The sequence below is a fragment of the Balaenoptera musculus genome, chromosome 5, assembly GCF_009873245.2.
Source record: "Balaenoptera musculus isolate JJ_BM4_2016_0621 chromosome 5, mBalMus1.pri.v3, whole genome shotgun sequence".
NCBI lineage: Eukaryota > Metazoa > Chordata > Mammalia > Artiodactyla > Balaenopteridae > Balaenoptera > Balaenoptera musculus.
The window spans coordinates 120,498,536-120,636,985 of record NC_045789.1 but is presented as its reverse complement, the minus strand read 5'-3'; the positions used below and the strand labels follow the sequence as shown (position 1 = coordinate 120,636,985).

The 138,450-nt window shown below is 39.4% G+C and overlaps 1 protein-coding gene across 2 annotated transcripts; it reads left to right on the top strand.

Annotated features, from left to right (window-relative positions):
• Window positions 1-22,375: 22,375 nt before the first annotated feature.
• On the top strand, window positions 22,376-53,364 carry ANXA5 (annexin A5). 2 transcript variants are annotated; one of them, XM_036852753.1, is made up of 13 exons: window positions 22,376-22,518; window positions 22,733-22,780; window positions 35,362-35,446; window positions 36,746-36,840; window positions 38,017-38,130; window positions 39,877-39,967; window positions 42,539-42,618; window positions 43,059-43,115; window positions 48,336-48,429; window positions 49,333-49,428; window positions 50,994-51,052; window positions 51,261-51,383; window positions 52,833-53,364. In XM_036852753.1, the coding sequence occupies exons 2-13, from the start codon at window positions 22,772-22,774 to the stop codon at window positions 52,890-52,892; spliced, it is 963 nt and encodes a 320-aa protein (XP_036708648.1). In that variant the 5' UTR covers window positions 22,376-22,518; window positions 22,733-22,771; the 3' UTR covers window positions 52,893-53,364. The 2 variants fall into 2 exon arrangements, with proteins under 2 accessions (XP_036708648.1, XP_036708647.1); XM_036852752.1 differs by having other exon boundaries at window positions 22,376-22,530.
• The last annotated feature ends 85,086 nt before the right edge of the window (window positions 53,365-138,450 follow it).

Below are 138,450 nucleotides of genomic sequence, written 5' to 3'. Positions count from 1 at the left end.
AAAGAGTTCACAATCTAGTGTGCAGGACAGATATGTGAACAGATGATTTCCATGAAATGGGATAAGAACAACAACAGAGGTCGATGTTACATACAGGGGAAGCACCCTAGTGGCCGTGGTGGGTTCTCTCGGTTATACCCTCCTGAGAAAGGGCCCCTGGAGGGGATTAAATAGAGAAACAGCCTGCCACAGCAGTGAGTACTTGGCAGCTGGGGTGGCTGGTCAGACACAGGTAACCCCTGATAAACTTAGTCTGAAACCTACTTAGAGATAATGTAGCTTGTCATTAGTCACTGGGCCCTTAATTTTACTACTTGGTGGTATCTTTGTCTGGGAAAAGAACAATAATCAAATATCATGTGACTCAGAAGCTAGACAGTTGCTTATATTGTTCTCATTATCAATGGAACTGATAAACTGTGAAGCAGGTACTCAACTTGTGCTATAGAAATAAAAAAGTGCTGTACTTTGACGTGTACATTCTATGATAAGACTGTGTTTTCCATGGTAGGCTGCAAAATGGTGATCTCAAGGTTTGTTCTGAGCAGGAGGGAATTAGAAAGAAACGTTTTAGATTATGTCCTTCCTCTGCGAGTGCTTGTTTTCTGAGTTGTTAGGGAAAATGTGAAAAGCAGGACTCCTCTGGAAGGCGGCCCCACCGAGCATATGTTTGTGCTCTTCTCATTTTCAGTGATGTCCTGGAAGAGAACTGTGGTCTTGGAGAAAAAGCCATTGTTCCAGGAACGCCCGTCTATAATGCATTGTGGCTTTCAACCAATACATCACTTAAGGGATGGAAAATCGGAATGCGTACTCAGTGCCTCGGGGTTTCCAAATGAGCGGAGAAATGAGCTTCTCTGGATTCCAGTGTTGCAGTTTGGCAATACAGGCCTTTCCTGGCAAAAAAAAAAAAAAAAAAAAAAAGAGGAAGTTGTGAATTTAAGGGAGACTTCTTACATAGATCTCCTAGGTAGCTGGGTTAAAATGTGTAGGAATTTTAAGCATTTAAGAACACCAATAAGAGCTAATTCCAAGCGTGGTGAAATTGCCTTCATTATGAAACAATGTGTTGTGTTGTGAAGGGAGATGTTACACAGGGATGTGATGGTGACTTGGAAAGAAGAGGGGCTGCTGAAGGAACAGGACGACTGCTGAGGGGGGAAGCCATGCGGAGCTGACGCTTTCTGTTGTAGCTACAGAAATGCTTTCTGTTCAGCATGGCAAGGGGCTTTTAAGTGATCTGGACCCGTGCCGCTCCTCTTTTTTCTCCGCACCAAACACTTGACAGACACAAAATATTTGTAGTAGAAACCATTGCAGGGCTGGGTGTCAGAACCTGGGTGGAGGTGGGCGCATTGGGAGGAAAGGGCTGAGGTGGGGAAGGGAAGCAAGGCAGTTCTAAAAACCACCCAACCAGGTGAGCGGGAACTTGCCTCCTCAGCCTCCCAGGAGTCATCACTGCTCCAGGGAGCCCCTCTCCTCTGGGACTTCTGTGACTGAGGCCACCACCCCTCAAGGGTTACACTGGGTCATATGTAAGCCACTCCTCCACGTCTGTTGGCCCTGAGTTCTCTGGAATTCCGCCAAACACGCCTGCTATCCCTTCCTACGTGACCGTTCTTCAAATACCAGGAGTCAGATCCGTTCTAAGGCTGCTTTTCTACATTAAACTTCTGCTATTTTTTTTTTTCTTACCCATCCTACACTCTCATCCCTCAGGACCCCGCTGTGTGCCAGGTGAGGCCAGGTAACCTGAAAAACAAATCCATGATACTGTGTCAGTCAGAGGTAATAAGTTACTCTTATGTCTACAGTCACAAGACAGGAAGAGGCCTTAGAGGCCAGCTCAACCCAGCTCCACATTTATACGTGGAAAAAAATGGAGGTTCAGTTGTTGGTGGGTAAATTAGGACCAAAATGCAAATTTCTGAACCCTCAGCATAGCAGGGCATGTGCCAGACCACATTCCCGGGAAACATTTTAACAGGCAGCAAATCAAAGTATAAGGCGGGATTAACTAACAGCGCTATAAAGAATCCAGCCTGCTGTAGTTTTTGCCTCTTTTGGCACACTCCATATAATTTAATTTTACAAAATAAGATCATCCCGAAACCAGTGGGGCTCCTAAGGATGTTTTTTTCTTACTAGTAACCTGATAGTTTGTGGTTGTTACTGTTTTGTGGGTAAAATACTCACACAAAGTGAGTTGTTCTTCCCCTTGTTTTCGGTTGGTGGTATTTTACCTTCAAAGATGTAGTTCTATGGGCGCAACTTATTTCCAAAATGGAAAGATCCTCAAAGGACCAAGTAATAGTAAAGTGTGGGATTGTATTATGCAGCAGCTGTATCATTCCCTATGAAGGAAGGAGAGAGGAAAAAAATTCAAAGCGATATTATTGGTGTGAACATTTTGCTGAAAATACACAAAAAGTTCATATAATTCTTTTAAATTAACTTTTAATTTAGAATAGTTTTTTACAAAAAATTGCAAGGATAGTACAGACAGTTCCATATACCCCACACCCAATTTCTCCTATTATTAACATTTTACATTAGTATGATACATATAACACAATTATGAACTAATATTGATGCATTATTATTATTATTAACCAAAGTCCTTTCTTTATTCAGATTTCCTTTGTTTTTATCTAATGTTCTTTTTCTGTTCCAGGGTTCCACCCAGGATATAACATTACATTTAGTCATCGTGTCTTGGCTATGACAGTTTCTTAGACTTTCCTTGTTTTTGGTGACAATTGTGAGAAGTATTGGCCAGGTGTTATTTTTTTCCAACTTTTGGGTTTTTTTTGGCCACGTGGTGTGGCTTGCAGGATCTCAGTTCCCCGACCAGGGATTGAACCTGGGCCATGGCAGTGAAAGCCAGGAAAAGCCAGGAATCCTAACCATGAGGCCACCAGGGAACTCCCATTGGCCAAGTATTTTCTGGGTCTCTCAACTGGGACTTGTCTGATTTTTCCTTATGATTAGAGTGGGATTATGGATTTTATGGAAGATGATCAAAGAGGCAAAGCACAGTTCTCAGCAATTGTATCAGGAGTATATGCTATCCACGTGACATAGCTGTTGTTAATCTGGATCACTTAGCTGAGGTAGTATTTGTCAAGTTTTTCCACCATGAAGTTATTCTTTTTTCCCCCTTTCCATACTGTACTCTTTGGAAAGAAGTTGCTATTTGTAGCCCACACATAAGGAATACGGAGTTATGCGCCACCTCCTATGATCCATTTGGAGTTAATTTTTGTGAAATGTATAAGGTCTTTGTCTAGTTTTACTTATTTTTGCATATGGATGTCCAATAGTTACAGCACTGTTTAAAAACTATCCTTTGAATTGCCTTTGTAAAAATCAGTTGACTGTATTTGTGTGGGCAATTCATTTGACATTGAAGGTACACTTGAGAGTGATTCTTGAGAAAATTAGTTGACTTTGATTTTATTTCCACTAGTCTGTGTAATTTAATTTTATTAAAATCTTTTATCTCCACACAGGTAGCTATCATCTCAGCCTTTGAAAGTGGCTTCTCTTAATAAGAAACAAAAAATCTTCAATTTCAATTTTCTCTTCCGTAGGTAAGATTAATAGAAAGGGATTTTAGAAAACCTCCACTCTACCGGTATTGTTTATCTTTTGAGAAAAGGGAAGATGCCTGTGAATGACGTAAGATCAAACAGCTGGCAAGCGGTAGGGCCACTAACCAATGATCGATGATTCATCGAGGACTCCAGCCAGGCCTGTCACCCCGCATGGTCTCCTAATTTGAACAGAGGCTTCTGCCTCTTCAGATCATTTTCTCCAGTCATACTAATTCATAAATATACATACTTCTCAGGTGACTGAGTAAACAAATCCTCCACAAGCCTAACCAGAAAACTAGCCCCGGGGGAAATTACCCTGAGAAGGTTGGTTAGAGCAAAGCACTAACGAGGCAACCCCTGAGTTCTTGCAGCTCCTGAGTTCTTGCATCCCGGGAGACAGCTTATTTTTGATCTGCATCCAAATGGCACCTATAAAATCTCTTAACGAGTTTCTGGTCACAAAAGGAACTCAATGAGAAAATGCTGGAGTTTATATGTGCAATCCACTACTATTATTGGGAAATATAGCTCAATAGCTCAATGGGCACATCCTGTGGATACTGTTAGGAAGATAATTTTCACATGAGGAAAACAAGAGTGCACCTGACCTTGTGTGGGAGGGCATTATGTTAGGTGAGTATTTTGTTCACAAGCAAATAGACATATGGAGAGATGATGAGCCACTCAATAAATGGAGAGAGAAACTTGACATTTTGATTCCACAGAATTTCTTAAATATATTAAATAGATTTGTAAAGCTATGAATAGTTAGGTCTGTATGCTAAACAGTTAGATCACAAGATCCTTCCTAGTCTTTCATACATCATCCAAAGCAGCAAAACTGATCTTGGACGGTGAATGGAGGGGTTAATTTTATTCTTTCATTAAACTTTATTCAGACCTACTGCCGTAACCATCTTGCCAATTCTTTTAAAATATATTTGATTTTAAAACATTTCTCCATTATCTCCAAAATCATTATAATTAATTATAAAAGTCATCATTTGTTAACCCCCTACTGTGTGCGTAATATTATCTTAAGCATATTTATGCTCATTAATCTCATGCAGTCTTCACTTCAGTTCTATGAGGTGCATTACATTATTGTTTTCATTTTGAGTGATTAAGAAAATGACAACAACCCTGTAGTTTATGTTCAAAATTGTCATGACTTGTGCTTACTGCATCCCAGTCAAAACTCTAACTTCTTTATGCCCCTGATCACAGCTAGCTGCCCACGAGATTGAGTCATTTCATTAATTCATACTACCATGAAAATGATGACCAATGTTTATCTGTATAGAAGATTTGGAGAAATCAAATCTAATGGTAGATTTTTCTGTCAGTGAAAAGACATTGTTGGGAAAAGGAGTGCAGGAGACAGGGAGGGATTTCCTGTGTGCAGTCCACCTTCCTTTCAAATACACTTCTTAAATGCTTACCTGGTAAGATGGAAAACCAGGTATGTGTGTCTATCAATAAGAGCAGCATGTATTAGAGAATGAAGACTTGGCTTCTTCAGGGAGTACTGCTGGAAAGAGTGGAGACCTATGTACATGGTGGGATTTTCTGTCAAAGTTATCTACCCACAGGTGGGATAAGTGAATTAACTGTAGTTCTGCAGCTAAGAATTCACAGGTTGCAATTATAATAATTAGAGCATGTCCAGGCAAAGGTTTACAAAAATAACAGGTGGTGGTTAGTATTGGGTACTATTTTTGGTCAAATTTCACATATTTGTTTTTATTTTCTATTTTTCTTCTACTTAAAATTAGACACATTTCTTCTTGGTCTTTTGTACTTTAGACAGACATTATTGGGCAGCGTGGATTCAAAAATACATCTCTATTCAGTTTAGGCTAAATTGGAACTCTCACATTCTCATGGTTTGGGGCTATGAGAAAACAGAAGAACATTTTGGTGACCTAAATAATTTGACCTGTCAGGATTCTACATCATTTTAACCAAAACATATACTATCTATGGCTACTGTAGTTGTACAAGACGCATACTCTATATAGTGTTGTGATTAAAAGTGAGGGCTCTGGAGTCGGACCATCTGAGTTCAAATTCTAGCTCTGCCATTTACTAGGCATGTGACCATAAACACTTGTTTAACTACCTTGTACCTCAGTTTCCTCATTTGTAAAGTGAGAGCAATAATAGTACTTTTTTCACAGGATTGCTGTGAGAAATCAAAGAATCACTTAGAACAATGCTTGGTACAAAATAATCATTCACGTTTGTAGCCATGTAATTTTGGAAAAGATGAGACAAATTATTAACAACAGGAAAAATTGATGGTGATGAAAGTGACAATAGGGCTCATAGTTATGTAGGCAAGTTGTGGAGTTATAAAAATCTTTCCCTTATAGAATGTTCTTGGTTTGGTCACATACACACACACATAAAAAGAGTTTGGTAAATTCCAGCTACAGTTTTTTCTTTAATTCAACAACTATTTATTGAGCATCTACTATGTTCAGGCATTTTATTAGGCACTGGGAATTCAGCAATGAAGTAAGCAAACTCCTGTCCTCATGGAGATTATATATGTTAAGGAGAGGTACAGAAAATACAGACATGAATAATGGGAATTCCCTGGCTGTCCAGTGGTTAGGACTCGGCACTTTCACTGCAGTAGCCTGGGATTCAATCCCTGGTCAAGGAACTAAAATCCTGCAAGCTGCACAGTGTTGCACTCCACAGTTCATATCTATAGTTTTAACTAATAATATACATTCTTTTCATCTATTTTTCTTGAGCATATTAATCATACTTAATTTAACTGTTTTTTGATAAGCAAAATATCTGGATCAATGTGTCTTTCTATCTTTTGTTTGTTTGCTTTTTGATTTACAATGTTGTGTTAATTTCTGCTGTAAAGCAAAGTGATTCAGTTATACATATGTATATATTCTTTGTCATATTCTTTTCCATTGTGGTTTATCACAGGATATTGAATACTGTGCTGTACAGTAAACCTTGTTGTTTATCCATTCTATGTATAATAGTTAGCATCTACTAATCCCAAACTTCCAACCCATTCCCCTCCACCCTCCTTGGCAACCACAAGTTTGTTCTCTATGTCTGTGAGTCTGTTTCTGTTTCATAGATAAGTTCATTTGTGTCATATTTTGGATTCCACATGTAAGTAATATATGGTATTTATCTTTTTCGGACTTACTTCACTTAGTATGATAATCTCTAGGTCCATCCATGTTGCTGCAAATGGCATTATTTCATTCTTTTTTAAGGCTGAGTAGTAAACCATTGTATATATGTCCCACATCTTCTTTATCCATTCACCTGTCAATGGACATTTAGGTTGTTTCCATGTCTTGGCTATTGTAAATAGTGCTGCTATGAACATAGGAGTGCATGGATCCTTTCAAATTATAGTTTTGTCTGGATATATGCCCAGGAGTGAGATTTCTGGATCATATGGCAACTCTATTTTCAGTTTTTTGAGGAACCTCCATACTGTTTTCCACAGTGGCTGCAGCAATTTTTAAAATTAATTTTTATTGGAGTACAGTTGCTTTACAATGTTGTGTTAGTTTCTACTGTACAGCACAGTGAATCAGCTATATGTACAAATATATCCCCTCTTTTTTTGGATTTCCTTCCCAGTTAGGTCACCACAGAGCATTAAGTAGAGTTCAATTACTATCTTTCTCTTTATGGTTTTTAGTACTTGTTTCTGTGTCCTGGAATGCCTGGGAAATTTTGATCCAATTTGATCCAGACATAGTATTTTAAAAATTATAGGGCTTCGGGGTAAAATCTTCCTCCAGAGAGGCTTTACCTCTTCTCCTAGGGAGCTGATCACTTTAATCCAATCAGAGGTAGAACCAACTGCAGGCTGCATTACAGATTTTTATTTTTAGACTTTATTTTTTAGAGCAGTTTTAAGTTCACAGAAAAACTGAGCAGGAAGTACTGAGTTCCCATTTGCCTCTTGCCCGCACACTTGCATAGCCTCCTTCATTATCAACGTCCCTCACCAGAGTGATACATTTTTTAAAAAATTTATTTTATCGAAGTACAGTTGACTTACAATGTTGCACTACTTTCTACCGTACAGCAAAGTGATTCAGTTATATATATACATACATATGTATATAAACACATATATATATATACACACACACATATATATATACGTGTATATATATATATACTTTTTCATATTCTTTTCCACTGTGGTTTATCACAGGGTATCGTATATAGTTCCCTATGCTACACAGTAGGACCTTGTTGTTACCCATTCTACATATAATAGTTTGCATCTGCTCATCCCAAACTTCCCGTCCACTCCTCCCCCACCCCCACCCCCTTGGCAACCACAAGTCTGTTCTCTATGTCTGTGAGTCTGTTTTGTAGATAAGTTCATTTGTGCCATATTTTAGATTCCACAGATAAGTGATATCATATGGTATTTGTCTTTCTCTTTCTGACTTACTTCACTTAGTATGATAAACTCTAGGTCCATCCATGTTGCTGTCAGTGGCATTATTTCAGTCTTTTTTATGGCTGAGTAGTATTCCATTGTATATATGTACCACATCTTTTTTGTCCTAGAATGGTACTTTTTTTTTTTTTTTTTTTAACCAGGGATGATTTTACATTGACACGTCATTATCACCCAAAGTCCAGAGTTTATGTTAGGGTTAACTCTTGGTATTGTACATTCTACAGGCTTTGACAAATGTATAATGACATGTATCCATCATTATAGTATCATACAGAGTAGTTTCACTGCCCTAAAAAATCCCTTGTGTTCCACTTATTCATCCCTCCCTACCCCTAACTCCTGGCAACTACTGATCTTTCTATTGTCTTCATAGTTTTGCCTTTTCCAGAATGACATATAGTGCATTACAGTTTTTGTGAGACTCCTTTACATCTCTGATCTGTCCCTGTTCCTAGAGAGTAGTCTTCTGCTATAGACTGAATGTTTATGTCCCCCTCAAATTCATAAGTTGAAACCCTAACCCCCTAATGTGATGGCAATAGGAGGTACAGCCTTGAGAGGTGATTTGGTCATGACAGTGGAGCCCTGATGAATGTGATTAGTGCCCTTATAAAAGAGACCCTGCAGAGCTCCCTCATCCCTTCTGACAAGGGAGGACACAGCAAAAAGATGGTCATCTATGAACAAGGAAGTTGGCTCTGGCCAGACACTGCATCTGCCAGAGTCTTTTTTTAATTAATTAATTAATTAATATTTTTGGCCGTGTTGGGTCTTTGTTGCTGCGCATGGGTTTTCTCTAGTTGCAGCGAGCAGGGGCTACTCCTTATTGTGGTGTGCGGTCTTCTCATTGCGGTGTCTGCCAGAGTCTTAATCTTGGACTTCCCAGGCTCCAGAACTGTGAGAAATAAATGTTTGTTGTTTAAGTCACACAACCCGACCCAACTAAAACACCCTCCTGGGTTTCCACCTGAGGACCTGGGGTGCTCACTGTGGCCCTGTCCTCCTGTGAGTCTTTTGAGTTTGCAAAATCTCTGTTCTACTTTATAGAGACTTTCTATTTAGTTTCTTAACATCTTGATCCATGTAGTGTCAGAACTTGGGAAAACAGGTCAAGTGTCAGACTCGGTTTTCCAGCCACCCTTCTCACTGGCATCCCAGCCTCACAAGATTCTGATTTTTCTCTCCAGTCCCCCAAACTGCCGAAAATTCTGCTGCCTTATCTGCCCCTTGGTGATCTCCTGCCCAAATCTCTGGCTTAGATTCTTGGCCCCTTGCCAGGTACTCAGAACTGGCAAGTGCCCCCAAAGAAAAATCAATTGCAGAATGCCAGCACTCCTGTCCAAGTTTCGTCCTTCTCCAGAATCTTATTGCTCAAGTCTGAGCTTCCCCAGCAGTTCTTCAATGCGTTCAAACAGGTACTGTTCTGCGTATTTTATCCAGCTTTTCTAGTCATTCTCAGAGAGAGCATTGGCCTTCATCTCAGCTGAAAGCAAAAGTCCTGACATACATTCCTGACAGATGCTTCTGTATTTTCTCATTTATTCTGTTAAGATTAACAAATAATAGAAACAGTTTAGCCAAGCAATCTATCTACATGCTTGATTTTATGGATGATTTGTCATTCACAAGTATAAATCTGTACTTTAATTTAGGATGTTGCTATATTAACATATTTGATCATCTGTTGTGTAAATACTCCTGAATTTTTTCATGAATTTATAAATGAATATCTGGTGGTCAATAATCACCATATTTGTGTACTATATATGAATTTCAACTGACCAATAGAAATATTGGGGAAATATAATTTTTTTAAACTGAAGTATAGTAGATTTACAATTTTGTGTTAGTTTCTGATGTACAGATAATTTTATTTTATTTTTTTTGTAACTCAAATTACTTTCAATCTTGAGCTTCCATTTTACTTGGGTGGCAGAAACTAATCTCATTCAATTTGGGGATTTCCCTAGGATTGTGTTTAAATAATGAGGGACTTACATAGTGTCAAAGCATCAGGGATGGGAGGGATCTCAGTGTCATCTGTCCACGATGTATCTACCACACGGGCATCATCTGTTCATGATGTATTCACTGACATGGCACCATCCTGTCTCCCCACTCAGTGGTCTAGTCTGGCATTTCTTGACCTTCATTCTTATCTACGAGGCTCCTTTAGATCCACTGGCTCTCTCTGTTTACCTTGTTTTCATCCATGAATGCAAAGGAAACTTTCCGGGGCTCCTGAACCATTCCAGTGGGATGAAATGATCCCAACTGTCTAGACACACTGTCTATTTTTTCTATAGGACTTTGATGCCTCCCTGGAGCTGACCTCTGACTCTCTTTTGGATCAATCTTCCAGTTTTATGGGAGAGATAGAGGTATGCTTCACAATGCTTTGCCCCAATATTTTGTTTATGCCGCAAGCCCTTTGAATTGTCCTAACGACCGAAACATTTGAAACTCAAAATCCTGGCAGAGTTTGCTTTCTGTTGTCCCATGCATTCCCTGAAGCTGTAATAACAGATTAGTCTAGCTGAAAAAGGGAAAATGAAATACTGGAGAGAAAAACAAAGCAAAACATTGGTTACTATTTCAGAAAAATTACCGTGCTATGTGTGTATTCATTCCATAACCCCTTGCTTTCTTACTGAGCGCCTCATCTACGCCAGGCGATATGCGAGACACCAGACTATCATGATACATGAGACACAGTCCTCGGCTCAGCTACCACCAGACTGAACAGGGAACACAGACAAGAAAGAGGCAACTTCAAGACTTCTGGTTAAAATATGGCAGAGTAAACACGTTTACTCACCCTCCCTCCCAAAACTACATAAAAGCAACAGTAAAGAGTTTTTTAAAAAACCATGAACGTATAAAGACAAAAAATGAAATACTTGTAAGTCGAGTATATGGCAGCAATGGAATGTTGGAAACTAGAAAGCAGGGGGACTAGTGGCAAAACTGACTTAATAATTGAAACCAAAGCTGGCAGTAAGGAAAGCTAAGAAGAAGGCTGATTTGAACCACAGGATCTCAGAAACATTTAGAAATATTAGAGGAGGGGTGCAGGTGTTGCTGGCAATGGGAGGATTCGTTGCTGGTCTGTAAAAGAAATGAACGGGCAGCCAAACATTTTTTTTATACTTTCCTGGTGGGAGTGTGGTTGAGTCATCTGCGGGAAGCTAGCTAAAAACAAAAGCAAAGGAACAAACAAGAAACAATGTAAAACCTAGTCAGACCTGCTGTATAAAAAAATAAAATTTAAAAGTTAAAAAAAACAAAAAACAAACAAAAACCTAGTCAAATCACCTACAGGGATGTATACCAGTCTATTCCAGGCAGTTTTTAAAAACTGCTTTATTTTTAAATATGAGCAGACAACAGAGTTTTAAATTTTAAGGTAGTCAAATGCATTAGTTTTCCTCTTATGATCTGTTATTCGTGGTCTTAATTTCTTTGTTAATGTAAGGTCAAAACAAAGTAGAGTGAAACAATTGCTAAAAAGCACGTGTAGTATGTTACTAATTACATTAAAATGGAAACATATCAAGAAATACTACACATTGTTTTTCATTAGATACATAAATATGTAAGGGAGAGTAACGATAGTAATATTATTCTGTGTCTACAACATTTTCTTTATTTTAAAATCTGTTTAATTAAGGTATGAATTGTAACAAGGTTTAATTGGGAACAAAGTATCCTTTTTTACTTTTCTATAATTTGAGATATTTCATACTTAAAAAGAAGATAAATAGGCAGCCACAATACCCTGAGGCAAGGCTTACCATAGAGGAAGGTACTTGGTGTTGGGGAACCCATAGAAAGGCAGATTGCTGGGTGGTTAGGGAAGAGTTGGGAGGGAGTGATGGCATGCAGTCTACAACCCAAGGGAAACATTGGCAGTGCTGGAGGGGGGGAAGGGGGGGCGGGTGGGGGGGAGGGGGGGAAGGGGGGGCGGGAGGGGGTGCGCCAGGAGTGGTGGAGCTGTGTTTCCCTAAGAAAGTTAGGGGCATTTGTGGTATGTGTGTTGGGGGAAATAGTGAAGACCTTATAAAACCAAGTTCTGTGAGTCTGGATCTCATCCTCAGGAAAAGGTGAAGCATAAAGAGGGCTGAGCATCAGGGCCAGGGAAGGACCCTGGAGACCTAGTGAGGAATCTGGTGTCAGTATGTAAATGGCAGGGGCTCAAATTCTTTACAAAGGGGTTTTCCCCTAACATGATGCCTTTCTGTCTCAGCGAGCTATACTGTTTTTGCCTTCTCCCCTTCCCCATGGCAGAGGGGAGGGAGGAGCCCTTGTTCCTAATTGCTTTCCCCTCGTGTCGCAGCCCCCGGCCTTCTCCAGTCTCCGCTAAGCGTGTCCAGCACTCCCTTCCTGTTGCATCAGCCGATCCCACCTGTCTCTCAGGCAGCCCCAGTTTGCAACTGTGAAGGCCTGGTCAATATGTTTTTTCCTTCTTAGTCTCCTTTCTAATCCCAAACCCCTCTTCCTCTGTCCTTGTGGGATTCCTGCACGCTGACTCACCCGCAGAGCCCTCTAATTCCTGCCCACTGCCCTGACTCCTTTGCTCTGCCTGCCGGCCTTTCTGCTGCATGGCGGGTCCCCTTCCTGCAACGTGTGCTTCATGAGCAGAGCAGTGTCCCAAGTGAGGAGAGGTGGATGTTGCTTTTCCCATCCGAGCCAGCTTGAGAGACAAGGCAGGGCTTGTGCTATGAATCAGTGGGTATTTATCATGGCTCAGGGGCTGGGGTTTACTTTTCTCAAAGGTAATTTTTGGAAAATATTTGGAAATATTTACTTTCTTTCACTTGTGTGATGTGAAAGCTCTTTCTATTTGGTGTTCTGAATTCCCTGTTTACACCTTCTAAAAGAGAGGTTATCCATCCAAAGGGGAAACATGATTTGGTTTTTACTTTCTTTTCTTTTTTTATGTTGTCTTTTTTTAGATTGAGGTAAAATTTACATATAGTAAAATGAATATAAATAAATTGTGATTTTTGATAAATATCTACACCCAAGTAGTTATAATCCAAATCAAGATAGAGAACCTTTCCATCCTTCCCAGGAAATTCTTTTGCTCCTCTTTTAGTTAGCTTCACTCCTACAAAAAACTACTCTTGATTTCTATCACCTTAGCTTAGTTTTCATGTTCCTGAACTTCATAAAAATGGGATCAGATAGAATCTATCCTTCTTGTGTCTTGCTTCTTTTTCTTTTGTTCAACACGTTTTTGAGATTATTCCTGTTGTGTTCTTTTCTTACTGCTGAATACCATCCCATTATATGAATATACTGCAATTTATTTATCTATTCTCATTGTGATAGACATTTCAGCTGTTCCTACACACTAGTGTAAACTAACTGTGTAGAAAGATTTAGAACTTTTCTTTATAGTGGAGAGTGTTCTTTATAAAATCAAAATTACACCCCTAACTGAGAACAAACTAGTAGTTACAAGTGAGGAAAGTGGGAGGAGCAAGAGGGTAGGGGATTAAGAGGTACAAACTATTAGGTATAAAATAACCTACAAGGATATATTGTACAACACGCAGAATATAGTCAATATTTTATAATAACTATAAATGGAGTATAACCTTTAAAAATTGTGAATCACTATATTGTACACCTGTAACTTATATAATACTGTATAGCACCTGTACTTCAATTAAAAAAAATTACATCCCTAGCTGATTATCTAACACACTGGAATTAGAGTCTCTGTATCTTATAGACTCTTCTATTATTGGAAAAATAGAAGCTTGAATGTCAAGATCCTTGCGGCGCTACTCCCCAGGTTCCTGAGTCAGCTGGCTTCTGGGAATTCCCTGGCAGTCCAGTGGTTAGGACTCCACGCTCTCACTGCCAAGGGCCCGGGGTTCAATCCCTGGTTGGGGAACAAAGATCCTGCAAGCCATGCAGCACGGCCAAAAAAAAGAAAAAAAAAAAAGAAAAAGAAATGTCTTGATGTTTCCTCAACTCCCATCCTGAGTCTTTAAGGCCATATTAAATAATAATAATAGAATTTTGAACTGTTACTCTGCATATTACTGTATGAACATTGAGTAGTTAATCCACTAAAAATGTAATTAGTTTTACCGTGTTTCAAAAAGAAACTGGAGAAATAAAAGACAGTTCCCGGGTATTGTTTAAAGACCCCTGGAGGCTTTAAACAATAAAAAAAAAGGAGGACTCAGCACCCCACACTTGAAACTTGGGTCTGGAATTTCATTCATGTTGACCTCTGCAGGTAAACTGTTTGAACTGGTTTCCTATTGCTCTGTCACAAAGTACCCCAAAACTAACTTGGTGACTTAAAACAGTAAACACTTTTTATTTCATCATTTGTGTGGGTCTGGAGTTCAGGAGCAGCTTAGCCGGGTGGATGAGCTCAGGGTCTGTCGAGAGATTGCCGTCAAGGTGTCGGCACACGTGGCCAGAGAGGAGCCTTAAGAGAAAATTGAGAAGAAGATGCTTAGCGACGGGCCTTGAAGGAGGAACAGGAGCTCACCGGGGAAACTGAAAGAATGTAGGGGTGGGTGTTTGAGGCAGGCGGAGGAGGTAAATGCAAAATACGAACTTTTATGTGGTTCATTAGCGAGAAAGTAGAGAGTGCAGTAAAGTTGGAGGAAAAACTCAGGAAGGCCATAGTACATCTTGGTAAAGAATTCTGAATATTTCCCGCAAGCAATTTGGATGTACAAAAAATCTGTTGATTTTAAGCATGGAGTAACACAATCAGATTCATATTTAGAAGACAAATTAGAGAGAGGGGAAATTAAGAGGCCAGTAGAAAATGATTGCAAAGCAAATGGGTAGAAGGGAGCCGGAACAAGACAAGGAGGGGTGTTATTAGAATCTACCACCTTAGATGTGGTGGTGCGAGGGGCTGGCGAGGGAAAGTGAAGGATCCAGAAGTATTGCTGGGATTCTGCATCAGTGACTGGTTAACAGTGATGTCTTTAACCAGGACAGGGAATGTGGAAGAAGCTGGTCTTGAAGGAAAAATGGTAAGTTCGGTTTGGGCATGTTGCTTGTGAGTTACCTGTGGCCCATCCTGGCTGAGACATGAGAAGCAAGCAGGGAGCTATGTGAGCCTAGAGCGCAGGAGAGAGGTCTGAGCTGAAGATGAGGATTTGGAAGTGTCCTTTGTTGTGGCCGGGCCTGCTGCAGGCTGGGTGACACAGTAACGAATGAACATGGAGCTGCGGCTCAGCAAGGAACACCTCATATAGGTTAGTGGTTCTCAACTGGGGACAATTTTGACCTGCAGGGGACTTTTGCCAATTTTGGGAGACATTTTTATTTCTCACAACAGGGGCGGGGGGCGGGTACTACTGACAGTGAGGAGAAGGTGGAAAGGCTGTTACCAGAAAACTGGGTTTGCCTCTTGGTGGGTATTGAGCCACAAGACACAATCAAGCCAAAGAGCCGGAGAAGAAAAGATTTATTATTACTTGCAGCAAGTAAGGAGAACACCGGGGATCTTTCCCAAAGCAGCATCTCCCAGGATAGCAAAATTGGGGAAGTTTTAAGCTAAGGATACATGCAAATTAACGAAGGGGCTTGAGCAGAGGAGAATTCAGCATAGAATTGGGGCAAAGGTTGACGGAGTCCAAGCTTTACTTGATTGAAGTCAGAAAATGTCAACATCATCCTTCCATCTTCCACCTGGGTGGGTGCTTTATTTCCTGCAGAACTCAAAGATATATATTAGATTGTTATGTGTATCCCTGGAGGAGGACCTAGGACTCTATTTCATGCTGAACTATTATTTCTTGTAGCCATGTTTTTGCCACAAGAAGAAAGCTGGTCTCTGAGAGAGAAAAATGAGACAGAGAGAGCTAAGAGTGTGTGATCAGTCATACTTTCCCTTTATTGGCATTTCTGTTTTTGTTTTTCTTTTTTAACTTCTAGGAAATTAATGTGGGAAGGAAGGATCCTGCTTCCATAAAGTTGAAGTTAGCACTCACTTCCCAAGACCTTGAAGTATGACTGATGACACGCTCTTAGCTCTCTCTCTTTTTACCTAAACTAGCTTGAGTTGGGTTTCTGTCACTTGAAACTAAGAAAGTCCCGACTTAAACAGCTTTGTTAATTTAGCCTGAGAAGAAGCTAGTGAAAGGAAAAGATTTAAATACAGATGAGAATAAGATCATTATCCTGGAGGATGAACCTTAAACCTTGGGTAGGAAGAGGGTCCTCTCACCCTCTGAGTGAGAAAGAAGGAGGTAAGAATGGGCGTGGGTGAAGATGAGTTTGTAGGTGTAGGGTGAGAATTCAGGGCAAGGAGACTGGCTGAGTAGGAATTAATGTCATCTGCTGGGAGAAAGGATGAGGGCTAGAATCTTAAGGAGAGCAGTGAAGATTAAAATAAATATGATGAGGGATGGAAAAAGAGCTGCGCAGGGACATATTAAAGGGTCACTAAGAAACGCCAAGGGCCCAGTTGAGACGGATGACTCCAAGTCTGTTTCATGGCCAATCTATGGTATGATTCTGTCGTGTCCAACTGTGCTCAGCAGCTTGCATATAGGGGCAGATGATGGCGGGGTAGCGGTCAGCTGGACGTGTGAAGAGAGTAGACTGGAGGAAAGTGGCAAGACGGTGGGGAAATGACTTACTCTATAGGCCCTAGGTAGGATAGAGAAGAAACGAAGCAGGAGAAAGGATGGATGGTGGTCTGGGTGGGAAGGGAGCCTAGGGGTGGGTGAAGTCTGAGAGTACTAGCAGATGTGGCTGGAATGCCAGGAGAACATGGAGGAAAGGAGGGAGCTGCCGGGGGTGGGAATAAGTAAGATTTTAGAGGAGGAACCGTGTAGAGAATGGCAGTGTTCAGCGTGTGAGAGAGTGAACCCTCATTCCCTCTCATCCAAATAATAAGGTTGCATAAAGGGGAAAAAAATAACACTACTTCCATCCATCACATGCCTTGATATCCCTGTTAGGCTGACTTCTGGGAAGGACACCACCCTCCTGCCCTCCTTCTCCCACCCCTCCACCGCCGCACGTACACACCCACCGGCAAAGGCTTTCCTTGTTTAAGACTACTTCCTACTCTAACCTCCTACCCTAAGGTTAACAGAATTCTGCTGTGTCATCTCATTTAATCTGCTAGACCGAGCACTGTAATTAGAGAGATTCTATTTTTTTTTTTTTTAAATCACTGTATCCTTAGTGCCTATGACAGGGTATGACACACGATAAAGCTGTTGAATGAATGAAGATAAACTTCAGATAAAGAAACCAATGCTGAGAGGACCATCAACTGGCCCCAGAAATGGGAGTGGGCTGGGGGTAGGGCACCAGTGCTGAGAAGCTGGCTGTTGGTGGGTAAAGCCTGCTGCAGTGGGGCAGTGGATGCAGAGGGACTTAATCTGGGTTTTTAAGTGGGATGGGTGGGGACTGAATGATCAGCATGGAAGAGATGAGGGTGGGGTTTCGTGGTGAGAGTTTTTGGAAGGAGAAAGAGGGATGGGAAATTGAAACCAGTCTTCCTGTTATTTTTAGTCATTAAACAAGTGAGCTCATCTAATCCTAGCCACCACCCCAAATTAGGAAAAATCAAATCATTGTCCAAGGTCACACACTACTAAGATCATAAAGCAAAACTTTACCCACCCAGGGATGAGTCCTCCCCAGAATTCAGAATCCCTGTCTGGGACTACATCTCTTCCACTGGCAAAATTCTCTCTTACAAGGTTTCCTTTTAACTTTTTTTCATATCTTCCTAGTCATTTTGAATATCAACGGTTTGCAGTTAATAACCCACACCACAATGGATTCATTCAGCCATTCACGCATCCATTCAAAACATTCACTGCGCTGCTACGAGCAGGTACTGAGTGTTACTAAGAGCACTGTGCTAGGTGTTGGGGACTCAGCAATGAACAAGAGAGACAGGATGCTTGTCCTTTTATAAACAGGCTGAGTAGTTTTGGGTTTCTTTTTACTAATTGCTCTGAAGATCTTAATCAAGCTTAAAAATCCTGCCTGAAAGATTCCTATCAGAACCTTTTTTTAACCTAATTATTTACCCAAGATCTATATTCCAGTCTCCTGCTAGGGAAGCTGACTTACGTTTTACTGGATAAACACAAATATTGTTTTGAATAAAAACAGTGGCAGGACTTCTAAAGATAAAAATCTCCTGAGGAGTCTCTGCTTTTAATTTCTGGTGAGCATGTGGACCTCAGTGAGGGGAGATTAAAGTCTCCTCCTAATTTCACACTGTTGGCTCAGGATGAGTTTCTGAAAGTAAATCTGGACCTATTTCTCCAAAGGACATTACAACCACTTTAAGTCTAAAGGGCAAGGTTTGGGGGGGGGGGCACTAGAATGCTGGCTACGCTCCAGTATTACTTCTGGGAGGTAGAAGTGATGGTGCAAATGGACAGGGCAGGATCTGCAGAAGAATGAGGCCTCACCTTCTCACCCTGGGAGGTTCAGGGATGGACGAGATGAGGCCACATAGACGGCTTGAATTAAATTCCAAACGGTGCTTCTGGAGTCTTTGGCCACATCAGATGGGGACCGTGGGGGCCTGCATATGGAGAGGAGTATAGAGGGTGGGAGTCTCATTTAGCTGTACTTGATAGGGGCCACTGATGGGAGACTCTAGTAGAGGAAGGATAGGAGAGAACCAGGAAGCATCAGCTTGGCCCTGGAGAGTTGGGGCCTGCCGGGCCTGAGGGATTGGCTGGTGATAGGACAGGTCCTGTCGCACGGGGCAGTGGGACCATCAGAGATTAATTTGTTTTAAATGTGAGAGTAGGGGCTGAATCATCAGGTTAGGAGCTGAGAATGGTAGTGAGGGTTTTGCAAAGGAGGAAGAACTGTGGAGGAATGAAACCAATCCTCTTATAATTGCTAGGCAGTTTTACAAATTAGCTCATTTAATCCTTAATTTCTGGCAATTCACTATCTTGTCTTCTTTTCTTCTTCTTTAAGTAATCATAATTTGTAACAACTATATTTATTAAATGATATTAATTTAAAAAGAAGACTGAGAATTTTATATTCTAAAAAACAAGACTAACACTTCTAGAATTAGGGAATATTGTCTTACTTATACAAAGCCTAATACTCATTTTGTTTTTCTCTTTATGCATCAGTATAATTAAGGGAAGGTCAATGAATATATGATGAAAATATTAGATTTGAGACATGTAGAAATTACAACACAAGGAAACTAGACCTGTTTAGAATAAATTGGCTAGTTCCTAAATGATCCAAATAATTGAGGTAAAGAGGGAAATCAGGAAAATCTCCGGTTTACAAATAAATTGAGGTTCAAAAATGTGTTTGGGGACTTCCCTGGTGGTTCAGGGGTTAGGACTCCACACTTGCATTGCAGGGGACGTGGGTTCTATCCCTGGTCGGGGAACTAAGATTCCACAAGCTGCACAGCTTGGCCAAGAAAAAAAAAAGAAAAACAAAAACAAAAATGGGTTTGTAAATTAGTTATCTGAGATTTGGTACATTTCCCCAATGAAAAGAAAATTTTAGGCTGTAAACTGATACCTGATTATCTCATCAGAAAATAGCTGAAATCCATTATTTGTACACAAGAACTGTACAGCAAACAAACCAAAATTATCACAAAATACTTAAAATTAACGCAACATAAAGACAACGCACTAAGAAGACTTTAATTTTAAACTCAAGAAAGAGAAAGTTTAAATTAGGAGGATGAAAGAGTTAACTGAAGAATCTGGTGGAGAGCCTGAGGATGCCTTTTGGACACTGAGCAGGGACTTTTGGGATAGATGACAGATACTGTTTTTAAGACATAATAAAGGAGATTTTCTGAGTGCCCATCATTTATAACACCCAGTAGTTAAAAAACACCACTCATTCAAAATCCATCAATTAAATATACCATTCAAAGCAGAGTCTTTAGGTGGTAGTTTTTACGCACTTTGCACTCCAGCCATTTTAGAAATTCAATTCACACACACACAAAGGCACTTTCCTTCTTTTGGTTTTGCTGTTCACTTAACCAGATCACCCTTTCTGCCTCTTCATTTCCTGACAAAATATCCTCCCTCGAAGCCTAATTCAAATGACACATTCATCAATTTTTTAAATCCCTTGACAAAATATTAGCTGTCTCTCTTCTGAAACCAGTTGCATTTTGATTCCATTTTATGCATCTCGTTTATGATCTCCAGTTTGTCTCCCATTGTAGTATTTGTATTCATGCTCTATCTGTAATATTAATGGGAGTAGACTCTTGTGCAGGCCTTCTCCACAGCTTCAGACCACCTTTGCAAAACAGTGCTCCCCTCAGCCTGATTCCCCAGCTCCACTTTATTTTTTTATAGAAAACTTCATACTGGACATAATAGGTATTTTTTATTATCTGTCCCCTCCACCAGAATGTATGACTTATGAGGGCAGGGACTTTGTTTCACTTACTGCATCACCCTATCCCCAGTGCCTAGAACTGCACCCGGTCCACAGTAGGAACTGAATAAGTCCATGTAACTGGAAGTGAAAGAAATACCAACTGGGGTATGTATATCAAAACACTGAGTCTAATAATTCATTGATTCTATCACTATTTATTTATTTTTTATTAAAAAAAAATTTTTTTTAATTTATTATTTTTGGCTGCGTTGGGTCTTTGTTGCTGCGCACGGGCCCTCTCCAGCTGCGGCGAGCGGGGGCTACTCTTCGTTGCGGTGCGCGGGCTTCTCATTGTGGTGGCCTCTTCCGTTGCGGAGCACCAGCTCTAGGCGAGCGGGCTTCAGTAGTTGTGGCATGCGGGCTCAGTAGCTGTGGCTCGCGGACCTAGTTGCTCTGCAGCATGGGGGATCCTCCTGGACCAGGGCTCGAACCCGTGTCCCCTGCGTTGGCAGGCAGACTCCCAACCACTCCGCCACCAGGGAAGCCCTCTATCACTATTTAGCTGCAGGACACAGCAAGTCGTTAACCTGTGATGGGCATCATTTTCCTATAAAATCAACAACATCGTTAAACATAGGATTGCTGAGTTCTGGTGTCATTCCATTACTCTGAGAGTAGAAACAGAGAGACGATGAAGAAAAGGACTTCAAGTAAGTGGATGTGTGAGGGGAAAAGAATGCTCCAGGCCACAGTGAAGGAGCTACTCTTGGTGAAGGTCAGAGAGAAAATGATAAGCATAAGTGAGGAGAAAAAGATGCAGAGGAAAGGGCTGCCTTCAGACTCCTTTGCCTGTCAACAGTGCTCTGGGAGAAGTGCTCAAAGTAGGGAGCCTGAGGCCACGTAGAGATGCCAGCTGCTTGGGAAGAGGCTTCCAGGGAAGAGGAAAGGCAAGCTGAAAGGGGAGTGTGTGTGTGTGTGTGTGTGTGTGTGTGTGTGGCGAGCTCCACATGCTTTGCAATTTTGCCTCTCTCTCCAGCAAACAATCACTCTGCTGTGACTTTGTCAAGGCCTGATTAAGCATGTGGCTCATACGTGAAAGCAAATGAGAAGTTCTATCTATACAAAGAACACATTCGTTCTACATTTTATTTATGACAAAAGCTCTTCTTTATTCTTTATTCTAGCAGACTAGATTCTTATGTCTTACCTTGAATCTCCACAGCACTTTGCGCTTCTCATCCTAGAATATCTTACTGCGTCTAGGGCTGCCGGCTTCTGTCCTCCCGCCTCCCGGCGCCCGCCCGGTGCCTCCCCTCTCGCCACGCTAGTAAATCTGAGAAGGGCACTGTCTTTCTGTCTTTGCGTTCTCTGCACCAGCCTAGTACAATCTCCTGTAGTGCCTGTGTCTCCGTCTTTCTCTCTCTCATACTCATGTATTTTACGTTTAACTAATAATAGGGAATGGCTCAAATTTAAGTTATTTGAAAGTTCTAGGCTGGTTCTGAAAATAGGAACCGACCCCAGGCGGAGGTTTTTAAATTTCCCAAGGAAGTCACCAACGAGCTATATATACATTTAAGAGAAGGCCATCTAGGAAGCAACGATTGACACTTTTTATTTTTTTTAAACAAACTTAAAAATAAACTTGGGAATTCTAGACCATGGTCAAAGACGCGCTGTCCTTGCCCGCAGAGACTGTCTGGTCTTCACGCCCCTGCACCGTTAAGGCCGAGCACCGGGTGAGGTCCGCGTTCCTGCGGCCACGGAGGGGAGGGAGGCCCCAGCGATCCCAAACACGCAGTCCTGGACAGCTCCCCACGCCCTCCCGCTGCGCGAAGGCCAGGCTGTCCCCGGGGCCCTCGGCGAGCCGCACCCAGCCCAAGCTGCGAGGACTCAGACGGGCCGGGCTCCACGCAGGCGCACTGAAGCCCGGGCAGGGGCGTGTCGGAGTCGCGCAGGGATGGGCCGGCGGGGGCGGGGCGGGGCCGATGCCGTTTCCGTTGCCTGGAACCCGCAAAAAGCAGCTGCCTGGAGCGTTCTCCGTCCGCGTCTCTGCCTGCTCTCTGCGCCGCCGCTCTCCCGGAGGTACGGGTCTGGGTGAGTGAGCGCTCGCCTAGCCCGCCGAGGGCAGCGGGGGCGCCGGGGTGGCGCGGACGCTCGGCGGAGGGCTGTCCCGGGAGCTGCGGAGAGGGCGGGTCTGCGGCGGCGGCGGGTCTGCGGCGGCGCCCGGGGGGCTGTCTGGGCCCCGCGGCGGAGAAGTCCGGCTCGCTGAACCCGCCGTCTCTCTCTTCTCTTGCAGTCCTGCATCAGTCACCTTCTCCTGACCTGGGCAGTCGCCATGGCACAGGTAAGGCCGTGCGCCCCCGCGCAGCACTCGGATTTACCAACTTTCTAAACTGTTCAGGAGTTCTAGAATTTGTTGGAAAGCCAGAAGAGTTTAGGAGTAAACTGAATCTGCCTTCGGGAATTTCTTACACCTTTCTGTTTCCCCTTTGCTCCCCTTCCTAGGGAGCGCCCACCCGAACCTGCTCCCACCCGGCGCTGCAGCGCAGCTGGCGCAGCCGCCGGTGACGTGGCCGGATTTGGGGGGCGCTCCCTCTTCGTGAGTGAATGTGTAAAAGGGAGCCTTCCTAAAATTCCAGAGAGTGGCTGAAATTAGAACCAGAGCAAGTACAGCTCCTTGTGGTCATGTGACGCGAACGCATTTCTTTTTTTCTTTTCTTGGCTTTATTTATTTATTCCGCCAAGTTTCCTGTATTTGAATACTATGGGTGGGCGTTGGCTTTTTCCAGTAGAGTTGTAGTGGAGCTTTTTCCAGTCGCTCAACCCAATTTAACTAAAAGGAACTGTTCGTCGTTGGCACTGATTTTTTTTTTTTTCCCCCCCAAGCGAAAAGTTTAAACCGAAGAGCTGCTTTTCCTAAGTAACGAACTCGCGGAACGAGTTCTGAATTGAATCTGCCTTGGGACTGTTTCAGAATTTGATTACCTAATAACGGCTTTCTTTGCTGTTCTTAACATTTATCAAAAATGTGGGGAAGAGAAAATCGTTTAATCTATATAGCACTCTTTAAAAATTGACTGTGTTGTACAATCTTTTGTGAATAAAATATCGGTGCTTACGACAGCTCCACCCCGAAACTAATTTTACAAGATCTCATCGATCTAACTGGCTTGTCAGAGTCCGGAAACTTTTTTTAAACAAGTGTTTCCACTGCTCAAACAATGCCCTCTTTCATGTATACTTCACTTTTTAAAAAAAATCAGATTGACTTATCAAAATTGAATAAGGTTTCATGATCCTTTCCAAGAGAAGATGGGAGGATTAAGAGGACTTGGTAATTTTATTAAATTTATACAGTACTTCCATTCTTACTTCCTCTTTTGCACTTAAGAAGTATTGCAATAAACCAAGTCTCATATTACTTCAAGTGGAAACTTTGGTTTAGATTCTTCACCATAAAAAGGATGCTTTTATATGGAATTAACTTTGCTGAGCATTATTTTTCCTATCTTGATATGCTGGTGTGGTGATGTAAATGATGATTTCGCAAGCATTAAAGAATAATTCTCTGTGTCCTAGCTCTTTTGGCTGTTTCTCTTGTCTCTTTTGTAAATTTACCCAGTGATTTCTGAAGTTTTTCAGTCAGTTCCTTTAATTATGTAGACTCTACCCAAGATAGCATAAATGAACACATTTTCCGAAATGTGGACATTGATAATTTCAAAGAATGAAAATAGTGTAAAAGCCCTTATATATACAAAACCTGGGAGAATGGTGGCTTGTATTATAGAATTTTGTACATGACCTCTATTACAATATAACCAGGACTGTTTTCTATCCAAGTCACAGTTTTTAGTTATCATAAGGGTTACAAGTAATATTAAGAAAGGTACAGTATTTTACACTAGCTTTGTTATTAGTTATCCTTGGAAACCATGGAAGTAAAACATTTTGTTAAAGTATTTAATATTAAGGTGAAGTTTTTTTGGCTTTATACTCACATTTGATGGTGTGCAGAATGCCCACATTATGGAATTGCACTTTTACTGTCTAAAATTTCCTTTGGATCCCAGTGTAATTGTAGGAAAGCTGAAGTACTTCAGTGTTGGGTTTCAAACAGTTTCCATGGTAGTACCTTTTGTTGACGTGCGGTATGGGCTTCCACTATCTGGCCATCTGTAGAGTAATGGCATCATGGCTGAGTCTTAGAGGTGCACATTCTGGCAATTTAAAATATGTTGTTAAATATTAATGTCTCTTATTTAATGAAAAGTGAAAATGTAGCCTCCCACAGCAGTGATTCTTCATGTTTATGAGCTACATCTTCCATACCAGTGGTTTTCTCTTCTTACTTAACATTGGGACCACCCTGCAGATAACAGTCTGCAGATATCCAGGAATCAATTATTGCATATGTAGATCACGGGCACGACTGTCTTATTACGAATTTGACAAGAAAGCATTGATTGATCTTTGACAGATACATTGGAGTTTCTTTTTTTATGTAAACAAATATTATTAGGGATATTTTACACTCTTATGAATATTTATATTAATATATTTGTAAGTAAATTATAAGTTATAATGAATGTACTTCATGTCAATGCTGCTTTTTTATTTTTAATTTTTTATATTTATTTTTTGGCTGCGTTGGGTCTTCGTTGCTGCGCACCGCGCTTTCCCTAGTCGCGGTGAGCGGGGGCTACTCTTCATTGCGGTGCGTGGGCTCTAGGTGTGTGGGCTTCAGTAGTTGTGGCACGTGGGCTCAGTAGTTGTGGCTCACGGGCTCTAGAGCACAGGCTCAGTAGTTGTGGCGCACGGACTTAGTTGCTCTGCGGCATGTGGGATCTTCCCGGACCAGGGATCGAACCCGTGTCCCTTGCATTGGCAGGCAGATTCTTAACCTGCCTGGCAATACTGGGCAAATATTGGGAACAACATAAAAAGTGACTTATCATGTTAGGTAAATACATTCAGAGCTGGAGGCATTTGTGGGGTACCACTACTTGAGCTCTGCCCTTCTCCTTCTGGTCCTAATCCTCGTCCATTAGTATTGAAATATGTGGGATTCAACCAGTTAACTGTTATTTGGAGAGAAATAGTCTAACCTGAGGCTTCCCAGTTTTTCTCAAAGAGAGCACACTGGTTAACTGTATCTTCTCCATGACATACGAGAATATAAATTACAAATGTACCTGCATGTAAACAGTTCCTGGACAGTATTTACTTTTTTATAGGTTTGAAACTATTCATTTGAATGGTTTTGTATTTATCTGGTTTGAAACTGCAGCATCCATGTTATTTTAGCATAAAAGGCTAAATGAGTAATAAATTATTATGATTATTGGATCAGTAACAAAATCTACTATGTTAAATTTGGGTACAAGCTAGTTGAAGATATTTACTAAGGAATAGCCAAAGAGCTGTTAAAATTGCCTGAGTTACCTATATATAGTAAATATTTTTGAATCCCTTCATCTTTTTTCTCTCAGCAATCAACTTCTGATTATGTAAGTGTGAATTTTTCATTAGGTTTTAGGGTCATTTCTTTAATCTGACTTACAGTATTTGGGATTTGGATTTCTTAAATAGGCTCCTGACCTATTTCTCTCCTATGGCTTTACTTGCTTACACAGGTTTTTGTTTTTTTTTTTAATCTCAGTATTTAGCTAGAGCCAAATTATTTCATAGATATTCTAATTTGTTTAAGTATTTGAAAGTACATCGTGTAGTTCTGTGTTCTTTGGTTTGGAAAAATCAAGAGTTGGCTATATTTCATAGACAAATGATCCATTTAATACATTTTAATTCAATTTAAGGCTTTTATGTCTTTAATTTTCTTTAGGATAATGAAACTTTAAAAAATTACATTTTGGGCGGTCTGAACTCAGTTTAATTTATAGTGTTGTTTACAAAGAGTCAATATATTCAGAGCATCAGGAATGTCATGAAGCAAAAGCAGGGTACATAATTTTTGACCAGAAACTTCATGAACATCATAGTTATCAGCCTGATACATATTTAAGCTGTACAAAATTTGAATAGAAATTTTTTTGGTTGGCTTGAAATCATCGCACTATGATAATTCACAAGGGCCCTGTGCTGAGCTAGCAGGACCAATGTAAATAAGGAAATTTGAGGTGAGGTTCGTTCCAGAGGAGTTGACTGGATGTTGAGTGCCTCTTTTCATGCCATTCACTTTACAGCCACATCTCTCTGTAGTGATTCCCTTGGGGGTTCTTAGATCAGGTCACCTGTTTACCCGTGGCCTATGCTGCTTTGGGTTAGTCTTTCTCCATTCCTGATTCCTTGACTATGGTCTTCATTTTGGATGCTGAGAAAGAACTACATCACAAGCTGCTTGGCTGCTTTGCAAGCTGCTGAGCAATTCATTGGTGTTCAGTAAACCTTAATTCTCTTATCTTGAGCTAGTGCCCCTTGGACACAGGTGGCAAGTTAGTCTGAGGTCCAGTTCTGAAATAAATTCTATTCATATAACCTGTATGCTATTCTAAAACTTCACAAATGTATCAGTTGATTTTGTTTGTTTGTTTACCAAATTAGTGCTCCTAAGACCTTTTCTTTGTGTTTTATGGACCCATCTTTCAGTTTATTGGTTTGTATAATATTTACATCTGTAAGCAATTGATTAATTGAAAGGAATACATATTCCAGTTGGTGTCATTTTCTTTGGACTCCAGTTCCTAACTGTTCTCTTTACTTTGCCATTCATGCATACATTCATGAATGTTTGAAGCTTTTGAGTTCCTACTGCGTGTCAGGTATTATTAGACATGGGAAATAAAAAGGGAAATGGAGCTAAGATTTATTGATACGACAGGTGCATTGCCAAGTCCTTTTTATGCATTATTTAGTGGTCATAATACAGTTTTGGAAATAAATATTACTATTTCAGTTTCACAGAAGAGGAAATTGAGGTAACTTAGCCGACGTTAGTCATATGGGACAAAGGAGGAAAGGCATGATATGTAGAGGCAACAGGAGCAAAACTACATGCTTGGGGCTGGGCAGGGCCAGCAGCTGCAGGCAGTCTGGTCTTGCTGGCGTGAAGCTGCAGTCAGTTGGGGAGATGGAGCCCTGCCTTGGAAAGGGGTGCCGGAAAGGCAGACGGGAGCCGGAGCTAAAGAATATGTGCCATTTTGTAGGTAATGGAGAGCTACCAGAGAGTCATTAGTTGGGGTATGCCATGGTCAGATTTGTATTTAACAAAGATAGCCCCGGGGCCAATGTGATATTGTGCTTCTGGGGCCTGCAGAGGCGGGATGGTGGTGTGGGAGTTGAGGAGGGGAGAGGGAAGCGGGACATTGGAAGACTACTTGGGCATCTCTTGCTGTAATCCCAGTGAATCTTAAGGGGTTAAACTAGGCAGTAGCTGGGACTTTAGATAGGAGGGGACTGTAGGAGAGAGTGGGCAAATTGGATGCATGAGTGAGTGGGAGTTGGTGAAGGGCCAGGTTACGGTAAAGGTGAGCGGCTTCCTTGATGGAGTGGTTGATTGTGTTTTTCTCTGAGAAAGGAATGCAGGTTGGAGGTGGGAGAAAAGCAGAGTTGGTAGATTTGTTGAATTTGAGTTCTTTATAAAACATTTAGGTGGAGCTATCTAGTACACAGCAGGGTGTATGTGATCTTTAAATCTATTTTCATCTCTATAGGTCATCCATTTGATTATGTATTATTTATCTCTTCCTACAACTAAAGATTTGAAGCTAACTTATTTCTTCCCTTTTTCTAGGACCAGCCAAGTTCGTTAGATTTCTGTCTCTTGTTTAGATGCAAAAGGAAGTAAAGTTGTGAATCCATGCACACTCTTCTCTAATATGAGAAATCTGTAAACTTGATTGTTTTCTGAAGCATCGATGTGAATGAATTGGTTAGTGAAATAGCTTTTCACGTGCTATGTGCAAAATGGCCAATTCAACAACTAGGTAAAATAGCCCCTTCTTCGGAGGTTAATACATTTGCCCACTTTACTGACTGAAAGGTATCACCATTATTCATGGACAGTTAAACTTTCCACTTTATTAGTATTTGCCAAGGGAAGGCATTCTTATACTAGCAGGGAGGTCGCCATAGGAGCATTAAAGAAACACAACAAAAATCTAAATTATGTTGACAAAACCTTTATTAAGTTACTAAAAACTTTTCTACCACTGTGCACATAATGTAAACTATTTTATAGTGATGCTTTGTTTCCTTACACCTGACTTTGAGAGGTCAAAGGTAGTTGGATGATTAGACAAAATGGAAAGAAGCAAAAATAAGAAGGAGCATGAAAGGGAAAGGAAGTTATGTGAAACTTAGCAAAAGTTATAGACCAGTTCGAAGTTGAGGCTTTGAACTATAATTTTCACCTCTTTTGATGGGATTGAGCAACAGTGAAGATTAGGACTTGAGACCTTATTTCTGACCCCTCATGGTATGTGTTTGTGCCCCTCAGTCCTCTTGGAGGTTCTAGTTTTTTCTGATATTTAATTTACTTTGCATCTCAAATCATAATCATGTTGCCCTGGCTTTTTCCTCTTTTCTTGCTCATCTCATTTCTTTCTTAGTACAGTGATTTTCAATTTTTTTTTCTTTGCTGACCAGTGGGACCCATTATCAAAGGAAATATTAATGGGCCTGTTCTGTACTGTGTCCGTCAGATAAGACCTGAGCTGCTCTGACTAGAGAGGGAAGGCAGAACTCTGCCCTTGGCCTCCCCACCCCACCCTTTCTTGGGGGAGGGGGGGAAAGGCTTTTTGCGAAACCTGAGCCTCAGAAGAACCGTGGGTAAAAACCATTGTACAGTTGCTCAGCTGTAGTGTTTTGCTTAATGATTTCTGGCTCTTAGTTAGTACTATGTGGAATGTTGGGTAGCTGTTTAGGTGTTGATTTCATTGAACTGGATGACAAATTTAAAGAGGGTTTAATTCTCCTCTTAAAATGTCCCAGACCTGGTGAATGTTTTCTCATCTCTAAATTTGAAGTGTTATTTCTGTATTATTTTCCTGTGCATTTAAATTCTGTGTCTACAAAAGCAACTCTTCACTTGTGTTTTGGTTTAATTTTATTCGTTTTATTTTGGCATAACTAGTCTTTGAAGGTAAATAACTTTTTCATTTAGAGCAAACAAGTGAAAAAAGCCAACAAAATTATAGAGCTAAAAGAATGGATAATTTTGAAGCTGAGAGTTAACAGACCGAATTATATGTTTTGGCCACGTACCGTCTGAGCATATATAATAATTCCCTTGGTGCGGCACTGGTGGCAGAGGATTGAGGTAGATGGGGATGAACTGAGGGTGCGTGAGGGGAACAGTAGCTGCTTACGGTTGGAATTCATCTGGGGAAGGTGTACATGTTGAACTTGAGGCCGGTGGCAAAGATGGGAAGCAGGGGAAGCCCTCTGTGAGCCATGCAGAGTCCCATTTGCCCAGTAGATGGTTTTGTGTGGGTGGGGATGGAGCTTGGACAGGATGTCCAAACAAGGGTTCTCTCTGTGTGAGTCACGTCCTGTGATTCACATCTGGTCCCTTACTACCGCTCCGTGGCTTTGCTAGCTTTCACGATGACTGATCAAATGGAAATGTAGCAAGAGTGTTTCCCAATCTTTAGAAAGCTCTCAAAAATACAACCAGCAGTTATGTCTTCTTCACAGTAGCTGAGACTCAAGGATACGTCTCTTCTTTCCATTGTTCACCTCGTTTCCTTCAGGCTCAGGGGTCAGATGTCTCTTGTTTTTAAGGCAAATTCCTCCTGTCTCCCCTGTTCTTAACCTCTTCGCTGTTTCTCTATCTACTAGAAACTTCTTCAGAGCCTGTAAGCTGGAAAAAGTATTCTTAAAGTGTGTGTATTTTTTTAAGTATAAAAAAAAAAGCCTGTTTTTAAAATGGGAGTTCACAGAGATGCGCTGCCTCTCAATTCACTCTTTAGCGTCCACCAGTCAGGCTTTTACCGCCACCAGAGACCTCCTAGCTGCCAAATCCAGTGGCCCCTTTTCCATCGTCCCTCTTACTTGACTGCCCTATGGTTTAGGCACTGCCTTTTCTTCCTTTCCTTGGAACATTTTTCTCCTTTGTCTTCCATTCCATCACCTTCTCTGGATTTTCTTTTTGCCTTTGGGAGGCTGTGTAGAATCATAGTTAAGAGCCCACAGTCCCATGGCCTGTGTTCAAGTGCCAGCTCTGCTACTTGCTTGCTTGCTGGTCACCTGGGTGATTCGCCAAACCTTTCTAAGCCAGTGTGTTTCTTTATCTGTAAAATGGGGTTTCGCTGAGATGGTCCACGTGAAGCTCTGAGCTCATTGCCGCCCTGAGCTGATATTAGCTGCCATTCCGATTGTAGGTGACCTTCCCTTCTCCAGCTCTTCTTTCCATTCCATTAATATTGCCTTTCCTGAAGCCTCCTCACACAGCTCTAGTTACCACTTATGTGCCCTAGTAACTGACAAGCCTGCTTCTCTTTCAGTATGTGGAGAAATGCAAAACCAGCCATCCTGTTCCTTATCCAAAAAATGAATCATCCTAAATGGTTTCCTTCTGCCTTGGCCCTGTTCCTGTCTGCCTTTTCCTTTCCATTTCCACTGCTCCTGACTTAGATCAGGTCTTTTTTAACCTTCTTACGTTTAGTAGTCTTCAAAACAGTCTTTCTGTCTCCACACATGCACAATTCTGTCCTTTTGTCCCCACTGCTGCCCTAGTAATATTACTGTGCAGAGTCAACCTTGTTCCTTGCATGCTTGCTTAAATGCCCTCCAAGGGCTTCATTTGCCAATGGGGTGAAGGCTGCTCTTCTCAGCCTGGCTTCCAGCTGTCCTCGCTCCCCACTGTGACCTTTCCCTTGTTTGTTTTTCTATCCAATTATTTTACTGCTTGTTCCAATCTGTTGAAATACTTAACCCTTTGTCCAAAGCACCACATTGTTTCCTTCTTCCATGTTTTTAATTCATACTGAAATACCTGCCTGCCCTTTTCTACTTTCCTGAGCCAGCCTGGCAAAATTACAGGCAACTTTCAAGACATTTTGGGGAAGTTTTTCTGATTTCTTTTCTCTCCACTCTTCCTGTCTCAGTCCCTCCTTTGTGTGCTCATATTACCCTGATGAAACCTCTGTGTGTTTATACTCTACTGCGCTTGATTATTTACATGCCTATCATTTTCTCTTGACTTAAGAGATCTTGACTTTTTCCTAGTGATTAGTACAATAGGCAGTGGAAGGCATTCAGAAAATGGCTGTTGAGTGACTAGATAAGCAGACAGGTGAACTAAGTCATCCAAGTTCTCACAGTGAGAGAACCCATGGTATTTGTTCATTTTTATGATGATATTGATGGTGTCGTCCTCATCAGTTTGAAGTGGTCTTACTGAACAGAGAGGAACTGCAGTTTGACTTGAGAGAAATAACTTTCCTAACCCATACCAATTTTGAAGGGCCATCTCCTCAAATCTTAACAGTTTCTCTCCCAACCTTTTGCTCCTTTTAATTATGTTGAACCATTTGAAGCTGCCAGTATTCAACCATTCACTTTCATATGGTCAAGCTATAGAACAAATGGCAGGGAGTTTATTGGCCCTTATGCATCTGTGCTTTTTAGATAGGGTGGAAATGGAGACTAGCCTGGCTTTGGGTGGATTTCTAAAAGGGTTCTGAACCCACTTCTAATGTGGGGTGTGGTTTCCACACACCAACAAGCGGTTCTCCTGTACCAGATGGGTGTCTTGCTATTCAGCTCAGTTCTGCCATTGTCTGCTGGAGATAGCATCAGCTCCCACAGGTTTAAGGGCTCAGTTCTGCAAGACCACCCCTCTTCATACCCGCACCCCCATTTCAGACGCCAGTTGCAAGGCCAGATTGTCACCTGTGATTCTGACTGACTGGCTGTAGATTGGAGTTTCCAATGACCCCATCGTTGGCTCACAGATCTCAGAGGAACATTTTACTTACTAGATGACTGGTTTATTATAAAAGGATACAACTCAGGATCAGCCAGGTGGAAGAGATGCGTAGGGCAAGGTGTGTGGGAAGGGGCCTGGGGCTTCAGTGCCCGCTCCGAGTGAACCAGTGCCCCTACAACTCCACGTGCTCACCAGCCTGGGAGGTCTCCAAACCGCGTCCTCTTGGATTTTATGGAAGCTTCATTACATAGGCACGACTGACTAAATCATTGGCCACTGGTGATTGAACCCCATCTCCAGCCCCTCTCTCTTCCCTGAGGTGGGGTTGCGGGTACGGGACTGAAAGTTCCAACCCTCTAATCGCATGGTTGGTTCCCCGGGCAACCAGCCCCCAAACCCCCATCCTTAGATGCTTCCCAAAAGTCACCTCATCAACAAAGTCAGGTGTGATTGAAGGGGGTTTGCTATGAATATCAAGCTCTTATCATTATGAAGTTTATCACTCTTATCATCCGGGAATTCCAAGGGTTTTAGGAGGTCTGTGCGGGAAATGGGGACAAAGACCAAATATATATGTTTCTTATTATAAATCACAGTATCGCATTTTCCCACTTAGTAGAATGAAGAGCTCTGGCTTAGTTTCATGACCTCCCCATGAGATAAGTGAGGCTTCCCTGCCCCTCCTTTTCCTGCTTGGCCACAATCTTTTGTTTGGCTGTGAGGGGTCGGGGGGGATGGCTTGGGAGGATGAAAGCTGCTACCAGTCAACACTCTGGGGCCGGGAGATGAAACTGGGAAACACCTCTTCTCTTGGATTGTATGCTTTTGGTCACATAATTACAACACTAAGGTTTTCCTGTAGGTTCTCTCAAGGCTGACTCTGTTCAGAGGAAAGAAGAGTCTTTCTTCTTTCCTTGAACAAGAGGAGACTATTGTTAAAGAAAAAATTATTCTCACACTTGTTAAATGGTAAAGAAGACTTTCAAAACTATTGCAGTAAAGGTCATGCCTATTGCAATAGAAGAGAAGAGATTGGGTTCAAGTCCAGATATAGCAAAGGCAGCTGGGAACTTACAACCAGTGAGCAGGATGAAGGGAGTCAGTGGATGGGAAGTTACTAAGAGGAGACATTAAGGGTAGAGGGATTCTTGCTAAAGGCAGCCCATGGATTTATACATCAAAGATGGAGGATGAGTAACTTGAACAGATATGAAGGTTTGCGGGATTCTCTCTAAACTGACTTTAGCAGGATTCTTGCTACAGCTGGGCTTGGCAGGCTAGAGACCAGTCCTAGTCAAAAAGAGGGCTCTGGGGAGCCTGCCTGAAGTTTGGTCAAGGAGAGAGTCTGTCTCCTGCATCCCTGAGTGCTGCTTTTTCAGGAGGCGAGATTCAGTGCCACTGAAGAGAGGTCTCTGAGCTGACCTCTGGTGCGTGTCCCATAGAAGTTCTTCCCCATGGATGTGTCTCTTTGTTGTCTTTTTTTTTTTTTTTAATGTGGTTGGTGTTAAGATATTGTAGGCAGATGCAGCAGTTGGATGTTAAGGTGGAAGAGAAATTTTTTTCCTTGTAGGTGATCGTGCTTCCATGCATTCATAATAAAACAGAAGTGATCGTAAACCAGACAAGTTTTCTCAGTCCCCAACCCTTATAGCTGTTTATTTCTCAGTTTTGGCTGGAACCTTGACAGGAGTTGTGAGGTACTTCAAGAACATTTATTGGTAAAAATAAATCCTGGGAGCCTCCCTTTATCATAAGATAAAAATTTATGGCTCAGTAATAATAAAGCCTTCTGATTCTAAAGATCTAATGATATTACAAACATTTTTTGGAGGTATTAAAATATTTGGATGATTAAAAGTATTATGTATGATAACATAAAATAGGAACTCTTACAAACAGTATCTTCTAATATATCTTTAAAAGTTCTAAATTCAGAAATTTGTATTCTTCTGGCACATGAGTTACTGAATATCTTTTCAGGTTTTGCCAGGTTATCTTAAAATTCCTAAGTAAGTATAAGGAAACAGGACTAGATTTATTAAGAGCATTGCTTAGAGTTCAGTGCCTAGGGTAAGGCCTCAAGTTTTTTTTTTTGTTTTTGTTTTTAACATCTTTGTTGGAGCATAATTGCTTTACAATGGTGTGTTAGTTTCTGCTTTATAACAAAGTGAATCAGTTATACATCTACATATGTCCCCATATCTCCTCCCTCTTGCGTCTCCCTCCCTCCCACCCTCCCTATCCCACCCCTCTAGGTGGTCACAAAGCACCGAGCTGATCTCCCTGTGCTATGCGGCTGCTTCCCACTAGCTAGCTATTTTACGTTTGGTAGTGTATATATGTCCATGCCACTCTCTCACTTTGTCCCAGCTTACCCTTCCCCCTCTCCGTATCCTCAAGTCCATTCTCTAGTAGGTCTGCGTCTTTATTCCCGTCTTGCCCCTAGGTTCTTCATGACCATTTTTTTTTTTTTAGATTCCATATATATGTGTTAGCATACCGTATTTGTTTTCCTCTTTCTGACTTACTTCACTCTGTATGACAGCCTCTAGGTCCATCCACCTCACTACAGGTAGCTCAGTGATGCTCCTTTTTATGGCTGAGTAATATTCCGTGGTATACATGCGCCACGAAAGGCCTCAAGTTGTAATGCAGGCTCAGCATGCTCCCAGATCAAAGTGGCGAGAGGCTTAACGGGAATGAAGCCTGCAAGGAAGTGCCCTCCGTGAACCAGGAGGTGCTGGTGGAGCTTGATCACGGGGGCGATGCCTGAAGGAAGAGGGCCTTGGAAGCCAGCCTTCCTGCTAATGGTATCGCAGGTGGGCCAGGAGAGCTCGTGCGCTGAATTGGTGCACTGCTAATCCACATTGTAATGGTCTGTTTCCCATTTCACGTGGGGTTGTATTGATATATCTTATCAAATGATAAATTTATGTAAAGTCTGAACATGAAACAGAGCAAGCGGCTTCCTGTTTGTGTTGTCTGTCGTATCAGTCATGCTGTGGATAATATTGCTGTTTTTCCCGTGTCAGGCGCTCAGAGGCACTGTGACTGACTTCCCTGGGTTTGATGAGCGGGCCGATGCAGAAACTCTTCGGAACGCCATGAAGGGCCTGGGTAAATTCAGCCTTCTCTTTGTTCTAAAAAAAATGTGACATTTGTTTTTCTGAACAAGAAGTCATTGTTTTACAGTAAGATTAACTTTAGAATACTTTGAGCTGAACGTATAGAGAGAGAAACATTAAAGGGACAAAAATAATGACTGACCACCCCTAGTATTTAGTCTCTAGAACCAAACAGGAGTTAAATTCAACCTCTCTGTTTTTTTAGCTTTTCAGCTTTACCCGTATGGTAGCTGACTGAGTAGATAAACAGACATTCCTGAGGGTGATCAGCTGTGCAGGCTTTTGCTCTCAGTGTCCCATCAGATATCCAGTTCTGTAAGTTTCTTACATCCCGCTGTCTTCTCTGTCGCTGCTTTCCTTTTCTGCAGTTTAAAAACCTCTCATCATGAGGACTTCCACCTATAATTAATCTTCCTGTCCTCAGGCTCCTTCTATACCAGTGTCCGTGTGAAGGCATCCGTCTTCCTCAGACTTGGCTCTGACCCCATCACTCTCCATTCTGAACATCTTGTGAGATCTCCTGTTGTAGCAGGAGGTGCAGGCTTTCTGGCCTTGTAAGGCCCTCCCTGGTTCTCCAGCCCACCTCGTCGGCCCCAGCGCACATTACTGCCTGGCGTGTGCTCTGATCCAGCCGTGCCAGGTGATCTGCTGTTCAGGAAAGCTCTGTATTTCCCTACTGTTGAGCTTTTCCTGGATTCTAAAAGCCTGTCTTTCTTCCTTACATCACTGCCTGTCAAAATCTTTTCATCCTTCAAGACTGTTTGGGGTGGGTGTCACCTTCTCCATGAAGCTTTTTCCCAAACTGTCTTCCTCTGCCTTTCAGCTACGAGCACCTCCTCTGAACCCCATTTAACGCCTGGACCTCTCCTGAGGCCCTTGTCGCATTCTGCCTTACCTCACACAAAGAATTTTGTATTTTTTACCCTAAATTGTTCGTAACTTGAAACCAGGGTCTATATCTTTTCTCCTTTCTCAACCCCCTGGAACACCCAACACATCATGCCTTGTGAAGAGCTGTTAATTGAGTAGCTATTTGTTGCAAGAAAAGCCGGGTGCACTCAGTTTTTAAAAAGTCAGGAGAATGTTTGCATCTCCTTCACAATGTGTAGGGGTAGTACGTATTGTTGGAAAAATAACATATTGATATTGTAAATTTTATAGTTTAATAAATTATTTAATAAAGTATATTTTATGAGGCAAGGAATTAAAGTGACTGGGGAGCTGGATACAAAGGTTGTTGAGAGAGTGGGCATGTGGGAGCCCGGATGTAATGGTTGGAACGTAATTGCAGGCACCGATGAGGAGAGCATCCTGACTCTGCTGACATCCCGCAGTAATGCTCAGCGCCAGGAGATCGCTGCGGCTTTTAAAACTCTGTTTGGCAGGGTAAGACTGTACTTCATCCCAAGGTAGAATGTGAGAGCAGCTCTCTCTTTTGAGACTAGTTTGAAATCTACTAATATTCTTTTGTAAATATCATGAATCTTATGATTCTGACTTTCCTAATCCTCCTTTTTTCTTTTCTAGTTTGTTTCTTAGTTATCAGCTGTTGGTTAAAATGCTCACTCAACTTATCCTCATATGATTGTTTTTCCTCACTTGACACTGTATAGGTGCTGAAAGATCCCATGGGGATAACTGCCCTTCTTTCCTTCTGTGTTTCCCACCCAGGATTGTTGTATCATTTTCCAGGTGTAAACCTGTATTGCAATATGTTTTGCTCTGACACAGTCACAGTCTTGGTTCCTTTTGGAGTGGTATTTTAATAAATGAGTTTTTAATTCATTGATTTAAATGTTCTTATTTGATTAACAATTCAAAGTAAAAATTAAATTTGTTACTAAATGAATTAGTACAGACGTGAAAAACTTAAATGTAGTTTTGTTATTCTGAAAATTTTTGTTCATTATTTCGAGAAACAAATGCAAAGAAAAAAAAAAGCAAGTATTTTAAACACAAATTCTAGTTGCCTGTGTGCTGAAACTGAAATGGATGAGAAATACTGCTTTTGTCTTTATAATTACGCAAGTTCCCCATAATAGCAGCTGTCCTGAAGTAGTCAGGGGCATAGTAATGAACATAATCTATTATGTATGTATTAGAATATTATTAGATATGGAAAGAAAAGAAAACATTGTTTTGTTTAGGTGTGATAGGCCAAATTTTGTCTTTTGTAAAAATGCATTATGATATTTTGGGGAAATTTTTTTTTTGAGATAGACATGTTTCTCAGAAGAGTATTTTAAAAATATTTTAGGCTTATTTTAAAATATTTTAAAATAAATATTTTTTATGAAAAGTATTCATTTTTTGAAAACTCTGAGATTAAGAAAAACATCTTAAAAACAAATACCTTGACACATGCATGGCTTTGCTTTAGCTTAAGGTCAGATGTCAAAAGTACATTATTAAAAGCCACAGGGTGTTGTTTAGCTCACGTGTCGTCTACTTGGAGATAGCAATGTAAAGAATTCATTAGAGCAAAGGGCTATCATTCATATTTAAGAAGAATCTCCTTAAAATTTCTGCATGGTTAACCAATTTATATTTTCTGTGAGTTAGGACCTTCTGGATGACCTGAAATCAGAACTGACTGGAAAATTTGAAAAATTAATTGTGGCTCTGATGAAACCCTCTCGGCTTTACGATGCCTATGAACTGAAGCATGCTCTTAAGGTGAAAGGATGAGTGTGAGGAATATTCCTGTCATGTGTATAATATTATTTTGTGTTGGTAATTAGTTTATGGTATTTTTACTTTTATTTATTTTTATTTTATTTAATTTTATTTTTGGAACATATAAATCATCACATCAGTTTATTACAGTCATTATACATGACAGTTAACTGTTCTAACAGCTATTTCTTTTTTTTAAATTTAATTTTACTTAATTTTTTATACAGCAGGTTATGGTATTTTTATATTAAAACAAATTGAATTATTTCACTGAGGGTTTCTTGAAGGACAAAACTGCGTAGGAGGCAATAGGAAAAGGAGGGAGAAAATGACAAGTGTGTCATTTAATCTTTTTCTATAGTTAACTCAGTAGTAGTGGTTTTTTAAAATTTCAGTGTATTTTACAGCCTTTTGTACTTTATTTTCATGCTTGTTTTCTAATTTTGAGATATGTTTTAAAAATGTTACAGATTAGGTGTTTTATCTTTTAGTTTAGAAAGTTGCCTGATTAGGGAACAATAATATTGTTAATCGTTTTGGCATAAAAGATGAAGCTTTGGAGAGAATTTTGAGATAAGAAAGATTTTCTAATACCCTTTCCTTCTTTTCTGTACTTGTAAATACTAAAATGAAGCAGCTGGTAAACTTGATATAATTTCATTGTAGCAAGTAACTAAATGTATATTCCCTTGCCTGGTGTTTGCAATGTTGTATAAATGTGATTACATTGAATCATTTGTTTAGACTTAGGGGACAGGGAATAACTCAGTCACTAGTAGTTAGGTTTTGAATGGACAAACTGAAATTAACAACAAGGAGATGATGTAGCTCAGGTGTAGGGAGGAGAGGGTTTATCAAGTTAGGAACCTTTCTGTGCTTCTTCATTTTCCTACAATGATTCTTTGGAATAAATAAAATCTTAGGTTACTGGAAATGGGCATTTTTGCAGCCTTCTGAAATATTAGCAGTGGCTAAAATTCTGCCCGAGCGTAAACCTAGTTCTTTCAGTGTTTGAGTTTTTTGGTAAAGCAACAGAAATATAAGGAAATTAAGGCTTAAATATGCTATCTTTTAAAATTAAGTTCAGCTATGTCATTGCTTGTATCTTCTAATTTAGTAGTGTAGATATGACTTATAATCAGAAAAAGGAAAACCAACTACAATTATTCTTTAAAAATCCAGAAAGCAAGTCCCAATTCCTTTATGCTGATCCAATAACTGGTTCCTAATAACTAAGCCATGCTATATTTATTGTTACCTGTGTTGCAGAATTTCCCTGTGATCCATAGAGAACTTAATTTGAGGGCAGGGTTGTTTATGTTTCGAGGTACATATTGTTTAAGTATCAGTGTTCCTCCATGTAAATTTATGTAAAGTTTTCCATTTTTACTATTTCAGCCTTTTTATTATTTCCTGTTTCATTAAAATGTTTCCCTTTAAAACTATTTAGAATTAAACTGATAAAATTACAAATTTATGTAATCTCTTATATGTCATATATGTAGACACATTCATACAATAAACATTTTTTTTCATTAGGCAAAAAAGGATAAAATTGTCTTTGGAAAGAAAACTAATTTGAAATTTCGTATTTCTATAACTAATAGAACTCATATAGGAAGTGAATGTTATGTTGGATAATATATATATATTTATGCAGTTGGGGTAACATCTGTTCTGGGAAAATCACTTTCTTTTTAATCTTATTAACATGTTTTTTTCTATTAAAAATAAATCTCCAAACAGGGAGCTGGGACAAATGAAAAAGTCCTGACAGAAATTATTGCTTCAAGGACACCTGGAGAACTGAGAGCCATAAAACAAGTTTATGAAGAAGGTAACTGTTTCGAATTACGTCTGCCTTCACTTCCGCTGTCACTTTGTCATTTCACTAAAGTGAATGCAGTTCTTTGGAGTTATAGGAGGGCAGGCCATACGTGATTTCTGGATGAGTGAAGGAATGAGTAAACAAATAAGCAACCATTCAAGCTAGTTTCTCTTTCAGTAGGGAAAAGGCTGCCTTTTTCTATACCTATAACTACTTCAGTATTTGTAAGAAACTTCTGATGAGGATGGGACTTATTTTCATATAGGATTTACAGTCAGTGTTGGGATATACAGGTTGCCTCTTTCACATTAAATTTAAGATGTAAGTGGTTTTTCTTCCTTAAAAATTTCAGTTTTATGTTAGTAGAAGTTAAGAATTACTAAAAAGGAAAAGAAACCTTGTCCAAATCAGAGTCAATAATGTCTGAGTAAATGTATGTCATTTTAGCTAAGGGGAGTGCTTGACTACTCTGCATTTTGACTTTTCTTTTTGGTGTCTTTTCTTTTGGATTTTTAAATTTTTTTTGCGTGAAAAAAAAAAATCTATATTTCAATCTGAAGCATATCCTGTTCATGGAACCAAGAAAATGTAATAAAAAGTAAAGGTAGGGAGTTCTTTTCTCATCAGATTTTCTGTAAAAGACTCTGCCCTCTGCGTGACTGAGGAGGGTCAGACTGTCCAGATCGTCAGCTCAGTCAGCAGAGCTCCAAGCCTAGTGCCCGCAGCTGGGAAAATGGGTCCCTATCTCGGCATTAGTTGGTTAATCTTAGAAATGACCCTGTAACCCAGCAAGTTAGAACGGTGTGAAATTTATGGCAGCTAAACAATTACCTTTTGAAGTGCTGGAATCTTTCTTTCCTGCTCCTCTTTTTGTAGTTGGATAGGACCCAACCACTAAGGCAGAGGTGATACATGTATCTCAGCTGCAGGTGATCACGCTTGAGTTTTACGTGATATAATATTCAAATATCTCCTTCCGGGGATGTCGACATTGATGAATGAGCCTTTGTGCTGCCGGATGACAGATGGGGTGCCACAAGAGGTATAGTAACTGTGTGTGGTCCGTCCAGTCAGCCGTGCTGCTATTGTGCACTAGCTGTGTGTCCAGCAGCATACTGGCTGTCATGAATGATGCAGAAGGTGCACATAACAAAGCTCCCGTCCTCAAGGAGTCTGCAATCTATTTAGGGATGACATGACTTAGAAAAAACTACAAGAGTTACAGGATAGTAAAATTCAAACATCAAACATGTTTAATGAAAGAATTCATTCAGAAAAGAGAGGTCATTTTGGCTTTGGATGTCAGGAGAGGCTTCTTCACAGTGCAGTCAGACACTGAGCCAGGGTTTCAAGACTAGATAGGTTTCGAGTGGGTGAAGAAGGCATTTTTGGTCAAGGTGCACCCACTGTCTGCCATGGCATGGAGACCAGTTTGAGAAAAGTATGTTGAGGGAACAGAGAGAACGTGACTGTAGCGGAGGGAATGTGCATGCCCATTGTGGAGATAAACTGAATAAGTGCAGTTAGGCTCTGTTACAGATGGTTTTGTATGACTGGATTAGAAGTTCGGACTTGGTTCAAAAGCATTGTAAGCTCCTGAATGGATAGTAGAGTATTGAAGGGACAATTGAGGGAGGAAGAAGGTTTGAATTAAGAGGCTGATTAGGTAGCTGTGTTGGGAGAGGTAAGCCGGGCAGTTATGGCTCAGCCTAGGTTGGTGGGAGGTATGAGGCGAATCAGAGAGAGGAGAAATATTTAAATGGATTTGATGGTTGATTATACATAGGTGTTGGAGTAGAGGAAGGAATAAAAAATTCCTTCAAGGTTTTGTATTTGAGCAACTGATTGAAATAAATATGTATCTCTTTTGTATCTTTAGAAGTGTCAAGCTTTTAAAGTTTGTCTCCTTTCAAATAATGATGAAATGTTTAAATGCCTTAGAGTAATACCTCCTTTCCTTCAATGGAAGCTGGTTGAGAGACGGTGAAAAATGCCTGTAGACTCTTGTAGATCCTGGTTTTCCCCTTTGCTGTGGCTTTATGTCGAATAGTTGGAAATGGAGGGGAGAAAGGCATATTTTAAAATATCACTGCTGTCTCTCAGAGTTAACTTTATTTGTTGCAGAGGAAAAAAATCTTATTAGGGGAAGGAATGGCCATGCCCCAAAGAAAAGAAAAACTCAGAATATTTGAGAGTGGAAGACCTTTGGAGATGAATCATGTAAAACATTTGAAAGGAAGGGAAACAAAGTTTAAAATTGAGATTGACTGTAGTTTAGAGACTTTCCAGTACCATCATGTATCTACAGATTAATAACTACGTTGGTTGAGAGCATTTCTAAATGGCCGAGTCACGATTTAGGTTTGAACTGAGTGCTTTTGGGAGACTTTAATTTCTTTTCTTCCAGCCACTCACCACTTAAAACATTTGCCTTCAGTCTTCAGAGCGCTCAGAGAAGCATGAACTATTATGCTAATCAAATATTTCTTCCTTTATGTCTCTTCCATTGGATTAATGGGGCAAGATATCCTTTTCTAGTTGAAAGAAGCTGTAAATAAGTGTGAAATTATTCTGTTGCAGAATATGGCTCGAGCCTGGAAGATGATGTGGTGGGGGACACTTCGGGGTACTACCAGAGGATGTTGGTGGTCCTCCTTCAGGTACTGGGTGGAGGCTATTTGTGGCTTAAAAAATCTGAAGCCGGACTGGTCTGAATCTAGTTAAGTAAAGTCACTTAAAATTCTTTTAATTATTTCTGGTACTTGCTTGATTCTGGCTGTGTGGTGCCAGTGTGTGTTTGTGTTTCAGAATATCTGACCTGAACTCGTAGTAGGTAACTCATAGTTTTTTTTTTTTTTTTTTTTTTTGGATATCACTGTCCTCTTTTATTCATAGATTTTAAAATCAAGAGGGTCAGGTTGGTTTTGGACAGTGTTTGTGTGATAATGTAAAAATATTGTAGGATTGATAAGATCTTAATTAATGCATATTATTCCTAAGAGAAAAAGCTTTATGTGCATAACCATTAGGTGGAACCGTTTTTTTCTTTAGAACAAAAATATTCATGTAATCCAATAACGTGACATATTATCTCTTCTAGGCTAATAGAGACCCTGATGCTGGAATTGATGAAGCACAGGTTGAACAAGATGCTCAGGTGAGTGCGACTTAATATGTGATGACTTTATTATGACATAAATGAAAAAAAGAATCCATGCTAATGGCAAATCATAATATGTTGTAATAGCATCTAAGAATAGTCTAATGGGTCGTACAAATCATAAGACCCATGTAAGTAGATGTCTCTCATTTTGATCTGGCCAACAAAATGTTTTATCCCAAGGCTGAAGTGAAATAAAATAAATTACATGTAAATAATGAGTTCCACCTGGATATGTTATTTTCCTTTAGATTATGGGACATTCTCAAAATAGAGAATTTTACAAGAAAACCAGGTGTTATGGATTCTACTGCCAATGTCACTTGGCAGGAAAGGATAAAGAAGAAAAAATATTTTAGTGGTAAATGGTGTTTTATTACATAATAGATGACACGTTATTGTAGAATTTGAAAGTTCCTCCACCTTTCCTTTGATAGACTTCTAAACAGGATTGTTCTTTTGTCAGTTGCTCTTTAGTCACTCCCTAATGAAATTTTGTACTTAAGTGGCTTTTAAATTCCATTATAGTCTCAGTATGGTTTATAAAGTAGTCAAATGTAGGAAATAAGTGTTAGGAAATTTGAAACATGAGACCTGAAAACTGGAAAATGGTAATAAAGGAACTACTTGGGTTCCTAGAATCACATATCGTAGTCCTGTCTCTCTGGTCACATGTTTCAAATATAGGCATACCTTGGAGATATTGTGGGTTTGGTTCTAGACCCCCACACTAAAGTGACTATCACCATAAAGCAAGTTACATGAATTATTTTGGTTTCCCAGTGCATATAGAAGTTATGTTTACACTGTACTTTAGTAACTGTGCAATAGCATTGTATCTAAAAAACAATGTACCTCCCTTAAATAAAAAATACTTTATTGCTAAAAAAATGCCAAATCAATTACAATAGTAACATCAAAGATCACTGATCACAAATTTAATAATAATGAAAAAGTGTGAAATATTGTGAGAATTACCAAAATGTGACCCAGAGACACAAAGTGAGCAAATACTGTTGGAAAAACGGTACTGATAGACTTGCTTGACACAGGGTTTACAAGCCTTCAGTTTGTGAAAAACGAAGTACCTGCAAAGCACAATAAAAAGAGGTATGCCTGTAATATAATGTAAAATTTTGATTGCTAGTCATGCACCATTGAAAGGGGAAAAGCTATGTTCACTCCTCCAGTTGTCTGTTCTCTATGAAGTAACCATTGGATGTGTGATCTGACTTTGCTAATAGGAAAGAGGAGAACATTATTCTAATTTTGGGTGGGTTGATTTCGTAATGGTGTTGGGACGCTGTCATCTCTGTGTGGCTGGAGAGAGAAAAGGAAAGGAAATGCATGTTTGCTGAGGGCTGGCTGTGCGGTGTTTGGCACTCGCCTCACTATCCCTTATAAAGTGCAAACCTGTTGTGTCCCATCTCTGTTTAAAACCTTAAAACCCTTCAGTGGGTCTGACTGTCCGCAGGGTAAAGTTCAAGCCCCTGAATGTGGTTTATAAGCTACTTCGTTATCTGTCCCTTGCTTTCTTATGCCTCCGTCTCTCTCTCTCTTACTTGCCCTCTCTTTCTCCTCCCGCCCCTTCTCCGCTCATTCACCTAATTCCTCTTCAGGGGTCAGTCCTCAAATTCGCTGCTCATCAGGTCTCCCTGCCTGACCCCCAGGTGTGTGTCAGGTGCTCCTTACAGGGGAGACTATAGCATCTCAAGCTTCCTGTCACAGTTCTTGCCACCTAATACCAAAGCTGCCTATTTACTTGGCTGCCCGCGCAGGGCACTCTGAGCTGTCAGTTCAGTTTGTATCCTTTGCCCCTGGCACATGGTTAGCACTTAGTAACCATGAGTCACTGATGAGTGACCCAGTGCATAACTCTAACATAGAGGGGATCATTTCCGTTTTCTAGATAAGGAAACTGAAGCTCAGGGGTTCGAGAAACAAGCCCATGGCCCCCACTGAGTGGGAATGGGGCTGGAATTTCCACCTGGGCCTATCTGACCCCAAAGCCCTTCCTCTTTCATAGACAACAGTCTTGGCGTCCTTCCCTGTTAGCTCCTCTCTCTCCTTTCTGCTACCGTAAAACGGGCTTATTAAGTATAGATTGGAAGGACAGATCCAGCTTAACCCTGCCTACTTGAGGGAACAGGGCCAGAGCAGCCTTACAAACCTGTACTCCCAAGCCGTTAGGGGCCTTGCTCGTTGCTGAGATGCGCTTGTTGCTTTCCAGGCTTGCATCGTCTGTGGGTCTGTAGATGTGCAGGTTCTCACACTCCTGCTGTCAGGAGTGGGACTTCTGGACGCTTTTCAGGGGTCATGGTCACGGCGAAAGGAGCAGCTTTAGTAGTCTCAGATGACTGCAGTGAGGCCTGCGTTAGCGGGCGGTGGCAGATTTCCCGGCACAGCAGGTGGTGTGACGAGAGCACTGCTGCAGCGTGAGGCTACTGAACGGGACAGTACATTGTTACCTCGTCTTCACTGATTTCTCTGCTTGGAGCACTCACTGTAGGGCGTGCTTCTCAGACTTTAATGTGCCTATAAGTCCTCTGGGGATCTCCTTAAACTGCAGATTCTGACTCAGTAGGTCTGGGTGGGGCCTGGGATCTGCATTTCTAACGAGCCCTCAGGTGATGCCCGTGCCGGTCCTGGGGCCACACTTTGAGTACTGAGGCTGTATAGGCGTCACTTTCCTCTGCTGCAGGGGACGTGACCATTCAGAGCCCTGAAGGGGAAACTTTGTACATCTGAAAACTGACTTATGAAGTTACTTTAAAATACCCCTGAAATAGTATCCAGGCTTTCTTTGCCTTTTCAGTGACCAGGGACAACACAGAATACAGACTGGCTGTTGATCTTTGATTCATAAAAATGCTATTAATTAATTCAGCCTGTTGAAAACAATTAGCCTTTCCGCGTTATGAAAAGGGAACGCACCCATTTATACCTTGTAGCGAGGCTGCCTGGACTGTTATCGCTAATGGGAACCTCAGATCTCTTAACTGAGCGCCATCCACGACGACTAAGGGCCCTGCTCTAAGCATCTGAATTTTTTCCCTACTGCTACCTGGCACTAAGAGGATTCCTGCTATTTCAGGGACTTGATAAGCCTCAGTGAGTCATTCACCTGGGAATTGAACATTTTGTAGTTAATTCACTTAACTTGTTAACATTTTTAATGCGTTGAACTGATTTTACTTTCTCCCCTACCAAATCCTTGTTTTATGCTTTCTCTGGAGAGAAAGTTGAACTCTTAAAGGAAGGAGGGAGAAGGGAATCAATGTTTATTGAGTACCTGCTATTGATTGCCTGACACTGTTCAGTGCATTCGTTATGTGAGTTATATAATCTCCATTAATAACTCTATAGAAATATTATTCCTACTGTGTAGGTGAAGACGCTGAGGCTCAGGAAGAGATTAAGTAACTCATCTAAGACTCACAGATAGGACAGGACCAGTTCTAGTTTGATTCCAAAACCTCGGTACTTTGCACTGAACCAGAGGTTATCAAACTGCTTGGGCTAAACTGTCAAGCCCCCTCTGAGGGAACAGGGCGGGTGGGGAGGTGTGAGGGTCCCTCATCCAGAAGAGCTCCGTGGATACTGGGCATCCTCATTTAACCCTGACGTTAAGACAAGACAAAACAAAAAACTTTTAAATATTGCTCTATATGATGATACCGTCATTATTATTGCCTATGATTTAGTTAGTAGTAGCTTTAGACTAGGTAATGATCCCAGACGTAATTCTTCCAAGAAAATTAAGAGATTATAGTTAAAAATAGCCATCTCACCAGGTTTTTCCATACAACTGCTACAGCTACTAGAGAACATCCCTAGAAATATAGAACAGTTGATAAGAAAGGAGGCTTCAGCAGTGCTTGCGGTATCGTAGAGGATGAGCCCTTCACCGCGTTTAGGCGTTAATGTGTACGCATCTCTTATCCGTATGTGGAGAACATACTAGAGGTAGTAGCCGGTATCTTTGGGATGTTGATACTCCTGGTAATTTAAATTTCCTTATTTATGTTTTGTCTCTGTTTTATAAAATTTATCAATGAACATGTGTAATTTTTGTAATTAGATTAAAAAAGTTATCTTAAGAGAGGTCTACAGCACCCTGATATAGTTGTAAGGTTTAGGTACTTGCATGACTTTCGTAGTAACACTCTTTTTAGTTTTGAAGCCCATGCTCACGTGACCAGGATTGATGTTGTTTATTTTTATCATTAAAATAAATTAGTTTCAAAATTGAGTGTAAAGATGATTCTCTGGAAGTGTAATACAAAATAGATCTGTAGTAGCGTAGTCTACATTCTTAAACATACTGTGATCAAAATTTCTACATCCAAACACGTGGTTTGATCACCTCGTATCATTTGTTTTGCCACTTGTGGCCATAAAGGCAGCTCCGAGTAGTCGTCTCAGCAGATTGCATTTGGCTTGCTTTAATAGGTGTACTTACCTTGAAATGATTAAAAGGGTAGTATAGACATTTTAAAGATTGATTCTTTGGGTTTTAATAAATAATCTACAACCCAATAAGTGGACTCAGATTTAACGATGATGTTTGTATATAATTTTTTCAGCAATGATACGGACATTGGAAAACATGTATTCTTTTCCATGTAAAAAAGTAAATGTAGACACTCAAACTATTCAACAAGTATATGTTAAGTGCCTGCTGTATGCCAGGCACTGTGCTATACTCACAGTGTTTTAAAAATTCGTTGTGATCTCTTACAAATGGGAAAACTTTTTGTAGCTAGCATTGGTTAAATTTCAGTTGTAAAGAGAGAATATGGAGTTTCATCATGTATTACTGAACAGCTACAGAGCAAGCAAAACAGAAAACACAGACCCCTTAGCTCCTAGTTAAACTTTCCCAGTCTGTAAATGGATGTATCAGCAGTGAGATAATCAGAATTTTCCACCAACCATATCATTGCTCCTGAATGATTGGAAGTCACGGTAGACATTTTGGGAACATTTAACCTGGCACCATTGCTCTGCTTTATTGCTTTGACACAGTTTAGTGGCAAGCTCCCAAGTAGCCCCAAACTTAGTGAGCTGAGTTTCAGAGTAGGAAACATCAGAATTGAAAAATATAAGGTGATGAATCAGGCAAATTAATATTCAGGGAATAAAACACAAGTGTGATTAAGAACCTGGAAATGAGATGAGAGAACAATTTATTAACTGAGGTTGAAATTTTCACAGGCTTTGTTTCAGGCTGGAGAACTTAAATGGGGAACAGATGAAGAAAAGTTTATTACTATCTTTGGAACACGAAGTGTGTCTCATTTGAGAAGGGGTGAGTGATAAAAATGTGTATGATACAGGTACTTTGATTAATTTTGAAAGTACAAGAGTCAGTATGCCAAATACCTGCTGCATAACAGGCTCTTACTGAATGGATCAGTTTTTAAATTTCTTCCTTTTGGTGACCTTGAGAAATCTCATAATTCTCTGCTGCTATTGTAGCTTTTACAAAACTTAGAGATCCTTAGTCCACTCTTTGCTATCAGGGTGATGAGGGAGATAGGCCTCTAGATTGTTACTCATAGTGACAAATCACTGAGCTATAGCTCACTACCAAGTATTTCCTCTTAGATAGTGGTACCTAAGAGCTCATTTCTGGGTATTCATCAGTACTTGTGGTATCAAGTGGGAATAAGTTCACTGGCAAGTGACAGAAAACCCTACTAATAGTGGCTTTAATATTGGGCTTTCTGTAGGTAAGATTCCTTGGCTGATTTGGCAGGACGTAGGCTCTTTCTGTTTTTCTTCTCCGCTGTCCTTAGTGCTTTGGTTCTCTTTCTCATCTTCGGTACCTCATTGTCACACGATGACTGCTGTTGCTCCAAACATACCAACCATTTTCACAGCAAGAAGAAAAGAAAGGGGTAAACTCACCATATCTGTCTATTACTTTTAATAAGGAAAGAGAAAGATTTTTCAGAATCCTCTCCCACAGATTTCCCTTTAGATCTCATTGGTTATAACCAGTAAGGAGGGGTTGGGAAATGAGTGAACAAAGAACATTTATAGTCCATTGTTTTGGGTTTGGCACGTTGAGGCTCTGAAGAAAATCAAGGTCTGTCAGCAAGGAGAAAGGGGAGATTTGTGTTTGGTAGGACAGTACCTGGTTAGACGAAGTATCTTTCTGGAAAGAGTGATTCTTACGTGATTAAGAAATTGTTTTCCTGTTTTCTAGTGTTTGACAAATACATGACTATATCAGGATTTCAAATTGAAGAAACCATTGACCGAGAGACTTCTGGTAATTTGGAACAACTGCTCCTTGCTGTCGGTAGGTAATTTTATAATGTATGTAATATTCATGGTGTTAAGAGTTAAAGTATTTTATTCAGTTGAAGCTGTATCTGAAAATAACCACCTATTTCTTTATAAAAAAAGAGCTTATCATGATATTTGGGTGAAGCAAACTCCTAAATTTCCAATTCAAAATCTGTCTTGATATTGGAAATACATGAAATATCTGGTTATTTCATTTAATCTTAATGGAAACATTAAGAGAATTGTTTAAAAATCATTTTGAAGCTGCATTAAAAGTATTACTGTTTCATTGTGAACCTGAAATGTGGGCATTGTTATCTCAGAGGCTTGTAAATGTTACTTCTGATATCTGTGGAATTTTATTTTTCTTTAGAATACCATCCTCACAGTTTTGAAGCAGACTGAGAAATTGGAATCTGATTTAGAATAAGTATCTTTGATATAATGGAAGATGTGTGATAGCGGTTATTTTTCTGAGTAAATAGTTTAGAATTTTATTTTAGCTAAATATTCAGAATAACCTGGAAAAATTGGAGAAACGAGTTTGTGCAGTTTACTGTCGTATTACGTACTCACCAAATTCCAGGGAGCATCTAGGTTGTGAGTTCCCTGTGGTCCCAGTTTTCATATGGGTTTGGAGTGAACCTCTGTCTGCTGTCTGTTCTGAGTATTTGGTGTTGAGCTGAAGTTTTTGTGCTCTCCGTCTTCTGGAGAATAAGCTAAATGTGTGCACGAACCAGCACTAACAGTGACCTTTCCTTTGAGTCCACAGTTAATGAATTTTAATAGAAGTCTTTTAGATGGCCCCTTCATAATAGAATACACATAAAAGTTATGACAGTTTTAGTTACTGGTGGCTGTTTTCATAAGCACTGGAAAAGAACACACCACCCCCAACCAAGGATTTGTTATTTTTGCACATTAAGGAATTTTTATGATAGTTTCTGAAGCTGAGCAGGCTGAGTTCTGAGGAGCCCTAACACACAATAGACAGGTGCGTGTTCAGGGAAGATGCTCTTTTCTGTTACCAGTTCATCTGGATGTTTCTACCAAAATGGGTGAGTCTCATGCTGCTCTGTGTGAACCGTGGATGTTATATCAATAGAATACAGAGGGAATACCTATATTAAGGTTCCAGACAGATATTCTAAGGTTTGTCAGATTAGATGGGGTAGTAATCTTGCATTATTTGCTTGAATATATTGGAATGAAAACTCCCAGGAGGTTTGTATAATTTACTGGGGATGAAGAAGGTTGTGGCTTAACAGCCCAGGCTGCCAAAACTGTTACAGCAAAAAGGTGCTCATAGAAGAAAGGGGCACTGAAAAACTTGCAGCCCCTGTCCGACGTGCCTTTCTGTGTAGAACTCAGAACTCTAAGGAAAACTCAAGCCGGTATCTATGGAGATTCTCTGTAGTCAGGAGATCAGAGCAGCTTGCAAATGAGCAGCTCTCGAGCCTGTGTTACTTTCGTACTGTATTTAAGTAGAGCTATAAGCGTAAGGCAGCTTTGATTTTAATTACTTTATCCTTTTCACATCAGAATAGCGTTTGACCATTATATTACTTATTTTCGTAGTGAAATCCATTCGCAGTATACCTGCCTACCTTGCAGAAACCCTCTACTATGCTATGAAGGTAAGTGCATGCCTTGAATCTTCTATCTAATTAATTTATCTCTCTAGTGTGTTTTAGATGATAGACTTTGAGGGTTTTTTCCTCCTTAAAACAGGTAGTTCAGTTCTACTAAATTGTTTTACTTTATTGACTCACCCCAACTCAGGGGAGTTTGATGCTATAATTGACATTTTTAAACACTGTGCCTCTCTTTTGTTCTTTTTTAAAGGGAGCTGGGACAGATGATCATACCCTTATCAGAGTTGTGGTTTCCAGAAGTGAGATCGATCTGTGTAACATTAAGAAGGAGTTTAGGAAGAATTTTGCCACCTCTCTTTATTCCATGATTAAGGTAGTAGAACCTTTCTTTAAATTATGTTTAGAAATCCACAGCAGACCAGTGCATAGCTTGCAAGACATGGGTGGGAGAGCCTCATTCCTGTGTTAAGTTTAGAATTTTAGGGGTGTGCTTAGAGCTGTGAGTTACAAAGTTTGGCGTAATGTCCCCTGAAGTAGGGGTGATGGCTCCTGAGTGAATGATCGGCTCTCGGTGAGGCCGAGGCTCCTGGTGAGCTTAGACGCGTTATTTAGTAGTGGTGACAGACGACTCACTGAACCCAGTCTTGTCCACGATAATAGTACGTTTGTTCTTCCTGTCTTTTATCAGTTCAAGCTGTCTTTATTAGTTTCTCCTTTCTTTCATATCGGTCTTTCCTTTCTTTGTTGTCTGTTATCCCCTTATCTCTGGTATTGGTTCATAGTTCAGGAAAGAACCGACCAGGTCATTTCAGGAGTAAGTAAACAGCTTAAGTATTACTGTCATTTTCATCCTTTTAAAAGCAAGGGACGCTGTGGCCTGTAATTAAATTTGGCTTAAGGCCTTTTGACTTCCTCATTCTTTCTTTTCCTCCCTCCCTCCCTCCCTCCCTCCTTTCCATCCTTCCCTCCTTCCTTCCTGTCTCTGTCTGTCTTTCTGTCTATCTTTTTTTGTCTCTCTGTCTTGGTCTTTCTCTTTGATAAAGGGGAATGTGGGCTGTGTGCAAAGCAGCATCTCAGTTGAGAAAGCGTTGAACTTTGTGTGTGCGTGGTGTGCTGGGCTGAAGGGTACTAGAGGGTTCTCCCAGTGACTCATAGCTTGAAACGTTAACTTATCCCACACATCTGTGCATGACACAAGCAGAGGCAACATGTACCTTACCCTTCCGTCTTGGAGGCAAAGCCATAACAGACAGGCAGTCCCAGCATTGCCCCCCATAGCCAGCCATATGCTCTGTGATAGGACAGGGGTCCCCAACTCCCGGGATGTAATGCCTGATGATCTGAGTTGGAGCTGATGTAATAATAATAGAAATAAAGTACACAATAAATGTAATGCCCTTGAATCATCCCGAAACCATCCCCTGTCCCCCCGGTCCTTGGAAAAATTGTCTTCCATGAAAACGGTCCCTGGTGCCAAAAAGGTTAGGAGCTGCTGTGATGAGAGACTTAGAGTTTGTTTAGAAACCTTGACTTGAACATGGTTGTAAAAGCTTCCCTGTTCTCTGTGTTACTAGAGGGAAGAACGTACTTCACTGCCTTAGGTAGAACTGTGCTTTTAAGGGGTAAAATTAGAAAGTTAAACATCAGTTGCATCAGTAGGAAATTCTCTGTAAAACATTCCTGATGTGAAAGGCACTCAGAGAGATTACCCACTTGGGAGAAACGTCATGTGAATAAAATCTGCTGCCAGATATGTCTTGGTTTTTTATTTTCTGTGGCTTCTGTGAGTCATGGGGGTTAACGGAGTACATTTGGGTTTCAGGGGGACACATCTGGGGACTATAAGAAAGCCCTCCTGCTGCTCTGTGGAGAAGATGACTGATGTGCGCCTGGGGAGAGACCCTGCACCGTGCCTGCCGCCGTCACCACTGCCTTCCTGCAGTGCATCTCACTGCACTTCCTGCACGCCAGAGCCTGGCACGTGGCCTTATTCATGCTAGCATGCTATGACCAAAACATATATGTTGTAGAAGAAAATAGCGGTGCTCCTTTCTGATCGTCACTTAAAATCCTTCTCTTTCACTGTCGTAGTCCTGAAGTGTACTTACGTTACTAAGACTAAAAGTCTGGATCATTTATATTTTCCTTTAAGAGGTCAGACTGCTTTCAGCCTTTTTTAAAAACTTCATTTATATTAAATTTATAACCGCATTACCTTAACCGGAACCTTAGCCTTGAAATTGTGAACTCCTGGAAATGTTATTAATCAAGTTTGCTACTAAATTAAACCTGAAAAAATTATGGTGGTTGCATTCAAAGGATTAATGAATAATAAACATTACCTTCCTCCTGAATTACGTGTGGGTGTATGTCTAAAGAAAACTTATTTAATTTACCTGCTTAACAATGATATGTTTTTTCAAGCTAGTCAGTTGACAGTGTTGTCAGTTGACAACTGAATTTATAGTTGGCTTTTGGGTGAAAAGCTTGAAATACAACATGCAAAATGAATTGTGCAGTGTGGAATGAGGGAAGAGTTGAAGGGGGTCTCTGATTTATTGGTGGCATGTTTATGTGGGCATCAATTAAAGCAATGCTTATGCTAGTTGCTTAGTAGAAATGCTGATTTTAAAACCTAACCTAAAATTTCAGAGTGTTACTTTTCACTTTCCTATTATCAACTTGTTTTTCCTGTTTTCATCTACTACCTTCTTTGAGATAAAAAAGCAGGCAATATAGAGGCAAAAAGAGAGAAGCGGCTTCTTTCTCTCTTCTAATATTTACCTTTCAGTTTTCTGCTTTCAAACTGCTTCTTGAATTGGTGTCAATTTCCTTTTTTCACTTACTCCCTTATAAATGTGTTTTTTTAAAAGCAAGTGATTGCTATTAATAAGACATTTTAATAAATGGACTACTCTCCTACTGAAAACTCTTAATTAGTGATATTGTTCTTTTCACAAGCTTGGTTGGTCATCAGAATAACCATGAGAGCTTTGAAAATTATGTGTATGTATATATGACTTGCTATTTTTTTTTTTTTTTAAAAGCTCCATAGGCAATTCTAATGCAGAGGCAAGTGGAGAATCAACTGCCTGTACTGCCCCCAACCCCGCATACTGAGATATAATTGACATACAACACTGATAGGTTTAAGGCGTACAGCATAATGGCTTGACTTACGTATATTGAAAAATGATTATCACAGTAAGTTTAGCTAATATCTATCATCTCATATAAATTAAAAAAAAGAAAGAAGAAAATGTTTCTCCTGGTGATGAGAACTCTTAGGGTTCTCTCCTAACAAGTTCCAAAAGGCCAGACAGCAGTGTTAACTATAGTTACGTTGAACGTTACATCCCCAGGACTTACTTATCTCATAACTGGAGGTTTGTACCTTTTGTCCACTTTCTTCCAATTCCCCACTCCCCACCCCTGCTTCTGAGAACCACAAATCTGACCCCTTTTTCTAATAGTATTTGTTTGTTTGCTTTTTAGATTGTACATATAAATGAGATCGTGCAGTATTTGTCTCTCTCTGACTTATTTCACTGAGCATAATTCCCTCAAGATCCATCCACATTGTCCCAAATGGCAAGACGTTCATTTTTACGGATGAATAATATTCTGCTCTTTGTGCGTGTGTGTGTGTGTGTGTGTGTGTAGCTATCACTTTTTCTTTGTCCATTCATTCATTGATGGATACTTAGGTTGCTTCTATATCTTGACTACTGTAAATAATGAACATGGGGGTGCCTATATCTTTTTGAGTTAGTGTTCTCATTTTCTTTGGATAAGTACCTAGAAGTGGAACTGCTGGATCATATGGTAGTTTATTTTTAATTTTTTGAGGACCCTCCATGCTATTTTCCATGGGGGCTGTACAAATTTACATTCCCACCAACAGTACACAAGGGTTCCCTTTTCTCCACATTCTCGTCAACATTTGTTATTTCTTGTCTTTTTCATAATAGCCATTCTAACGGGCAAGATGACATCTCATTGTGGTTTTTTTTTTTTTTTAAAGTACAAACATTATTTTTTTAATTTATTTATTTATTTATGGCTGTGTTGGGTCTTCATTTCTGTGCGAGGGCTTTCTCTAGTTGTGGCAAGCGGGGGCCACTCTTCATCGCGGTGCGCGGGCCTCTCACTATCGCGGCCTCTCTTGTTGCGGAGCACAGGCTCCAGATGCGCAGGCTCAGTAGTTGTGGCTCACGGGCCCAGTTACTCCGCGGCATGTGGGATCTTCCCAGACCAGGGCTCGAACCCGTGTCCCCTGCATTGGCAGGCAGATTCTCAACCACTGCGCCACCAGGGAAGCCCCTCATTGTGGTTTTGATTTACATTTTCCTGATTAGTGATGTTGAGCACCTTATCATGCACCTGTTTTGGCCATCCATATGTCTTTTATAGGAAAATGTCTATTCAGATCCTCTGCCCATTTTTTCATTGGATTATTTTTTGTTATTATTATTTGAATTCTTTATATATTTCGGATATTAACCCCTTATCAGACGTATGATTTGCAAATATTTTCTCCCATTCTGTAAGTTGCCTTTTAATTTTGTTGATGGTTTCCTTTGCTGTGCAGAAGCTTTTAGATTGATGTAACCCCACATGTTTATATTTGCTATTGTTGCTTTTGCTTTTGGTGTCCAAAAAATCATCACCAAGACTGATGTCAAGGAGCTGACCACCTATGTTTTCTTCTAGGAGTTTTGTGGTTTCAGGTCTTACATTCAAATCTTTAATCCGTTCTGAGTTAATTTTTGTGTATGGTGTAGTTTAGTGGTCCAGTTTCATTTATTTACATGTGGCTGTAAATTTCCCAGCACTATTTATTGGAGAGACTGTTCTTTTCCCATTGTATATTCTTGGCTCCTTTGTCAAACATTAATTGACCATATATCCCTAGGTTTATTTCTGGTCTCGATTCTATTGTGTTGATCTATGTGTCTGTTTTTATGCCAATACCAGACTGTTTTGGTTACTGTAACTGTGTAATGTAGTTTGAAATCAGAAAGCATGTTGCCTCCAACTTTGTTTTTCTTTCTCCAGATTGCTTTGGCCATTCGGCGTCTTTTGTGGTTACATACAAATTTTAGGATTGTTTGTTCTATTTCTGTGAAAAATACCATTGAAATTTTGATAGGGATTGCATTGAATCTGTGGATTGCTTTGGGTAATATGGACATTTTAACAATATTAATTATTCTAATCTATGAACATGGAATATCTTTCCATTTATTGTGTCTTCTTGAATTTCTTTCATCAATGTCTTGTAGTTTTCAGTGTAGAGGTTTTTCACCTCCTTGGTTAAATTTATTCCTAAGTATTTTATTCTTCTTGATTCAATAGTAAATGGAATTGTTTTCTTAATTTCTCTTCCTGATTGTTTGTTAAAAGTGTATAGAAGTGCAACAGGTTTGTGTATATTATTTTTTTTATCCTGTAACTTTACTGAATTCATTTATTCTAGCAGTTTTCTGGTGGAGTCTTTAGGGTTTTCTCTTCAGTATCATGTCATCTGCAAAAAATGACAGTTTTACTTCTTCCTTTCAGTCTGCTGTCTCTGTGCTGTGCCCTGAGTAGGGGTAACCAGTCAAGGATTATTTGTTTGTAAGAGTCCTGTGGGACATATGAATACAAGCCCCACTGGCCATCAGAGCCAGGTAACCACAAGATGTCTCCTGAGCAGTAGCTGCAAAAATTGTTGCATCATACAAGTGCACCAGCTCCTTCCTGGGAGAGACTGGCAGTCTGGAGCGAGGCAGAGTGAGTGTGCAAAGATGGCACCCACGGGCATCCTTCCCCAGAGAGCACCTCTACAGGTCCCTATAATTGTGCCAAACCAGAAGCCTGCCCTCTTATCAAAGCTCCAAGATAAGCAAATAGGTCTCTTACACAGAAAGACTGGGGGTGTGTTTTTGTCTGCTGTCTGTGAAGTGCCCTGAGAGTGGCAGTCTGCCAAGAACTATCCCCACATTTGTTACAGCCTCAGGAAGGCAAGCAGCGCTGACCACCAGAGCCAAGGGATCAAGGGGTGTCCCCTGGGCGGCAGCCACAAAAACCAGGGCACCAGACTAAAAACTGGGGCACCAGATTTGTGCCCAAGCTCCCCTGTGGGAGATACCGGTAACCTGGAGCGTTGCAGAGGGAGAGCACGAAGATAGTGCCTGCCCTCCAGGGTGTCTGGAGAGAATTACAGTTAGCCCTAAGCTGTGTGTTCAATTAGAAACCTGCCCCTCAGGATGCAGCCAGGAAGGTATAACAGGCCTCTTTCACAGAGAGACTGGGTGCCTCAGTCTTTTGAATCTGCTGTTCGCTGGGGGTAGCCAGTTAGGAGCTCTTTCTCCATTTGTTACAGTTCCACGGGACCTGTGAATGTGAGCTGTGCTGGCCGCCAGAGCAGGCGATTTAGATGTGGACACATCTGGGCAGCAGCCGCAAGACTTGGAGCACCAGATGAGTGTGTAAGCTCTTTTCTGGAGATACCACTGGCCTGGAGCGAGGCACAGGGAGAGTGAGATATGGTGCCTGCTGGCCTCTATCTTTGGAGAATATTTCAGGAGGCCTTTAGAGGTGTGTTCAGTTAGATGCCTGCCCCTCAGGCTGACACTTTAAGGTATTCACACAAGTGTCTTTCACAGAAAGTGTGGGCACTTTTCAGTTGGCTGCCTCTGTGCTGGGCCCTGGGTGGGTGATCTGTGCCAGCCTGTTAAGAACTGTTTCTCAGTTTGCTGTAGTCTTGTAGGTCTCATGGATATGAGCCCTATTGGTTTTCAAAATCCAGATATGTTGAGGGTTTGTCAGGGGTAGGTGTTAAAAATCGGTGTGCCTGGTATATGGTTCAAACCCTTAGCTCCTCAGGGAGAAGCTTGGGGTTTTGAGTTCCGTCCCCATTGTGGGGTGTCGCTCTGGGGTGGGGTTTATGGTGAGATTGTGTCTCAGCCTCTCCTACCTGCTTCACTGTGGGGTTTTTCCTCATTTGTTTGATGTGTAGGAGTCACTCAGCTAGGTGCGTTTTTCTTTTAACCCTACAGAGGAAATTGTTCCCTATGTAGCTGTAGATTTGGTGTGTCTGTTAGAGAGGGTAAATTCAGGATCCTCCTATGTTGCCATCTTGAACCAGACTCTTGGTTTTTCTTCTTTTTCTATTGATAAGGTGAATTACATCAACTGATTTTCAAATCTTGAACAATCTTGCATTCCCAGGATGAACTGTACTTTGTCATAATGCTTTATCACTTTTCTATATTACTGGATTGGTTTTGCTAATATATTTTTGAGAATTTTTGTTTCTATGTTCATGAGAGACACTGGTCTGCAGTTTTCTTTTACTGAAATATTTTTTTTGTCTAGTTTTGGTATCAGAGTAATGCTACTGTCATAAAATGAGTTGGGAAGTATTTCTATTCTATCGTGTGCAAGTCTGTGTAGAACTGGTATGAAAAATTTCCTTGTATGTTTGGTACATTTTCCAGTGAAGTCTGTCATGAGCTTTTTTTTTTTTGGAAACTTTTAAACTACAAATTCAAATATCTATCTATCTGATTTTTTTTTTTTTTTTTTTTTTTTTTTGGCCATGCCGTGTGGCATGCGGGATCTTAGTTCCCCAACCAGGGAGATTGAACCTGTGCCCCCTGCATTGGAAGCGTGGAGTCTTAACCACTGGACCGCCAGGGAAGTGCCACTATCTGATTTTTAATATATAGACATCACGTATTTATCACAAACTCAGTGGCTTAAAATAACACAAATTATTATCTGACAGTTCTAGAGGTTGGAAATTCAAAAGCATTCTCACTGGGCTAAAATAAAGGCGTTGGCAGGACTGTGCTCCAATCTGGAGGCTCTAGAGGAGAACCCATCTCCTTGTCTATTCCAGCTTCTAGAGGATGCCTGGATTCCTTAGCTCTTGGGCCCTTCCTGCATCTCCAAAGCCAACAATTAATTCACTGCAATTTCTGCTTTCTGACCTCGCATCTTCTCTGTCTCCGACTTTTTTAAGGACCTTTGTTGTTTACACTGGTCTTGCCTGGGTAGTCCAGGGGCTCTTTCCATTTCAAAGTCACATCTGCAAATACCTTTTAGCCATATGAAGTCATGTACTCACAGATTCCCGGGATTAAGACATGGATTTTTTTTTTTTTTGAGTGGGAGTGGGGGCATTTTTCTGCCAACCACAGATGGTTTCCAAAAAATGTTTTTGTGGTATACACAGTATTTTCCCTTTATTAGGGTAGGAATGATGCTCTACATCCTAGGTATAAGTGAAACTTCCAAATGATATATACCCTTAGTTAATTTAGCTGACATAAATGGGGAAAAACATTTTATGACCGGATTTTGAATGTATACTTAATTTTAATGATCAAAAACCTCTGAGGAGGTTTTTCCCGCCTTGAACATGTGTATGTACACATGCGCTTTGAAGAATCTCCCACCAAGTCTGTGGCAGTCTATCTTGTGACAGTGGGTGGTGCTGTTGGCATAAATTTACTTCCATCACATAAAACTGCACTTCTACTTAACTGAACTTGTTGATTTTTCAGCAGCAGAGGGTGTTCCTACACAATCTTCCTCCCCACAACACTCAGACAAAAAGTGAATTTAAAATTTAATACCCTACTTGGTTACTCATCTGTCACTTGGTGGCTTAGAATCATCTTGTTTTCCCTGGTTTAGGATGTTCAGTGTTTTCTGAAGCACTGGTTTGTATTTTCCCCCTGAGATGTTTGGTAGTTAAGTCTCACCTGCTCTCCTGCTCCCAACCCTGCAATGGAGCACGGAACACGTCACCTTCCCCTGTAAAGTCTTTGGATATTTTCTATGGATGATGTATATTTCTCTTCATTTTTCAACCTGACAGCATTTAAAGATACAGCCAGAGGTGCACATAGAGAAAAAAAATCCCCTTCTGCAGAATGAATTTGTCTTCTGGGTTTTGATACTTGAAATGAAGGAATATTTTAAAAATTTAAATTCACTTTTTTAAACCGTTGTCTTTTCATACACAAATGTCTAAAGCTATATTCATCACATATCCCACAGACAAGTTTGCCCTCCCAAATTCCCTGTTTTGGGTAGTAGCTCTAAAATTCTTCTAATTATTCAGTCTCAAAACTTTGGGACTATTTTTATATCCTCCCTTTCTGTGTCTTTCATGTTAAACTAATTATCAATCAAGTCCAAATAATTCTTCCTTCATTATGTCTATCACATCTGCCCCCTCCTTTCTATTCCTGCTACTCCCCTATTTCTAGAACTAACTAACTTATTACTACACAAATGACTTCTTTTTATTAAAGAAACATTTTTTTATCAAAGCAATAAATGCACCAGGTAAAAAAGTCAAAAAATGTGGAAGTATAAGGAAAAGAAGAAGTCCTTATCCTCTCACTTCCCAGCCTGTTCCATTCCTCACTGGGGTGGGTGTCAAAAGGCTTAAATAGCCTTAAAGCCTTAAACATTTTTATCATTTTCCATTTAAATTTTTCCAGGAAGTTTCATCCATCAAATATATATTTGTATGTAATACTTGTAATACTACTATGTATACATACTACTCTTTCCTCATTTATTCATTTCAAGGTTTTCTATTGGTTCTGTGCTGTAATAGGTGGTGATCAAGCTCATCTACCCCACTTTCCTTTCATCTTCTCTTCTCCCTCCTCTCAGTGTTCATATGTTGCTCTTCTTAGTTCCTCTCAGGTTACCTATGTACCTTTAAACAATATATTTACATTTTCATTTTTTGTTCCCACAACTGTCAAAGAATCTCTAGAACCCTCATTTGGAAGGTAAGGGTACTAGAGACACTTCACCTCTCCTCTCCCCTTTTCATCTTCCAACTCTTGTCAACTGTAATTTTGCTTTGTAAATGGTCAGGATTAATCCTATAAACACTCTGGTCTATGGTCCCAGTTAAGTCTTTTGTCAGTATATTGATCCTACAATTTGAAATGGAAAAGTTCAGATTATTGACTAATCTCTAACCTAGCTGTGTTCTATGATTTTATTTCCCTCCTGGTATACTTTTTTTTTTTCACACACACACACTGTATTTTATTTTTACAAGAGATAAATAAACTGACACCTCCTGGTATATTTTTATCTTCCAACGTCATGATATCTGCCTTTATTGTTTCTTAAGTGTCTATAATATCCAAGCATTGTGGGAACTCTACGGCACCTTCCCCACATTTTTCCTCCTGGGATTTGTTTCCTGGAGCCCCCATCCTTTGACTGGACTGATTTCTCTCTAGACCTGCTGCCTACTGGGCACCTCCAAATATCAGCATGTGCGTGGCTTGGCTCTGAGGGTGGCCGTACTCACTATCCGACCTGGTTCTGCTTAGACGTGCCCTGCAATCTTTTTAAAAGACCTCCCCTTCCCTCCCCTCCCCGCCTCCCTTCCCTTCCCCCCTCCTCTCCCCTCCTCTCCTCCTCTCCCCTCTCCTCTCCTCTCTGTTTCCTTCCTCCCTCCCTCCGTCCTTTCCTTCTTTCCTTCCTTTTTTGTTTTGTGGCTGGGGGTAGGGGTAAGGAGTTGGTGAGAGGGGTTCTGAGCTCCAGGGTATTGTGTGTGTATGTGCCTTGTTTCATATACAGATTTTCAATTAATTCTTCTGTTTTAGGTCCTGCATGCCATTCTCACCTCCATGCTACTTGATATTTGTGAGGCACAATCTTTTCTGGGGTGCCGTGGGGCAGTCTGTCTTTCTCATTGTGTGCAGCCTCTTCTCTGTGTATTTTTGGTTAGGGCTTCATCAGACAACACTTGTCCTTCTCTTCTTTCATTTCCCAGAAATTTGATGACATTTCTCTTGCGCTGATGGCTTCCCCCCCCCATTCTTTCTTTTGTGAGATTTTTAACGCCTTGATTCTCATTCTTAGAGTCCAAGGTTCATAACTACTCAGACTGCCACCTAGAACTGCATGTCCTGAAATGACTTTGTCAGCGCCCGTGCTGGTTAGAGCCTCTTCTGCAAGTCATGCCTATTTCCCGTGCCCTTGCTCTCCTATTTCCCTCTGCACCACCAGTGCGTCTCCTTTCCAGAAGCCTTGACCCCATTCCTAATGCGCCAATCAGGTTGACAAAGAAGACGGTCTCTAAACTACCTCCCTACCTCCCTCACGGAGGATGGTCACCAGTTGCCCTGCTGGGCTGTGGGTGGGATTCCTACCGCGGATCTCTGGGTCCCAGATTTGTCTGAAGACACCACTTCTTCTGCCCCTTCTGCCCCAGGCTCCCAGGACTTCACTTCTGCTTCATTCCTTTTCTAGCAACCTTGTCTTGTGTCAGCCTCTTCTCTCGCCTGTTGGCAGTCTTGTGAGTCGGCCACGGTGTAGCACATCTCCAGGGCGATGGTGGGTGGCAGGCCCCAGTCACCATTTCAGATGCCCTGGTACTATGTTCCGTCTGCCTCGTTGGGCCTCTTGCCTTCTCCTGGAAATCCAGCCGCAAGCTGCTGCCCCATCTCCCCTGAAGGGGCCACCTCTTTGAACTCTTCCTTGTCCAACTGGTTGCCCTTCCTGCTGAAACCAAGGTCAGTTAAGGCCCTCTATAAACTCCATAACATTTTCATGTACTTAGTTGCTATAAGAGTTAATTTTAAGGTATAGTCAACACAAAAACCAACCTGACTCTTGGATGTAAGGCAATATGAATATGTGTTTTGTGACAAATAATATCTGCATTTTTTTCCAATTAAAAAGTTCAAATGACTCTGTTCATTAAATATGATCTTTAAAGTGGGAGAAAATCATTATTTGAGTTTCCTGGCAAGGAAAATGACTGTTATTTTGCTCTGTGCAGTTCTGCTTCTGTGGAGGGGAAACCAAAGATCTTTCATAGAATAATTCTTCTGGCACAGTGTCCCAAGTATAAAATAACTTAACTATCCTAACATTGCTGGAACATGATAACACCTATTTTTATTTTAAGTGGACAGCAGATATGAGAAGAGATTCTTGCTTAATGTAGTATGAAGAATGTGACCCAAGAATGATCTTTTCTACTGAGAATGGAACAGAAGTGAAACACTAGACTGCAAGTTTTTTTAAGGAAGTGATTACAACTATCTGATTTACTGCTATATTCTTAGAGCCCAACACAGTGTCTGGCACAAAGGAGGTGCTTACAAATTATTTGTTTAATAAATGAATGAAGAGGAACTCAGAGAGAGACTCATCAAGCTTTACCCCTAGAGGGCAGAATCCTCCTGAGTACAGATAATCCAACTAAATTCCTGAATTTGGAATTTAATTCCAGAAAGGACTCATCAATCTTACTATATATGATTTCCTGATATTAGTGTTTATTATTTTGACTTATTCTTGGCCAGTATATATTCTATGAGTTTTTTGAGCAAGGATGTTCGTGAAATATTTTTCATATCTGTGCATATCTGTGAATGTCATTTTGTTGTCTTCCGCATGAAAAGCAACTTGGTTGGTTATAAAATTTGTTCTTGTTCAAAAGCTGTAGATGTTTCTTTTTTTCATTTAGCACTGTAGAAGAAATTTTTAAAAATGAGACCAATCTGTGTTACTTTCCCTTCTCCTTTTACCTCCATCAGACTGGAAGTTTATGACTTGTTTTTCTTTATTGTTTTGATTTAAAAAATTTACCAGGCTGCATCTAATGATGAATTTCTTTTAGTTGGCTTTTCCTGGAATGAGGTGAACTGTTTTAATCTGAGACCCCAAGACTCTTTTTAAAATTTAGAGGATTGCTTAATTAGAGGTTTGATTTTTTCCAATTGTTTTAGTTTCTTCCTGAGAGAAAAATATAATTCTTAGGTTAGATCTCTCTTCTCTATTTTCCTTGGTTTTCATTTCTTTATCGTTTTTCTCTGTGCTTTGAGACCATGTCTCAAATTTGTCCTTTCCCTCACGGTCTCAAGTTTTTATAACGTGAATTCTGATCTTTTCTTCTCCCAAAGTTAATTATAAGTGTTATTGAGTATTTACTTTCTCTGCAACCCTCTTATCTGGTTTCTTTCCTGTCTTGCCATTTTATTTCAGGATCTTATTTCTTTATGTCAGCTGTACCTTTTTCATGGAGGTCCTGAAGTCTGACTTCTTATAGAGGATGCCAAAAAGTTCATCACTTTATAAAAAAAAAATATGAGTATTATTTTCAGAATACTGCTAAGTCTTATTCCTATTGACATAGGCAGTTCCCTCAAGAAGAAATTAGGAAAACAATGGCAGCTTCACAAAAATTATTCCTTGCTGGCATTAATCCTGCTGCCACTAAAACGTGCTGAATAAATATTTGTGAAATATAGTTTTATAGGGGTGCCATGTTATTAGTCTCTCTAGAAGAGGCATATGTTTTATAATAGCCTGATCCTAAAAATATGTGTGGTAGGAAGCAGAACAGGACATCACGGTACTTATGTAATTATTTATATCTATAGGTTGTTGAGGTTACATTCTGGAACTTGAGAAGAGGTTTATCGTTTGGAAAAGCTTGAGGGGTCCCTGTGAGTGAGACAGACCCCAATCATATATTGGAGATAGAGGGCTGAGCCTTCTCTGATAGTCAGTCTTGGGCGGACTAGAGAAGCTCTGGATATACAGGAGACATTGGCAGAGTGGAGGTAGGGGTAGGAACTGGGCAACTTACAGGGGACTGGTTGCCTGTTCTAGTTAATTGAGGTGGGTTGAAGACTAGGGGGGAAAGGATGAATACATAAGTGATTTTTGATAACGGCGGGTCCAGGTGAATGTCAATCTCCTGAAACTTCTGAGTAAGGCTACTGAGGTCTTTATTATTTCTTTCAACAAAAATACTGTGCCCTTACTCTATGCAGAGCACTCAGTGGTCCCCAATTGTCTAAGATGTGGTCCCCGCAGCCACCAAGTGGTTTACAATTGAGTTGCCTTTACTATCAAGTCTTTTACTGTGAGTCAGTTAATGGTGTGTAACTGAATACCCTGCAGGAAAAGGGCAGGCTGGGAAGCTCCTTGTCCCAGGCTACTCTGTTTATGCTAGCATTTTTAGAATTCCATGGAATAATGGCACATTATAATACCAATAACATTTCATTTGTCTTCTGCTTTTAAAAACCTTTTAAGGGTAGCATATTTTGAAAAATAAGAAAAGAAAGGGAAGCAAAGAAAAAAGTCACTCAAAATAATAACAACCAGAACAAACCACTCTTCACATATTAGTGTACAACACTCTCCTTCTGAAATAGCCATTTACCATATTTTCCAATGTGAATAGTTTTACAAAATATGGTATATATTTAACCTGTCTCTTTTTTCCCTAAATATGTGAGTCCTTAATTTTGAAGTCAATGCAACTAAATTATAACTAAGGATGGGACTAGAATTAAAAATACAAACTATTACAGTCCACAGATAACATGAAAACACTATCACTTGATGGTTCACCAGTTCAGAGAAGAGTTAAAAATATTGTTACATGATTAAACATGTTCATAGTAGAGATATTAGAAAATATGGATATGACAGAAGATATAAAAGTTATTAGTAATCTCAGTGATAACTGCGATTAATATTTTGTGTTGTGTTCAAAGAGAATGTCTTTCTTGAATTTTTTATGAGTGCAGAAGCATTTTTTTACCAAAATGGGAATCATAGTTTTACCAAAATGTTTCAAAACTATTTTTTTTTCACTTTTCAACTTCCTTGCAGTCAATACATATACTTTGACTATATGTTTTCTTCAACAACTGCATGGTAATTCCATCATATGATTATATCATAATTTAACTATATAGGACAATTAAATTGTTTCCAATATTTCATTAAGAATGCTGAAAGGCATATTCTCTACATACATTTGCCTCTCATTTTTATTTCCTTGATAATAAAATAGGCTTTTAAAGTGATGGAATATATTTGTCAGAATACAGGAAAAATCTGATTGATGATTTTATGTCAGGATGTCATCACTCACTATGTACTGAAGATTGAAAGCTATTTATCAAGTGGTGTAAGAAAAAATGACAGAATAATCATCTATACACAAGGCTGATACATAACTTGGGAAGTAAGACAATGTGGAAGGATTTCTCCCAGACAACTATATAATCTGTTCTTACATAACATCAGTTAACTGAATCTCCAACCTTGGTTTTGAGTCTGGTTACTCCTTAGTTGTTAGAGTTTGTTTGGTCAAAGGTTATATAGGGTTTGCAATATTTAGACCAGCTACCAGATTTCAGCATATAAGTCATATAAGAAAGAAAGAAAAGGAAGCACAGAAACTGAATAGAGGGCTGTACTGACTGAACTAAGTGTATGATATAAATCTTGTTCAAGACGGGAAGAAACAGCTACAGTTGGGGATAAATATCTGATGAACATAATAGAACATTATGGTTTTGAGGCAGTAAGTTAAGACTATAAAAACAGTAGTGAACAGTATTACATCTTAGAATTTTACCAGACAAGATCCAGTAAATGATGCAGAAATGAGCCGACTCAAGGACCCAGAACCTGGATCCAGACCTCCAATGCCGGGGGTGGGCTGCAGTGTGCAGCTGTGCAGTACACGGACTCTGACATAGGAGCTGGGACTAAGTTCACCCCAGAAGAGTGAGCATATTTACAAAGTGTTTGGTAAGAGACAGACAGGTAGTACAACAGAGAGACTGTATTATTTTTCCCCCAAGTTTTATTGAGATATAATTGACATACAGCACTGTATAAGTTTAAGGTGTATATCATAATGATTTGACTTATGTATATTGTGAAATGACCACCACGATAAGTTTAGTTAACATCCACTATCTCATATAGATACACAAAAAGAGAAAAAGAAAAAAATGGTTTTTTCCTTGTGATGAGAACTCTTAGGATTTACTTTCTTAACAGCTGTCATATATACCATACAGCAGGGTTAGCTGTGGCCTTGATGTTGTACATTACATCCCTAGTACTCATTTTCCTTTAACTAAAAGTTTGTACCTATTGGCCACTTTCATCCAGTTTTTCCTTCCCCACCTCCACCTCTGCTCTGCTAACCACAAATCTGATTTTCTTCTATGAGTTTTCTTATTTTTTTTAAGATTCCACATATAAGTGAGATCATACAGTATTGGTCTTTCCTTGTCTGACTTATTTCACTTAGCATTATGCACTCAAAGTCCATCCATGCTGTTGCAAATGGCAGGATTTCCTTCTTTTTTATGGCTGAATAATATCATATATACCACAATTTCTATATCCACCCATCCATTGATGGACACTTAGGTTGTTTCCATGTCTTGGCAATTGTAAATAATGTTGCTATGTACATGGTTGTGCAGATATCTTTTTGAGTTAGTGTTTTTGTTTCCTTTAAAGATATTCCCAGAAGTAGAATTGCTGGATCATATAGTAGCTCCATTTTTAATTTTTTGAGGAACTTCCATACTGGAAGTTTTCCATAGTGGCTATACCAATTTGCATTCCCACCAACACTGCACAAGTGTTCCCTTTTCTCCACATCTTTGCCAGCATTCGTTATCTCTTGTCTTTTTGATGATAGCCATTCTAACAGGGATGAAGTGATATCTTATTGTGATTTTGATTTGCATTTCCTTAATGATTAGTGATGTTGAGCACATTTCCATGTACCTGTTGGCCTTTTGTATAACTTCTTTGGGAAAATGTCTATTCAGGTCCTTTGCCCAATTTTAACTGGATGATGATGATTATTATTTTGTGCTGTTGAGTTGTATGAGTTCTTTATATATTTTGGATATTAACCCCTTTTCAGATATATGGTTTGCAAATATTTTTTCCCATTCTGCAAGTTGTCTTTTCATTTTGTTGATTGTTTCCTTATGCAGGAGACTTTTAGTTTGATGTAGTCCCACTTGTTTATTTTTGATTTTGTGGCTTGTGCTTTAGGTGTTGTGTCCAAAAAAATCATTGCCAAGACCCATGTCAAGGAGCTTTTTTTCTGTTTTCTTCTAGGAACTTTATGTGATGAAAATGACATTTTATATCTATGGTCTTGCTCCTCAAAATCTGTAACTCCAGTCATGAGAAAAAACATCAGATAGATTGCAGTGGATGGGTATCCTATAAAATACCTGACCAACACTCCTCACATTTGCCAAGAAAGTTTGAGAAACTAACACAGTCCAGAGGACCCTGGGGAGACAAGGCAACTAAAGGTGCTGTAGTATCCTGGTGGAATCCTGGAACAGATAAAAGTTAGTAGGTAAATACTAAGGAGATCTGAATAAACAATTGACACTGTTTAATAATATATCGATATTGGTTCATTAATTGTGTCATGTACCAAACCAATATAAGATATTAATTAAAGGGGAAACTGCGTGCAGGATATATGAGAACACTGTACTATCTTAGCAGTATTTTTGTAACTCTAGAACTATTCTAAGATAAAGAGTTATTAAATATAATAAACAGATTTAAAAAGTTTTTTAAGTACCAGAGTCAGGAATGGAAGAAGAGCAAGTTTGCTCTTGATGAGATGCAAACTAGTAATAGGCAGATGACTGGAGATAGAGCAGATGTTGTACTAGCACATGACCTGGTTAGGAGGCCTATCTGGCTGGTGGTTGTAATTGTTGTCAAAAACAGTGGCCATTTGGGGCTTCCCTGGTGGCGCAGTGGTTGAGAATCTGCCTGCCAATGCAGGGGACACGGGTTCAAGCCCTGGTCTGGGAAGATCCCACATGCCACGGAGCAACTGGGCCCGTGAGCCACAACTACTGAGCCTGCGCGTCTGGAGCCTGTGCTCCGCAACAAGAGAGGCCGCGATAGTGAGAGGCCCGCATATCGCGATGAAGAGTGGCCCCCACTTGCTGCAACTAGAGAAAGCCCTCGCACAGAAACGAAGACCCAACACAGCCAAAAATAAATATAAAAAATAAATAAATTAATTAATTAACTTTAAAAAAACAAAAACAAACAAACAAAAAAATAGTGGCCATTTGAATGCAATAGCATCAGAGATAAAGCAGATTTTCTGATGCCATTTATGAAATTACTATATTTATATTTTATTAAGCTCTTATCTAGAGGAAGACAGTGGTCCATTTTAACAACTTATTCCTTGAGGGGACTGGCTCTTCATTCTTTTAGAAACTTTAAACACTTAAAAGTTATCACTTCAGGAGTAGATAAATGTATGAGAAAAAGTTTCAAGCAAAAAAAATTCACCTGTGTTCACGCACACATGCAAAATATATACCTATTTAGTCTACAATAGTGCTTACTTCTCTTTCTACCAAAAACCCCACAAAATATCCCAGACTGAATAATGGGTTAAAGAATTATGTATAAAGGAAGGAAGGTGTAGTAGATGCATGGATTCTTGCCAAATACAGTTGACCCTTGAACAGCACTGGATGGGGCGCCGACCCTCTGCAAAGTCGAAAATCTGCAGATACTTTATAATTGGCTCCTCAGGAGCCTTGTGGGCAGATTCAGCCAACCAGATCATGAAGTACTGTAGTATTTACTATTGAAAAAATCTGCATGTAAGTGGACCTGCACAGTTTAAACTTGTGTTGTTCAAGGGCCAACTGTAATGTAGTTATGCCTTTGCTGCAGCTTGGTTTCCATAAGTGCATTATAGATCAGAGTCCTGGATCTTATGGTGTCTCCTCCCCGCCTCTCCCCTCCCCTCCCCTCCCCTCTTCTCTCTTCCACTTCCCTCCTCTCCCCTCCCATCTCCTCTCCCCTTTCCTCCCTCCATCTCTCTTTCTTTCTCTTTTTTTTTGTCATGGTGCTGTGACCATATATAGAAACCTTAGACACCCAATCAGAACAAGAAAAGTGGACATGCATAGGGTCTCTAATTCATCCTTGCAGTGATGAGAAAGGCCCCAGGCCTCCACCCTCCTAGCTTATCTCATGTAGTCTCATTACATAAATACTCTCCAGATGCTGGTTGTATCTCTAGCTCTGACCTTCCCACCGAGATTGAAAGCGTAGATCCACCTGCCTACTCGTCATTCCCACTAGACCACTTCCCTCCAACCTGCCCCTCTCCCTTACCCAACCCAGTAAACAGCATTCCTACCCCATCTGTATCCATTTGCAACAGATCAGCCAGGGTAAGCTTTTAAAACACAATCCCATCATGCCACTTCACTATTTAAAAACCTCCCAATGGCTTCCCCTACAATTAAAATAAAATACAGTCAGTTCTACTGTAATGCTTTTTTGAAGAAGTGACTGCTATGTGTAAGGAACAATTTTAAGCATAATGCGAGTTTCGCATTTGCTTATGTGTGAAAAGCAGGAACTGCCCCTGGTGAATGAGGCACACGTGCCCGCACCTCAAACACCCAGCAGCCACCGCAGTTCACTGAGGGTGTGAGCCACACCTGTGCACATCAGGTGTTAGTAGCTCCACCTGGGTTTCAGATAACCCTCCTTCCGCCACTCCAGAAGAGCTCAGCTCGGAGCTGCAACCCTTCGGACGCCCGCTTCCACCAGCAAACTTCAGGTCTTTTTAAAGGTAAAGTGCCATGGTTTTTGTAGTATCTATGTACTTAATTGTTAAAAATATGCTGCTATGTTAGGTTTCTATCATTTTTTAAAGTGTCGCAAATGTTTTGAGTCTTTTACCTTTAGCCCTTTGTTTTCCCATGAGCCCTGTGTTTTTATTGTAGGATTTTGCATAGCTCCGTGGTTTTTAGAAATGCGTATGTTGTATTATAGCAGAACTTACTGTACAAATTCCTTACTTACAAAGACCTGTGTGTTGGCCTCAACTTGTCTCTCCAAGCTCGTCTCATACCACCCTTCCTTTGGCTCACAGAGCTTCTGCTACGTACCACCTCAGGCTCTCCTCCAGACTTGTTCTTTCTGCCTGGGAAGTTATCCTACCAGCTTGTCATGGCTGGTTTCATTGTTTTCTTCAGGTTTTAACTTCAGTTTCACATTTTTAGAGTAGCCTTTGTCAACCACTTTTTCTGATGTGTCACCCCCCAAATCTCCATCTGATATCTCTATCGTATCACCTTGTTTATTCCTTTTGTTGAATTTGTCACAATCTGAAGTTATATGAAATATAAGATTATTTCCTTTTTCTGTTTACTAAATTGTAAGATCCTTAAGGTTACTTCTTTATATCTGTCAGCTTTAAAAAGTTCTGGTACATTTGACATTTTTTGAATGAATGGACGGAAACAAAAATTTCATCATCTTTTTGCTCTACCATAAATGCTTTCACAAAAAACCCTTATTTTTTTGAACTATAAGATCATGTCAGAAAATTTTTCATGTACTGAAAATCTTTCTCCAAGCTTTCTCCAAAGGGAACTGTAGCATTTTACTAGAGTGAATAAACACTGGGAAAAAGGAAATACCCAGACTTTTGAAGGATTACTACAAGGCTCTGAATCGATGCTAAATCCAGGGGAACCAAAATGCCACTGTTGTCCGCTAGTCGAAGTAGCGTGTATGGTGGTCAAGTGATACACAGGGATTTTTTGGCCTAAATTTGAATCACTGTGGGCTCAATAGATCTGCAGACTCCTGTTGTTATTTCCTAAGTTACTGACTGCTTAATTTGAATAGACATACTTGTCAGTTGGAAGGATCATCACACAGCTTCCCTGACTTATGAAGTAAAGACGTTAGATACGAAGGACCACGTGGATGCCCCTAGAACTTCCCCTTCCTGCCAGGATGGTAAACAAAAGCAATACTGCGTCTCTGGAGAAATTGCAGGGATTGTTGCCACTATCAAAGACCTGGAAGATGCAGGTATAATGATATGAGTTGCATCTCTATTTAATTTGCTTGTTTGGACTCTGTAGAAGTGGGATGGATCTTGGAGAATGACCGTGGAATAGCATACATTTAATCAGGTGTTGAGTTTAATTGCAGCTGCTGCTCAAGATGTGGCACCTTTACTGAAGCAGATAGTAAAGCAAATCACAACCTGGCATCTGGTGTGCAACTATTGACCTGGAAAATGCTTTTTCCCCCTCCATATTAATTTGCAAGAACCACAAAAGTAGTTTGTTTTGCATGGTAGGACCTATAATAAACTTCTGTGGTCCTTCCTCAGCACTACGTTAATTTTCTTGTTTTCTGTCATAATAACTTCCATAGAGAACACCTTGACATTTTAAACAACATCACATTTCCCCACTGATGGTAGAAGTGATACATTGATGATGATATGCTTATTGTCTCTGGTGAACAGGAAATAGCAAGCTATTTAGATGCCTTAGTAAGACATATGAGAAACAAAGAATGGGTTATAAACCCATGAAAATTTAGAGACCCACCAAACCAACTCAGCGAAATTTCTGAGGTACCACCACAAGGGTGAAAGACAAGTTGCTGCACCTTGCACTACCAAATAACAAAAAGAGGCACAATGCTAGGTAGGCCTTTTTGGATTTTGGAGGCAATGTGTATCATATCTGAGTGTTTGATACCTCCTACCAAGTAACCTGTAGGCTGCCAGTTTTGAATGAGAACAGCAAGAGAAGGCTCTGTAGCAAGTCCAAGTTGCAACGAAAGCTTTTTTTCACTTAGGCTTTATGATCTGATGGTACTTGAAAAGCCTGTGGAGTCTAGGGATGCACTATAAGGGCTTTGGCAAGCACTAATAGGAGAAATATAGGGCAGATAATCTAGAGCTTTTGAGCAAACCCAGGCTTTCTTTTACAGATAACTATTCTTTTAGAAATAGCTCCAGATTTGCTACTAGGCCTCAGGAGAGACTGAATGTTTAATCATTGGACATTAAGTGACTAGGTGACCTAAGATTTCTGTCATAAATCAGGTGTTCTCTGAGCCACTGAGCCCTAAATTTAGGTATGAGCAATAGCAACCAATTATCAAATGGAAAATGGCAAATAAGAAATTTAGCTGAGCTTGTGCTAAACGACACAACAAGGGAGTTGCATGAGCAGGTACCTCAGGCTCCTTCAGCACTAACTGCTGGTGTATTGTCTTTTTCTTTCTCCCATACCTATGGCTTCATGGAGAATTCCTTATGAACTTATGACTGAGAAAGAACAAACCTTAGGTAGGCCTGGTTTACAGATGGTTTGGTGGTCTTGGTTCCGAAGGGGGACACCACAATGGTTCTATTGAACTAAGTGTTGAGACTGCCACTTGGCCACTTGAGTCCTCATGTCATTGAACTAATAGGTCAAGAAGGAGGTTATTCTACTGCTTGATCCTGATTTCCAGTTGGGAACTGGGTTCCTGCTATATAGTAGTGGCAATGAGGATGTGTTAGTCTTTTTGGTAACAAAATACCATATACTGGTTAGTTTAAAAAGAACAGAAATTTATTTCTCACAGTTCTGGATGCTGAAAGTCTGAGATCAGGATGGTCTCAGACATGGTCAGGTGAGGGCCCTCTTCAGGGCTTCAGACTTCTTGTTGTATGTAGTCTCACATGGCAGAAGGGCAAAAGATCTCTCTGCGGTCTCTTTTATAAAGGCACTAATCCCATTTGTGAGGGCTCCATCCTCATGACCTAATCACCTTTCAAAGGCCCCACCTCCCAATACCATTACCTTGGGCATTAGGTTTTCAACGTATGAATTTTGGAGGGACATGAACATTCAAACTACATCAGAGGAATATGTTTGGAACCCAGGAAATTTTTGGAGATTTCTTGGTACTTCCTGTTCAAGAGCAAAAGTTAATAGGAAACTACAGAAACTAAAAAAGGATAGGACAACTAGAGATATAGAGCCTTCAGAAATAAAGTTTTGGTCTGCATGTAGGGTAGAGAATCCTGACCACCTGAGGCCCTGCCTGAGGACAAAGAAAACATGAATGGGATGTAGAAGAAAGGGGTTATAAATATCAACAAAGGCTGAAATGAGGTCTGCAGCAGCTATTTATATATCTTCTTTCTTGTCGGTGTATGTGTGTACATACACATATATATTTTCCTTTTCTTTAGAAACTTAGGCAAGTTTTGTTGGAGGTAAACTTTACAACATCATCTTTAGATAACAGAACATTTACATATGGCTGTGACTGAATTTGAGGTGTAATTAACATAGCTCAGAGAGGAATAAAATGATAGTTGGGACTTTGTATCTCCATATTTTGGGGAGAGGATGAGAATGCCTTCACTTGTCTAAAGGATAGTTCCATTATGTTAGGTGCAAATATGGAGTTCTTTTTGTTGCTGTATGAAAGTTCAAATATATGTAGAATAAGCGTGAATGGATGCTGGGTACCAAAGGGGTAGATTGCATCAGTTATGCAGCGATTGTGTCTCAGGTCCAAATCCACCCTTTATACTCTGCTTTGTGATGTTAGGGCTGGATTCTGCAAGTAGGATTTTCTTGTCAGTTAGCTTTCTGTTAGACTCTGACAAAGGGGGCATCAGCGAGAACTACAAATCTGGAGGAGAAAGAAAAAAGGAGGTTCTTCCCATTCTTCTGGTCAGCTTGGATTCTCGTCAGTATCCCTCTCCGACAGTGGCCCTTAATTCGCATAGAAGCAATTGGATTCAGTTTGCAGATTTTCCAACCTTTGCAGAATTAAGTTTCATTGTGTCCCTCTGGGACACGAGCAGCTGTCATTAAGCATCCCCTCTGAGAAGTCTGAATCCCTGCCCCGTGGGGTCCCTCCTCCAAACTCAGAGACACCTGCTACAGCTGAGGAACATCTTTTCTTTAGAGATCTGAATATCAGCTCCATGGAGCTCCTTGTTCAAAGTTCTAATTTTAATAGTTCCAACGTCTTCCCTTTGTTGTCCTAACCCTAGAGGTGGTAGCTGCTTCCTATGGTTGTTACTTTCATGACACTCTATTGTTCTTTAATTTTTTTTGAATTCTTAGTTTTTCAGTTAAAACATTCTTTTACCTAGTTTAACTCTTTTTTTTTTTAAAAACATCTTTATTGGAGTGTAACTGCTTTACAATGTTGTGTTAGTTTCTGCTGTATAACAAAGTGAATCAGCTATATATATATATATATACATATATCCCCATATCCCCTCCCTCTTGCATCTCCCTCTCACCCTCCCTATCCCACCCCTTTAGGTGGTCACAAAGCACTGAGCTGATCTCCTCGTGCAATGCAGCTACTCCCCACTAGCTATCTATTTTACATTTGGTAGTGTATATATGTCAATGCTACTCTCTTACTTCATCCCAGCTTACCCTTCCCCCTCCCTGTGTCCTCAAATCCATTCTCTACATCTGTGCATCTGTGTCTTTATTCCTGTCCTGCCCCTAGGTTCTTCAGAACCTTTTTTTTTTTAGATTCCATATATATGTGTTAGCATACTGTATTTGTTTTTCTCTTTCTGACTTACTTCACTCTGTATGACAGACTCTAGGTCCATCCACCTCACTACAAATAACTCAACAGAAAGCCCAGAGTTTAATTCTTTATACTAAATTCTCTCTGCTAAAATAATTTATGTGATTTTTGTCTCCTAACATGGATCCATCAGTATATAAAAACCAATACTGTATTCACTGAGTTTAACACGGAGAATTCTTAAAAAATTCAGAAACCTTAATTGAACAGTTCTTGTGAATTTATACTACTCATAAACCATTTGTTATTCTTTGTACATGCATCTTCCCATTGTCATCCCCTTGGAGATGCATGCTATTCATTATCACCTGGTTTCCAAGCAAAAGAGAATTTTCATTTATATGGATGTTCTGAGGTCTTTCTTTTAAATCTTTTAGATTTTCCAAGGGTAATCATTCAAAATGAACTGAATCAGAGTTGGGCATATGCTGACTTAGGTCAGGCAAGAAACACGCCAATCTAATGTATTGCTGAACTTTGTTTCTGATCTTTTAGAACAAATAGAATAACACAGCATGAAGGTTGCTTCTGAGAAGTCAGGCTAATGGAATAATGTTGTTTGAAACCCAAGAACAAAGTTTTCCTATATTTACTTCATCTTGATCAGCATTATTAAAGCAAGAGACCCAAAGCATGCACGATGTTAAGTACACAGACCAGGCCAACATGATGGCTGGTAGGGGAGACTTCCAGTCACTGATGGGCTGGGGATTTAGACATTCTCTTCTTGTGTTTATGAGTAGGAGCGTTTAGAGACGTCATCTGTAAGGGTCTAGGAAAGGCAGGAGCTGACAGTCTTCAAGGAATTAACTAACAGACAAGGTCAGAAGCCCCAAAGATGTATTTGAGGAAATTTCTTTGCTAGCCTCCAAACTGCTCTAATTGTCTTATCAGCTAGTGTGTCTCTATTTTATAGCTCCTATATGTCAGGCCTTCTAGATGCTATGGCTGCTGGAGCACAAAGACAAGACATGAATGCTCCTTCCATTGAAATTGCACTAAAATGTACCTAAATACATGGGTAGCAATTAACATCAATTTGGTCTGTCAGTTTCTGACTCATCTTTAAAATTATAACTGAAAATTGAATGTGTGATAGGGAGATGATTTATTAATTTGTGCTTCTAGCCTGCATTCCTCCTTACCTTTTCCTGCCAGCTCTCCTGAAGAGTTTAGTCTGCACCATCCAGACTCTGGACTTGTGAAGCAGAATCAGGAAAATTGGGGGGAAAAGGATTGGAGTATCTGAAAGGACCAAGGAAAGTAGCAGAGATTTTTAAAGAGTCACAGGGGCAGAGATTAGAGAATGTGGTGGAGTTTGGCTATTAAAGGTTGTGGAGCATTTGTGGAATGAGAAAGACTTGGGGAGAGGAGGAAATGGGCATTTGAGAAGCGTTATTGTGAGTTATAAATTCAACCTCACTTTATGTTCTTAGAGAGATACATGTAAAGATGTGAATTCCTTTTAATATGCTTTTGGTTTCTGAACTGTGCTTCTCTGAATGTGATTTCATGCAAGGACTGGACTATATGGGTACTGACTTATTTCTGGGCTTCATAAAAGTACAGTTAACTCAACTTGTCCTCATACAGTATCATGTTAAATCAGGGAACACCAACATACGCAATTTCATTTATTTAAGGAACATTATTCAGTTGTGGTTTAGGTTTCAGTTGTGGCTCAGTGTCTCTTTCTCTTCCTGTTTCCAGTTCACTGTAATACAAATAGGTTCTCTGAGAACATTTGGTCAAGTTAGGACAAGGGTTTTGTATACACAGTAAGCAGGGATTTTTAGGCTTTTTGAAATCTACAAACCAATATTAAGTGGCTTGTAAACCACTGTTCAGGAGAGTCCATGGACTCGGTCCTAGAACCTCACATGGTAGCAAGGCTCTTTTACCAACCTCTGATATCCCCAATGATTTTGTCATTTTCTGGCAAATGGTCTCTTTAAAATAATCCCCTGTGTTAATGAATATCCAGATTCTGCCTTGTCCTCAGTTTAAATTATCTGGCACTTTTATGGCTGTAGCTGCTATTAGTGCTCTGCTGATTCTATTACCTAATCTGGTTGGCTAACTTTTTTTTTCTTAAACATCTTTATTAGAGTATAATTGCTTTACAATGTTGTGTTAGTTGCTGCTGTATAACAAAGTGAATCAGCTATACGTATACATATATCCCCATATCCCCTCCCTCTTGTGTCTCCCTCCCACCCTCCCTATCCCACCCCTCTAGGTGGTCACAAATCACCAAGCTAATCTCCCTGTGCTATGCGGCTGCTTCCCACTAGCTATCTATTTTACATTTGGTAGTATATGTAAGTCTATGCCATTCTCTCACTTGTCCCAGTTTATCCTTCCCCCTCCCCGTGTCCTCAAGTCCATTCTCTATGTCTGCATCTTTATTCCTGTCCTGCCTCTAAGTGCGTGTGTACGTTTTGTTAATGTCCACAGACTTTTAACCTACTAGTCTCAGTGTTTTTCTAAATTATTTGGATGATATCAGGAGTAACCATTGTTTGTTGTAAATTTTCCCAGTTCGAAAGCCTTTTACATAATTTTTATGCAGTTTAAAATTTTCATGTTGTCAAATTTTCTTCCTTTTTCTTTTAATTTTTAAATTGCTTTTAAACTTAGAAAGTCCTTTCTTTTCTAGAGATGCATGAGATACTACTTTGTATTTCCACTGAGTTGTGTTATGGATTTTTTTTTTAAACATATTTCATTCTATCTACCTTTTAATGTGGTGAATGATTTGGACTGAGATGCCAAATGAACTTTTTCCCAAATAGTTAACCAATGGCCCCAGCAATATTTATTGACTAATCCTGCCCTCCCAACTAAACTGAGATACTCTTTTTATCATGTATTAAATTCTTGCATAGACCTGGGTCTGTTCCTGAGTCCCATTCAGTTCCGCTGGTCTCTTTTTGTTGTCAACATGACACTTTTTAATTTTCTTTTTCAAAAAAGCTGAAAACCATTTTAAACTATTTGTGGTAACAGAGGAATTTTAGAATAATTTTTCCAAGTTCCAAAGAAAACCTATTGGTGTTTTTGTTGAAATGCTTAAACCTATACATGAATCCAGCCTTCTTCAAGATTCCAAGTTAATTTTTATTTCATCAGTTCATGTTATGACCAGAATTACTGATTCATAAATAAAACAGTAATACAAATTTTCAGATCACTTGGTGCATCCCAATTGTTTGGAAAGAACTCTAAAATGGAGTGTTTCAAGTTCCCTAGAATTTCAATTATTAATTGGTCATTAATGACAAAGTCTGTCTCTGGGTCTATATTAGACAAAACGTAGAAACTGGTTGAATGTAAGTCAGTGGATGAATGAATGAGATTGCAGATGGGCCATGAAAAACAAAAGATCTGGCTTACCAGAGGCCTTCAGTGCCATCTGGGCAGAGTGACTGTTACTTGTAAATCCCTGATACTATCTACCAGTGGTTCCCCATGTATGATACAGAGATTGGAAACTAAATATTTATTGAACTATGCTAGGCATTTTGCTAGGTGCTTTTCATGTGTTATCTAATAGAAGAAAATAAGGTAGAAGAAAGTAAGAGACTTGCCAGAAGTCATGGAGTTTGTAAGAGGCAGAGCCAGACACAAATTCGCAACTCTTGGTCTCTAGAGTCTTTGCAATCTGTTTCTGTTGCTATAGCCTATGCATGGGCAGGTCAAATGAATCAGTTCTTAAAGAAGGTTATTTCATCTCTTCTAATTTTAATGTGTCAAAAACAGCACAGGAAGTAACATCTTAGAAATAGAGTCCCACTGATGATTATTTATTCTTGGAAAAGACCCAAAGATTAATCTTCTGTCCCTATTACATGGAAGTAGATCCACAAAGACGCGGGTCACAAGTCTACCAGGGGTGTGCTTGGGGACCAGAGGACTTCGCATAGATTAAAGTCCAGTCCATATCAGTTGTGATTGCATTGACATGTCTCATGAAGCCTTGACCTGGCATCTAGTCTTAACAAGAGCAGACCTTCTTTTATCTACTTTCCACTCTGCCACTCTCCATCCAGGCAAGATAGTCTAATTATGGCATATGCGAGTTTACGAACTGTGGTTTACTCTCCCTAAAAAAAAAATGCATTAATGTTGCTGTAATCATTCTTTAGCTGCATGTATTAGAGATTCCTTCCCCAGAGCCCTAAACACTTTGCAAATACGATCTCATTAACCTACATGCCAGCCCACTGCGGTAGGTCAACTGTCTTGGCGGCATTCGGGGAATTGAATTATCCAAAGAGAAAGTGGTCTTTTCAGAGCTGCCTGTCAGCTGGGGATGGGATTAAAATTAGCAAGGAATCTTAGAATTGTACAGGGCCCTAGGTATCACCTGGTCCAAAATTCTTGTTAAATAAACAGGAAACTGAGGCCCAGAGGGACCATATCACTAAAATCCAGGATTCTCAATCATGGCCATTTGTCATCATCACCTGGGAAGTTTTAAAAATATGTACCCTTGTCCAGGTTCCCATCCAGACCAGTTTAATCAGTGTCTTTGGGACCTCCCTCCATGAATGGTTTTAAAAGCTTTGTAGATGATTCTAGTGAGTAGCCAGAGTTGAGATTTAGGTGGACAAAAGCAAACCCAGGGGCAAAAAAAATGCAAAACCAAAACCAAAAAACCAGAAAAAAAGCAAAACCAGGGACAAAAGCAAACCCAGTCTAGGGATCTGTCCATGGGGTCCCTTTTTCATTCTATGTCATACAGTTTGGCTTAGGGCAAAAGTTCCTGAGGTTTTAACAGTCCAGGCTAGCATCTTTGAAATGGGACATATCTGTAGTAATTCCATCGCCTTTCACTTCATTTCATCAGCAGAGACACATTGCAAAGCTGTGGCAACATGATGCTGAAGTAACTGTGTTATTCCACTAAGTCAGTCAATCAGTCAGTCAGCTCACTGGACAAAATCAGTCAGATCAGTTGGTTGGCTGACTTAGCCATTTCAGGTAGAATGGTCCGGCTAGTTGTCTAAGTGTAGACATTACTTTTCTAGACCTTGCCTTTTACAGGAAGGTGTGATGATATTATATTCATGTGTTATATTATTTTCTATCATAAGCTCAGTTCTGGGGAGCACTGGAGAGGCTCAGCATTAGCCTTGTAAAGGAATAAATGAAATCTATCCTCTGGCATTATAGGGATTAGAGATTCAAGAGTTCCTCACTGTGCCCATAGTAAGTGCTTGATAAATGGTAGCATTTTTTATGCTCACATTGCCTTGGGATATTGTAGCGACCTAGACCTAGTTCCAGACAGGCACACGTGCATGTGAGCTTGTGTGCGCATGCAACACACACACACACACAGTGTACCAGTATGGAGCATGTTTTTAGATTTAGCTATTTGCAAACTTGGCTAAAGTTGAAGGCGGGAGGAAGAAACAACAATCTATTCACACTTTCACCTCCAGGAAAAAAGCAGCTCCACAGAAAGTGGCACTGATGGAGGAACTGGAAAAGCAAACAACCTAAAGCTGTGTCTGAATCAGACAGTGCAGTTCCTCTTACTTTTTTAGCCTCGTGTGAGGTACAGCTCTTGTGGGTCCCTTGGCTCCAGCTCCTTAGCCCTCTGTCTCCTGGAAGCCAAAGCCCCTTGACCCTGGAACCTGAGATCACTGTTGGCCCTCAGCTCTGTAGTTCTGCATGTCCTTTTCAGTTTTATTATTTTTGACAATAAGCCAGTCTCACTGAAGTCCTGCCCAGTCCTGCCCGTGACCCGAGTCTCACTATGTTGCCTGTGAACCATATCCTCTCTCTTATTCAGAAACTGAGCCTTGGTCTACTTCTCTCCCTTTTCCTTTCTTATGAGTCCCCGAGTTCCCGTACAACCTTGGTTCTCCCCAGCCTCTGCCTCACACAAGCAACAAAAATGCTCCCAGTTCCCAAGGCAGGCTGCTGGGGAATCTGTCTAGACCTCTCTGGTTTCAGCAGCTAGACCTCTTCCTTCCTTCCCTGATGAAGTCTGTAATGTTCACTTGTCCACTGGAACATCCCCTCACTGCCTGCCTCTCACACACTCTAGCCCTTCTTGTCTCGAAACCCGTCATGACAGGTGCTGTGGCACGTGGCCAGGTCATGAGCCATGTCCCTGAGGCACTCGGCAAGTTATCACTAGGCTCCTTATCTAAACAGCTGTTTCACTGTCAGATGGTTGGATGAACTGAGACAACTGAATTCGCGGTCCTTGAAGACAGGTCACAGCCTAAAGACCAGGCAGAGGCTCTGGAGCACATCTCTTATTGACTGTAGTCACTGCTTGCTTTCAAGAAACTCTCTTACCTTCATAGAAGTCCTTAATGTCTGCAGCAAATGATGATGTGTTTCCATTTCTACAACTATGCTTACATGCCATGCCTAACCAATACTTTCATATACCAACACTTTCAATAAAGGCATGGACTCTAGTCTCACTTTAGTAAGATTAATGTTTACAGAAGAGTACCAAAGAGGATCCTTGGTGACTTTGATCCCATTCTCTGGTATAGGGCAGAGTTGGTTATGTAGTCCCAGACACCTTTTCAGCATCATTTCCTGCCTCTTCTTCAGAGAACTGAAGATGTTCCCCCTTATGGAATTCACCCTACTCTCTCCCAGCTCCATATCTTTACACTTGTTGCTTCCTCTCTCTTGAATGGCCTTTTCCCATTCTCTTCCTGGTTAATTTTTACTCGTCCTTCAAACCTCAACCCTAATGTCAACTCCCTTGTAAAGCCTTCCCTGAACTATCCTCCTTCCCCATGTCCGAGTGCCTTTTGTATACATCCTACGGATCGCTTATCATATTTCTTTGAGCTCTTCAAGGAGAAGCCTGGGCATCATTTAGTTTCACATACATGATGTGCACAGTATGAGTGAAATAGGTGTTTTGGCACAAATGAATAAATTTATGTGCAAAGTAACAAACACGGGGCCTTGGGTTGCCATCTGTTACTTCTTGATCAATCGTTAAGTGGCTTGAGGAATGAAGCCCTGATTAATTCATCTTTGTATCCTTCATCCAGCACCTAGCACTGTGTCTAGTACATAGTAGGTGCATAATATGTATTTTCTAGATGAACAAACCATTACCAGATGGCACTCTGTTGTGCCAATATGCCCTACCTAAAAATGATATTTGCTTGGGTTAGATTGAGCCTGACATGGAACATGCAGGAAACTGGACTCCAGGAAACTTTTTTTGTTGAGTGAGTTTTGAAGGCTCCCAGGCCAATCCTAGGGACATTTGTGTCTGCAAACTCAAGAAGCAGAGGGAGGAAAAGAAGGCTTTACATTTGCATTTATTTTTCACCTGGATTTTGGTCTCTCATGACCTAGACTCTGAACTCCTCCAGTCTGGGGACTATGTGTTATTTCCCTTGAACTCTAATTTCCTAGCCCAGTGCCTGGTACACAGTCAGTGTTTTATAATTATTTATTGAATGAATGACCACGTGGTGATCTCTGCATTACTCAGCAAGCCCTCTAGCACCATCTCTCCTAACATACTTTTTGGTTTAACATCAGTCATTATGGATGCCATTTCCTCTCTAGGTGAAGTTATTTGTTCAAGTGCAACTTGCTTGCCTTTGGACTGTCCTCCAAAAAAGAATCTCTGATGGTTGTGCTGATGTTTAGTTAAATGGAATGAGGTGCTTCCATTTTCATAATGTTGGAAACTGCCGCTTGTGTTGGCTTATGGGTAATGGTGAAGGCCGGGGAGCAGCCCTTGTCCTTTTAGGGCTCTATAGAAGTTTCAGATAATGCAAGGGAAAGAAATAAAAGATTGGATGGAAGAAGGGGAAAAACTAAGTTGGGCAAAGGAAACAAATATGAAGAAACTTCTCCAAAGGACACGAAAATTGGTGACATTCATCATTAAAAAGAGGAGCATCAGTCATTCTCAGTCTCATTTTTATTGTGTGTGTGAGTGAAGGCACAAGTGGAAATGACAATATGAATAACTTTTAAAAGCCACTTTATCCAGGAACAGTGAATAAGAAAGATATTTAGTTCCAACCTTGCGTATAGGGTAAAAAAGAAACCTATCAACTCTAAAGTGTTCCCCCGGTGGATGAAATTCCTCTGAACTTTTCCTGTACTTCCTAATATAAAGGGAATGGAAGATAAGGAGTAGTCAGAACCCATAGGGATGTGGTGATGGGGAGACCAGAGTAGGGGCCAGTGGTGGTTCATGGCTGCCATTCATACTAAATTCTTTTTCCTGCTGCAGCATTCATTTTTAGTCTCATCTGCTTTCTTTCTGGGTCTTAGCCTCGTGGCCTGCACAAATTCATTTGCTTTGCTTCTTCTTTTACACGTTTTCCCATATCACATGGACTCATACCCGTGTAGCTCTTCTTTGTTAATGCAAGGCTGTGTGAAAGGGTGTGGACAAATGGAACTTTTGTAAATCTAATCATCTTTCAAATGTACTCAGGAGCTTTCTATTTAACAGGGGTCAGGCTTGAGTCTTGCACAGAATGGAAAAGACTTTAGCAATGCCACTCACATACTAGTTTGTCTTCACTGAAATATTGTTCTTTTTTTTTAATCATGAATTTTCTTAAAGCTCTGCCTGACTTTCCTGAAGCAATGAATAGGTGTCTGCAGTTTGTAGGACCTTGGTATACTCTGCTGAAAGAGCTCTGATCTCCCCACTCCCCTCACTTACAACCCTTGCTTGTATCTCACAACTTTTACCTAACAGCACAGGTGCACCCTGGTATTCTGCAGTACTTGGAGGGAGGTAGGGCAGGTCAGGCTCATGCACAGCCATTCAAGAAATTTGTGGCAAGAATCTAGACCTTGCTTTCCTTATTTCTAAGCAAGTGCTTGTCCCTCTCTTTGCTACATCATCTCCCTATAGTAGGGTTCACCCTACAATGTGATACTTCTTGTCAGTGATTTAGAGCATGTTCACCTTGATCCCTCCTTTCTCCATCAGAGGCACATTCAAAACTGCTGTTGGTTGAAGATGCTGCCTTCTTGGATTCTTCACGGATCCTCTACTTGAACTACACTTTATAAACTAAAGCAGAAGAGAGCACTGGATCTGTTGCTAAACAATTGGGAGAATGGTTTAGGAGGCAGTATGATATAGTGGGATGTCTGGCTTGGGTTCTTGGGTTCAATCACGGTCTAATTAATTATTAGCAGTGTGAACTTAGACCAGGTTCTAAACCTCTCTGAACCACAGTTTCCTCATCTGTAAGATGGATATATTAATACAACCTCAGAAAGTTGTGAATATTAGAGAAAATGTGTATACAGCATGGTAGGTGCTGAATAAATAGAAACCATCATTATCCTTAGTGTTTACTAGAACTAAAGTTGTTTTGACCTCATCTTTGTTTTGTTCTTACCTCCCCACTTTGTCCACCCTTCTGTTTCTTGTTATACCGCTCTTTTGGTTTTCTATTTTCTGTCTCCTCACTCCCTAATTTCTTCCCCTCTCTCTCGCTCTCTCTTACATCTAACATTATGGTATTCCCATACTCTCTTCCATCTAAGGGCCATAAAATTTCAAATCTAAAACAGCTCTTGGATATTCTTGGATCCAGCTCCTGTGTATCAGACGAGACAACTGAAGCCCAAGGAAACTGACATTTATACAAGGTCACCGGGGAGTGGAGTCCTGGAGAACTCGGGTGGATGCCCAGCCTACCTGCTCCTGTATGACTCTGTCTCTGGGGGTGAACACGTGCGGGATGACTGTCCCCAAGGAGCCTAGCGAGGACAGGGGTGTCACAGTGCTCAGTCTCCCTAAGGGACAGTGTTTCTCTTCTTTCCTCTCTTACCCCTCAGGAGCATTTTATATTTCAAAGTGCTTTGATAAAACAGCTATAAACCAGCTCATCTCCCGGGGCAGCACAACTCAGATGAGATTTCTCCTGAAACTTTCTTGTTGTTGAACTGGGAGTATTTAAAAATTTTTTTAGTCATTAAAAAAATCTACAGTTGCTCAGCAGGGATAGTACATCATGAATGAAAAGTAGTGGGCCTTTAATCTAATTTTGTGTGTGTCTGTTGTCTCAGTAGTAAATGGGCTTTTGTTATGAGACAAGTTGACACTGAGTTTGCTTTTCATTGGTCTGTGGTGAGTTGGGAGCAGCTGAGGCTGTGTTCTCTTTTCTTAGTCCTATAGCAAGACTGTGACTTGACACCTGATTGGACATTGTTGCTTAGGCCCTTTCAATATTCAAGGCATTGAAGAGAGAGAAAAGTGTGTTCCATCCAGGAGAATAACATCCAAACTAAATGTCAGGTGACAGTTTAGCATAGTGGTACCTCATATGATCCATTACAAAGCAGAGGTGAACTATTGATTATGATGCCGAAAAGAGAAAAGCACATCCCCGAGAAGAAAGGAAAAACTGGGGAGCCTAGAAGGTAGCAGCTATCTTTAAGTCAGTGCCCTTGAGTAATGATAGATGTCTTGCATTGGCTCAGATTTCTTTGAATCAGCCTGGAAACGGAGCCCAACGCCTCTACCATCAAAGGCAGCAGGAGTGATGATGTCAAAGCTGTTTTGAGTAACGTTAATGTTGAGGAGAATGGCTTACACAACAGGACATCCGTCTAGAGTGTGGTCAGAGGGCACTCTGCAAAATGGTCTGAGAGTAAGGACTCGGGGATCAGAACTGGCGTAAACACGGCAAGAAGGCTCATTTGTCTGTGTTCTCAAACAGGCGAGGTGAGAGGCAAAGGCACATGGAAGGCTGCTCTGGGGAGCGATAACTGTGTTTGGAGCCTTTCACTCCGGTGCAGGTCACTGGTTCAGTTCAAACCCAAACTGCTGGAATTGTTACGACTTGATGGGTGATGGGAAATCAGGTCCTGGCTTTCATTTCACTTCCTAAAAGAAATCCCTGTAATTGGTCTCCTTTCCTAGAAGACTGCCGAAGGCTGGGAAGGGCAAAAGGCACAGAACTGTTCTGAGGCCAGGAGGGGCTTCTGCTGGGATGGGGAGGGGAATACATGCTGGGCGGGCACAGAGAGGAAAGGCAGTGCAGTGGAGGGAGGAAAATGCTTTACTCCTCTGGTCCCTGAAAATGCAAGGGTTGCTGGGATCCTGAGGCCAGGCTGTAGGCAGACCAGCTTGGGGACATTGGACAGAGAGTTGGACTGAGTCCCATGAAGAAACTCATGTCTGACCCACAGCCCTCTTTGTCTCTCTCTAGTTCACCTCTAGCACAATTCCAGAGAGTCCTAATCTAATTTCAGGTCACAAGAGTATAACTTGTGAGCTAGCTTCCGAATCCCTTGTTTAAACCTCCAGCCTTTCAGGTATTAGGCTGTTGCAAAGTCTGGGCTCTTGCAAAGCAAAAGTTTTGGATCTTAGATTTCAACTGCTTTTCTTGGTTTTTCTACTACTGTCACCTCTTTTCCTGATGCAGTGAATGGGGAAAGGTGGGTGTCAATAGGTAAGAGGAAATACATGGAATAAAAAGCCCATCAGTTATTATCTCAAACTGTCATCCTGCTCCACTTCATTAAATGTGTTTCTTTCAAGAATAACCCTATTCCTGGGCTTTTGAAGCCTGCACCCAGGTCAATCGGTGGACCCGCCTATGGGCCCATCGGCTTCTTGTCAAGGAGAAATTCTCCCTGTGGGCAATTCACAAATCCAAAAAGCCCTGCAAAGGTCTATTTTGCAGAGTGAAATAGGGGACAGAGGAAAGAGCCCATGAGAAACCTGGCTGGGTCTCATATTCTATGGCTTACAACCTTTTGGTCACAGGATAGGAGATGAGGGGAAAAACTCAATACAGCTTATTACCCATCATAATAAGCAGGCAGTGTCATTTTTATATAGATGAGAAAGTTTATTTGTTTGCTTTGCATATTGTAATGATTTCATGCCACTTTGCAGACGATCTGTTTCTAAAAAGTGCGCCTAGCATGTCAACTGAGTGATCTTGGGCACATTCTCTCTCCTCCCTGGAGGTGGGAGCCCGGTTTCTGACCTGGAAGGCCCATGGGAGAGTGGGGAGACTGGTGTGCTACAGTTATTGGTAAGCTTGGAAGAAGCCTAGAGAGTGGTTTCCACCTGTCTCTGGAGCACAGGATTTGTGCAAAAGCTTGCATGCTGGGGTATATTTCTTTGAGGGACTGGCCCTGCCAAGGCAGAAGGTGGGATGGAAAACAAGGGTAGTGTTCTCCAGAACAAGTTGCCACATTTGTGCTCAGTCCCAGAAGGAGGTGGATGTGTTTTAAGTATTTGTGTGTATGTTTGTCCTTCATTACACCTTGGACTCCCTGGGGGTAGTATCAGAATCATCTCTGTTTCCTTCATCCCTGGTGGCTGCCAGACACATAGTAGATACACAGAAATTGCTCTTGTTATAAGAGTGAGTAAAGGGGGAGAACAGAGCATGGGGTAGTTCCATCTTTTCTGAACATGATGCTTGGCTGCCTTGGTGTATTTTTAGTCAGTTCCTACCTGGCCTGCTCTTCAAACTACACTTAAGCATCTAGAAAGTCATCAAAAAACATTTTGCTGAGTACACAAGAAACAGATTTTAAAAATTAGAACTTACGTTTCCATGTGATGATAAGGTTTCCATGTGATGATAACGGAAATGGTGTTGGATGTATTTGGAGAATCTCTCGCCATCATCACCTTCCTTCTTCCTTGTGGCATCTGTTCCCACTACAGTCCTTGGGTTGTGCTAACGTGAACCATTCACTTCAGCCGAGGGTGGCGCTCAGATCTCCCCTGGGTGTCCAAGGATTAACTTTCCACACCTGGCTCCCTCCTGCATGCTCCTGACCCCACGTGAGCCTGTCATGTTACAGTTGGGTCCAATCAATAGTCTTAAAATAAGCTTTGCCCTTTGAAATCCATTCCTAAGCACTTTGCCTTCCTTTCCTGTTTGAAAAGTTCATTTTTGTTCTATGCTTAGTTCTAAAAATACCCAAGGGTGTGGGAGGCCCAAGCCATGCAGCTCAAAGCTGTTCCAGTAGGTGAGGGTCTTGAGGTTTACCAATTGGTTTACCAATTTTGTTTATCTTTTTAAAGAACCAGCTTTTAGTTTCATTGATCTTTTCTGTTGTTTTTTAGTCTCTTTTTCATTTATTTCTGCTCTGAACTTTATGATTTCTTTCCTTTTACTCATGATGAGTCTGGCTAAAGGTTTATCAATTTTGTTTACCTTTTTAAAGAACTAACTCTTAGTTTCATTGAGCTCTTGATTTTTCTAGTCTGTATTTCATTATTTCTGCTCTGATCTTTATGATTTCTTTCCTTTTACTAATTTTGGATTTTGTTTGTTCTTTTTCTAGGATTTTTTTTTTTTAGGTGTATGGGTAGGTTGTTTATTTGATTTTTTGTTGTTGTTCTCTCCCGAGGTAGGCTTTTATCACCATAAAATTCCCTCTTAGACCTGTTTTTGCTGCATTCCATAGATTTTAGATTGTTGTGTTTTTTTGTTTTCATTTGTCTCCAGGTATTTTTTTATTTCTTCTTTGATTCCTTCAGTGATCTATTGGTTGTTTAGTGGCATATTGTTTAGCCACATGTTTGTGTTTTTTGCAGTTTTTTCTTGTAGTCTCATAACATTGTGGTTGGAAAAGATGCTTGGTATTATTTCAGTTTTCTTAAATTTGCTGAAACTTGTTGTGTGGCCTAGCATCTGATCTATCCTGGAGAATGTTTTATGTGCACTTGAAAAAAATGTGTATTCTGCTGCTTTTGGGATGAAATATTCCAGGTATATCTGTTAAGTCCATCAAATGTAAGTGTTGTTTAAGGCCAGTGTTTTCTTATTGATTTTCTGTCTGGATGATCTGTCCATTCATGTAAGTGGGATGTTAAAGTCCCTTATTATTGTTGTTATTGTCAGTTTCTCCATTTATATGTTTTAATATTTGCTTTGTGTATTTAGGTGCTCCTGTGTTGGGTGCATATATATTTATAATTGTCATATCTTCTTCTTGGATTGATCCCTTGATCATTATGTAATGAAATTCTTTGTTTCTCATTACAGTCCTTGTTGTTGTTTTTTTAATCAGTGCTACCTATTCTTTTTTTTAAAGATAAATTTATTTATTTTATTTATTTTTGGCTGCGTTGAGTCTTCATTGCTGCAGGTGGGCTTTCTCTATTTGCAGCGAGTGGGGGCTACTCTTTGTTGCAGTGCACAGGCTTCTTATTCCAGTGGTTTCTCTTGTTGCAGAGCACCGACTCTACTTTAGTAGTTGCAGCACACAGGCTCAGTAGTTGTGGCTTGTGGGCTCTAGAGTGTAGGCTCAGTAGTTGTGGCACACGGACCTAGTTGCTCCATGGCATGTGAGATCTTCCCTGACCAGGGCTTGAACCCATGTCCCCGGTACTGGCGGAGGACTCCAAACCACTGCGCCACCAGGGAAGTCCCAAGTCTTTGTTTTAAAGCCTATTTTGTCTCATATAAATATTGCTACCCTAGCTCTTTTTTCATTATCCATGCCCTCATTTTTAGTCTGTGTGTGTCTTTAGATCTGAAGTGAGACTCTTGTAAGGGAGCATATATATGGGTCTTTTTTTTTAATCCATTCAGCTACTTTTTGTCTTTTTTTTCAGGTGACCTTGGGTCATTTATTTTTTATTTAAAAAATCAATTTTTTTCACATTTATTTTAATTTATTTTTATTGGAATAAAATTGCTTTACAGTGTTGTGTTAATTTCTGCTGTACAATGAAGTGAATCAGCTATATGTATACCTATATCCCCTCTCTCTTGGACCTCCCTCCCACCCCACCAATCCCACAAATCTAGGTCATCACAGAGCACCAAGCTGAGCTCCCTGTTCTATACAGCATGTTCCTACTAGCTACCTATTTTACACGTGGTAGTGTATTTATGTCAAACCTAATCTCCCAATTCGTCCCACCCTCCCTTACCCACCCTGTGTCCACATGTCCTTTATCTATGTCTACGTCTCTATTCCTGCCCTACAAATAGGTTCATCTGTACCATTTTTCTAGATTCCTCATATATGCGTTAATATATGGTATTTGTTTTCTCTTTCTGGCATACTTCACTCTGTATGACAGACTCTAGGTCCATCCACATCTCTATGAATGACCCAATTTCGTTCCTTTTCATGGCTGAGTAATATTCCATTGTATATATGTACCATACCTTCTTTATCCATTCATCTATCGTTGGACACTTAGGTTGTTTCCATGTCCTGGCTATTGTAAATAGTGCTGCCATTAACATTGGGGTACATTTGTTCTTTTGATTTATGGTTTTCTCAGGGTAAATGCCCAGTAACAGATTGCTGGGTCATATGCTAGTTCTATTTTTAGTTTTTTAAGGAACTTCCATACTGTTCTCCATAGTGGCAATTTACAATCCCACCAACAGTGCAAAAGGGTTCCCTTTTCTCCACACCCTCTCCAGCATTTATTGTTTGTAGATTGTTTGATGTTGGCCATTCTGACCAATGTGAGGTGATACCTCATTGTAGTTTTGATTTGCATTTCTCTAATAATTAGTGACTTTGAGCACCTTTTCATGTGCCTCTTGGACATCTATATGTCTTCTTTGGTGAAATGTCTGTTTAGGTCTTCTGCCCATTTTTTAATTGGGTTGTTTGTTTTTTTGATATTGAGCTGCAGCAGCTGTTTTTATATTTTGGAGATTAATCCTTTGTCCATTTCTTCATCTGCAAATATTTTCTCCCATGCTGATGGTTGTCTTTTTGTCTTGTTTATGGTTTCCTTTGCTGTGCAAAAACTTTTAAGTTTAATTAGGTCCCATTTGTTTATTTTTGTTTTTATTTTCTTACTCGAAAACATGGCTCAATAAAGATCTTGCTGTGATTTATGTCAGAGAGTGTTTTTCCTATATTTTTCTCTAAGAGTTTTATAGTGTCTGGTCTTACATTTAGGTCTTTAATCCATTTAGAGTTTACTTTTGTGTATGGTATCAGGAAGTGTTCTAATTTCATTCTTTTACATGTAGCTGCCCAGTTTTCCCAGCACCACTTATTGAAGAGACTCTCTTTTTTCCACTGTATACTCTTGCCTCCTTTATCAAAGATAAGGTGACCATAGGTGCGTGGGTTTATCTCTGGGCTTTCTATCCTGTACCATTGATCTATATTTCTGTTTTTATGCCAGTACCATACTGTCTTGATTACTGTAGCTTTGTAGTATAGTTTAAAGTCAGGGAGCCTGATTGCTCCAGGTCCGTTTTTCTTTCTCAAGATTGCTTTGGTTATTCGGGGTCTTTTGTGTTTCCATATAAATTGTGAAATTTTTTGTTCTAGTTCCATGAAGAATGTCATTGGTAGTTTGATAGGGATTGCATTGAATCTGTAGATTGCTTTGGGTAGTATAGTCATTTTCACAATATTGACCTTCCAATGCAAGAACATGGTATATTTCTCCATCTGTTTATGTCATCTTTGATTTCTTTATCAGTGTTTTATAGTTTTCTGAGCACAAGTCTTTTGCCTCCTTAGGCAGGTTTATTCCTAGGTATTTTATTCTTTTTGTTGCAGTGGTAAATGGGAGTGTTTCCTTAATTTCCCTTTCCGATTTTTTGTTGGTAGTGTATAGGAATGCCAGAGATTTCTGTGCATTAATTCTGTATCCTGCAACCTTACCAAATTCATTGATTAGTTCTCATAGTTTTCTGGTGGCATGTTTAGGAATTTCTAGGTATAGTATCACGTCATCTGCAAACAGTGACAGTTTTACTTCTTCTTTTCCAATTTGTATTCCTTTCATTTCTTTTTCTTCTCTGATTACCATGGCTAGGACTTCCAAAACTATGTTGAATAAGGGTGGCAAGAGTGGACATCCTTGTCTTGTTCCTGATCTTAGTGGAAATGCTTTCAGTTTTTCACCATTGAGTATGATAATTGCTGTGGGTTTGTCATATATGACATTTATTATGTTGAGGTAGATTCCCTCTATGCCCATTTTCTGGAGAGTTTTTATCATAAATGGGTGCTGAATTTTTTCACAAGCTTTTTCTGCATCTACTGAGATGACCATATGGTTTTTATTCTTCAGCTTGTTAATATGGTGTATCATATTGATTGATTTGCATATACTGCATAATTCTTGTATTCCTGGGATAAATGTCCCTTGATCGTGGTGTATGATCCTTTTAATGTGCTGTTGGATTCTGTTTGCTAGTATTTTGTTGAGGATTTTTGCATCTATGTTCATCAGTGATATTGGTCTGTAATTTTCTTTTTTGGGCATATCTTTGTCTGGTTTTGGTATCAGGCCGCTTTGTAGAACCTATTTGGGAGTGTTCCTCCCTCTGCAGTTTTTTGGAGGAGTTTGAGAAGGATTGGTGTTAGCTCTCCTCTAAATGTTTGATAGAATTCACCTGTGAAGCCATCTGGTCCTGGACTTTTGTTTGTTGGAAGCTTTTTAATCACAGTTTCAGTTTCATTACTTGTGATATGTCTGTTTATATTTTCTAATTCTTCCTGGTTCAGTCTGGGAAAATTTTACCTTTCCAAGAATTTGTGCATTTCTTCATGGTTGTCCATTTTATTGGCATATAGTTGTTTGGAGTAGTCTCTTATAATCCTTTGTATTTCTGTGGTTTCATTTCTGATTTCACTTTTTTCACTTCTAATTTTATTAATTTGTGTTCTCTCCCTTTTTTTTCATGATGAGTCTGGCTAAAGGTTTATCAGTTTTGTTTATCATCTCAAAGAACCAGCTTTTAGTTTTATTGATCTTTGCTATTGTTTTCTTTGTTTCTATTTCATTTATTTCTGCTCTGATATGTATGATTTCTTTCCTTCTACTGAGTTTTGGTTTTCTTTGTTTTTCTTTCTCTAGTTGCTTTAGGTGTAAGGTTAAATTGTTTATTTAAGATTTTTCTTGTTTCTTGAGGTGACATTTAATTGCTATAAAGTTCCCTCTTAGAACTGCTTCTGCTGTGTCCCATAGGTTTTAGGTCATTGTGTTTTCGTTGTCATTTGTTTCTATGTATTTTTTTATTTCTTCTTTGATTTCTTCAGTGATCCCTTGGTTATTTAGTAGCACACTGTTTAACCTCATGTATTTGTGTTTTTTACAGTTTTTTTTTTTTCCTGTAATTGATTTCCAACCTCATAACGTTGTGGTCAGAAAAGATGCTTGACACGATTTCAGTTTTCTGAGGATTGATTTGTGACCCAAGATTTGATCTATCCTGGAGAATGTTCCATGTGCACTTGAGAAGAAAGTGTATTCTGCCACTTTTGGGTGGAATGTCCTTTAAATATCAATTAAATCTATCTGGTTTACTTTGGCATTTAAAGCTTGTGTTTCTTTATTTATTTTCTGTTTGAATAATCTGTTCATTAGTGTAAGTGGGGTGTTAAAGTTCCCTATTATTATTGTGTTACTGTTGATTTCCCCTTTTATGGTTGTTAGCCTTTGCCTTATGTATTGAGGTGCTCCTATGTTGGGTGCATAAATATTTATAATTGTTATATCTTCTTCTTGGATTGATTCCTTGATCATTATGTAATGTCCTTCCTTACCTCTTGTAACAGTCTTTATTTTAAAGTCTATTTTATCTGATATGAGTATTGTTATTCCAGCTTTCTTTTGATTTCCATTTGCATGGAATATCTTTTTCCGTTCCTTCACTTTCAGTCTGTATGTGTCCCTAGGTCTGAAGTGGATCTCTTGTAGACAACATAAATATGGGTCTTGTTTTTGTATCCATTCAGCCAGTCTATGTCTTTTGGTTGGAACATTTATTCCATTTACATTCAAGGTTATTATTGATATGCATGTTTCTGTTCCCATTTTCTTAATTGTTTTGGGTCTGTTTTTGTGGGTCTTTTTCTTCTCTTGTGTTTTCCCCCTAGAGAAGTTCCTCTGGCATTTGCTGTAAGGCTGGTTTGGTGGTGCTGAATTCTCTTAGCTTTTGCTTGTCTGATAAGCTTTTGCTTTCTCCATCGAATCTGAATGAGATCCTTGCTAGGTAGAGTAACCTTGGTTGTAGGTTTTTCTTTTTCATCACTTTAAGTATATCCTGCCACTCCCTTCTGACCTGCAGAGTTTCTGCTGAAAAATCAGCTGATAACCTTATGGTGATTCCTTTGTATGTTGGTTTTTGCTTTTTCCTTGCTGCTTTTAATATTTTTTCTTTGTATTTAATTTTTGTTAGTATGATTAATATGTGTCTTGATGTGTTTCTCCTAGGGTTTATCTTGTATGGGACTCTCTGTGCTTCATGGACTTGGGTCACTATTTCCTTTCCCATGTTAGGGTAGTTTTTGTCTATAATCTCTTCAAATATTTTCTCAGACCCTTTCTTTTTCTCTTCTTCTGGGACTTCTATAATTGGAATGTTGGTGAGTTTAGTGTTGTCTCAGATGTCTCTGGGATTGTCTTCACTTCTTTTCATTCTTTTTTCATTATTCTGTTCCTCCGCAGTTATTTCGACCATTCTGTCTTCTAGCTCACTTATTCGTTCTTCTGCCTCATTTATTCTGTTATTGATTCCTTCTAGTGTATTTTTCATTCCAGTTATTGTGTTCATCTCTTTTTGTTTGTTCTTTAGTTCTTCTAGATCTTTTTTAAACATTTCTTGTATTTTCTCAATCCGTGCCTCCATTCTATCTGAGATTCTGGATCATCTTTCATTACTCTGAATTCTTTTACAGGTAGGTTGCGTACTTCCCCTTCATTTATTTGGCCTTGTAGGTTTTTACCTTGCTACTTCATCTTTCACATAATTTTTTGTCATCTCATTTTTTTTTTTTTTGATAGGTGGGATTATGTTCCTGTCTTACTGGTTGTTTAGCCTGAGGCTTCCAACACTGGAGTTTTGTAGGCTGTTGGGTAGACCTGGGTCTTGGTGCTGAGATGAGGACCTCCATGAGACCTCACTCTGATGAATATTCCCTGGGGTCTGAGATTCTCTGTTAGTCCAGTGGTTTGAGCTTGGGGCTCCCACCACAGGAGCTTTGCCCCGACCTCCAGCTCATGAACCAAGATCCTGCAAGCCACATGGCACAGAAAAAAAAGAAAAGAGAGAACAATAACAAAGTAAAAAATAAAATTAGACTAGAAAACTAACAGATATGTTAGAAAGAATATAAAAATAAAAATATAGATGAATCAACAACCAGAAGGTAAAACAGTACTACAATAGTAAAAAAGAGGAGGGAAAAGAAAAAAAAAAAGTGGAGGGGAGGCCTTGGTTATGGCAGGTGGGACCTAAGCAAGGGTGAGGTTTGGGTGGTGGGTGGGACCTATGCTTAAGACCCAGAGGGCTGGAAAAGGCCGTTGGGGCTGTGAGGGGTGAGGCTTAGGCTCAAGAAACAGAAGGGGCCCAGGCGTGCCCCCCACCCCTGGTCTCGGGGGGGGGGACCTCACCTGGGAGCCCAGCAGGATTCCTGGGCTCGAGTGGGTGGGGCAAATGCCCTCCGCTCCTCTCCCTCTCTTCCCTGTTGTTTCCTCCCACCTGCCTCTCTTGATCTCCCTGGCCTCCCTCCTATGCCCCCAAGGACCCATGTGGCCTGGAAGGGGCTTTGGAGGGCAGGGGACCAGCCTGGGAACTCAGCAGACTCCCCAGGCCCAAGTGTATGGGGCAGTTGCCCTCCACTCTTCTCCCACACTTTCCAGAGGGCCCCTCCTGCCTGCGTCTCCTGATCTCTCTGACCTCCCTCCTATGTCCCCAGGACCAATGTGGCCGGGGTGGCCTTGGAGGGCAGGGCACTGACCTGGGAGCCCAGCAGGCTTCCTGGGCTCTAGTGGGCAGGGCAGACACCCTCCACCCCTCTCCTGCTCCTCCCGGAGGGCCCCTTCCACCTGCCTCTCCTGATCTTCCCAGCCTCCCTCTTATGTCCCCAAGGACCCACGCAGCCTGGAGGGGACTTTGGAGGACAGGGGACCAGCCTGGGAGCTCAACCGGCTCCCTGTGCTCGAGTGGGCAGGGCAAATGCCCTCTTCTCTTCTCCCGCTCCTCCCGGTGTGCCCCTCCCGCCTGCCTCTCCTGATCTCCCCGGCCTCAGGGGCACCAATCCTTTCTGGCCTCCACTTCTCCTCCTCCCTCAGTCCTCCCACATCCTACCGGTTCACTTGGGGCTTCCTCCCATCTCCCTGGGCATTAGGGTCCCCCTCCTGCAGCCGGCAGGCACCCTAGTTGTGGGGAGATGTTAACTCAGCGTCTTCCCATACTGCCATCTTCTGTGTGCTCCTATTTTTTTAATTTTTTGGTTCAAATTTCAGCTGGTTCTGTGTTCAGGGCGAGAGGAGTGTTGTTGCAGAGAGAAAACCAGGGGTAAAACATAATCTTCCATGACTTTCTCCCAAAGCTTAAATCCCACTGTGGAAGAAGAATCTCAGGTGCAGACAAAATCTCTTGGCTGAGAACACAAAAGGAAGGCTTTCTCAGAGTTTAGAAAATACTCCCTTCCAGCTGGGAGGAGGAAGATGAAGGCAATGGTGGGAACTGTGGGTCTGGAGGGGCCAGGATATGTGCCCTGCTCCCCTGGCAGAGCCCTGGAGGGGAAAACCCTGGGCGGAATGGCCAGATTGTGAGTCCAGGGGCTGATGATATGAAAGGAGCTTTGGCATAATAAATTGAGAGCTGGAACCACCCTTCTCTGACTGCAAAGCAACTCTCTGCAGCTGGTATGGAGGTTCCTCTCTTATAAGCCAGGACCACGGAGGATTTAAAGCCTCATTGGCAGGACCATGCTAACTACAGGTCAGACTGTGCTGTCTCCAAGAAAGAACGAATGCTTTTCTTGGCAGGTGTATTATGCTAGGGCTGCTGTAGTAGAGAACCACTAGCTGGGTGGTTTAAGCAACATAACTTTGTCTTATAGTTCTGGAGGATAAGGGTCTGAGATCAAAGTATTCCCAAGGTTGGTTCCTTCTGAGGGTGGGGAAGAAATCTCTTCTGTGCCTCTCTCTCAGCTTTGGGTGTTTAGCTGGCAATCTTTGGCATTCCTTGCCTTCTGGATACATCTCCCTGATCTCTGCCTCCACCTTCATGTGGCATTCTCCCTCTATGTGTGTCCTTGTGTCTAAATGTCCCCCCCTTTTTAAAATGAAGACACCAGTCAAATTGGATTAGGGGCACCCTCGTGACCTCATGCTAACTTGGTTACTTCTGTGAAGACACTGTCTCTAAATATAGTCCAAATAATTCTCCAAATAATTCAACCTATAACAGCAGGTGAACTTGCTAGTGAGGAAACCAGTTGAAGTTGTCTTTGCTGGTTGAAGAACCATTTCACTTTCAGCTAAGGAAATAGGTCATCAATGAAAAGAGGAGAACATGCATTGTGTCTTACTACCGGACAGAATAATGTCTTCAAGATTCAGGGAGGAACTGAGGTAAAGGATGGGAACAGAAAATTTTCTTCCTATGGTAAGGTGAGGGTTTCCCTGGATAGAGAGAGGGGATTGGTCAAAGGACTTGAAAAACTAGGCTATGTGGAAAGAAGAAGAAATTAAAGATAGAAGGGGGAAGAGACAGGGGTTGGAAAGAGAGGAAATAGCCACCTGGGACACCCCCTCTGAGTCTTTGTGTGCTATAACAGAAATGCTAAGTTAGATAAAAGTATAGCTTCTCTTCATCCTAACTTTGTGTGATTTTGCTTTTCTGAGATGCACAAGTCCTTTGGTAAAGTGCTTTGTGTGCCTCCTTCATAGTCCTGGGTGTCCTGCTCTGGGGGAGACTAAAAGCAGGAGGTGTGCAGGGACTTCTTTAGTCATCTTGCAGGGACGCCATAGGATGTAGCCTTCCTCCTTCCCTGTTCCTCTCTGGAATCACCAGGGCTGTTGGCATAGTAGAGAGAACCACAGGCCACCAGTGCAAAGCAGAGACCATAAGTCTGAGCTCTTTCAGGAGATCACAGACCACCTTTCAAGACAGAAAAGGGGGTGTCCTGTCCAGTGTGATAATTCTTAAAAAGAAAAACTATCCACAGGTGAATGTTCAAACATTCTGTCAATTCCACTGAGGAATGAATATCCTTTCACCAAAGAGAGACAACTTCTGAACCTTGATTTCTTTTTTACTTCGAATGAAATGTGAACCTTTTGAAGTTTGTCACTCTTTCTCTAGGGAAAGGAAATGAGGTGAGGAAGTTCTTAAAACATTTATGACAAAAAAATTCTCGACATTAAAAAGCTTTCATGAAACAATATTTGATGACTTAAATGTAAGTGAATTGCAAGCTTCTAGTTTGAAAATTTTTCAATTTCAAAAACTAAATAGAAAAGGAAATTTGGAATGTGGGAGAAGGTAATACAGTTAGAGGAGATGGAAAATGATTTAGATATATTTTCCATCTGTATATCTTGTATTTTTTCACATGTTGTCAGTATATTTTCCAAGACTCACTATTTGCTTTATTCCTCTTTTCTTTAATTTAAAATAAAAACCTTGTGCTTGGTATGTGTAATGTATGCATATATATATGCGTTTATATGCATTTTTAAGCTAGAGCTCATCAACAACTTTAAAAATAGTAATTTACTTTCTGCATTTGGCCACAGTATGGATATGTGTTTACAATCAACACCTTTATTTTCAAGATTGAGAACAGTTACAATGTGCAAAACCCATAGAAACACAATACAACATTAAAAATAAAGCCTGAAAAGGAAAATTTAAACATATTCTATCCCCTTCTCTGGCCTGTAGGTCAAAGATTGCTCAGTAGAGGAGACTTTCTTGAGAGCAGCAGCATGTTTACTCATTTTTGCATCCCTGGACCTTAGCACAGTGTTTGGAATGAGTAGCCCCTCAGAATATAATTGTTGAATGAATCAAAACCCTTGGTAGCTTCTCCCAAGCTGGGTATCAGAGATAGTTTGTGTTTAGCTGTTCTTCTCTCTGATCAGAGCTTGAGTTGGGACACATAACTCCATTAATACTGTATTCATAATTTGGAATGAGGAATGAAGAAATGTCTCCACTTTTTTTTTCTTTGTAAATATTTTTTTTCTTTTGTACAGAGGAGGAGAAATTAGCACATTCATATTAAGAGTAATAAGTGCAACCTCCAGGCAAGGTACCATGGTAATGAGTGAATAAAGAGAAGGGACTCAGTAAAGAGTGCCTTCATCAAGAACAGTGGAAGAGGAACTTTTGTACCTTTGTAAATTTAATTACTATTTATCAAACTCTTCATAGTGGCAAACAAATGAATTTAATAAATGTGAACTAATTTTTATTAATCAAATACCTCACACCATATAATCTTTTCTACTCTATCTTATGGTATCTTATTTTTTTAAATACAACTTCTGCATTAAAAAAAAATTTACAACATAGCAGGATTCATGGAGAAGCCATTTTATATCTCTGTTTTAAAAAGGCTTATGATGTTCTATTGAAGTACTGCTTTAAAATAAACTTAGATTATACCTGCAAGTTCTTACACTAAAGCAGAATGGAGGAGTGATTAAGAGCTTTGGCAACAGATCTGGGTTCCAGTGCTATCATTAACTAGCTCTGTGACCTTGAGCAAATTACTTTACCTCTCTGATCTTCAGCCCTCTAACTTATTAAATGGAAAAGATAATAATAGCAATTCATAAGATTACAGATTAAAAGAGTTTATGCATATACAAACACTTATTCACATCCATGGCATATAGTAAATGATCAATAAATTATTATTTATTCCTAAGTATTTCATTGTTTTTGATGCTTTTGCTAATGGGATTATTTCTTTATTTCTTTTTCAGTTATTTCATTGTTAGTGTATAGAAATGCAACTGATTTCTATATTTTGATTGTATATCTTGCAACTTTACTGAATTTGTTGATTAGTTCCAACAGTTTTTTTCACTGAATCTTTAATTTTCTGTATATAAGATCATATCTCTGCAAATAATGATAACCTTCTTCCCTTCTGACTTGGATGCCTTTTATTTTTTTGTCTTGCCTAGTTGCTCTAGCTAGGACTTCTGGTACTATGTTGAATAAGAATGGTGAGAGTGGGAATCCTTGTCTTGTTCCTGATCTTAGAGGAAAAACTTTCAGTCTTTCACCATTGAGTATGATGTTAGCTGTGGGTTTATTGCATATGACCTTATACTGATGTATAGGATGTATATTCTATACCCAATTTGTTGAGGGTTTTTATCATGACATGGTGTTGTATTTTGTCAAATGCTTTTTTCTTCATCTATTGAGATGATCATGTGAGTTTTATCTTTCATTCTATTATTGTTGTGTATCACATTTATTGATTCACGTATGTGGGAAAATCCTTGCATCCCAGGAATAAACTCCACTTGATTATGGTGTATGATACTTTTAATGTGCTGTTGGATTCAGTTTGCTAATATTTTGTTGACTAAAAATCTTCTGCTCCGTAAAATAATCAACAAAATGAAAAAGCAACCTACGGAATGGGAGAAAATATTTGCAAACTATATATTGAATAAGAGGTTGATATCCATAATATATAAAGAACTCATAAAACTCAGTGGCAAAAAACAAAACAATCCAGTTAAAAATGAGCAGAAGATCTGAAGAGACATTTTTCCAAAGAAGACACATATGGCCAACAGGTACATGAAAAGGTGCTCAACCTCACTAATCATCAGAGAAATGCAAGTCAAAACCACTATGAGATATCACCTCACACCTGCTAGAATGACTGTCATCAAAAATACAAGAAATAACAAGTATTGGTAAGAATGTGCAGGAAGGGGAACCCTTGCACACTGTTGGTGGAAATGTAAATTGATCAGTACGGAAATAGTATAAAGTTCTTCAAATATTAAAAATAGAGCTACCATATGATCCAGAAATCCCATTTCAGGATATACATATTCAACGGAAATGAAACTGGGATGTCAAAAATATGTATATATACTCCATGTTTATTGCAGCATTATTCATAATAGTCAAAACTTAGAAACCACCTAAGTGTCCATTGCTAGATGAGTGGATAAAGAAGATGTGGTATATATACACAATGGAATGTTATTCAACCACAAGAAAGAAGGATATCCTGCCATTTGCAACTACATGCATGGATCTTGAAGGCATGATGCTAAGTGAGATAAGTCAGACAGAGAAAGACACTGTACAATGTCACTTATATGTGGAATCTAAAAATGCTGAATTTGTAGAAACAGAGTAGAATGGTGGTTAACAGGAGATTGGGTGGTGGGGGAATTGGGGAGATATTTAAGGGTACAAACTTGTAACTAGTAGGTAAATCAGTTCTGGAGACCTAATGCACAGCATAGTGATTATAGTCAATGATACTGTATTGTAGACTTCAAAGTTGCTAAGAGACTGGATCTTAATTGTTCTCACCACAAAAAAGAAACAATTATGTGACATGATAGAGATGTTAGCTAACGCTACAGTGGTAATCATATTGCAAGATATAAATATATCAAATCAATACATTGTACACCCTAAACTTAACCAATGTTATATTTCAATTATATCTCAATTTTAAAAATAAAATAAGGTCTTTTTTAAAAAGGAGAAAGGAGGAAAGACAGCCCAGGCTCTACATTGAAGGCTTCAATGAATAAGAGCTAGGCCTTATGTGAGGCTGGACATAGTAGATGAAGAGTAGTGACTAATTTAAGATAATGTTGGAGAAGAAAGGAACTGATGTTGCCAACAATAAAAATAACAAATTTGATTGGAAAAGGAAGTCCATACTGAATGTGTTAGCTTTGAGAAACTGGTGGGACACTCACTTAACAATATCTTTAAAAAATTTGGAAATATGCATCTGTGGCATAGGTGAGAGATTTGGGCTAGAAATAAAGATTTAGAAAATATTTACCATGAGAATGGAGAGACTCACAACAGTAAAGCTAGCATGGGCTTACGATTTACCCAGTTGAAGGAAAGGTGATAAAGAGGAGCAACAAAGAAAAGAGAAACAGACCAGATGGAGCAGTTACCAAAATATAGAGAGGGAGATTTCAATGCATTATGGCTGTAGTAAGAGGTACAGCTGTTGAAGACAAGGGAGTTTTCATTATCATAATCAGTAAAAAGTTTATGTAGGAAACCCAAGAGACTCAACTGAAAATCTCATAGGACTAATAGAGGCACCAGTAAACTAGTTATATATAAAGAGAATATATCACAATTATTTTTTTTTTCTGGCTTAAGGACAATGTAGGAAGATCTTGAACTTACCTCCTTCCATGGACACACTGAATCTACAGCTACATATGGAAGAATTTCTTCTTGAAAAACCCTAAAATCTGGATGAGCAATGACTGCACATCTGACCAATGAGATGAAAACCACATTGAAGTGGGTAGGAGAGGCAAGGACACAATCTCCTCATAAATCCTACCCCCAGCATGGTGACCCAAAACTGGGCGAAAACTCAAAACCCAGAGCTTCTCTTTGAGGAGAGAAGGGCTTGAGCCCCAGATAGGACACCTAAACTTTTTGGGCCTGCACCTGAAGTTGAGCCTCCAAAATATCTAACCTTGAAAGCCATCAGGGCTCGCGTCCCAAGACCCACAAGAATGTGGTGATCTGAGAGATAGTTCTTAAAGGGCCTGTATACTTGTACTCTTTATTGCTCCTTCAATTCTGAATGATAACCTTGCTAGGTAGACTATCCCTGGTTGGAAGTTTTTTCCTTCAGCACTTTGAATATATAGTGCCACTCCATTCTTGCTTGCAAATTTTCTGCTGAAAAATCCTTTGATAGTGTTATGGAGGTTCCCTTGTGCACAAGAGTTGTTTCTCTCTTGCTGTTTTTAAGATTATCTCCATGCCTTTAACTTTTGTCATTTTAATTATAATATGTCTTGGTGTGGGCCTCTTTGGGTTCCTCTTATTTGGAACTCTCTGGGCTTCCTGGAGCTTGGATTTCTTTCTTCAGGTTAGGGAAGTTTTTAGCCATTATGTCTTCACACTAGATTTTTGCCTTTTTCTCTCTCTTCTCCTTCTAGGACCTCTGTAATGTGAATGTTAGTTTGTTTGATGTTGTCCCATAAGCCTCTTATGTTATCTGTGTTTTTTCCATTCTTCTCTTTTTGCTGCTCTGATTGGGTAAAATCATCTGCCTTGTCTTTCAGTAGACTGATCCTTTCTTCTGTTTAATCTAGTTAACTGTTGAACCCCTCTATTGTATTTTTCAGTTCAGTTATTGTATTTTTGGCTCTGTGACTTCTATTTGGTACTTTCTTATATTTCTTATCTCTTTGTTGAAGTTCTCACTGTGTTCATCCATTCTTTTCCCCAGTTTGGTGAACATCTAAATGACCATTACTTGGAAATCTTTATCAGATAAATTGTGTATCTTTGTTTCATTAAGGGTTTTTTTTTTTTCTGAGCTTTTATCTGTTCTTTTAATTGAACATATTCATTTGTTTCTTCATTTAACTTGACTCTCTTTGTTGGTTTCTACACAGTAGGTGAAACAACCACATCTCCCAGTACTGCACAAGGAATGGCCTTGTGCAGGAGGTGAAACTTGTCATTCAACCCTGCCCTAGCTCTTTGTTGTCTCTCAAACCTTTGTGCTCATCCAAGCAGCCTATTATATTTTTAATAGCTCCTGGTATTTGAGGATGTGCCAAGACATGTCAGTGTCCCTAAGGGGAGTATCCTAGCACCTAGATTTAGGGTATTTGGAAGCCAGACCCTCAGGCAGCGGCTTTTAAAAGTATGAAAATATATACAGTCTTGTGGGACTGCAAGAGTAAGCCTCACTGGCCAGAGGATCTGGCCGTGTTCTCTGGGTGTCAGTCACAAAACCTGGGGTCTCCAGACAACGGTATAAGCTCTCTACTGAGAGATACCAGTGAGCTGGAGCAAGACAGAGGGAGAGCACCAAATGGTGTCCACAGCCTCTGTTTCTTAAAAGAAGCTCCTTAGTCCGTTAGATGCATGCTAAACCTGAAGCCTGTCCCTCAGGCCAAAGCTCCAGGACAAGCAAAGAGATCTCCTTCACAGAAATACTGGGTGGTGTACCTCTGTCTTCTGTCTGTGTAGTGTGCTGGGGATGGCAGCCTGACCAAAAACTGTCTCTCCAATTGCCACAGTTCCATGGTCCCCAGAATTCAAACCCCACTGACCACCTGAGCCAGGGGATCAAAGGGTGTCCCCTGGGCAGCAGCTGCAAAAACCAGGGCACCAGACATAAAAACCAGGCACCAGCCATGTGTAAAGCTCCTCTCCAGTAGATACTGGCACTCTGGAGCATGGCAGTGGGAAAATACAAAGATAGTGCTTGCTCTTCAGGGACTCTGGAAAGAATTATATTTAGCCCCTCCAGATGCAGCCATGACAATTGGCTAATAGGCCTCCTTCACAGAAAGATCAAGCTCCTAGCTCTGTGTCTTTTGCTGTGTCCTGGGGGTGATAGCTGTTTAAGAACTCTTTATCCATTAGTGACAGGATCCTGTGGGACCCATGAGCATAAGCCCCACTAGCCACCAGAGCCAGGCAATGTAGAGGTGTTCTCTGGCAGCCGCCACAAAAATTGGGGTTCTAGACAGGGAATGAGATCCTTTCTGGATGATACAGATTATTACAGTCCCATGGGACCAGGAATGCAAGCTCATCTGACCCCTAGAATCAGGCAGCCAAGAGATGTCCCATGGGTGGCAACCACAATATCAGGGCACCAGACACGTGCAAAAGCTCCTGTATAGGAGATATTGGTGCTGTGGAGAACAGGAAAGGGAAAGCATGAATTTGGTTCCTGCCAGTTTCTATCCCCTGAGAGTGTTCCAGCAGGCTCCTAGATGTGTGTGTTAAGTTAGATGCTTGGCCCTGAGGCCAATGCTTTAATATAAGTAGGTTAATCTCCTTTACTTTAAGTCTGAGCACAATCGGCTGCCTCTACACAGGCTTACAAGAAATGTTAAAGGGAATTCTTTAAGCTGAAAAGAAAGGTCACCAATTAGTAAAATGAAAACATATGAAAGAATAAACCTCACTGGAAAGGTAAATATATATAAAGATAGTAGATTAATCACTTATAAAGCTAGTATGAAGGTTGGAAGTCAAAAGTACTGAAAAAAAAAAAGTACTGAAAATAACTATGTTTAAAATAATTATGGGATACACAAGGTAAAAAGATGTAAAATGTGGTATCAAAAACAGAAAATGGGACATGGGGAGGATAAAATTTGAGCTTTAGAATGGAACCAAACTTAAGTTGTTACCAACTTAAAATAGACTGTTATAAATATGAGTTGTTATAAGTAAGCCTCATGGTAACCACAAAGTAAAAACTTATAGCGAATACACAAAAGATAAAGAGAAAGGAATATAAGTATACCACTAAAAAAAGGCATCAAACCACAGAGGAAGAGAGCACAAGAAGAAGAAAGGAACAGAGAAGACCTACAAAACAGACAGTAAACAATGAACAAAATGACAATAAGCAAATACCTATCAATAATTAGTTTAAATGTAAATGTACTAAATGCTCCTATCAAAAGACATAGAGTGACTAAATGGATTAAAAAACAAGACTCATTTACATGTTGCCTACAAGAGACACACTTTTGAAGTAAGTATACCCACAGACTAGAAGTAAAGGGATGGAAAAATATATTCCATGCAAATGGAAAACAAAAGAAAGCTGGAGTAGCTATAATATATCAAACAAAAATAGACTTTAAAACAAAGACCATAATAAGAGATAAAAGTAGGTGTTACATAATGATGAAAGGGTCAATCCAACAAGAGGATATAATATTTATAAATACTTATGCACCCAACATAGGAGTACCTAAATATATAAAGCAAATATTAACAGACTTAAGGGTAGAAGATGGCAGTAATATAGTAATAAGGCAGATTTTATTATATTTTAATTAAAAAAATTTTTTTTGGCCACACTGTGCAGCATGTGGGATGTTAGTTTCCCAATCAGGGATCGAACCCACACCCCCTGCATTGGAAGCATGGAGTCTTAACCACTGGACTGCCAGGAAAGTCCCAATAGTGGGGACTTTAATATCCCACTATGTCAATGGATAGATCAACCAGACAGAAAATCAATCAGGAGACTGCCTTAAATGACACATTAGACCAGATAGACTTACTAGATATATACAGAACATCTATCCAAAAAGCAGCAGAATACACATTCTTCTCAAGTGCACAAGGAACATTTTTCAGGATAGATACTATGTTAGGCCACAAAACAAGTCTTAAGAAATTTAAGAGTATTGAAGTTACATCAAGCATCTTTTTAAACCACAATGGTATAAAATTAGAAATTAATTACAAGAAGAAAACTGGAAAACTTACAAAAATGTGGAGATTAAACAACATGCTACTAAACAACCAGTGGGTCAAATAAGAAAAAGAGAAAAAAAAAAACAAAACCTTGAGATAAACAAAAATGGAAACACAACATGTCAAGAATTGTGGGATGCAGCAAAAACAGTCTACTGTTTATCATACTGATAAATGCCAACCTCAAGAAACTAGAAAAGTCTCAAATAAACAACCTAAATTTAACCTCAAGGAACTAGAAAAAGAGAAACAAACAAAGCCCAAAGTTAGTAGAAGAAAGGAAATAATGAAGACTAGAGGAGAAATAAATGAAACAGGGACTAAAAAGACAATAGAGAAGATCAATAATACTAAGAGTTGGCTTGTTGAAAAGATAAACTAAATTGACAGGCTGTTAGCTAGACTCACCAAGACCAAGAAAAAAAGAGACAGAACTTAAAAAATAAAATCCGAAATGAAAGAGTGGATGTTACAACTGATACCACCTAATTACAAAGGATCATAAAAGACTATGAACTATGAACAATTATGCACCAACATATTGAACAATCTAGAAGAAATGGATAAATTCCTAGAAACATACAAACTCCCAAGACTAAATCATGATGAAATAGAAAATATTAACAGACTTATTACAGATAAAGAGATTAAATCAGTAATCAAAACCTCTCAATGAACAGAAGCCCAGGACCAGAAGCATTCACTGGTGAATTCTAGCAAATACTCAAAGAATACCAATCCTTCCTACATTGTTCCAAAAGATTAAAGAGGAGAGAAATCTTCCAAGCTTCTTTTATGAGGCCAGGATTACCCTGATACCAAAACCCTACAAGGATATCAAGAGAAAAGAAAAGGACAGGCCAATAAACCTGATGAACATAGATGTAAAAATCCACAACAAAATATTAGCAAATCAAATTCAACAATACATTAAAAGGGTCATACACCATGATCAAATAGGATTTATTCCACATCTAAAGATCAGTCAGTGTGATACACCACATTAACAAAATGAAGGATAAAAATCATATTATCACAAACAGATACAGAGAAAGCATATGACAAAATTCACCATCCATTTATGATAAAAACTCGTGACAAAGTGGGCATAGAGGAAACATACCTCAACATAATAAAGGCCATATATGACAATCCCACAACTAACATCATACTCAACTGTGAAAAGCTGAAATCCTTTAAGATCAGGAACAAGACAAGGATGCCCACTCTTGCCACTTTTATTCAATATAGTATTGGAAATCCTAGCCAGAGCACTTAGGCAAGAAAAATAAATAAAAGGCATTCAAATTGAAAAGGAATATGTGAAACTGTCACTATTTGCAAATGACATGATATTATACATAAAAACCCCTAAAGACTCCATCAAAAAACTGTTAGAATAAACAAATTCAGGAAAGTTTCAGGATACAAACCAATACACAAAAAAATCTGTTGCATTTTTATATACCAATAATGATTTAATAGAGAGAATAAGGAAAACAATCTATTTACAATTTCATAAAAAGAATAAAATACCTAGGAATAAAATTTAACAAAGGAGTGGAAGCTACATGTAAAAGAATGAAATTAGAACACACCCTAATACCATACACAAAAATAAGCTCAAAATGGATTAAAGACCTAAATGTAAGGCCAGATACCATAAACCTTTAGAGGAAAACATAGGGAGGACACTCTTTGACATAAATCACAGCAAGATCTTTTTCAATCCACCTCCTAGAGTAATGAAAATAAAAACAAAAATAAACAAATGAGAACTAATTAAACTTAAATGCTTTTGCACAGCAAAGGAAACCATAAACAAAATGAAAAGACAACCCACAGAATGGAGAAAATATTTGTAAATGAAGTAACCAACAAGGGATTAATCTCCAAAATATACAAACAGCTCATGCAGCTCTACGTCAAAAAAAACAAACAAACAACCCAATCAAAAAATGGGCAGAAGTTCTAAATAGCCATTTCTCCAAAGAAGACATACAGATGGTTAGAAAGCACATGAAAAGATGCTCAATGTCACTAATTATTAGAGAAACACAAATCAAAACTACAATGAGGTATCACCTCACTCTGGTCAGAATGGCCATCATCAAAAACTACAAATAATAAATGCTGGAGAGGGTGTGGAGAAAAGGTAACCCTCCTACACTGTTGGTGGGAATGCAAACTGGTAGAGCCACTATGGAGAATAGCATGGAGGTTCCTTAAAAAACTGAAAATAGAGCTACCATATGATCTAGCAATCCCACTCCTGGACATATATCCAGAGAAGACCATAATTCGAAAAGATACATGCACCCCAATGTTCATTGCAGCACTATTTACAATAGCCAGGACATAGAAGCAGCCTAAATGTCCATCAACAGAAGAATGGATAAAGAAGATGTGGTGCATATATACAATGGAATATTACTCAGCCATAAAAAAGAACAAAATAATGCCATTTGCAGCAGCATGGATGGAACTAGAGGTTGTCATACTGAGTGAAACAGAGAAAGACAAATATCATATGATATTGCTTATATGTGGAATCTAAAAAAGGCTACAAATGAACTTATCTACAAAACCGAAATAGAGTTACAGATGTAGAAAATAAACTTATGGTTGCCAGGGAGTAAGGGGTGGGGGAAGGATAAATTGGAAGATTGGGGTTGACACATAAACACTACTATATATAAAATAGATAACTAATAAGGACCTACCATATAGCACAGGGAACTCTACTCAATACTCTGTAATGGCCTATATGGGAAAATAATCTAAAAAAGAGTGGATATATGTATTTGTATAACAGATTCACTTTTGCTGTACAACTGAAACTAACAAACATTGTAAATCAATTATACACCAATAAAAATTTTTAAAAAATTTAACCAATGAGGTGGAAGACTCATACATTGAAAACTACAATACATTAAAGAAAAAATAAGAAAAAAATAAGAAGACACAAATAAATGGAAAGATGGTCCATGCTCATAGATTAGATGAATTAATAATTAATATTGTTAAAATACCCATACTACTGATAGCAACCTGCAGATTCAGTGTAATTCCTCTCACATTTCAAATGGCATTTTTCAAGGAAATACAACAAATAATGCTAAAATTTGTATGTAGCCACCAAAAAACCCCCCAAATAGCTATAGCAGTCTTGAGAGAGAAGAACAAAGCTGTGGAGGCATCACACTCCCTGATTTCAAACTATATTACAAACCTATAGTAATCAAAACATTATGGTGTTGGCATAAAAACAGACACATAGATCAATGGAACAGAATAGAGAGTCCAGAAATAAGCCCATGCCTATATGTTTAATTAGAGCAAAGGAGCCAAGAATATACAATGGGGAAAGGATAGTCTCTTCAATCAATGGTGTTGGAAAAAATGGACAGCCGCTTGCAAAAGAATGGAATTCAAGCACTATCTTACATCATATTCAAGAATTAACTTAAAATGAATCAAAGACTTGAATGTAAGACCTGAAACCATAAAACTCCTAGAAGACAAAAAAGAAAATGATCAACAAAATGAGAAGACAACCTATTGAATGAGAGAAAATCTTTGCAAATCACATATCTGATAAGGGACTAATATTCAAAAAATATAAGGAACTCATACAACTCAATAGCAAAAACAAACAAACAAGCAAACAAATGAGAAAACTCCAACAATCTAATTCAAAAGTGAGTAGAAGATCTAAACAGACCTTTTTCCAAAGAAGACATAATACATGGCCAAGAAGTACATGAAAAAATGCTCAATGTTATTAATCATCGTGGAAATGCAAATCAAAACCACAATGAGATATAATCTCATACCTTTTAGAATGGCTATTATCAAAAAGATAAGAAATGACACATTTTGGTGAAGATACAGAGAAAAGGGGACCTTTGTACACTATTGGTGGGGTTGTAAATTGGTACATCCACTATGAAAAACAGTATGAAGTTTACACACAAAAAAATTTAGAAATATAACCACCATATGATCCAGCAATTCCACTTCTGGATATTTATCCAAAGAAAACAAAAACACTAACTCGAAAAGATACATGTACCCCCATGTTTATTGCAGCATTATTTACAATAGCTAAACTATGGAAATAATCTTGAGTGTCCATTGATGGGTGAATGGATAAAGAGGATGTGGTGTTTATGTAGATACACACACACACACACACACACACACACAATGGAATGTTATTCAGCAATAAAAAGAATGAAATACTGCCATTTGTGACAACATCAATGGACATTGAGGGTTCATTATACTAAGCGAAATAAGTCAGACAAAGAAAGACAAATACTGTATGAATGATCTTTCTTATAAGTGAAATCTAAAAAAACCCCAAAAAACAAGGGCATAGTTACAGAGAACAGATGGGAGGTTGCCAGAGGCATGGGTTGGAGGGTGGGAGAAATGGGTGAAAAGGGTCAAAAGTTAAAAAGAAAAAAATAAATTTTTAAAAATTAATTGTTTTTATTTAAATTTGCTAAAACCAATTAGAAAGCAAAATGAAAAATTTGATTCTACTCAAAAATCAATAGGAATTAAATATCAAGAAACGACTTTAGTGAGAATTATGAAAAAAAGCGACACTTCAGTGAAAGACATGAGATAAGATTTAAATTAAAGGAAAGACTATTTGAACATATCAGTTTCTCCCAAGTTGGTAAGTTGAATGCTATTCCAAGTAAAATCCCAGTAGAAATTTTTTGGGGAAAATGGATGCAGAGTCCCATTTCTATTGGGAGAGGAATCTTTAAAAGGCTTATAAAGGGGTCTCTCCCCAGCCTTCATTTAGTCTAAACATCATTGAAAAGATGAATAAAAATACCCAAGAAATTCAAGAAATAGAAGAATAATAAGAGAGAGACTATTAATAATAAGATGTCCTATAAGCCTATAATAATGAAATAGTTTGGTGCTGGCATTAGTATTGACAGATGAATCAATATATTTATACAAAATTTGCCCTGTTGTTGAATTCCTTGAGCACATACATCTTTTCACCACAGGCACTCTGAAAATAATCAAGGCCAGTGGCTTATCAAAATGACAGATCCTGCAAATTGTCAAGGAAGTCTTACAGTTTCTTAGAAGGCAGTGCTATTTTTGGAGTTTTTCTACTCTTCAGCTGGTGGGGCCTCTGGCCTCTGCCCTTTGCGGGGTTTTTTGGTGTTTTTTTAAGTCTCTGCTTCTCTTCTTACACAACCTGTTCCCTCTGGTGACTAGAGATCCTTACTGCCCAGTCTTAGCCATGTGTCTGACACCTGCTTCCCCAGCTTGCCAGGTCTTTTAGAAGAGCCCTTGTGGCCTTGCCCAGTCCTCCTTACTCTATCTTAGATAACAGACTACATCTTTCAACACCACCCCTCCCACCCCTGTGCCCCAACATATTTCTCTGGCTCATTCCCAGGCCATGATCCCGTTCTGTCCAGGCTGGTTGCAAAGGGGGCATGACGTGGACTAATCCGTGGAATAAGGTCTTTGAGAATGGGAAATTACTCTAGTCATCTTCAACCTACCTCCTCCAGACTAAACAATCTGTGTGATAAGAATTTTCACATAGATAGCCTAAATTCTTTATTGTTTATACAAACTGAAGGTAACCGCAAGCACTCATTTCTGCACACACACCACTTGTGGCCTGTTTTCCAAGTATGTCAGTCGGGCCTTGGCACACGTGGTTTAATTGCTCTCTTTTCATGTAACTGTTCCATATCTTGACATTCAGTTATTCTTTTGCCACAGGAAGATTTTAAATAATTTGAGTTGGGGCTTTTCTTTGTTTTTCTGTTTGTTTCTTTTTTCTTTATATAATTGAAAAAGAATTGTAGACTTAACCCTTCTGAAGTATTTCAGTTTTGGGAACTCAATAAATGGAGACTGTTTTTAGTGCAACGTCATATCTAATGGGAGAGTAATCTTTATTTTTTATTTTATGGAATTTATTTTATTTTTCAAAAAATTTTTATTGAAGTATAGTTGATTACATTATTATATAAGCTACAGGTGTACAGTATAGTGAGTCACAATTTTTAAAGGTTATACTCCATCTATAGTTATTATAAAATATTGGCTATATTCCCCATGTTGTACAATATATCCTTGCAGTTTATTTTATACATAATAGTTTGTTCCTCTTAATCCCTTACCCCTATATTGCCCCTCCCTCCTTCCCTCTCCCCTTGGGAGAGTAATCTTTAAAAGTCTTATAAAGCAGTCACTCCTTGACTTTGATTTAGTCTATCAGCACACCATTGTGAGTAATACGTAGAAAGGACCAGAACTGGATAAATTAACGAACAGCACATGTAAATGATCATTTGTCAAAACATTTGAGAAGCAAACTGAAAATCTCTATCTGCTCCTTCTTATGATTCATCCCTTTCCTTATCACTCTATTTTTTTCTGAAGACGTGGAAATCTCAAAGGTGGCCATAAAGTAATATTAGCAATTCAGTATGAATAAGTTGAGATTCCTGGGCTAACGTCCCAGTGAAAGTTATTTCTAATGAACTTGGGGGGTACTGTCTTTAGCAGCCACACCTGCTATGAAGGGATTTTGAGATCCTGATTCCCAAGGTGGTTCCCTCAGGAGCAGGTTAGCCACAAGATGATTTTTCAGGGGACCTTTTCTTCCAAAGAGGCTCATTTTAAGGGGGATAAGTGAAGAGGAAATCCCATTCATCAGTGGTGCACATTTGTGGAGAGCAGTGTTTCAATACAGAGAGAGAATCTTCAATTGACAAAACCAGTGCTGTTCAATACCTCAAAAATATTATAACTTTCAGGAACTAAAAACAGAGGTTTTTTTTTTTTTCTATCTGAAGATTTCTCTTTCCCTTAATTTTTGACCTGAGCCTTTAGTTCTGTTTCTAATTTCCCAGGGGAAAAAGAAATGATGAAGAAAAGGAGGAATCAAGTAAAGAGCATGTAAATTTTAACTGAGACTTTTTCTGTGGGTGTCTGTGAGTTAATGCAGTGATGTAAAGGGCATTTTATTTTATTTTATTATTATTTTTAATAGATCTTTACTGGTGTGTAATTGCTTCACAATACTGTGTTAGTTTCTGTTGTACAACAAAGCGAATCAGTCATAAGCATACATATATCCCCATCCCTCTTGAGCCTCCCTCCCACCCTCCTTATCCCATGTCTCTGGGTCATCACAAAGCACCGAGCTGATCTCCCTGTGCTATACTGCCATTTCCCACTAGCTAACTGTTTTACACTCGGTAGTGTATATATGTCAATGCTCCTCTCACTTCGCCCCGACTTTCCCCTCCCTCGCTGTGTCCTCAAGTCCATTCTCTATGTCTATATCTTTATAAAGGGCATTTTAGAGTTATCCATTTTTCTTATTGAACTTATTTTCAAAACGATAAAATAAATACACAAGGGCATTTATTGTGAACCCAAATTTGCAGCCATTTAGGTTATGAAAAGAGCAAAGTTACTCTCTGTGCCCTTTCCTTTACCACAAAGTGTTAGACAGCTGTTCTGAAGAGTGAGAGAAGAAAGCTGAAAGATCACATCCTCTGGGTTACAGATGGCAAGCTGATAGTTTCATTAATGAGATTCTCCTGGACAACAGCACTAGGAATTTATCTTAATGTACACCCTCATACTTATATCTTCTCTGTCTTCACACAACCTTCACCCCTGTGTGTCTGTCTGTGTCTAAGTTTCCCTTTTCTTATAAGGACACTTATAAGGATGAGGGCTCACCTTAATCCAGTATCACCTTATCTCCACTTGATTACATCTACAAAGACCCTAGTTCCAAATAAGGTCACAGGTATTGGGGGTTAGGACTTGAACATATATTTTTTTTGGGGACCCAATTCAGCCCACAAGAGGCAGGTAGAGGGCATGATGGAGGTACAGAAAAAGGAGCAACTAGTAGCCTGGGGGAGGAGGGAAGAACTTTCAGGGAAAGTGATGCAGGAGCCAGATCTTGAAAGATAGGTAGGTATTTGCCACATAAAAAGCAAGGGGAGGTCATTTTAGACAGATATCACAGCATATGCTAAAACACAGGCACATTATGGGAATGACAAGTTTTGTGTAGTGAAGCATGAGGCATGTAGTGTCAGAGCTTTGGGGAAAGAGACTGGACATGCAGGTTGACACCAGCTTTTAAAGGTCTCTTACAGGCTTGCCCAGGAATTGGTCTTCATCTTAAAGAAAATGGGAATCTGCCTAGGCTTCAATGCAGGGAAGGGGTGCAATCAGATTTGTGCTTTAGAAAGATGTCTTTGTGCTGCTTTGAGGATGATGGCAGGAGGCAGGAAGAAGTTTAGGGAGCTCACTCGGTTTCATGGCTATTGTAATAGTCCTAGTAAGAGGGGATGAGGGCAGAGGCTAAGGATGTGGACAAGGAAGAGGGCAGAAATGAGGGAGACTTTGGAGGCAGAGTTGATGAGACTTAATGAGGAAGGAGTAATTTGCTGGATTTTCTAGATTAGGAAACTGAGTAGATGGTGAGATCACTATCTATGACTGAAGCAGGGAAAGAAGGGATTTTGGTGAAAAGACGATGGGTCAGTTTTGATCATGTTGACTTTGAGGGGTAGGTGGACATCCAGGTGGAGTTGTCAGGTATGAATTTGTATCAGTATCAGGGTCTGGAGCTCTTAGTCTGGAAATAATTGTGAATTGTCCTGAGGGGATTAAATTGGTGTTGAAGACCTTGGGCCTGTCTGTCTAGGGGAAATGCATGATGTCTATAGGATTCCTTCTAGCTTTCCCATCTGATGTTTTGCCTGGGTGCAAATTTTGCTAATGGAAGTGAGAAGGTAGTAATTGGTTTATAAAGTTGGCACATACTTACCAAGTGTCTTCTATGGAACCAAGTGCAGTTTTAAAATGTGGGGTCACCAGTGGCCCTAGAACTCAGTGGAGAATCTGACTTTGGCTTCTGTAACTTATGAAGGATGTTTTGTCAAAAAAAATTCCTGGGCCTTTGTTATACTCCCTTGATTATAGAAATATTGAGGAACCACCCCAGTGGGAGTGATAAGGCAAGGGACCTGCTTAAGAATTTCCTAAGTGACATACAGTAGTACAACAACACTTCACATGAGATTTGATCTGCACACTTTTCTAAAAATATCATTATCATGAATTTTCAATCCGTAACGAAACTTCATTAGTTTGGCATATAAAGGATTGTTCTCTGCTCTTGAGATCACACATGTGGAGGAGCCTGTGAGAGCTCAGACCCTGAATTATTTAGTTATCCTCTCTTCTTTCTTTAAATGAGTTCCTTTATTTACAGGAAACATTTTAATTTATGGTTCCATAGCTTTGTTTATTCCCTTCCTCCCATCCCATGGGTGTCCTTCAGCCCTTCTTTTTGACTGTAGCTGGCTGCTTCTGTAATTGCAGTTTGCTCTGGGCCTAAGGCATAGTGTTCTCATTAAAAAAAAAAAAAAAAAGAGATTATCAAATGCTAGAGGTAGCTGTTAAAGGCAAATAATAGTTGCCTGAAGCTTCCCTTCTAATGTAATTAGAGGAATTTAATAACAGCTTTGATAAAGGTAGAGCTTTGAAAACAAAATGGGCAGCTGAGGGCTTCCATGTCTGCTAGAAGATGTACAATGCATTTATGTTGAATGAATTGTGACTATCAGAAGTCCTGGCAGGCTTGTCTAGTTCTAAAGGTGTTTAGATATGCAAGTTTTAGAATGTGAAACATAGCTCGTCCTCATAAGGTCTGGGTTTTGATAAAAGTCGTTTTCTAGGCAACACGCCCCGGGTGTGACTATATGAGCTGCGGGTGACCCAAATGAGAAAGGGCATCCACGCATGTTTTCCATATTAAATCCATTTCTTTTTAAACTAAATATATTATCCCCCAATCACTGATTTTATAGTTTTCTAAATTGCTTTTCCTGTCTGGTATGCATGTTTCAGATCAATTACTTCTGGCTGAGAACATTTGACAGTGAACTTCCTTTCTACTATTCCTGCCATTCCCTTCTTCAAGTAAGATTGCCAGGCTAGGGAGAGCAGCATTCTGATTTGGTTCTGGCTGTGGTTATTTTTGACTCTTTCCTTTAGATGGAAGAGATCATTACTTCCCCTTAGGCATTTTCACATATTCTCCCCTATGTCTAGGATCTCACCTTTGAAATAAAGCCTGTGCTATAGTAGAAAGAACATGGGTGTTGGAGACGTGGTTCGGTTGAATCCTGGCTCTGCTATTATCTAATGGGCAGGAAAGCAAATTTTCCCAAGCCTCTATTTCTGTCTGTAACATGGGGAATAACAATCCTGAGCCCAACAGGGTTATATTTACCTCCTAGCACAGTGCCTGTCACTTCATAGGTAGATTCTCAACAAATGGTAGTTTTTCCTCCCTACCCACCAAGAATTGGTATTGGCTGTGACATGTTTGGCGCAGAATCTTTGAAGGTTATTTTTAAGGCTGAGCCTTAAAACACCCACAATATGCTTCTGTTTGCACCTGAAAATTGCATTAGTGCTTTGTTCCTGAAAGGATATGTTCATCTCTTGATGGAACTCAGGGACCTTCCTTTCCCCCGCTCTTACCATTTCCACAAAAAAGGTCAGAAGCAAAGAAAGGAAATAAGCTTCATTCCACAAGAGGACAGGAGTTATTCAAGTTCAGGAACTCTGATGGAGCCACATTTTCTAAGGCAGAGATGTCAAAGGGGCTGAAAGTCATGTGTGGGTATAATGTCACTCTTCTCTTCCGGTCCTTCAGTCTGGAAGAATAAGGAACAAATGGGAGGGGGTTTCTCCTTCTCTCTGCTTAAACTCCCTGCTCCACCTCTTACTTTGACCTGAGAAGGCCTGGAATAGGTGGGGTTATGAATGACATTACTCTCTCTTTTAGTCTTTTTTCCCATCTGCTATTTTCTGGCTTGGAGGTAGATTTTCCATGTGATACCACACCATGTATAAGATCACAGGCTTAGTTGGAGTCAGCAAGGGAAATCGACAAAGCATGGCTTCCCACTGTTCATTTTCATCCATGTCAGCCATCTTTGCTTGGGTAGCAGAGATCTCCATGTAGTCCAGTCTAGTTTATTGTACTTGTGCACTGGGCTTTGGGACAAAAGCCCCGAATTCTGTAACTGGGAACTTCTTTGCTTCATCTGTGCATCTTTTAAGTTGCACTTTCTAAGACTTTGTAAGTTGGTCATATGCTTCTCCCACCACAATTTCTACTAAGTATACACTTTACTGTGCTTTCTTAGCAAGGAGGATAGGTTGGCAATAATCATCCACATTTTCTATTTACTTCTCCTTATTTATTGCCTGAAGCACACATTTGCTAGATTTGAGGTGAATTCTGTAGAGCAGAATGAAGCTAACACACCCGCAAGGGGCTGGAAGACAGAACTGGGACTATATTAATATTATTTTCTGAGTGAGTTAACTAGTTATAGATGATCTGGATACAAGTAACTATGTGCAAAGTGGGTGTCCTGGGGAAGGGGAGGATCAGTTAGCCATCAGCTTACCCTATCAGGTTATTTTGGCTGTTAAGACAACAGAAGTGTTTTTTAGTAAATGTACTTATGGGAACAGAATATCATAGGTTGGCTTATCTTCTTTAGGTACACTGTCATGTCTCCTAAACCTTTGCCTAACCAGTATGCACACACACATTCGCAGACCTTTAGGTTAAGTTGGTAAACTGTCCTCATTGTTTGAGAAAATTCACCCTGCACTGGGTCCCTGATCTCTGCCTGCCTGTCTCTGGAGTGCAGTTGTAACAGTCTTTCTCCATATGTCTGCTTTCCTGATTGATAAACAGTTACCTTCACCAAAAAGGAATCCTAAATTCCTTAAATCCATGTATAAAATTCTAGCGATGCGTTAACTCAGTATGATGAGCATATCTGGCTCCATTAAGACCCCAGAAATGTGAAAACATGACCTATAGGAACCCCCAAATTTCTTAGACATAAGACTCACATTCTGAGAGAAACACCAGATATGGGATGCTAGCGTTGCAGACTGTCTGAAGTAGACAGAATAAATCTACTCCCCGTTTAATGTAACAGCTCTGCCAACGTTGTTCCCCGGTTTAGCCATTTCTTTCTCTAGGGATCAGTACTCATTTGATGCCTCTCTTGTGGAATCATCGAATCTCGGTTGTATTCCTCTAAAGCAGTAGTTTGCAACCTTGTATACAAATGTTATCACCTGGAGAGCTTTATGAACTTCTGGAACCCAGGCTATGCCTCAGACCCACTACATCATCTTCCCAGTGGTGGGAAGCTGACATCAGTGTTTTTTAAAGCTCCCAGATGATTTCAATGTACAATCAAGGTTGAGAAGCACTTCTATAAAGACCCTATAGCTTGACAGTATTCTCCTTAAACTTTATTACCTGAAGTGGGTACAGCACATATGTTGATCATACATAAAGTAGAAAAGCTATTAATATTTTATTTTCTTTTATTTGAATCTCATGCTTTTTTTAATGCGACCTAAGCTCGCATAGGTTTTAACAATTTTTAGCATATAACTGTATAATACATAAATATGGAATGTAACATGTTTTGAAGTATAGTAATAAAATGAGTACCCACAGCCAACCTATCAACTAGACTATTACCAGCTCCATTGAAGCGAAATATTTCTTCTCAATTCTAATCTCTTTCTTCCCTCATGAATTTGATGGTTACAATTTCATTGCTTTTTCAAGTATAATTATACTACATATACATGTATCCTTAAACAATATAGTTTGTTTGCTTTGGAGCTTTATGAAGATCATATCATGCTGCATATAGTAGTTTTGACTTGCTTTATTCTCTCAACATTATGTTGCTAAGAATCATCCATGTAGCTATAGTTCACTCATTTACTACTGTGTGAGAGTTTGTTTTTCCTCTCTATGTATATAACTGGACATAGACCTAGGTACAATTCTCCTGTTTCCACATTTTTTTGAAATTGCTAACAACAATGCTATGAACTTTTTGGACATATAGCCTAGTACAGTTTTCCCCCCTAAGATGTTGGGGCAGATCATATGGATTTGTTTGTTTTTCATTCATCTTTCTTTTATTTACATTTATTCATCTGCCTTCTTATTTAGCAGAGCTTGGAAAGCAAACAACTGTTATTTCCTAGATTTCCTTGCAGCCAGAGTTCTGGGATGGGTTTCTCAGTCAGATATACTCACAGGAGACTTCAATGAGAACTGAAGTCAGTGGAGAGATCTATTTTACTGATGGCTCTTAGCAGAGGTCACACAGTTCTTCTGGAGGTGGCAGCTTCTCACCTTGGCATGTGGGTTTCTTGTGGTAGAGAGGTGGCATGGTTCTTGGAGCTGGCAGCTCTAAGGAAAGCCTCCTGATGTACTTGCAAAATGGTTTCCTGCTGTGTCAGTTCAGTTTTGTGTTATCACTTTCCATTATTGGAAGTTGAGCCAATAGTCTGATTTTTCTGTTAGCCCAATGATTATATAAGCCAATTATTAGCCAGTAATCAATTCTTTGTGCTTAAGCAATTTCAGTGTGAACTTAACTCTTTCAATGGAAAGAACCCTCATAATGCAAAAATCAATACCAAGAATGTTGCAGGCCACAAACTCTCAAGGAATTGTGAATATATAACTGGTTGTGTTTGAAGGCTTTAAAGATCTCACTAGGACCAGAGGATGGAACACCAAAACTATAGTATATTGTGGTAAAACATGTGCTTGAACACAATGAAGGTGTATTGGAAAAAAAATTGGTTTTGTCAGACAAAATTGTGATATCTTTAAAGATATCACTAGGACCAGAAGATGGAACACCCAAACTATAGTATATTGTGGTAAAACATGTACTTGAACACCTAGAATGAAGTGTGTATTGGAAAAAAATTGGTTTCGTCAGACTAAATTGTTTCTAGAATGAACCACTATGACAAGAAGCAGGAATACATGGACTGTAGGTGGGCTGCATATATCTAACTGTACTAGAGAGCTTAACAAATAACAAGACTAAGGTTTTAAATTCAAGACATGATCTCAAGTGCTAGAGAGCCTCCACTGGTGCGCTGAAGGCATCTCTTGTCCCTTTTAGATCCAGAGCCAACATGTCCATAAGTCAGATGCAGAATCTAATCTTAGTTTGTTGAATTAAGATATAGATTGAATTCATAATTTGCCAGTTCTTTTAAGGGAAAGTTAAGATATCAGTTGGGAAAGTGAGAGCCCAAGAATTGGAAGATGAATGTTTTGGCAATTCAGATGTACTTCAGTGGCCCTAAACTTTCCAACCCACCGAGTCTCCCTTAGGAGCACAAGCAAATCATCCTTTGTCGGCTAAGTTATTCTTCTTCCTGAAGACCTTTAAGGACCTCGCCTGAGCCAGCTGCCTCCCAGCAAGATGCAGTTCTACGTCATAGCCCACCACTAGTCATTGCCAACTGACCTGTAACTGGAGTCCAGGCCTAGCGTGCCTCAGGGGACAATGACAGAGTAAGCCGTATGAGTAGAGGCTTAGACTCCATGATATACATATATATATAAATTCTTTTTATTAATGTATGTGGGCAGAAACCTGGATGGTATGCATGAGCATGTATTCTAAAAGCACTAGATCCATTTTGTTGAACTGAAGTCTGCTTGAGTCACCAGTATATAAAAGTCATGACCTCTCATTGAGTGATTCATGTATTCAGGGATCCTTGAATAAAGGGAAAGTGGGATAAAAAGGTTCTGTGATGATACTTCAGGTACATAATGTACTCTTAGCCTTTCTCCAAGAGACCCGAAGCCACTGATTTATATAACTACACACTGGGGAAAGGAAAATAGCTACAACTTTTAGGGGCTTATTGGGGACCCAGAATACCACTGCAGTCCATTGGTGGTTGGGACTTCAGTGGGTCAGGTGATTAAAACATTTTGGCTTGGTTGTTTTTCATGAAAGACTGAGTAGATTTGTGATGCTATCGCAATTTCCCATTTCCAGGATGTATCACTGGTTTAGACAGATGCAACCACCACAGAATTCCTCCCATTTACTTCCTGACCCATGGAGTAAGGGTTATTTTGATAGAACCCATTGAAAGCCTCTGAAATTACCCTCACCTACCAAAATAGTAAAATAAAACAATCCCCCAACCCAGGGAGATTCACAGAAAATTAGTGTCACCGTAAAGGCTACAGAAATGGTTTTTTCTATATATCTATATTTAGTTTGTCTTTTGCCTTGTGAAGAATAAGTTTGGATCCTGGAAAAATATAGTAGATTATTATAAATTTAATCTTGTGGTGACTGACTATGATGGTGTCCGTTATTTCAGTTGATATCTCTTACCAGAACAAATCAGTATGACTCCTGACACTTATAGACATCTATTAATCTGACAGAACCTTTTTTTCTCTTTTCCGTCTATTTTAATAAGTAGAGAACACCAGAGGCATTTTGCTTTTCCTTGGCAAGGGCTGAGGCATATCTTCACAGTCTTCCTCAGGGATATGTCAATTCTCAATTCTCAGTTACTATTTGGTTTGCAAGAGCCTTGTTATCTCAGTATCTCAAAGAACATAATGCTCATCCACAAGCTCGATGAGATCATGCTGATTAGACTTGATGATTGGGAAGTAGCAAGAATATTCTATGCTTCAATAAGACATTTGCCAGAGTGGGGATAGATTCATGAAAATTTATCAGCCTTCCACATCAGGAAACGTTCTGGAATCCAGTAGTCCAGAGCAAACTGTGATACCTTCTCCAAAGTAAAAGAGAAATTGCTGATCTCAAGTCCCCCATCACTAAGAAAGAAGTCCAAAGCTTTTTGGTTCTCTATGGATATTTTAAGCAAAGTCTGACATGTTTGGGTGTACTGCTGGATTAGCAATGACATAATCTCTGAGGTTTCCAATTTGAATGGCACTTAGAATAAGAGAAGGCTCTTCGGGTTGTTTATGTTGCTGTGGAAGAGGCTCACTGCTTAATCTTGATGATGTAGTAGATTCCATGGTTTGGCATCTTTGTGGTAGCTCACATTGCTTTCTTGGGTCTGAGCATACCCTAAAAGAAGACTCACAGTGAAGGCCCTAGGGTTTTGGAGCAAATATATGCCATATTAGTCAAAGAATGATTTTCTTTTTAAGAAACAGCTTCTTTTTAAATTTTTTTATTTTATTATTTATTTTTGTTATGCACAAAATGATATTCAGTGAATAAGTAAGTTTATAATAAGTGACATATATTAGAAAAAATAAACACTTTGTCTCGTAGATTCATTCACGTTTTTCAGTAGCTATGGACTTCAGTGCAAACTTTTAGCCCATGGGATGAAAAGAAAACCGAACTATAAGGGTAGGGTCAGCACTAGGATTCAAGCCTTCTGGCCATCACTTGAAGTTCTGAGTCATGCACTAACGATTTTCATACAGTGCCCGAGAAAACTGTACCTAACACTGTAGACAAGATAACCTCTAAGAAACAGCTTCTTTTTGAGAAACCAGAACCTCCCATCCTGAATGCTCAAATAACCGTGAGAACTAAACTGCCCATCACAAAAATAACAAAATGGGAATTATTTTATTCATAAAGCCTTGGATTTGGTGTGCCTGGCAGTGCTCTATCATCAAGTGGATGCATCAAGATGGGATCTGAGCAGAACTCACTCAAGTTAGGTGCATGATCATGTGGTTCACACTCTCAGGGCACCCATTTCTGCTGTATTTCTAACTCATCCTCAGCCTATACCTATAGCCTCATGTGGAGTTCCATATGACCAACTGGCTGAGGGAAAACAATCTGAGCATGGTTTTTGGATGGTTTCACACACTATCCAAAAGTGAGCTGTTGCAATGTTACAGCCCCACTCAGGAGTAGCTCTGAAAAATACTAGAGAAAAGAAAATCTTAGCTCTCATTGGGTTGAACTTCAAGGAGCACCTATGATTATTTGTTATGCCTGGAGGGAGAGCTATGCAGAAGCATGAGTGCACACCAGTTTGGGAGCTAGGAATTATGCTCTGGTGGAAAGAATAAAATTAGAAGCTTCACAACAAAGAGAACTGGGGAAGAGTATGATGTGGATGAACCTCTCAGAATAGGCTCAGTGTGGAAGAAAATTTGTGTCCCATATGAATGTTCACCAGATGTTCCCCTCTGCAGAGGGAAAAAAAAAATCAGTAAAGACATAGTGCATCTGAATCACACTATCAGCCACCTTGACCTTAATATTTATAAAACAGTATAGTCAATAACTACAAAATTCACATTCTTTTCACGTGCACATGGTACATTACATAAGAAACACTATATTCTAGGCAATAAAGTAAGTCTCAATTTAAAAGAATTGAAATTGTACAGAGAATGTTTGCTGACCATTTTGAAATCAGATAAAATATCAATAACATTAAAATACCTTGGGAAACACCACCCAATACTTGGAAATTAAATAACACGCTTCTAAGTAATCTATGAATCAAAGAAGAAATCAAAGGAAAATTGAAAATATTGATACTTTAGATAATCTATGAATATAGATAATACAAAATATCAAAATTTATGGGATGCGACTATAGCAGTGCTTAGAAGAAAATTTACATCTCTAAATGCTTATAGTAGAAATGAAAAAAAAAAAAGGCCTAAAATCCAATGACCTAAACTTCCACCTTAAGAAGCTAGGAAAAGAAGAGCAAAGTAAACCCAGAGAAGTAAAAACAAAAGAAATAATAATAAATGCAGAAATCATTGAAATATCAATAGAAAACAAGCAACAGAAAAAACTTCAAAAGCCAAAATCTCGTTCTTTTAAAAGTTCAGTAAAATTGAGAAACCCCTAGTAGACTGATTGAGAGAGAAAGTAGAAGGGAGGGGGGTAAGGAGGATGGGAGAAAGAGCCCAAATTATCAATGGATGAAAGAGGAGTTTCACATTTGAATTTATAAACCAATTGGTGAAGAATTAACACTAAAACAAAATATATTCTTTGTATCAATAAATGTGGCTTTATTTAGTTCTTTAATATATCTCAATAAACATTCCAAATTTTCTCTAGATATCTTTATTATATTATTTGTAGATATCTTATTTGTTTTTGTTTGTTGCTGATGTGTATAAATATAATTGATTTTGTATGTTGATTTTAAAGGCAGCTATGTTGCTAAATCCTCTTATTAATTCTAAGAATATGACATAGATTTAAATTTTTTCTGTGTGTTACTCAATGTAATGTGTGTGTTTCATGAGCCAGTGCTAGTTCCTGAACTGTTTGTTACTGGTCTGCAACGAGATAAGAAATTGAGAGTAAGAGGTAAGAAACTTTCATAGTACTTTGATAGGGTAATTATATACCTGCAGAATCTAACAATAAAAATTTTGGTTTGTATTTTATATGTCTTTATTTTTCTTTCTCTCAAGATTCATTTCTATTGTATTTTACAAAGCTCAGTCTGTGAGAGATCAGGGAAAAAAAGCTGATTCTTACCATGGAAAATTTGAGAAGCACTGATGTGTAGATAATGTTATCATCTGAAAGTAATGAGAGTTTTGTTCTTTCCTTTCTTAGTAGGTTTGGGCTGTTATAACAAAGTAGACTGGGTGGCTAATAAACAACAGACATTTATTCCTCACAGTTCTGGAGGCTGGAAGTCTGAGATCAGGGTGCTAGCAGGTCGGGTTGCTTCTCTGGCCTGAATGGCTTGAAAGCTGTGATGACCCTATAGCCTCGGAAATAGGATACCAGTAATAATGACATACAGTGGCAAACATTTACTTTACTCATTATGTATGGTCACCTGGAATGGGGGTCTTTGGCAAACCAGCTGGCTGGTGTGTGATGTGTGTTAATTTTATTGCTGTATAGTTGATTTACAATGTTGTGTTAGTTCTAGGTCTACAGCAAAGTGATTCAGTTATATATATACATATATTCATTCTTTTTGGATTCTTTCCTCATATAGGTTATCACAGAATATTGAGTAGAGTTCTCTGTGTTATACAGTAGCTGTACTATACATTATTATCCAGTGGCTGTTGTATTGTAATAGGAATAAAGAATACAAAACTGTGAGATGGGCTGGATATTTCTGACAGCACTTAAGATAGGCTAAGGACCAGCGTACAATGATTGACCTCAAAAAAGTCTTTATTTTTTGTAGCTCTAGGGCTGGTATGGCCAAAAAACAGACATGAGTCTGATCTTGAGTGCTGCTAAATTACAGGCTTGTCAGGACTCTTATGTAAGAGTTAGAACATTGATACAGAAAGAGAGGGAAAATGGCAACTGGAATGGAGACATTTAGTTGGGTTCAGGTGGCTCAAGGATCTGGAACCTTTAAATTCCACTGAGCTTTTGTTGCCAAGTGGTTCTCTCCATAGTGCATCTATGTGGCAGCTTGTTTTATTAGACCAAGCGAGAAAGAAGGCAACAGAAAATGTGAGCATGAGAGAGCATTAGCCAGTTGTAAGTCACAGTCTTTTGTATCCTTATCATGGAAGTGACGTCCCATCACTATTGCTATATTCTGTTTAGAGGTAAGTCACTAGGTTCAGCTCAGTTTCACAGGGAAGATGTTTCACAAGGATGTGAATATCAACACGTGGGGATCACTGGGAGTCACGTTGGAAGTTGCCTACTGCAAGTGTCTATACAAAATTTATACAGAATTTCATACAAAATTTTACAAAATTGTATGCAAAATCCGAAAGTAAACTATGTATTAAGGCTTATTAAGTTACTTGATGAAACTATGAAGGTAGGCACAAAATTCAGGATAGTCATTACTTTTGAGGAGGAAGGAAGGGTGATGCCTTTGTAAAAGGTAAAAAAGGGATTCCAACTCTATCTGTGACTGTATTTGTCACATTTTATTTCTTTACCTGTGAGGTAAATACATTACTAATTTATTATATTGTTTTTATACTTTTATATATATATAAGATATTTCAAAGTAAAAAATTTAAGGAGAAATAAAATTCTCTTTCTTTGCCCCACATGATCATATTGTGGGAAGGCAGTCACTTAGGATAGAAGCGAAAGTTCTGTTGAAATCTAAGGTGCTCAGTCTCTCCTGATAATTTTCCCTCCCTTATCCCCATCTCTTGTGCCTTCCTGCCATTTGTCCATGTGGGTGTTATTGAAATAAAACTAGCAAAATTCAGTTTATAGAACTGTTGAGAATTTTTGTCCTTCTGAATTGGGCTTGAGAATCTGGCTCAGGAACTTTTTTAGTGTATGGGTACCATATCATCAAAAGATTCTCCTAAGATCTGCCAGCCAGCTAATAGTTTGTGCCTTAATGTATATTTCCTAAGAAAACTAGGGCAAAGTAGAGATGCCTTCTGGAAGTCATAACACCATTATTATATTGGCCATCCATGTGCTGAAGAACAAAGAATGTAGATTTTGGGTCAAACAGATATGGGCTTGAAATTTTGTTAAATCACTACTCGCTATGTGATCTTGCACATTTTGCTTAATCCCTCAAAACTTCTGTTTTCTTTTATGTGAAATGAGGAAAACGGTAACAATTTTATAGGTGTGCTGTGAAGATTAAATTATGTATGTAGAGTACCTAGTACAATATAGATATCTAATAATTGTTGGTCATATGTTATACTATTTGATTCTCCAGTTTTTTTCAGATCAACATGAAATGTAGAAATTATTACAAAGATTAGCTTATGACTCTTTATAAAGAAATAATTTCTACAGCTTCATGAGGTGCTTGCTAGGAAAGTTGTTTACATCCAAGGAATCAGTGTTGTTTTTTTTTTTTAATAAATTTATTTATTTTATTTATTTATTTTTGGCTATGTTGGGTCTTCGTTGCTGCCCACGGGCTTTCTCTAGCTGCGGCAAGTGGGGGCTACTCTTCGTTGCGGTGCACGGGCTTCTCACTGCGGTGGCTTCTCTTGTTGCAGAGCATGGGCTCTAGGAGCACAGGCTTCAGTAGTTGTGGCATGCAGGCTCAGTAGTTGTGGCTCACGGGCTCTAGCGCGCAGGCTCAGTAGTTATGGCGCCCGGGCTTAGCTGCTCTGCGGCATGTGGGATCTTCCCAGACCAGGGCTCGAGCCCATGTCCCCTGCATTGGCAGGCAGATTCTCAACCACTGTCCCACCAGGGAAGCCTGGGAATCAGTGTTTTAAGGAATTTGATTCCTGTGGGAAACATTTTAAGGAATTTAAACTGCTTTTAATTCTCTAATTACAGAAGGAAATTTTTAAAATTCTCTTACAACATCTGTCACCATCTTAACTAATAGAATTTTCTAATTGAATTTTGCTATTCTTTCAAAATGCGTATATTAGATTTTGGTGGTAGGGGCAGGCAAACAGGTAGAAAGTGGCAGAATAGAAAATGAAAGAGAACATCTGTTTCTATTTTCATAACGGCTTCTATCAATATATTTTCTAAAAAAAAGTTATTCCATTCGTTTCTGATGTACTGACCTGGAGGCTTCTTCATAAAATTTACAACTCATTATGAGTATAATACATTCTCAGTGTGTATGTCTGTCTATATATCATGTTGTAACAAAACAAGATTTAAGAAGGCTTATCAAAGACATAAAATGCTACCAAGAAAATATAGTGAAATGGGGGTACAAGCTTAAAGGAAGAGGAGGCCATGTGAGTACAGTTACAAAGGCACATGGTAAGTTACTAAGAGGGATTCAACAGGCCGGGGCACATGCGTGGTTCTTGTTTCTTGCCTTTTATTGCCTTATATTTATGCTTTTTAAAGAGAGAAATATGAGCTATATAATTCATGATGTCCATAAAATAATAGTAAAAATCACTGTGGCCCTTTGCAGTGAAAATTACAGCTCTTCTAAATGTGGACAGCCATGGAATAATTTCCTAATAGATCAAGAAATTATCTCTATGGTGACCCACCTAATAAAAATATCTTCTAAGTTTGGCACCTGTCCCAGTCCTTTGAACGACCTACATTGTTTTCTAGATTTTTAAATACTATGTTTTATCTATTTTAACATAGACTTTAAAAAACATATATTTTAACATCGTTGAAGTTGGAATGTATCTCACAATCAATGGGATTTTATGTTCAGTGAAGTATGCTATTTCATTTGAACTGTTTCACTCAAATACCTAGGAAGTGTTTTGTTATGTACAAACCTGGTCTTTCATTATGTGCAAGCCTCAGTGTTTAAAAATGTTTAATTAAGCCAAAGAAATCATCTGATATACATTCTTCAAAGGCATATCATGTTAAATTTAAGTTTCACAAAGTTCCCTAGACTATAATGTCTATTTGGTCTCTGAATGCATAATATGTATTTATCTGTGCTCACCATTTGCTTAGGATAATATTAAATTTATTTGGTATTTCGAAGGCCACAGAACTGTCTGGAACAGTACTGGGTAGCAGCCTTGTTTGGAATTTAAAAGAATACATGCAGGTAATTGAGAATAGTTATGAAGAGATAAACAAAATTTCAGTTATTGTACCAGAGTGTTTAATTTCCCTCTCTAGAGATGAATAAACAGTAATTTTTCTGTGAATGGCACTACACTATTGTATGATTTATTTGAAGAAATTTGTTAGTAAGTTTACTAAAAGATTTATCTGAAACAGTGGAAGCAGTAAGCTAAATTTAGAAGACTAGGGTGGAAGTGGGGCCAGAATGTTCTGGTCTTATTAAACTTCTAGTGCTACTTTCAAAGATCTCTTTTGATTGAAAAATGGTGCAGGCTAGGAGATGAGTACTCTAAACATGATTTGAAATTTTATTGACAGAGATGACTTTTTTCTCTGAGTTACCAGTGCCATTTATTAAAAGCAAAATAAATACACTTTACTTTCCTGCAGCACAGAACAGCTACAAAGCATAGTGAAGCTATTTCAGAATGAATTGCATTACACGTTAAACTGTTGCTTGAGGGATTGTAAATAGGAATTTGAGATACTAATGTTTTCTTTGGTTAGTTCTTTTTTTGCAATTAGACTTAGAAGCCATGTGACTCTACATATGTATAGCCATGTGTATATCCATATATATATGACACACACAAAATGAGTCTTAATTGAAGTATACATTTGTTAAATTATTCAGATATTTAAAGGTTGAAAATATACAAAATAACAAACCTCATGAATGTATAATGGTAATGGACAGTAACGATTCTGATTTTTCTGGAAGATAGCTGGGAACAACCAGTGAAAAGACTCAACAGGAAGAAATTCTAAAATAAAAGTCTATATTGTTGTAGGGAATAGAGAATAGTTAAGCACCATTCTCTATTTCTATAGTTTGTTTAAACCCAAATCCGGCTCTGAATCAGGACAGTCTGGCTTAAATCCTGGTTTCAGTAGTTATTACCTGTGTGCTTTTGGGGCAAGTTTCTTAACTTATCTATGCCTCCATTTCTTCATAAACAAGGTAGGAATAATAATAATAGCTCCTTGTTGAGGTTTTTTATGATAATCAAATGAGTAAATACATATAAAGTATTTAATTAGAACAGTGCTTGACATGTAAGTACTCAATATATGTAAGCTATTGCTGCTGCTTTGAGATGTCAATTATTGATATATGTTGATGTTAAGATATCTGAAATCAGCCTTTATAAACATGTAGGAGTAGAGAAAAATAATCAAGTCATGTTGGGCTTTACAAGAAACAGAACATGCAATATTTAAGTTAAAGGAAGATAAGGATCATCTAGTTGATCCCCTTATTTTTACAGATAAAGACACAGATACTTGTGGCAGAAAGAGCTTCATCTAATATCATACACCAAACTACTGGCACGGTAAAATCTAGAACCAAATTTAACACTTTTTCCAAGACTCTAGGTGTCATAACAGAAGTGTCACTGTGGAACATTTCAAATGAAGACTGAATGGGTGAGGTCACCACTCAAAATATGAAATGAAAGTAAAAGATAAAAGATTCATTCAATTATGAAGAGAAGCACGAATAGAGGGAGGGGATATGGGGATATATGTATACATATAGCTGATTCACTTTGTTATACAGCAGCAACTAACTTAACAATGTAAAGCAATTATACTCTAATAAAGATATTTTTAAAAATCTGAAATGAAAACTAAAGCTGAATTTATTGCTTACAATTTATTGCTTACTTAAGTAAAGAAGAACTAGACTGAATAGGCAAAGTCTCATTAAGCGAAGTGCTGATTTTATATAGGGTTTGGGGGAAGAATTTGTTCAAGTGTGTATTTGTTTCAGGGGCAGGAGTGGGTAGATATCAGTCTGAGAGAAACGGTTGTGTTGCTTCCACAGGAGAATGTGTTGATAGTGTGTTGACCTCAGCCTTAGAATCATGTTTTCTAGAGTAAGTTGTCTGCTGACTGGCTGACTTTCAAAGTTGCAAGGGTGTCCCTGGTTGGTTGGCTTTCAGAGGCATGTTCATTGAAGCAAGTTGTCATTGATCTATTATACAGGTTTAACTAGCTTTGCTGGTTATTGCCATGGCTATAGAACAATCAACCTTTTCCTAGAAGTGTGAGACTACTTTTTGTTTTTAAAACAATACTCTGGTGGAAAATTGTTCAGGATGATGAATAAGTAATTATGAAGATGATTTGTTTGTTTCATATCATATAGAAGCATCATGTTAAAAAACCAAGATAAATACACAAAAAAGAGGGAAACTTACAGTAAGGAAGACACAGTGTTTCCTCACAAGAGCCAGAGCTTAGCGAAGGTCACTTTTCTTCCGCTTCCATGGGTCCGTTAAGCAGAAGGGAGCAAATGGAGAATCTTTTCTTCCCAGTTGGAGAGCTTGAAAACCATAATTACTCCATGAAAGAGCCTTTCCAACCTTGGCATTGAGTGCACACTCCTCTCCTGGCCTCTCTTACTGTGTCTCCTTCAGAATTGGGTATCTTACCTCCACTTTGAGGGCTCCATCACTGTCTCCAGATCCTTTTCTTTATTATACAATCCTGAGCCACAATATCTGCTTGATGAATCAAACCACTTTCTATGAGCAGGGGACACACAAATATATCTATCTACTCCTGCATTTTTCCTCTTGTCCTGACCCACCTAACATATTTAATAAGATATTAAACCAGATGTGTCACCACCATTAAACATAAAAATAAGCAATAGGAAGGGATTTCTGCTCCTCTTTCTTCCACAGCTATATCATCTGAAGGGTAAGGGCAACAAATAAGTGACTTCTTGAATCAAGAAATATACCTAGTGATTGATGTTCCTTGGTCAATGCATTTAATCTGCTATTAAACTCTGTTGTGATTGCAACTGCACTATGTCTCCTCCTCATAACAAGAGCCTTAAATTGGACTTATGACAGATCTCACTGGAATTAATGCCACCTGTTTCTCCCCAGACTGCCTGCCTTATCTGGGATACTATCAATACAAATAAAGCTATCTTTATTGCTGGGACTTTGAACAGGCTACTCCTCTGCACAGGGATTTATATAAAGATCAGAAGATTTAACCTATAATTTAAAGGCTTAAAGTAGTTAAAGTATTTTAAGCTTCTGGTAGCAAGGGCCTCTTCTCCCTACTTTAAGGCACAAACCAAGGGGCAAGACATGGGCCAAACACATTAGTGATGGCAGGCACATGTTAGATGATCAAGCATCTCAGAATTACCATCTCAATCTTTGTCTGGGTTTCCCTAGGAAAATGATGGCTGCAGGGCAAACTCAGTAGGCTCAAGAACTCTCTCCAGTCCACAGCTACCAAGAGATCCACCAAGAAAGTCTAATAGCAAACACCTTTTTCATATAAAAGAAGCATTGGAAGTCATTTCTAGGAAGCTAATTTAAGTTGTATAATAATTGTTGTAGTTGGTGTTTACCTGCCCAAACTGTGAGAACACCATAACTAAAACATAGATTGGAATGAAACTAATCTTTATTGAACACTTGCAATGTGCAGGATTCTTTACATGTATTATTTAATTTAATCACCTAAGTCCCACAAGACAGGTATTATTACTCTATTAGTCAGAGGAGGACATTGAGGCTCAGGGAAGTTAAATTGCTTGCTTTAAGTCAGTCAGAAAGGGAGAGCTGGCATTACACTCTCCAGTTTATTAATTTCTAAAACCCACAGTCTTTCTACACCATGTTGACTCCTGCAAAAAGAAATGACATTTTAAATAACTTTAGTAAGTTTTTCTTTGCTCTATGGTAGATGATGCAAAACAGAAATGTAAAAGGTAGAATATTTAAAATAAAAATTTATTTTTAAAAATAGCCTGTATGGAAACAAATGTTTGGGTGGCTGAGAATGAACTTAAGAGAAGCTATCTGTTGGGGTGAAGAACATATAGGATGGAAGTGAGAGCACATAGGATGCTGGGTGCAAGCACTGGAGGAATGTCACCTGAGGATGAACAACACAGAAGATGTGAGGGCTTATTCTGATGGTTTCCTACTTTACTAACTTTTGTGTTCCTCAGCATCTATCATAGAGTAGATTCTTAGTAAATGCTTTTTGAATTCATGAATTAAGTGTGACAAGATTAGAGATTGTCTCCTTTATTAGAACCTTGCACCCCAGGCTTGTAAGGAAGACTTGGAAGATTTTGACTTGTCTATTCTTTGTGTCAGGCATAGCTGAACATCCTGGTCTTTCAGCTCTGAAAGATATTGGCTGTATCTGACCTGTTGTGGAGACGTGATGGAATGAGAGCAGAGCACCCTGGAGTATAGCAGCTCCAGAGGCATATCATGGCTGCTTCCAGGGCTCTCTAGAATGGCAGCCCCAAATATATTATCAAAGGTGGAGCCATTTTCTGAAGACACTGTCAGCACAGGGTGCTATAAGAATATTTATTATCTCATTTATCTAGATATTTAGGTTATGTATGTCTTATAGTGATATGTAGCACATTGGTTTGTCAGGCTGTGGATAAAGAAGAGAATGAAGCATTGTTCTATTGTAACAAATCTATCTTTTATCTTAAATAATTATGTTTAGTGTTTCTTTGTAGACAGAAGTTTAAAATCCTTACATTATGCTTCCACCAGGGATTAACAATAATCAGAGATTTGGAAGGAAAGTAGAAGTATGTAATTGTCATTTGGATTCCAAGCCTCTTTTAAAAATGTCTACCCAGAGAGAGCCAGCTGTTTCTTCTAACAGGGTTTTATGAGGTAATACAGTTGACCCTTGAATAACACAGGTTTGAACAGTGTGGGTCCACTTTAATGCAGATTTTAAAAAATACGTACTATAGTACTACAAAATTGGCGGTTGAATTGTAGATGTGGAACCACTGACACAGAGGGCCAACTGTAAAGTTACATTTGGATTTTCAATTGCATGGGGGGTTGGTGCCCCAACCCCTGCATTGTTCAAGCGTCAACTGTTATTTTAGTGGAAAGGGGCAAATGACATAGACGGGATTATAGAGGCATTTGTAGGATCCTGTTATGTGGTGAATGGGCAGCATTGTGCTTCTTTAAATGTCTAACCCTTTGACTGTAGATAATTATTAAAATTGATACTTGTCAGAAAAGATTCCATACAGAATCAATGATTCTTTATTGAACAATTGTTAGAAAATCTAACCAGAAAATTGTAAATCTAGTCAGAAAATAACAAAATTAGAGCAGAAATAAAATAAAGACTAAAAGACAATAGAGAAGATCAATGAAAGTAGGGGCTAGTCTTCGAAAAGATAACAAAATTGTTAAGCTGTTAGCTAGACTCACCAAGAAAAAAAGAGACAGAACTCTGATTAAATAAAAAATGAAAGTGGAGATGTTCTGTGTTACTGATTACAGAACACAAAGGATCATAAGAGACTACTATGAACAATTATATTTCAACAAATTGGATGATGTTGAAGAAATGAATAAAGTTCCTGAAACATACAACCTACCAAGACCAAATCGTAATGAAATAGAAAATTTGAACAGACCAATTACAGGTAAGGAGATTAAATCAGTAATCAAAAAGTTCCCAACAAACAATTAGTACCTTAACTAATAAAGGTCATGTATGACAAGCCTGTAGCTAAAAGCACACTCAATGGTGAAAAAGAGAAAGCCTTTTTTTCTGAGATCAGGAACAAGACAAGAATGCCAACTTTCACCACTTGTATTAAACATAATTTCAGAAGTTCTAGCCAGAGCAATTAGACAAAAAAATTAAAAAAAAAAAGGCATCCGTATTAGAAAGGAAGAAGTAGAATTGTCACTATTTTCAGATGACATATTATATATAGAAAACTCTAAAGACTTCATCAAAAAACTATTAGAACTAATACATGAATTTACTAAAGTTGCAGGATAAAAATAAATCAATACAGTAAGTCCCCAACATATGAACGAGTTCTGTTCAGAGAGCACATTCATAAGTCCAATTTGTCATAAGCCCAATAAAGTTAACCTAGGTACCCAACTAACACAATCAGCTATATAGTACTGTACTGTAATAGGTTTATAATACTTTTCACACAAATAATACATAGAAAACAAAAATAAACATTTTTAATCTTACAGTACAGTACCTTGAAAAGTACAGTAGTAGCAGCTACATCACTGCTGCTTTTATGCTTGCTTCTGGACATCCTGGGCTTGAAATAAAGATAATATATTATTGTACTATGTACAGTACTGTACAGTAAAGTACACAAAAGCACAACCCCTTGTAGAGGGTGCATGCATGTGACAATGTATGCCAGACATGTGAACTAACTTATGTGATTGGACATGCAAATGCATGTTCGCGTCTTTGAAAGTCGGCAACTTGGAGGTTTGTATGTAGGAGACTACTGTACACAAAAATCTGTTGCATTTCTATACACTGATAACAAACTATCAAAAAGAAAAATTAAGGAAAGAATCCCATTTATAATTGCATCAAAAGGAATAAAACATATAGGAATAATTTTAACCAAGGAGGTGAAAAACCTATATATTGAAAAATACAAGACATTAATGAAAGAAATTGAAGAAGACACAAATAAATGGAAGAACATCCTGTGATCATGGATTGGAAGAATCAATATTGTTAAAATGTCTCTACTACCCAAAGCAATCTATAGATTCAATACAATCCCTATCAAAATTCCAATGGCATTTTTCTAAGAAATAGAAGAAAAATTGTAAAGTGTGTGTGGAATTTAAAAGAACCCCATATAGCCAAAGCAATCTTGAGAAAGAAGAACAGAGCTGGAGGCATCATGCACCCTAATTTTAAACAATATTACAAAGCTACAGTAATTAAAACAGTATGGAATTGGCATAAAAGCAGACACATAGATCAATAGAACAGAATAGAGTGCCCAGAAATAAACCCATGCATATATGGTCAATCAGCTTATGAAAAAGAAGCCAAGAATATACAATGGGGAAAGGACAGTCTCCTCACTAAGTGATGCTGGGAAAACTGGACAGCCAAATGCAAAAGAATAAAGCTTGATCACCTTCTTACACCACACACCAAAATTAACTCAAAATGGATTAAAGACGTGAATGTAAACAAATAAAAAACAAGGTCATAGATGCAGTGAACATATTGGTAGTTGCCAGAGATGAAGGTGAAGGGTGGGAGAAATGGGCAAAGAGAGTATAAATTTATTAATAAATGTTTTTAAAAAGAATAAGACATTCTCTTAGATAACTACCTTACAGTTACTGCCCTTAAATCACTAACAATAGTTTCATGATATCATCTAGTATCCAGTTCACCTTCAAATTAAAAATAAGAGAAAATCTTGTGTGTAGTCAGTCACAGTTCAGCTTACTGTGTGGTTATAGGCAGAGTAATTGCTTTCTCTGTGTCTCGTTTCCTAATATGTAAATTGAGAGGGTTAACTGGAATGTCTGTTACTTTCCGGCCTTATGATTCCATGACATTACCTGAAGTTAGGAGGGTTTAAAACTGAAACAATAGAGCAAAACAAACAAATCAAATTTCCTTGACTTAATGGCTCCCTGGCTCCCTGAAGCCCCTGAAGCATTTCTGTGTTACCCTCCACGGCAGTGCTTCTAACAAGAGTGGTCTGTAGGGCAATCTCCATTCCACTGAAGGTGCTCATGGTTTCCAATGACTGCCAGGTTGATACGTGCAGTAGTCACTTGGCTGCTTCCTGGCAGCATCTGATCATGCTCACCTTGAAACACTCTCTTCTCTTGGCCTCCATGGAACCATCTTCTCCTGCCTCACTAGATGATTCTTCTCTGTCTCTTTTGTTCTTTTTGGATCTTCTTTTTCTGCTCAACCTTTGAAAGTTAGAGGATCCCAGAGTCCTGGTTCTCTCCTTCACTAACTACATTCTGTTTTTAAGTGGGTCTTTTTATTTTTATTGGCTTTAAATGCTATTTATATGTTGTTGGCCTTCAAAATTATAACCATTGTTGACTCCTCTACTTAACTCCAAATACATGGCTAACAGACATTTCCAAACTCAGCACAGCCAAAGCAGAACTTGTAATTTTACACCTCTAAACCCTTCCTCCCTCAGCATTCCCCAGTTCAGCAAGTAGCACTATTTTTTAACCAATTGTTGAAGCTGAGCATTTAAGACCTATCCATAATTCCTCTATGTTCCTCACACTCCAGATATTATCTATTTCAGCTACATACTGCTACATAACAAACTACCACAAACATAGTGGCTTAAAAACAGCAATTTATTGATATTCTTTCTCACAATTCTATGGGTTAGTTGGGAGATTCTCCTGCTAGTTTCACCCACACTCATTTGGCTCATTCAGCTGCCAAGTTGGCTGAACTGTAAGGAGGCTTTATTAACATGTCTGGCAGTTGATGTTGGCTGTTAGTTGGAGTGCTTTGGCTCTTTTCCACATGAGTCTTCATCCAATAATAAGCTAAATATGCTTTCCTGTAAAATGGTCTCGTGGCAACATTTCAAGAGAGCAAAACCTGAAGCTGCAATATCTCTCAAGGCTTAGCTTAAGATTTGCATAAAGTCACTTCTTCCCTAACTTACTGGTCAATCAAGTCATAAAGCAACCAGATTCAAGAGGGTGGATAGATTCCATCTCTGGATTGGAGGAGAAGAAATTCACCTTGAAAGAGGTCATGTATGTTGAGATGGAAGAAATTTATGACAGCTAATTTATCACATAACCCATAGATTCCACCTCTGGATGGGAGGAGAAGAAATTTACCTTTCAACAGGTCATGTATGTTGGGATGGAAGAAATTTGTGGCAGCTAATTTATCACGTAACCTATAGATTCCATCTCTGGATGGGAGGAGAAGAAATTCACCTTGAAGGGGTCATGTATGTTGGGATGGAAGAAATTTGTGGCAGCTAGTTTATCACATAACCCATCTACATATCCTGTGAGTTCTAGTTACAAAATATATCTTGAATATAACTACAGTTGATCCTTGAACAACGCTGGTTTGAACTGCATGGGTCCATTTATAACACAAAATTTTTTTCAATAGTAAAAATACTATAGTACTACATGATTCATTGTTGATTGAATCAGCAAATGCAGAACCACAGATGCAGAGGAACCATGTATAATTCACAAAATTATATGCGAATTTTTGACTGTGTGGAGGGTTGGCACCCCTAACGCCCACTTTGTTCAAGGGTCAACTGTACTACTTCTGAGCTACTGCAGCCTGTCCATGACAGTAATATCTTAATAGCTTTTCACTGTTATTAGGACAAGATCTAAAGTCTGAAGACAACCCAGGAGGTGCACCACAATTCAGCTCCCACTTAACACTCTGACTTTATCCCCTAAAGTCACTCTCCTTGATTACAGTGCTCCTGGATAATTCAGCTGATATTCAGTGAAAAAGGCACATTGTCTTTTTTCCTGTTTTTTGAATTTTTAAACATATTTTTTGTTTTTGTTTTCTTTTAATCTTTGGGTCTTTGCCTTGAATGTCTGCAACCAAACATTCACTTGGCTGACTCTTCTCATTGAGATCTCACCCAGCTCAAACAGCTGTACAGAGAGGCCCTTCTCTGACCTTCTTAAATGTATCTAACAATTATTTTCTCTAGCCAGCCACTCTT

Coding starts and splice junctions, on each gene's coding strand:
- ANXA5 (XM_036852753.1), top strand. Junction 42,619..43,058: donor TGTTGGTGGTCCTCCTTCAG/GTACTGGGTGGA, acceptor TATCTCTTCTAG/GCTAATAGAGACCCTGATGC. Junction 49,429..50,993: donor ACAACTGCTCCTTGCTGTCG/GTAGGTAATTTT, acceptor TTATTTTCGTAG/TGAAATCCATTCGCAGTATA.